Source organism: Scardinius erythrophthalmus (genome assembly GCF_964197995.2).
Source record: "Scardinius erythrophthalmus genome assembly, chromosome: 23".
Lineage (NCBI taxonomy): Eukaryota > Metazoa > Chordata > Actinopteri > Cypriniformes > Leuciscidae > Scardinius > Scardinius erythrophthalmus.
This window is the reverse complement of record NC_138243.1, coordinates 14,792,644-14,936,822: the sequence shown is the minus strand read 5'-3', so window position 1 is coordinate 14,936,822 and position 144,179 is coordinate 14,792,644. Positions and strand designations below refer to the sequence as shown.

General features: G+C 38.7%; 2 protein-coding genes across 4 annotated transcripts; both read right to left on the bottom strand.

The window, feature by feature from the left end:
• Positions 1–28,900: 28,900 nt before the first annotated feature.
• efnb3a (ephrin-B3a) lies at positions 28,901–87,290 on the bottom strand. Of its 2 annotated transcripts, XM_081353502.1 has the most exons (6): positions 87,043–87,290; positions 85,250–85,405; positions 66,165–66,460; positions 33,663–33,755; positions 33,394–33,456; positions 31,184–31,781 (listed from the first exon to the last, which is right to left on the bottom strand). In XM_081353502.1, the coding sequence occupies exons 1-6, from the start codon at positions 87,075–87,077 to the stop codon at positions 31,351–31,353; spliced, it is 1,074 nt and encodes a 357-aa protein (XP_081209628.1). In that variant the 5' UTR covers positions 87,078–87,290; the 3' UTR covers positions 31,184–31,350. The 2 variants fall into 2 exon arrangements, with proteins under 2 accessions (XP_081209629.1, XP_081209628.1); XM_081353503.1 differs by lacking the exon at positions 87,043–87,290 and having other exon boundaries at positions 28,901–31,781; positions 85,250–86,268.
• A 2,720-nt stretch (positions 87,291–90,010) lies between these two features.
• On the bottom strand, positions 90,011–104,171 carry gigyf1b (GRB10 interacting GYF protein 1b). Of its 2 annotated transcripts, none has more exons than XM_081353501.1 (25): positions 103,784–104,171; positions 101,733–102,188; positions 101,542–101,605; positions 100,846–100,975; positions 100,606–100,701; positions 100,393–100,468; positions 99,470–99,572; positions 99,106–99,299; positions 98,812–99,029; positions 98,587–98,692; positions 98,246–98,401; positions 98,007–98,131; positions 97,698–97,929; positions 97,434–97,600; positions 97,077–97,174; positions 96,895–96,992; positions 96,721–96,794; positions 92,676–92,810; positions 92,387–92,590; positions 91,954–92,135; positions 91,705–91,862; positions 91,450–91,613; positions 91,325–91,369; positions 91,073–91,184; positions 90,011–90,712 (listed from the first exon to the last, which is right to left on the bottom strand). In XM_081353501.1, exons 3-25 carry the CDS (start codon positions 101,574–101,576, stop codon positions 90,663–90,665), a joined length of 2,958 nt encoding a protein of 985 aa, XP_081209627.1. In that variant the 5' UTR covers positions 101,577–101,605; positions 101,733–102,188; positions 103,784–104,171; the 3' UTR covers positions 90,011–90,662. The 2 variants fall into 2 exon arrangements, with proteins under 2 accessions (XP_081209627.1, XP_081209626.1); XM_081353500.1 differs by having other exon boundaries at positions 100,354–100,468; positions 103,784–104,051.
• Between the last annotated feature and the right edge of the window lie 40,008 nt (positions 104,172–144,179).

Below are 144,179 nucleotides of genomic sequence, written 5' to 3'. Positions count from 1 at the left end.
CAAGCTTCCATTCTTATTTAAATTTTGTTAATTTTTAAGAAAAAGGTTACATACTGTAGGCCTACCTTTAACATTATCCAATAGCCTGCATGAAAAAGTCATTTCAGAGCATTGAAAATCTTGGATTTAAGTTTCTAAAGTCTAAAGTTTTTTTTATTATAATTGAAAAAAGTTTTAACAATGTTTTATTATAATTTTATAAAATTTCTATATTTTTACATTATTCACTCAAATGATGATAATACCATTTGTAATGGATTTTTTTTTTTTTTTTTTCTAGAAACTATTTCAAGGTGTCAGACTTTTGGACCATTCTATTAATATTATCAAGTGTTGTTATTGTTAATGTTACCTAAAACTTAAAAAAAAAATCATTTTCAGTAACAGATTTTTTTATTCATTTTTTTATTTTTACAACAATTAGAAATGTGGCCTTGGCAGCTAAATTAAATACATAATTTTAAGTACTAAAACTGACCAAAAAAAAAACAAATAAAAAAAACTAAATTTAAAAAAAGCACAACAACATTACTTAAGCTTAAATTCAAATGAAAACTCATAAAAAAAACATATTTAAAATATTAATACATATACAGTATACTATACAGTATATAAATAATACACTGTAGAAAGTTGCTGCCTTAAATTTTTAAGTACAATCAACTTGGATGTAGAAGTAATTTCAACTTAAATTACATTAAACTGACTTTAAAAAAAAAGTTGAATCTTGTATAACTTATAAACAAGTTGAAAACTTATTTTGATGAGTTAAAGCAATGTAAAAACAAACGTCATAACGTATTGATCATCTATTTTTCTTTTTAAGTGTATAACACTGATATTATATAGTAGTGGTCACATGCACCCCTAAATATCTGAAATCACAAAAAAGCCCGATATGTCCTCTTCCGGATGAACCAGGGCTCTATCCTCTGAGATATTAACAAAAAACCAAGTGGACAAAAATGAAATGGAAGGGACTCAGTAGATCAATTCATATCCACCTCTCTATCCATTTAGTAGTCTTTACAATGGCTCATTTCTAATGGACTGCTGTCCAATCATCTTCTTCATTACTCATCTGTTTCTCATTTTGCATCCTTCTCTTTTCTCATCCACTCTCTCATCTCTCTTACATAGGCCAGCCAGGACCTTTTCTATTTCAAAGTCCATTTTTCAAACACTTCAGCAAGCCTTTCATCTCAATGTCTTTCCCTCATACATAGAGAGACAGAGAGAGAGATGAGGAGCAGCTCATCTGGAGGATGCAGAGAACAATCTCTTCATCTTCAAGAACCACCAGCCTCTGTATACACAAACATCTTTACCAAGCACTGGATCAGGTATGACATGTCTCACTCTTACGCTCTCTGTCTCTCTCCCTTCTTTTCTCTCACTCTGTTCTAGAAGATGAAAGGCAGCTGAAATGTTCATAGGCTTCACAAAGTGCTTGCGGTCCATACGGTGCTCAAGCATCACCTTATGCATTCAACACAAGTTCAACACACACACTTTACTTCAGAATTCACTCTGGGTACCTTTCAAAGTCAGGAATGTTTGTAGGTTTATGTGCGTAGGAGTTTATTTGTTGTGTTTCTATAATGTTCAAACTGCGATAATCCTGACTGAACGCTGTCGTGACAGGAAGTCTGAATAGTTCATGTCAAATAAAAGACGGGGATTGACGAATAAGTAAACAACACTAACACAAGCTTGAGAAAGGTGTAAAGATGTGTGTATTCACTTTCCTACTGCTACAAGAAAAGTCCTAGTAAGTTCACTCGGCGGCCATCTTGAAAACATCTTGGCAGTTGTAGTTTTTTCCTATGGATAAGTAATAGGCATACAAGTATAGCTCCTCAAAATCCAACATAAGTTTTGTCAAGATTACATTTCAAGATATTACATCTGGCAATTTTGCTTCTTTAGCTCAAATCATGCTAAAAACTTTTTTTTATTTTTTTTTATTTTTTAGGCTGGTCCTTCATTGTGAAAAACAAGTAAACAGCATCGGCTACTTTTAAAAAGAGTAATTTTTACAGAATACAGTTTAAAGGAAAATAATATATTTAAGTGTGAACTGAATGCATTGTTATTGGACACTTAAAGGGTAAGTTAGGTATTTTACACTTAAAGCCCTGTTTACAGATCGTTTCAGGTTTACAGAATTTTAGGTTTATTTCGCTTTCCCCAAAACCTCTGGAATGGGTGTATAGGTGCACTGGAACAATACTTCATAAAACGCATTAAACTTTCGTTTACAAAGATGTGAAACTCACCGAGTGCTCAGGGGTGTTCACTGATTATGCTCACACAAAAATCGCTGCAAAAGATGCTTTCCAACAGGTGTTTTACCATTCGTTGTAAAACTGTGGATCTATTTTTCCAAACGTCTCACACCCGTAGATTCTTCCGTTGAGAGCTTGAATAATAGACACTCCAGCCCAGTTGGTGGCGATAATGCACCTTTGCCAATTGCAAGCAAACCGCTGGCATTTCATTGAATACACAGAAGAAGCAGAAGAAGAAGCGGCAGAGTAATACCGTACCTCACACAGCTCACCCAATACAAGTCAATGGAGGAGACAAAAACTACGATAAAACCTGTTGGAAAGCATCTTTTGGAGCGATTTTTGTGTGAGCATATCAGTGAACACCCCTGACTAGGCATGTGCCGGTATCAAATTTTCATGCTGCGATTAATTGATTGAGCTTTTATCACGGTATACGGTATTATCACGGTATTTTAATTGCTATAATTATTAAAGGTTAAAAATGAACAAATTAAATTAAATATAATTAGGTTTTCATTATAATAAATTATGACACAAGTAAAAATATAATACAAATGTAATATAGTGCACATATTTAGCAAAATACACCTCTCTACTACGTGTTGGTCATTAAATGGCTTTCCTGAGGTAAATGTAATAATTGTTCACCTGCAGTTTTATTGACCTCTTTCCGTGGTTGAAAAACACTGATTGATCTATATTATGTATGAGGCATACCTTTCGGTAAGCTGTGCTGTATCTTTAAATAAAAAGTAACAGATGATCGGTTTACTTGAACTGATGCGCTACTACAGCGATCTGTCACGTCACATTTACAAGCACCAAAACGGTATTTATTGTCTGAATTTCGTAATAAAATGGACAGAACATGAGAGCTGAGAATTTTCAAAAGTAACCTGCTCTGTCTAGTCTGTCGATGTCAGTGTACTGAGAAAATGAATGTGTGGTGCGAGAGCGTGTGAAAAGTGTCGATTGCGTGAGTCTTACACTGAATGCGTAGAGTTGGCAGCCCTGCTTTTAGAAGGGGGATAAATCGTCGGCAGCGTTCCTCCTTCCGCCATGCTTCTTCTCCATGTGAGGATTGTTTACATTAGACTAGAGTGCACACTGCGCCGCATGCACACAGCGCTTCAGTGGGGATTGTTTACATCAGAGTGCGCACGTGTTTCGCGCAGCGTGTTTGTTTAAGCGGTTGATGGAAAAAAGCTTATGCGCGTTCTATAAATATAAATTCTGATCTATTATTTTTCACGGTATTTTGAAGTGCCCGCGATAACAATATCGTGCATTTTCATTACCGCGATTTATTGCATTACCGAATACCGGCACATGTCTACCCCTGACCACTCGGCAGTGGTGGTTCTACATTGAATTACACATTGAATCTACATTGAGACCCATTTCGAGCGACCCCCCCCCCCCCAAATAATATTTCTTACCCCAATGGCAGATATGTTTTGCTTGTTTTAAGCAAAAACCCAATTTTTATTTATTTCTCCTGAAAACAAGATTTAATATCTTATGTCATTTTACTACTTTAGTAAAATAACGTTATGCATCTTTATTTAAGAAATGTTTGATATTTGGACTGGAAACAAGACAAAAATACCAAGTAAGAAAAGCATTTTTGCAGTGTAATAACTGAACTTGCAACAGTTTTGTTGCAAAGAACAATATTATGGTGAAATTAGATCTCGTGTTTGAGTTAAAACCGAATTATTGTTATATAGCAAGAATCATAGCAAAAAGGCTAACAAATAAGTTATACCCACCAATTAATATTGCCCCTTCATTCATGACATGGATACCGTAATCATACAGAGAAAACATAGATGCATTGCATACCTTTATCTTTCGCTCGTTTCTAAATTGGGCACCTGATGGCTTTGACCTTTCTTGTCCATCTCTTATTTGGCACTCGACATCGACAATCAACAGATCCCCTGATCCCCCATAACTGTCACTCACGAGTCACGACCAGAAGTCAAGACTAAACCAATTCACCTGGGTGGTGGTGACCAAGTAATCGTTTTGTATTACCTATTTTTATTAACCATTCAGACCATTCAGAAAAACAAAACTGTGCAGGAAATATAGAGGCCTGTATTTTAATATTATGAATGAAATGTGCGTTATTTGGAAGAAAGTCGAGGTGTGACTAGCCGCGTTTCCATTACCCTTCAAATTGCGCAAATTGAAATTGCGAATTAAAAATACGCTCAATGGAAACACGTCAATTTCGCAAAAACTCCCATTTATCGCAAAAAAGTTTTTACGCTCTCATGAGGTAGTTTTTCAGGCAATTCGAAAAAGGAATATTTCGCAAAACTGCAATGGAAACAGTTTTTGCGCATTTACAGTCACCTGACTTAGAAGACGCGGTGTGTTTGAGGTCCATGTATAGCTACGCAAATAGGCCTAATAATTATTTTATATTATTTTATTTTAACATTTAATAGGCTATATTTAGAAGACGCTTTTATGCAAAAAAAGAACAAAGCTGAGTGAGGAGCGCGCACTGCATGGCACGGAGGCGCGGGCGTGAACATTTGCATTTTCCTATCAACAGTGGAAACAACTTAAAAATACTCTATCATTTCTGGCCATACAGAAAATAATAATACATTATTCTCAACTACTTTTATTTGTGTAAACTCACAATAACAAAATAAAACGTTGTGCTTTTGTAAAGTAAAAGAAAACAATCAGACGCACTTTCATGATCTCCGTAAACTGGAGCGCGAGAACTGAAACAAAATATAGGCTAAAGCTTGAAATGTCCACTTTAAAACGAACAAATTCGAATCGAAAGCTAATACCTTCTGATTTTGTAATTCGTATGAAAGGTGCATTTCTCTCTAAAAGCGCATCTGCTTAACAGCGGAGATGGAGATGTGATTTTAGCCAAAACAATAGTTTATTATTATTAATAATATTAATGGCTCTTCTCATTCAGCACTGCGGGAAAACATCAATTCCAGGTTCTAATTTGGCCTTAGAAAACCAGTAAAATCGAGATGTTTTCCATATTAATTTGTGACTATTTTAAATGTTTAATAAAGGGGCAAAAAGTCATAAACAAAAATCTGAAAATTCTTCGATATTTACTTTTTTTGCGCAGCAGCTGGTGTAGCCAGTTCAAATTAAAATTTTGGTGTTCAACTTTGCGTTTTAAAAAGACAACAACCGTTCATTTTTCGTTTTTCAACTACGGGTTAAAAAGGAAAAACGAATGGACACAAAGTAGCCTACATGGATCGTTTGGACAGAATACGAGACAGAGTTCTTTATTAAATTCATTAAAAAAAAATAATAATTAGACTATAGGAATACTGAATTCTAAATCTCAAAGAAATGCCACAATCAAAACCTCGGAGCAGAAATTAGGGCGAAACACCCAGAAACTCCATGTGTCGTTCGCATTATAAGGGTCTTTCCCTGCCATTTATGCTTGGATAACACGCCACGTCTCCTTCCATTAATAATAATAATGTCTAATGCGTTGGCTGTGATATTTTATAAACCAACGTCAGTTGCCGTGATTTTTGGAATGACTTATCGCGAGAGAAAAAAGGACGTTTTAGTCGCATAACATCGGTTAATGGAAACGCCGTCATTTCGCAATAGTTTTTTATCGATATTTAGATAATAGCGCAAAACATTTGCGCAAATCTGTAATGGAAACGCGGCTACTGACTTCGATAACTATATGGATCCCCGCCCCCCTTGTCCGTTCCATTTGGGAGAGACCCAGAGCGGTGAACTGTCATCCGCGCCCGCGCATCCGCGCCCCCTCTCCTTTCCCCTTCTCAAACAAACCGCTTATGTGCACGGCATCTTCTCAGCAAGCAGGGGCGCCTGTAGCTGAGAGGGGGCGCAAATTTGCCAATTCCCCACACAGTGAAATGATAGATAATACAAAACCGCTTCGCAGCGCAGATTTTTTTTTTTCTGCTCGTGCCGGCGGTGCCGCCCCCCCCAAAAATGCCGCCCCGGGCGATTGCCCGGTTCGCCCGTGCCTAAAACCGCTACTGCCACTCGGTGAGTTTCACGTCTTTGTAAACGAAAGTTTAATGCATTTTAGGAAGGATTGTTCCAGTGCCCATAGACTGCCATTCTGTAGGTGGGGGGGAAAGCGAAATAAACCTAAAATTCTCGGGACAGCAGCATGTGTCCAAATTTTAATCTTAACCGTTCTATTTCATCAGAAACGATCTGTAAACAGGGCTGTAAGTGTAAAATACCGAACTTGTCCTTTAATCTCATGCAAGTAGTTGAATGTTAAGTGCATTTTATATTTCATACTTCTATTGTTTTTGAAATATGGCTAAAATGTACTGTCGAAACTGGCAAAGCATTTTATGTCATATATTTATATTTGCATTTACACATTTGTCACATTTGATGAAGTTGCAATTTAGTACATTTAAAATATATTAAATAATATCAAATAACAGTTCAAAATAATCAAGAGCGCTTTGGTATGTTAGTCAACACATTAAAATAAGAGTACTTTTGTAAAACAACAAAAGATTAACAATGATTTAAAATGTACTTTAAGTTCACTCAAGTAGCCATTTATTTAACTAATACTATAATATCTGCAAGTACAGTGTTATAGACTTTTAAGAGGAATTCTTTTCACAAGAGCTGCTAATGCACATTCACTCTCAGGAGTAAACAACCTTTAACAAGACCATAATAAGGAGTTGAAATAAATTGATGTGTGACCCATAGAAACCCATAATTTTCAACCACTACCACAGAGTGATTTATGAACTATAGATTGACATGTCTTATGATTAGTACTTTTGGATAAAGACTAAGAAGTTACTTGACATTAGCCAGAGCTATTTTAATCGCCTACGTGTCCTTTCTCTTCTCTCGTTCTCTCCTTCCACTCACGTGGTATCTTCTGCAACACAACATTTGAACATTTTGACAAGGTTTGTGTATAATCAACAGCAGCTGGACCTATTGAAGCTGGCAGACGGGCAGGTAGACAGGTTTGCAAACCAGACAGGTGCACCGTTGTGATCAAACAATGCTTCTGTTTAGTTCTATTCAACTGTATCTAAGCAATGAATTTGGAAACGGTTTCGACATGCATTTTCTTGTATAACGACGGCTTGACACATTGTCATTGTAATTTTAAACGCAATAAAATGCCAAAACAAACAATACATCAACGGAGGTTTTATCTGTTCTCAGGGGGGGAAAGGCGACAACAGTGACACTCTGGGTTTTCACCGTGGTTTAACCCAAACAATCTGTTTTGCATCATGCCTACCTAACATTGACAAGCTGACAAGCTGACAAATCCTCAATCCAATCCAAGCGATGAATTGACATGAAAATGATCTTAATGTTTTGATCCCAGCAACAGACCCTGGAGAAAAGAATAGATTTCTGCAGCCGAACCAAGACTTGGTGGGATGAGTTGTACACACTGATATCTGTCAAACCCAAAGGTTAATTAACTCCAGGCAAACATGATGTAAAAATGACGTTTCTTAACACGGAAACGTCCTTTTTTGTTCTAATGCTGCTTCCAGTAAAGCCACCACCAAGAAATCAGAACGAAAAAAATATTAAAAAAACCTTTAATTAAAGACAGATAAAGAATCAGAAGTTCTCCATATTTCCACAACAAGCCTCTCCAAAGGTGTACATTATTAGCGCTAATGGACCGAGGGCAGTTTAAGCTTCTGTTCCTTGTGATTAGGATTTGGGGTTTTGTGCCGACTTAATAGTTTACGGCAAACTAATTAAAAACACAATCATTACGGGAGCTGCCCTGGGCTCCTTTACAGACAGAAATAAATAGTGTCGTGTTTGGGAAACTGTGCCTCCCGCCGTGTGCTAAAGGTGAAAGTGTTTTTGTGTGCAGTGAAGTGTGTCGAAGAGATTCGGTTGAATAAGTGTTTTATTCAGGCAGATGAGATAACTGAGCAGTGAGGAAAGAATTTACACTAGTTCTACATGTCTGTCTCTTTGTCCTCTTTCTTCTCTCTCTCACTTTTTTTATATTTGTCATTTTTTATACAGACATTAAAAAATATATAATAATTCTTGCTGGATAAACTGCTACTGCTAGGGATTCGCAATTTCGCACACATTAAAATTCTGTCTGATACAGATAAGTCGATAAAAACTCGATACCATCTAATCTCCATAAATTAAAACTAAAACAATAAAAATAAAATCAGTCATTTTAAATGCTATGAGTAAATTTAGGCATCCCAATTCCATAATGTGCAGTCTTCAATATTCATTTTGAAATATTTAACAGTGTTGGGGTAACGCATTTCATGTAATGTGTTGCGTAATCAGATTACTTTTTTCAAGTAATGAGTAAAGTAACAAATAACTTTTACATTAAACATATCTGAGTTACTTTTTCAAATAAGTAATGCAAGTTACTTTGTTTTCCCATTTATTGACTGACAGCTCTTCTGTCCCCATGTTGAGAGAGAGGGAGAGGGAAGCTAGTGTGTTATTGCTAGCCTCTCCTAAGTTGCCTACCCTTTAACCTTTAATCTTCATTGCTAACACAAAGCTATAGGATTAGCTTTAGCTATCACATTAGCAAAGCTATGTGCACATGCGCTGCAAATACTCACAATGCAACCAAATACAGAAAAGCGTTGCAAATTGCACAGACCAAAACAAGGGTACCCTGACAAGTGACGAACATGGCTGGGACATGTTTATTGTTCAGTGTCAATTCATCAGTGGTATTTTTTGTCTATGTTAACATCCTGATTGTATGTGAATTGTGACTATTTTGCAGCTCACTGCTGTATTTGGTTGCGCTGTGAGTATTTACAGCACATGTGCTGTCAAACTGATGAAGATGTTTTCTTAATTTGCTGGTGTTTTTTCTATTCTTCAGTTGCAGCGCATTGAGCTCTCTCGGCCTCTGTACTTGACAGTGTGCATCCCTATTCAACTTAAATTAAATGGAAAATGGAGCATGATCATTCCACCTAACATTTCTTTTTTTGTTCCATAGAAGAAAGTCTTATGGATTTGGATTTGACTGAAAACAGAATCATAAATGCCAGATTTGAAACAAAAAAGTGCAAGATTTCAAAAATTTACACATTTACTGCAATCCGTTTTACAACACAGCACAACACAATCGGCAAGTTCTTCTCTCTGTCTGTGTGTGTGTGTGTGTGTGTGTGTGTGTGTATTAAAGCAGGCCCAGCAGGTTTTGTAGTTTATTGACCTGATCATTCTGCCAGGGAATTACTGTCTTGATGTGCGAGTGTGTGCGCTGTTGTAAGTGTGTTGGTATGGCAGAGCAAATATTGACATTCATCTCTCCAGCTTCATTTTTCCCGGGTGCCACTTTAATTGGCCCGGAGAAAGTCACCACAAATAAATGAAAGCTGACTCTCTAAAAGCTTGGGCTAAATGAAATATTTTTTTTTCTCCCTATTGTTCACACCACCTTCTCACGCTTCCCCACCTCCCTCCATCCGTGAGAAATCTCAAGCCTTTCCCTCTGAGGTAAATAATGACTTAATACAGCCAGATAAAGGCGGAGAAATAATGAAATAGCAAATTGCCATTTGTTTCTCTTTTATACGCCATTCTCTGTTTGACTTGATGAGTTCAGGGGTAAGAGAGTTGCTATCTGCGGCAGAGTACACACCATGAGTTTGCCCCTGTCAGTTTTATCACTGTTTTGACAGGAGTGACATTAGTAAAGACACAGACATGAATGTGTCTGAGTTTTACAACAAGGGCTGAGCAAAACAGACAGCTTGAAGCATAGTAACCAAGACATATGCAAACTCTACAGTTAAAAAGCCCTGAGAAAAAAAAAAAAAAAAAAAAAAACAGCCTGAGGTGGCTCTTCCAGCATGGTCAAGTGGGTTAAGCTGGTCTGTTTTGACTGGAAGACCAGCTGGCCAGATAAACATGGCTTGAACATGGCTTTTTTTTTCAATGCTAGTCCTCAATATATAGCCATTATTCATATACACAAGCTTACACTTCACATATAAACTGTCACTCACGATGGGGGTTTTAAGCTCCTAACTGCTCCGATTAAAGCACGTTTAATCTTCTGGAGTTTCTCTCAGATTTAAAGGTTAAGTTTTTTAATGGTTAGCGTATTTCTCACTTTCAATAGTTATTTAAGGAATAATTTTTAGTATTTCGAGAACAAAGAGACTAAAACTGAGAGTTAGACTGGATTTCATACAAAATAGAGAAGTATGAAGAATGACTTGAATAGCATTTAGTAGTTCAGAGTCTATTGTGAACTCCCAAGTGATTAAATTTGCTTTAATCTGTCAAGTTAGGCATGTGATGAGAGAGCCCAGAATATACAAGCTCTCATGACTGACTGAAAGACTGATTTAAAGTAAGCGGATGTAGTCTTAAGGGTCAACTGTTATATTAAAGAGCTCATTTCATCATTTTAGGTTTTCCATAAAGGCCACTTATAAAGTTATTTAAGTTGCACCAAAACCAATCATGATTTAGTATTTCATTACCATTCTTTGACCCTTAGTATTAAATAGATCATTCTGTTTGCTGCTGTGCCTTTAAACCTAAGGGTTCTCTTAACATGTGAATAGCACAACAATATTGCACAGCTCTACCAATAACCTCTTTGGATATGCAGATATGGATAACCGCAAGGATATGCAGAGCTGTAGGTGCTACACGCTGGCCATGTATAGCAGTTTGGTACTTTTTCAGTACAGCAGGGGAGGGAATAAACCATGCTTTTTTTATTATTAAACTGTGGTTTACTGAACAAATTATGTCCATCTGTAAATAAAAAAAAGTCTGTAAATTTTGTTGCAACTGGCAGCAACATACTGGTGCTATTATATGGTGCTATTGTAAACCGGAGAAGAAATTTGAAGTGCTTGCACTTTTGGAGGCAAAATATGTTAGAAAATATTTCGCTTCATCTATTTGAAGCGCACGCCGACACTTGTTCATTGAAGTCTGCGAAGTTAAACGTGGACTCAGGATAATGTAAACATGGACTCGGGATAATCTAAATGTGGATTCTGGATTAAAGCTGTGAGGATAATCCTTTATGCGAAATGGAAATACTTGCGGGAATTTGTAACATTTACAGGTAAGTATAGCCATGATAATATGCGCTGAGGAATACGTCCCAAATGCATTAAACAACACGCATCTGACAGGGCAAGCCATGTATGTTTAGTTTGAAGCACTTAAAGGAACAGTTCTCCCAAAAAAGAAAATTATCCCATAATTTATTCACCCTCAAGCCATCCTATCTGTATATGACTTTCTTCTTTCAGCCGAACACAATATGAGTTATATTAAATAATATCCTGACTCACAGCTTTGTAATGGCATTGAATAGTGTCCGAGTTTTTGAAGCTCCAAAAAGCGCATCCATCCATCATAAAAGTAACCAATATGATTGCAGTGGGTTAATAAATGCCTTATAAAGCGAAGCGATGTTTTTTTTTAGGAGAAATATCCATATTAAAAGTGCCCCTATTACACTTTCTGAAATATTACCTTCCATGTAGTGCAGGGATCAGCAACTCCGGTCCTGGAGGGCCACTGTCCTGCAGAGTTTAGCTCCAACCCTAATTAAACACACCTGAACAAGGCAATCAGTGTTTTCAGGATTACTAGATAGATACAGGCAGGTGAGTTTATATCAGGGCTGAAGCTAAACTCTGCAGGACAGTGGCCCTCCAGGACCGGAGTTGCTGATCCCTGATGTAGTGTGTAATATAGCTGTTTGTGAATGCAAAAGGTCTGCCAAGTTGTGCAGATTAAATAAAGTTACTGTCTCCCAAAAGAATCGATTCTGAACTGCTGAAACGAGTCATCAGTAATTCCAGTCTTACTTCAGTAACATTCATAGGTTCTACTTTGACCCGCCCTCAAACACTGGTTCGTGTTGTGTACATGTCGAGATAAGGCTGTTATCTGTGCTGCAAAAGCAAATTCTTTCTGTATACACTTCCAAAAGATGAGGATGTGAAGAGTCAGTGGTTAAATACCACAGCGATACAACAACATAACCTTTTGACGATTGTTTCTCAAATCTCCGTGAGGTCAACGCGGGATTTGCAAAACGCTTATCCATTAAAGATGGTATAGTATCCACTTTATTTGGACCAACTTGAATCACAACCTGTATGATTAAATACTGATGTATACATTTTTTACCAGGTGTTTTATATTGTGTACACCCAGTGCAGGTTTAGGTCTCCGGCAAACCAACGTTATTACTGTCTTACTGAAATAGTTCTGCTAATCAGATGTGGGCCCATTATTACCTAAAACTGTGTCTGTAGTTCTTACTACTTTGGTTTACATGCAAAGTCGTCTTTGCGATGGAGGTTCGGGTATAACCAGTTCTTCTAATGTTTCATCATCGGACTCACACTCGTATTGATATGGTAAAATCGACACAATATGCAAAGCAGAGCTGAAATTCAGTTATGATAATGGCCGTATCGTTTCCGATATGCACTGTAAGTGGTCGACCAATCACAACAGACTGGGCCATCTGGCCAATCAGAGCAGAGCAGGCTTGAGGAAAGGAGGGATTTAGAGACTGAATCTTCTGACCTTCGAATGAGGTGATGTGCAATGCATGATTTGAGAAAATTAAAGTGTTTTTTGACCTTTGATGCATGTAAACCTGTTGTAGGAGACCTAAAAAACAAAATTAAGAACTTTTAAAATAGCATAATAGGGGCACTTTATAGACTATAATCACTGGCTTCCAGCAACAGCCATACTATACAATATATGTTTAATTATGGATATTTTTCTTACAAACACCCATCACTTCACTTTAAAATCATTTATTAACCCACTGGTGTCGTATGGATTATATTTATAATGGATGGATGCGCTTTTTGGAGCTTCAAAAACTCACTATTCAATGACATTTCAAAGCTGGGAAGAGCCAGGTTATTATTTAATATAACTCCTATTATGTTCGGCTGAAAAAAGAAAGTCGTATACACATAGGATGGCTTCAGGCTGAGTAAATTATGGGATCATTTTCATTTTTGGGTGAACAATATAAAAAAATGACCCATGTCTGAGGTGTTTGAAACATAGAAATATATCGAAATGAAATTGACATTTATTCATCCTTTGGTTGGGGGACTCAGAGTTTGAACCACACACACTGTGCTCATTCAGTTCCCATGTGTACCAAACCGAAAGACCCATACTGAAAAATGTTGGTATGCATTTTGTGTACTGTGACACCCCAATTATATAGTAAATTTAACACTTTCATTTCAAGGAATATGCAAAGTTTTAATTGTATGTGTCTATTTAAGAGCTGACAGACTTTGGTGTACTATCTGACAACACAGGGAACTTTGCCTCAAGGATTGAAGCAAAGAAAAGTGAGGCCTGGGATAGTGCTAGAATCAGTGAAGGTCCTGCACTAAAGTGTCTTGTGTGCTTTCTTACCTAATCCTCTGAAACTAACCCTCTGCTCTTCATGATCTCATCCGTCATCATAACATCTCCAAATACCACTCTGTTCAAACAGATAACAGATATTTGAATGGCTCCTAATTCAGTCAACAGCTTTGAAGGTCACCAACTCTTTGTTCAGCTGGTCTTTTTGGCAAGAATCTCTAATAAACTTTGACCTTTGTGGATGAGCAACTACTTATGGAAATCAAAGACAGACATGCTGTTGATAGGTTAAGTGAGATCATGTCTCAGAACATGATAGCAACTCTTTCTGAAAGCCTTTGAGGTCAGGAAATACTCCAAGCTTTCACTGAGTGCAGCATGGTCAAATTAATAGGGGATCAGGGGGAAAGTGCCACTGAAAATGACTGAAAAATATATATATTGCATAGCATATTGATATTGGTTTAATTTGAACATTTTCAGGTTGAGAATGTATGTTAATGAAGTGATTAAATTGATTTAAAAAGGACGACACAATATATATACATTTATATAGTTAGGCACTATAAAAACAGGCACTTATAACGGTAATACATTTAAAAATTTTGAATTATTAAGTTCTGAAACTGGTGTGCAGGCACAACTTTGGCAACATTTTTAAAGCTTATCAGAACGGTGCTTGGAGTTTCAGTATGTTTGGGCTTTTCATTTCAACACAAAACTGTTTCCAAATCTGCAATTAAATTTCCAAGTTTCTCATGTTTAGGACAATAATTTATATGAGTGAAAAGCGATTTATTGCTTGCCTTATTCACCTGGTCAGGATATAAATTTAAGCCAAACTTTTTTTGTTTATTCCTTAGACCAGAACAAAGCTGCGTTAGTAGTCCGATAGTGGAAAAAATTATCTGATGTATTGTTGTCATTAAACGTCTTAAAAATGAGGTGGAACTTGTAAGGGACTGTATTTATTAACCGATTTGTTTACATTAGCATAAGTCTAATCGCTGCTCGTATAACACTTCAATGAATGAGTTACAGTTTAGAGACTCTCATATGAGACAACTGAGGAATGCAGACTGGAAAAAAGAGTTGCTTGCTTTGCAGGGACTCAAACATTTACTGAAAGAAATTCTGTACACACAGAACACACACACACACACAGAGAGAGAGAGAGAGAGAGAGACCACCAGAATGCACTGACCAATTTTCTCTTTCAAAAGACAGACAGACACATTTGGTCTCCAAGGTAACCAATCTTTTGTCTATCTCGTTGCCAGGTGACTGGTTGTCTTAGAATTCAGACATGTACATTTAGTATTTGATACGAATCTCCAGCTGTATCCCTATACTCTCAGTTCAATTGTACTTTTTCTTTATCAGCGTCTCTCTCTATTTATCCTCTCTCTCATTCTCTCTATTCATTTAATAATTTGAACCCTTCGATTTGGCTATTCTATTTGTTACTTTAAAGAATTTCAAGACAAATGGCATAAAACCTATGTTCTAACATTCAGAACTCTGTATCATAATTTGCCTATATATTTCTCCCAGAAAACAAGTGCAGTCCCATCTCACTCCAGCAGAGGAACCTAGCAGAAAAAAAGCATCATGGATGGATGGGGGGACAGATAGTCTCAGCCTCAGACGTCACGCCCACGGAACGTTGGCTAAACGTCTGATGCTTATAGTACACTTAACTGGAAACACTTCAGGAATGTCGAAGTCGTCATCTGATTGGTTGAATTTTATCGGATTTCCGGGGGGCGCGAGTGTCGCGTTTATTTTCGGTCTGTCGGGAAACAAAGCGCAGACGTGTGATTGCGGAAGAAAAACTGGTGTTTACATGAGTGACAATGAGCATTTATCAAGATCAGCTAAACGTAGGATTCTCAAAAGTATACGTGCACGAACAGATCAATGACTTACTGCTTGTTTTCTTCTCCTTCTTTGATTTTCTATGCTGCCTGACTTGTTGCACGCCGGTCTGTTGTTGTGGGGACATTTCCACGGCCCGAAACGTGACGCTGAACGAAACGAACTGTAATTGGTTGTTTGACATGTCGGTCAAACGGCCTTATGGGCGGGCCTTGGCCAAAGAAAGCTGCTATGAATTCCAGACCTTCAGCCGTCAGTCTGAAGGTCTGGCTACGCGAGACTAGGGGACAGATAACCTGACAGATACAGTCAAATAGACAACAACTCCCTAGAAACCACCCAAAACACCTTAGTAACCGCCTAGCAACTCCCTAGAATCCACCCCGAACATCTTAGTAACCGCCTAGCAACTCCCTAGAAACCACCAGGAACACTCTACCACCTGCCTAACTTACCTCCTGCGATGCGAGTTCGGTTATTGGTTTGAGGTCCTTTACCGATCCTGTTCCCCTCTCTCCACCCTGCTTTCCATTGGGATCTCCACACTGTCCTATTCAATAAATTCACAAAACACCACAAATATAACTTAAAAATGAAAGACAGACAGACAGACAGACAGACAGACAGACAGACAGACAGACAGACAGACAGACAGACAGACAGACAGACAGACAGACAGACAGACAGACAGACAGACAGACAGACAGACAGACAGACAGACAGATAGATAGATAGATAGATAGATAGATAGATAGATAGATAGATAGATAGATAGATAGATAGATAGATAGATAGATAGATAGATAGATAGATAGACTGACACAGTTTAGAGGAACATTTGGCTAATTCTGCTGATGTGCCGCGGGAGAGAAACACACTCCAGCTGACTGAACTGGGTTAGTATTAAATGTAGGACAAAGTTCCAAACCAGAACCACCACCACACACACACACATGCACGCACGCACGCACGCACGCACGCACGCACGCACGCACGCACACATACAAAACCACTTTACTAAATACAAATGGCAGCTGGTGACAGAGCATCCGTGCCACACACACTCTCACACAAACACACATTAACAATCACCTACACCAAGCTGGCGTAAACATACACAAACACACAAGACCTCTCGCACAAGTAAACTTTCTTGGGATCCATGGACTGCTGATTGTCTGTTGTGTAAATATTTACCGTTACACTCTCCAAATTCCCAGGTCCATTCATCTGATCCACAATTTCCCCTGCGCTCCTAATGTGGAAAGAGACACAATCGCACACACAGAATGTGTTTATCTCATCCTCAAAATAAAATACACAGTGCTAATGAGAGAGAGCGGCAGGCGAGAGACAGAGAGAGGATACTCAGACATACAAAGACAAATCCACACAGACATGTATACACACACCACAAACACAAATCCATGAGCAGAAATCATTAGTCCATCTCTCTCTCTCTCACACACACACACACACACACACACACACACACACACACACACACACACACACACACACACACACACACACACACACACACGCAAGTCAAGAGATGTAAATGCATTTGGACAAACTACTGAAGCAGCAACAGCAAACCGGATTCAGTGGGGAACAGAAGCTAACCTGACATAACACTTCTGTTCAAAGAACAGCAGCACATCATTCCAGCTCGCATCATTTATTGAAAATAGATAACTAAAAATATTAAAAATAAAACATTCAGCTACATCCCACAGTGATGATTCTTTATTGAAGTAGTTATTCTTTAAAGACCTCATACCATAAAGCCCCCAAATGACATTGAAATAATTCATAAACGGAGCAATGAAATAATCTAAACCACTTACATTGTCTTACAGAAAAAATACATTAAAGTCAATGTATATTGACGTTTAACTCTATAAAAACTCTTTTGCTGGAAGATGATATGCTGTGATTTTCTACTTTAAGACTATTTCAACATAACCGCATCAGTTTCTGCATTCACACTTTGAGAGTAATATAGTGAAAGTTTGATTTGTTGTCCAAAATGGGCGAACTCATGCACGAGACTGATTGTGAATATAGTCACGGGTGAGACTTCACAATATAGCACTTCTCATACCTTAAATAAAAAATAGCCGCACTATATATGCGGAGGTGATGAACACACTGCAGAGAGGCAAGAACTTCAAAAAAGACTGCGAAAACAGACGCAGGGCATGTCGAGGAGACAGCAGACTGCAGAAAGACAGGGGAAACAGACACACAAGAGACAACACAGAGATAGGAGACTCTAGAGGGACATTCAGCCTGGACCAATAATACATGCAAACAGTGTTAATGTCACACAGAGCATGATTGGTACTCTGTGCTTATGGGAAACACTGACCTTTTAGAGAGAATGAGAGAGAAAAAGGGAAAGAGAAAGAGTGTGTGTGGAACTCTGAAGTCAGTCAATGACAGCTGGGATTCCTTTGAACAGCTCAGATTCAAGAGTCAGCAAATATGTGAGTCTCTGTGTCCAATGTATGTCTAGAGGGTTGAGTTACACCACATCTCTTTTGCTGGGTGGGGAAGGGTGCGTGTGTTTAGGGTATTTGCCCTAGTGTGCTGTTGCTGTTTGTGCCACGCATTACAAACCTCCCAACCTTAAGATGAGTAGTTTCCCCCCAAATTTAAATTGTGTCAACAGTTACTCGTCACATTCCAAACCAATATGAGTTCCTTGTTTCTTTGAATATAGAGTAAGACGGATATATAAATTAGGCTACGTATGAACTCGCAATTGTGAGAAAAAAAGAAATGTGATTATCTTTTACATTTTTTTTTTATTCCAAAACATATGGAAGCTTGTTTTCACCAATGACTAAATAAAAAAAAATTGCGACTTGCGACTGACTGTTTTTTCTTAGAATTGCATGATATAAGTCTCAATTGTATGGAAGCTTGTTTCCGCCACAAAAAAAAAAAAAAAAAGATAATAGCGACTTTTTATCTCACAATTGCGAGTTTACATCTCGCAATTCTGACTTTGTTTCTCAGAATTGCGTGAAATAAAGTCGCAATTGCGTGTTATAAAGTCAGAATTGCGAGATATAAAGTCAGAATTGCGTGAAATAAAGTCGCAATTGAGTGTTATAAAGTCAGAATTCTGACTTTTTTCTCGCAATTGCGACTTTATATCACGCAATTCTGACTTTATATCTCAGAATTCTGACTTTATATCACGCAATTGGGAGATATAAAGTCAGAATTGCATGATATAAAGTCGCAATTGCGTGTTATAAAGTCAGAATTGTGAGATATAAACTATTCTAAGGTAAAAAAAAAAAAAAAGTCCGTCTTTATATCTCACAATTCTGAGAAAAGATGTCAGAATTGCGAGATATAAACTCGCAATTATGTGTTATAAAGTCAGAATTGCGTGATATAAAGTCAGAATTCTGAGATATAAAGTCAGAATTCTGAGATATGAAGTCAGAATTGCGTGATAAAAAGTCGCAATTATCTTTTAAAATGTTTTATTCAGTGGCGGAAACAAGCTTCCATACAATTGTGTGTTTTCTTTCTGAGGAAAAATACTTTATTTCTATATCACAATTCTGACTTTATTTCTCGCAATTGCGAGTTTATATCTTGCAATTCTGAGAAAAAAAGTCCGAATTGTGAAATTGACAATAAGTTTTTATAAATGCAAATTCGATTTTGAGAGAATTTTAGCGAATAAAATATGGTAAGTCGAAAATTATTGTCAATAAATTATCATAAAACAAACAAACAAAGCCTAAAAACAAATAAATAAAAACATAAAATATTAAACTAAAATAATTTTAAATGTTTCATATGAATTTAAACATCAAATTAAAATGTAGGCTACAGTATGAACAGTGTTAAAGTATTATTCATGTACTTTTATAGTAGCCTATTTATTCATATTTTGAATTAGCCATTTAAATTTTAGTTTAAGTTTTAGTAATTATATTATCTTTATTTGTCATTTTAATATATATATATATATATATATATATATATATATATATATATATATATATATACACACACACACACACACACACATACATATATATGTGTGTGTGTGTGTGTGTGTGTGTGTGTGTGTGTGTGTGTGTGTGTGTGTATGTATGTATATATATATATATATACCTATATCTATATATATATGTATATATGTATATATATATAAATATATATATATATATATATAAATGTATATATGTGTATATATATATATATATATATATATATATATATATATATATATGTATGTATATATGTATATATATATGTATATATGTATATATATATATATATATATATATATATATATATAGGGACACCAAGAAAACATTTCAAATTGTTGTTGTTTTTTTGTACCTAATCTCATATTTATATTTTATTATATTTCAGCGAACAAAAATGACGTTTAATAGTTTAAGTTAACATTAACAACACTGAATATGTTTAATTATTACTTTAAATTATTATGGAAATGAGAATTCACAATTACATATACACAGCACAATTAAATATAACACACACACACACACACACACACACACACACACACACACACACACACACACACACACACACACACACACACACACACACACACACACACACACACACACACACACACACACACACACACACACACACACACACACACACACACACACACACACACACACACACACACACACACACACACACACACACACACACACACACACACATATATAATATTGACTGACCAATAACTGTTATGATTCCAATATATTGTATATTTTAGTAATTTTATAATAACATTGGTACTTTTTTTTCAAATTTGATGCTTGACACCCCTTTCACTGTCATTGGATGGAAATGAGCTTCAATATTCAGCCTAACATCTCTTTTCGTTTTCCAAGAATAAAAGAAAGTCATATGGGTTTGGAATGATAGTAAGTGATGGTTTTCATTTCTGGGTGAACTAACACTTTAACCAGATCTACACTTAAAACCTAATCCACTTTTCAACTTCAGCTGCCCTCAGTGACATTTATAATCCGAAGTTTACGTTCCTACTCAGGCTTCAGAAAACACGGGGCGTGAGACACTAAGGAAGTCAGAGTCTGTGTTTTTATGTGTGCGAGGAGAGAGTTATGCAAGTTCCTTGGTCATTAACAGTTTCTTCACCTCCAAAAGCCTCTCTACACCCCTCCAAATCTAAACACGCACAACTATTACCTTCATAAATCCCCACTCTTTCTGCCACAAACTCCCCTTTCAAAAACAAATGTTCTCTCTAACTGTCACACACACACGTAGACGCGGCCATGGTTCACTGGCTCTGTGCACAGTCTTCCGTGTATCTTTTTGTCCGAGGGCTGCCAGGCTTTGTTTTGTGAAGAGAAATAACAAAAAACGACCCCCTATTCCCTGACCCGCACCGCCTCTCGGCCACTTTAAACCCCTCACACACATTCCACACAGTGCCCGGGTCAAAGGCCACGACAAGCACAATAATGAGTTAAAAAGGAAAGGGACGGACCGGGTGAAGTTCATTCACATCTCAAATCCAGCTCGGTAGAGAAAGAGGGATATATATATATATATATATATGCATTTTGGGACTGTATTTTCTGTCTAAGTGAGCCGAGGAAGGGATACTACTCACATGTATATGAGGAGAATTCACCCAACCTTTGGACTAATGGCATCAGCAAAAAGCTGATTGTAAGCCTGACAGTATAGAATATACAGCAGCCTGGTTCTGGAACTATTTTTCAACGTTTAAAAAGCCTTGAATCAAATCAACCACTTTCAAGTTTCATTATGTTGATCCGAAGTAACTGAAAGTTTGAAAAAGACCAAGGCACAAGACTGTGTACTTAACTGGAAACAGATGCAAATCCAACCTCATTTTACCAAGATGTGGGTATATGACATCATGCAAACATGTGGACATTCGTAAACACAAAATGATCTTCTCTACTCATAATCGCACACCAACAAAACAAATTCTAGCACTGTGGAGTCACGGAAGGAGTGCCATTTGCAAACTATTATTTTCTATATTTTTTATAATGTGCAGTACAATCAATCCATTTGTCAGGCTCACACATAAAAACTTTGTTCTCAGCCAACCAAACACCTCCTCACAACTTCTCCATTCTTTAGCCAAGGCTCTAGGTTCTTTAACCATAACTCCATCCAAGACAGTCAGGAACCTTGAGTTGTGATTGATGATCAGTTAAACTTCACAGGCCACATTGCTAGAACTGCCCGGTCCTGCAGATTTGCCTTATACAACATTAGGAAGGCTCTTCCCATCGGAGAACTCCTTGTCCAAGCTCTTGTTCTATCCAGGGCCATTGTAATGCTCTCTTGGCAGGCCTTCCAGCATACACTGTCAAACCTCTGCAACTGATCCAGAATGCTGCAGCAAGAGTGATCTTTAATGAGCCGTAGAGAGCGCACGTCACACATCTCCTCATAAACTCGCACTGGTTTCCAATTGCCGCTCACATCAAGTTCAAGGTGCTGAAGTTTGCCTACAGAACATCCACTGGCTCTGCACCCCTATACCTAAACGCATTACTCCAGTCTTACGTGGCATCCAGAAGATTGCATGCAAGTGAACGTCGCCTTGTGGTGCCATCTCAAAAAAGCACAAAATCACTTTCACAGACCTTTACCTGGACTGTTCCAAGCTGGTGGAATGACCTGTCTATCTCAACCCGAGTCTTTAGCTATTTTCAACACTTGACCCATTAATACTAACATTCTATTCTATTCTATTCTATTCTATTCTATTCTATTCTATTCTATTCTATTCTATTCTATTCTATTCTATTCTATTCTATTCTATTCTATTCTAGACTAACTGGGACTAGTCACAGCAATTGCATATTGCCCTATTGTTGGTTTGACTGCTTCTATTGTTCTCCTCATTTGTAAGTCACTTTGAATAAGCGTCTACTAAATGATTAAATGTAAATGTAAATGTAAATGTTTTAACAGACCTTCCACTGCACTGAGACTCTATGAATCCATTATAGATAGAATCACTTGGTAGTTTTCACAGTACACAAAGTATCACATTACTGCACTTGTATAAAACAAATTCAGTATAAGCAATTCATTTTAAAAATAATAAAGCCGGTGTCCTAGCCTAGCGGTTAACACGTATGCATGAACTTCCCAAGTTTTAAACTGTCCTAAGTCAGATCAAATCATCACATGAATCTATTTGTGACAGACTTGTATGTGACAAAGTGGAACCCTTAAAATCAAAATGGCTGCTCTGCTCCGTGTTACTAAAGTACGGCCTCTTAGGATTAGCATTCATTCAATAATCAACAATGTGACTTAAAATGGTTCAAAGTTATGTGGACATACTATAGTTGTTAAATTAGTGTACATCTTTTGAACATATCTCCTCTGAAGACAGAAATTATGTCACTTCCTCTTGATCATGTAATTTAAAGAGACAGTTCACTTTTATTTTGAGGTAAATAATTGGTGAACATGGACACGGGTAAATTCATCTTGTTTAAATTATTATTTTTTTCATATAAATGTTATTGATCTAGTGTACATACAGTAATGTTTTTGTCCTTTTTTGTTTCTTAACTGTTAACTATTAGCCTGCAATACTCACCACAAAACTTCTTGCGGCAATTCTCATTTCCATGATAACAGCAACTTCTCTGACTTATAGATCTCTCTTCAGCGTTGTGGGTGAAGTACTTTCCTGGGAATTCAGCACCAATATTTTAAAGTTAAAATTACGGACTTGTGGCTTTACAGAAGCATGTATCATCATCTAATAACCTCTAAGTGCTCGCTCTGGGTCTGTTCTGAAAAGTCTTCACGTTAAATCAATTTCTCTATGGAGACTTTAAATGGGATTTTTTTACCTCCGGAAGCAGTCTGTTGTGCTCTGTTGTGCGCATTGTGTGTGAGGGCACAATCGTGAGGGCACTTGTGTGAGAGACAGTGTGTACTTGTTGAAACGAGTGTGTGGGAGAAAGTAAGATAATTAAAAGCTGTTGTGGTCTCTGCACAGAGCGTGTCTCTAGAGGAAGATGCTAATCTTTACGAGTGCGCGTGTGTATGTGTGTGTGACCTGTGTCTCTTAGGGAGGATGTCTGTTCTGATGGAATGCTGACCTAGAAACCAGAGCATGGATAATCCTGACAAGATCACAAATCTCATTCTGTTACCAAAGAGATGATGTGTGTGAGTGTATTTGCGGTTGTGATGTGGGACGGTAATGAAAATGACATTTTATTGCTCTGTTCCAAAATCTAGTGAGCTATGAGGACAGCATTTTTAAAGAATCACAGTTATACTCCTGACAGGAATGCTCTGCCAAAATGTAGGTAACTTGCCTTGTAAAAAATCCCAAATATTTACCTTTATTCTAAAGCAGCACTGCATGTTTTCTTTGTGATGGTGATCCCAGAATGCACTATGATAAGCTCAGTGGCAAAAAATGTATTCAAGATGGCAGATGATGTTGATTATAAATACACATAATTAAATTAAACACTTAAAAGTTAAAAAATAGTTAACATATCCATCTGAAAATCATTGAAAATTGAAGAACGTTGGTCCCTAGAATGTTTTTGGAACATACAGTCTCTAATTTTTTTTTTTTTTTTTTTTTTTTTAAGAAAATAAAACATTCACATTAAGTGTTTTGAGAATGTTCTGGGAACATCAAAGGCACAATATGTAATATTTTTTGCATTAAAATATTCCCCCCAAAAAACTAGCAGATGCAAGTTAGCACAGGTGAGCCCACCTGCTGGGCATTTCTGCCTGACTGGGCATTTTCTGCACCGCTGTCATGGACCACAATTATTTGTTATCATTTGCAGCAGGTTCTGTCGTCCAAGATAACTCCAATAAATGTAAATGTACAGGTGAATCAAATGACCCAAGAAGAGTTTTGGACAAGAGGAGAAATAAACAGAGGATCAATATCGTTGTGGCATTTCCTATCACTGTTTAAGTCTGGTGAACAAGTCTATGAAGTGTAATTAAACACAGTATGTGTTATACATAAATAAATAGTAATTCAGCCTTTTTGAAAATGCTGTGGGTACGTTCAAATGTACTTTTAGTATGATTGAACATGTTACGCCACCATTTAATTCGACAAATAAAGTGACGTGCATGAGTAGTAATTTAGCATTAAACAATACATTACTTGAGGCTAATTCATTAGAATGAAATAAAATCATGTGATCAAACGTCATAGTTTTAAAACTTTATTTCATTACCTCATGAACATGATTTGTGAGTCCCGTTAGATTGATTTCCATCGGCAGTGGAGGTGAAGAGGACAACTCCCATCATTACCCGCTACTTCACAGCGTCATCAAGCTACGCCTTTGTTATTGTTTTGAGTAAGCAAAAAAATTACATACTGTGCCTTTAAGTTGTTCCCAACAAAAATAACCAAATGAGAACCATAAACTAGTTCAAACGTTGAGTAAAAATGTACTATTTTGCCTATTACTTGTGTGTGCTGTGTATTCCTATATGCTTATGAGTATTGTGCTATTAGCTTAGCAACATGCTAATGTCAAACTCAATTGAAATCAATTGTAAATTCATTTTTGGGAATGTTAATTAGTGTTTCCCAGTAAAAGTAACCCAATGAGAACCATTCTCAAACATTAATTGGAATGTTATTGGCTAGGTAAAAGTGGCCTCTATTGCCCATTATTTGTGTGTCCCATATATTGCGTATAGGCTTAGTATTGTGCTATATTTTGCAAGGGAATGCAAAGGTTTAACGTTCTAAACGCAAAAGCATTGAAATATTTATTTCCCTCCCATTTCATATTTTTCCGTCTCTTCAGGGACTATATAGCTATTTGTATGGTGCGCAAAGTTGCTGTCCATGTAGCACATTCAAATATCACTCACTTGGTAATGAGGTTTCATCACGGGTAGAATGTTGCCTTAAAAAGCAGTTGCCTATGTAGTCTGCAAAGAAACTTACTAGATTTAGGATCAGATCTTATGTGTTTGTGTTTCAAAATCACCCGCTTTTGAACAGTAGTATGAACAATATAAAGAGTGCATGCTAGTATTTGCACATATGCATGCGATGCACTGATGGTACACAGTTGGTGTGAAATCTGTTCATGTGATTTAAAAAAAGAGATACTCCTGGTATGTCAAAATATCAATAAAACTTTACAACAATATGTGTTGACAGAAGTGAATCAATCAAATTAACTTTAGCTGGAAAATAACTTTATTCAAGAACTGCTATAAAGCCAAAACAATCTCTGTTACTTTAAACTATCCTTGTATCTCTGTAAAGCCCCTTTGGAACAATCTACATTGTAAAAAGCGCTATATAAATGAAGATGACTTGACTTGACAGTTATGCAAATGTAACCCTGGACCACAAACCCTGGATAACATGGGTATTTTTTTTTTTTTTTAAATTGAGATTTATACATCATCTGAAAGTGGAATAGGTAAGCTTTGCATTGTTAGGATATGACAATATTTGGCCGAGATACAACTATTTGAAGATCTGCAATCTGAGGGTGCAAAAAAATTGAAACATTGAGAAAATTGCCTTTAAAGTTGTCCATTTATGTTTGCGATTGTGCTGCATTCACTCACAAAAATTAACGTTTTATATATTTACCGTAGGAAATGTACAAAATATCTTAATGGAACATGATCTTTACTTGATATCCTAATGATTTTTGGCATAAAAGAAAAATCGATAATTTTGACCCAACAATGTATTGTTGGCTATTTCCACAAATATACCCGTGCTACTTGTGACTGGTTTTGTGATCCGGGGTCACAAATGTTGATAGGGATCCTTAGCCTAGTGTGTCACATTCAAGTTAGTGAGTAAGACCAGCTCCAATACGGGTCAATAAACAGAAGAATTTGAAGGGCGCACACCATACATGCAAATGAAAAGATTCAATACTAACCTCTAGCCTCTAGCCAACCCCCTTTAATTCACTGGCGAGCTCTCCGCACACACAAACAGACGAATGAAAACAAACACAGGTGCACACAGTTCCACTATCTATGAAGCCCAGATGGACCTTCTCCCCTCAGGCGGCCATTAGCAGAGCGAAGGTGAGTTTCAGAGGAAGAGGAGTACACCCCGTATGATATGACCTGTCAATCATGCGCACAGCATCAGATGAGTATGAAAAAAAAATTGCATTTAAATTTGACTATAATATCATATTGTGCGGGAACTGCCTTAATAACGCAGTGGTTTTGGGCCGAAGTGTCTGTCGGTACAGATTTTGAATAAATATTCTAATCGAAGGAATACGTTTAATCTCCAGGTGAATGAACTGAAAAAAAATGAATGATATTGAAACTGATCAAATGTAACAATATCTTGAATCAAAGCATGTGTGTCCATCTGTCTTAACAGCTTCATCTCTGACAGCCTGTCAATGGCCTGCTGGCGTGGATATTACTGGACTGAAAAACAACTCTATCACACTCTGCCAGAGTCTGTTTCAAGAACAAACCGACGCTCAAACGCAGCAGCCGACGGTCCTTATGACTGTACTGTGAAGGGTCATGTGGGGTTTTGGTAGTGAGGGGTTTTTACGGCGCCTGTCAAAGTGCCAATTTGATTTAGTGCCCTGACTTGACGGGGGCAACACATCAAACACTGATATAGAGAGATGAACCAAGAAGGAACTTAAAGGAAGATGGAATGAACAAAACCAGGAGGGGAAGGGAGTGATTGTGCCATTAAAATGCCAGTGATGTCATCCAGCACTTATTACGAGCCAGCAGCAAACCGTATCGCCTCAATGGACAAACAGAGTAACAACAGTGGTGGAATGTGGGAAGATATTATGAGATCAAGTAGAGAGGGAAATTAACGGAGTAATGTCAAAAACTGCATAAAACAACAAAAAGTGTTTAAAACGCCCTCTGTGCAATTTGAGACCTTAGTAAAGGTGAATGATAGCCATGATAAACCAGCTCAGAGGCAACTTTTCAGTTTTTATTAGTGGGTTTTACTGCATGGAATGTAATTTTTATTTGATAGAGTGTCTGGGTTGGAAAGAGAGAGAAAAGGGAGAAAAAGAGAAAGGTCTGGTAAAGGAACAGGTGCACGAAAAACAAAACTGTTTTTCCCAATGTCTTATCTCAGCATCTTTTTAAACATTAACATTTATTTAACATTGCCTCAAAACATCTCAACAAGTCCAAATATCAAGTCCTGTCCAGTACAACTGGACAACATAAAACACTGAAAAAGTCCTCTTGCCTCCTAAAAATCAGCATTATTTATAGAAATACTATTAAGAGTTAGTTAGAAACAGTCTTTATCACACTTCACTTTCAAGACATCTCAAATGATGATATTTAGTTAGTTGACAATGTTTCAAAGTAAACAAATAAATCTAACAGGCATTATTAAATGACTATGTAAAATGCTGAAACAGGGTTTAGTGTCCTTGTGTGTTGGCTATTGGAATTTTTTAGTTAGGTATTGAAATGGTTTGGGTGGCTTATATGTCAACGCTAATCGGGCCAGATGGCTTGTCTTTGCTCAATAGAGAAGCTGGACAAAGAGAAAAAAATCCTGCTTAACCCATGGCCTGGCTAGTAGAGGAAGTGAATTATGTCTTAGGATTCAGGGAGTAGAGTATATCACATAATGCTGGTGTAAAAGAGAATTTATACATTGATAAAGTCACTAAAAACAGAAATGAGTAGGCTTGATAATGGTTCCTCCAGGCATGCAGGGGCAGTAGTAGGAAATGCATCCCTATCGAATACCACAATAATAGACTTCTGTATGAAAACTGATTTAAATTACATAGTTCCTGTGAATAGTTGTACAGCGGAAAAAAAATATGGAAAATATCTGCAGACTTCGTAACAAACAAAACAAAACAAAACAAAACAAAACAACAACAAAAAACTTCTGCCTTCAAAAAATTAGTACTGATTTCGCAGACATAACTCAAAAAACAAAGCGGAATAAAGTTCTGCTTAGATATTTAATTTACTTGCTAAAAATCTCTTAAATAAAACTTTCCTTTTCTTTTTTTTTAAGATTTATGTCTTCAGTGATTTAAACAGTGTAGTCTGATTCCCAAACAAATTACTCTGAATGTTCTCCTATTAGTAAATAAAAGTGATTTTCATTATTTTTGTCTCAAGGCTTGTGGGACTTAATCAGTGTATTTCCTGATTTAACGCTCATATAACTTTTTTTAATTGGTTGTATTTTATAAAAATTAATTAATGTTAAAAAGTATGAAAATACTAAATCTTACCACATTTTTGACGTTTAGTCTTTTTATTTGATACACAGGAGTAACTACTGGACTGCATTTATGCCACCATTAAAAAGTCTGAAATGTCATTAAACTCCATTTAACTCGCATTTCTTTGTTCCCCCCAAATATATTTTCCTCAGAAGTACTAAAATAATCATCAATGGAACTGTTAAGGGGAATCAGAACCATAATTGTTCAATTCTTTACGGTTCCCATTGCTAGTCACCATTGAGGGTTACCATGGTCAAGAGTAGGGTAGGTTCCTTCATTTAGACTATTCTCATTTGCTCAATCTACAAACAAATCAACACTGTGGAAAGCAACAAAATGTGAAGAACAAAACCATGAAAAACCTTAAAAGAAATCCCATAACAGAATGATTAAGGTGCCATTTCTGGTTTTTAGCCATTTGATGGCAAGAAATCCAATAAATCAACAAAGGAAGCTCAGGTCACTCTGGCTTGTAACATACGATCTCTTCTTACATCTCCTGATGATGTCATGTCTCCTCCAGTAAAATAACTCAGGTGAACTGTGGACCTGAAGCCTCAAGCTGGCACGGTGATAATGTCAGAGATGGTTCGGAGACATCACCCGAAATGTGATAATGAGAGTCGAGTTGAGATTGTAACCAAGCAACGGGTATGTGTAACACTCAAGAGGATGTGGAGAGTTTGGGACTGAGTTAATTTAGACGCAAAGTATTGTCCGTCTTAGTCCTGCTGTTTTCAGCCTGAATCACAGTCACAAAGCTTTGAAACACATACAAATGCACAGCTGGAGTCCATCTGCAGGGGTTAACACATGAAAACACTAACTGCTGTAATGTGAATGTGCGTGTTAAGTGTGTATAAGTTTTTGCATTGTGTGTCTACGGTAAGTACGCAGTTTATCATGGCATACACAGTACTTCAAAAGCCCGAGCAGAAAGCGAGAAGCCCTCAAATCATCATGAGTGACGGACTCCCGCGCAGCTCTGAGGGGTTTTTCTTCGACCGCTTAACTTTGACCTCCAACCTCTTGGAAGTCTCAGAAGGGTCTCCTTCTGAACTAGTCGATCATCCGTCTACACCTCCTCCACATTCGATTCCTGCTCCTCACATAAAAATGTAAAAAAAAAAATCAAAAACAAACAACTGGGCGCTGAGGAGTTGTGATAGGAAGCTGATGAAGTGGAGGGAATGAAAAACTGCCTCTTTGATGCACAATAAATAAATCAGATGGAGGTCCAAGTTCAGAAAAGACAAACATTTACAATCGGATAAAATGAGAAAAGGAAAATAAAGAGGGGCGAATTCACTAAACTGTTGCGCTACTTTTGTGTGTGGGACACTCTGCGTTTCATTCACTAATCACCCACAATGCAGTTTAAGAAGCTGCAATCTGCGCTGGAATAGTATTTAAAATATTCCGAAAAGTTTTTGAATTATGACTTTTTTCCCTTTTCAGCACTAACATGCTTCCTTTTTATGCAAATTAACCTTATCGTACAATGCGCAAAAACCTTTTGTAATAGATCCTGCCGACTACGCCAAAAGTGTTAGATTGTTCCAAAGCGCAAGGAATATTGGATCTAGTCTTCACCAGATCCCGTCAGATGACATCCGTTTTGTGTGGTATCGAAAACTGTCCAAAATAAGATTTTTTCCTGCATTTTCTAGTGATAATGGCAGCAGTAATTCATCAAATGATGATCAAATTACCGAGAAATGGGAACATATATAGACGCAGAATGGAGTTTGAAATTTTTCAAAGTGATGATGTACAGTGTCAGTAAAATATGGCAGATTGTGCTTCAGCCTTCAGGATGGGGAACTGTGGTGTGGAAATTGCGTTCCGATCTTCTGGGCACGTTTGCTTTAATGAATGAGGCGCTAAAACAATGCAGACAGCATGTGCAAATAAACCACGCAATCAATGCAACGCAATGCAATTAGTGGATTTCCAACCCCCCCCCCCGTATAACCTGTATAAATAATATAAATACATAATACATTTTTACACTGGGGGGGGGGGGGGGGCAGTGTAAAAATGTATTATGTATTTATATTATTTATACAGGTTTTTTTGTTTCTACAAGTAGGAATCACTTAAAAGTCTCACTCTCTACTGTTTGGTTTTGAGGATAAGCACAATAATTCAATTACGACCATTGGACGTATAAAGTCGTCTCAAACAGGCATGTGACGTACATTCACTTGCACCTGAGCACATGTGAAATCCGTGAACCGCCCGCCTCATGACGCACACAGAGACACACACGTGTAAATAAATGCAAACACGCTGCTATAACATAAAAGCTGTATTTACAGCTTTTCTATACGGTACGGTCAACTCAACTTTAGGTCCAAGTTCTAGTAACGCGTATAGGCTCTTACATATAGAGTCACTTGAACTCAGCGAACGTGTGTGAGGTACGATAAAGTCAGGATGGGTTGTCTTTGTGCTCGCTGATCTCATACTTTATAGTAAACATTGGCTGGACTCTGAGTGGGCATCTCTTGAACGATGTAGACGGGGTGTCCGTAATCGCCACTGACTTTTTCGTAATGGGGGCAGTATGCAGAGTCAGAGGTCCGCAGGGGAATGATGATGTCACTGGGCTCTGAGCCGTTATTGTTGCCTCCGCCGGCCCCAGTTGCCGCCCCGCAGGAACTGCCCCTCTTTGGGGTAAGAGAGGACAGTGTAAGGGCAGGGTGGTGAGTTTCAGAGTGCTTGGCTTTCCGTCGGCGGTAACACACCACGGCGATCACTACAGCGATCAGGATGACGAAGGCTCCGCCCGCACCACCGGCGATTAAAGCAATGTTAGAAGCGGATACGGCATCGCTGTCTCCCCTCTCACCGGCCTCACCTCCATTCCCCCCTTTAGATCCACTTTCTGTATCTGAAGAAGAAAACAGCAGATAAATCAGTGCTTGCATGGACCAGATATCCACGTGCAGGACTTTTGAAGCTCACTTCCTATTTGGCTTTATCTTCTACGTAACATCCTGATAGTATTTAGATTAGATTTGATTTAATCCATCACTAGCTTTGATTTCAGCCGGCTTGAATTAAAAAATGCCTCATGTTTGGCTTCAACACTGCTGGTTTCTCAAATGTTTACCTTATAGAGATCAACCAGATCAACTAAGCCTCCAAGATATTAAAAATAGCAATTCAAAGAACACTAGACAGTGCGCTAACATGACAACAGATGCATATGCAGATGGTATCAAGGTTAATACATAAATGCAGTTGAAAGCAGACCTCATTGGGATTTTCACTATTAAAATGGTTTACTTGGCATCTTTCTGAGCTCTGGGTTCCACGTTTCACACTGTACTTTTTTTAAACCCGGGTTTACATTCTATTTCAGGGTTATTTTAGTATTATTTATATACTATTATAGTATTTATTAATATTTTAAATGAGCTTTTATGTTTATATTTTAATTTTAGTTTCAGTGCTTTTGTAATTTTCAGTTAAGTTTTAGTAATAGTAAAAATTCAACTTGAACTTATTCTATTTCAGTTATTTCCCAAGGCAAGGTTTCTCATTTTTGTTACAATTTTTTCATCTAATATTTCTATTTTATTTTACCTTTATTTCATTTAACAAACACGATTTTCAATAGTTTTAGTTAACACCAACAACACTGTTAAAGGAGAACTCCGGTCAATTTTAACATTAAGCTCATTTTTTTGTAAAACATCATTTTTATTCATATCTTTCACATCTACTGCAGTCAGATTCACCGTGATCACTCCGAAGGAATCACTCACATTAGCTGTGCACTTGTAATGACACATCAAGGATGTTAAGAGGCTAAAAGCTGGTTTAAAACTTGCCCCATTGAAGTCAACAGGGTGCAAATTTTAAAAAGAGGATAACATGGTGTAGGCAACACCGATTTTTGTCGTTGTTCTCTGTATTGACAGCACTCCAAATTTACAAAAAAATTAGCTCAATGTTAAAATTGACCGGAGTTCTCCTTTAATATTTGCATATTTATTATATTTAAACATCAATTGAAACGTCACCACATAAATCCACTGTATTTGTCAAAAGTCTTCTAAGGTACTACAAAAATAAAGAAAAAGATTAGAAGGATAACGCAGATGAAACACTAAACTAAACAGAGTGAAATTTTCTGCAACTGCACCATGTCCTTGAATATTTAATGAGGGCTTGTTGCTTATGACATATGGAGCTGTTGTGCTCACGGGGACCCAGGTTCAAGTCTGACCTGGGTCATATCCCGAACCCTTTTCCCTTCTCTCTCCCTCCACTTTTCTGTCAAATATCCTATATAGTAGAAGAAAATAGTGAGAGAAAAAAAAAGGACTGCTTCCGGAGCAGTCTTTTCAATATTACTACAGTAAAATGTTGCTTAACGCAAGATTAAAAGTGGGTTAATTTTTTTTTAAATCCAGGGTTAAGCTAATAAGTGAATGTGAAAAGCCCGCAGAAATATTGTTTTGGAAGCTGTGTCCCAGACTATTTCTGGTTGTTACCTGGGGTTCTGCTGTTGGGTCGGCCTGGATCAGGTTTTGGTTTTGGGGGAAGGCCATATGCAGCTATAAAAGCAAAGAAAAAAAAAAGAAAAAGAAAAAGATGTGAAACACCAAGTACATTTTGATGCATGGTTCAATTACTTCAATTATGTGAGCGAGTGTGTGCTGGTATTGACACAACATTTATTGAATTTTGTCTGGAACTCTCCCTCAGTGCATACTGTAGGTTGATTCATTGATGTGCTTTTGGAGGTGATGATGATACTCACTCTGTCCCACTTTGAGAACAAGCTTCATCCCTCGTGTCACACAGACACCTCCTCTCATGCTGTCGATTCCTTCTTTTGTACCGTCAGAGGTAGCTATGGGAGGAGGTATAAAAAAAAACAAAAAAAAACAGAACAATATTAATGTCAAGGATTTTTCTTTCAGCATTTCAGATGGTGTGCAATGACAGCTGACTAGAACCCTATGACATAGCAATAAAACATTGGTTTATGACTCCATTCACAGCAATGTGCAGCCACTCAATCATGTAAAGGACTAGCAAGCATAACTGGCACTTTCTACGAATACAGTACACTTTGGTATCCAATTAATCATCAGAGGCACAAATCATGTTTTTTGCTGATAACTATGAGATGTGTTTGATAAGCTAACATACAAAACCTAGCATGAAAAGTAGCAGTTTTAAGTAAATCACATGTCTGTATCCCCCTTTAAAACTGTGATTTTGGCCTGTTTTAAAAAACAATTAAGTTTTGATATAATTTGTTGAATTGACTTGATTCACTGTAGTTGTTATTTGTACAGTGCTTTAAACAATACACATGGTTTTAAAGCAGCTTTTCAGACTGGATTACTACTGTATATTGTGATATGTATCATTAATGTTTGTGAATTAAGATTTTGGTAAAATAATTCACCATCCTGCTAGAAAGTTACTCTATAATTCTTAAAAAGTAATTTTAATAAAAAAATAAATTTAGCTGGGTTCCACATTTTGCACACAATTCTGATAACACATGGTTTGGAAAGGAACCAGCATGAAAGGAAATAAAATAATCTAATTTCATTTCTCAATTATGAGTGCACTCATCAAGCTCAACTTCTAAACAACTATTTTGATGTTTATTTAAAATCTCACAAAACAGTGAAGTCCCTTTTTTTGTGTGTGTACGAGGTTGCAAAATTCACAGATCTCATAAAACAAACAAAAAATAAACAGCTCATGTAATATTTGGTTTGACCTCCTAAGGGTTGAAGGTCAACATTTTCTGAAGGTTCAGCATGCTTTCACTGTCCATTTGATGACATTTAAAAGAATCACTGAGCTGTTTATTTTCAAATTAATTTCAGATAATGTCATTTTAATGAGTTTAATTTAGTCAATATCAAGTCATATAGAATATATGAAACATACATATTCATTCAACTATATGAATACTTGCTGTCAAGTAATAAAACATTTTAACAATTAATACATTAATCAACATAAATTAAATTTTGCCTGACATAAAAGTTGCTTTAGCTTTTGTTTTATTTCCATGTCACTGAACATATTGTTATGAGTTTGCCGTTGTGACTGAGGTGGTCGTCCACACATGATGTGTTCCTGTATGCCAGCGTGCTTGGTGGGTTTCTTAGTGACTTCTTGCCTATTTAGTACTTGCTTGTGTCTGGGCTGCTTTGTATATGGGAAACTGTCTCTCAGGAATAACAGAGACTCGACCGCAACTATGTTGCCTTTTAACCATGTATACAATCATCCCTCAACACACACACACAGTCTCTGAAACACACAGTCATCGCATCTTCCAGCCTTCACATTACTAAATATTTCATAGGTGAGGCGCCTCTCTGAAAAACTTGGTACTTTATCCATGTAAGTCTGAGTTACTCAGCATCCATCCAAGCACTGAATACTGCATTCAAACAATGTTCAAGCTCCCTCCCCACAGTACAAAGAGCTTCATCTTCAAACTTATTTTCCTTTCCAAATATAAAGCCTGCTCATGAGGGCGATATTGAATTCTTCACTGCAGAAACACTTTGCATTTGAACCATTCAATATTTTATTGAACCTCCGAATGACACACGGTAATCTGCAGCGCTCAGAAAGCACGGCGCTCGTGTACAAAGACTCTTCTCATCCAAAATATCTCTTCATTATTACGTTATTAGGAAAACATTTACAGCAGACGGCTGAGGAGCACATGCAGACGAGGGGTGCCAGTAAACATTCGATAGCTTTTCCGCTTGAGGGTAACAGTTTTATTTTAGGTGAAGCTTGATACAAAGGAACTGAGGCTGAGTTTGCGCCGGTTGATTTACAGAGTTTATTTTTAAAGCACTTGCGTGCAGTGGCGTTTTTCAACAGATTTAGGATTTGTGAGAAATGGTCTGGATTCAATACAAATTAAACAGCATCTGTGACATGCTGTCAATCACTACAGAAATTCATTCAGACCATTCAACAATGCACAAAGGAAGTCTAAGGCATTCAACAGGGTTTATTAGAAGACATGCAAAGCTCTTGTTTGTTACAACTTTTATATTAATTCTTCTGTACAAAAATGTGTTTTATTTGAGTAATAAAGTGTCTAATATTACCATATTAAGTGGAAGGACTACTGTTCAAGGAAGATTCACTTCTGGTTATGCGTCACTGACATAAACCGTTCAAAAGGGGGTCAGTAAGATTAAAAAAAAAATTTGCTCGGCAAAGCTGCATTTATTTGAAAATACAGTAAAACAGAAACATAGTGAAATATTATTATTAAAATAAGTGTTTTCTATTAAAAAATGAAATTTATTCCTGTGATCAGAGATGAATTTTCAGCATCATTCCTCCAGTCTTCAGCGTCACATGATCCTTAAGAAATCATTCTATTATGCTGATTTGCTGCTAAAGAAACAATTCTCATAATTATCGATGCTGAAACAGTTGCTTAATACTTTTTGTGGAAACCATAATACATTTTTTTTCTGGATTCTTAGAAATAGAAATCTTTTGTAACATTATAAATGTTTTTTACTGTCATTTCATTCAATTCAATTAAACTTTTGAACAGTAGTGTAATTCTTGTCTATGTATACACTGCCTTTATGGAATCATTGTGTATTCAAGTATACAAAAGAGGAACATTTTTATGTAACTTTAAACAGACACTAAATATCATTAAGAATATATAAATGATTAAATCGTGTGGATAAATTATCAAAAGTCTGCATTTTAATTTGATAGAAATGTAATCCACTCTGGTAGACCTCTATTATAAGTGCACTACTTACAAATGTATGTCAAAATCAAGAACAACAAAAACCCTTGGATTTCATCCAAAGAGCCTCTTACTATAAAGCCAAATATTACAATCACCCAAAACTGACTTAAATAAAGAATAATCTTTAGAGAATATACACAGCCTATAAAAGATTCACCCCCCTCACATGTAAACACACACAAAAATGCATATAAACACACACTCATGGATTGAATCCAAAAACATGACCTTTTTTGTGCTCACGGCAGTCATTAGTCAACATGCTGGAGGTGTAGAAAAAAATGATTCATCACCTAATGGCTCTCATTTTGTTCTTCACCTCCCTCGCTCTTTCTTTTCTCCCAGTAGGGATGCAGAGATGCTCAGTAAAGGTGTAAATGCTGAACTTGAGCAGCAGACAGAGGAACAGCGAGTTAAAGAACCATGGCACGGCACCAAAATCACGTCAGTCAATAGCAATCCCAGTGAATTCTTGATGCCGATTTTGATACCACATAAAAAATGAATATGCTAATGAACCAAACCCTTTATTTAGAAAGTAAAACAAATATATAATGTACAAATATTAACAAATAAAATTAAAACAAAGGCATGTAAACAGCAAAAAAGTTAATCAATGATTCATATTCTCACGCATTTATTCAAGAAAAATACATTGAAAAAAGAAACAAATTAAGCAAAGAAGTAAAAAAAGTATTGAGGCTTTTCCAGGTCTCTATCAGCATCTAGAAATGACTAAAATATATACACAAAATAATACAAAAAATAAAATAAAAACAAAAACACAAAAAAATTAAATAAAAATGATTGGCATAGCCTAGTCCTCACTGGATTCAGCAGTTTGAACAAATCGAATGAATGAGTCAGTTGCTGCATTCCAATTCACCAATTGTAGCTGAAGAGTAGGCCATATTACTTCGTCATAACTGCATCTTTAACAAACCGCTCAGTTGCTTAGTTATGTGCATTCTGTCACCATTTAAAACAATCATCTTGTCACAGTTAAAATCCTCCACATTCAATTTAATTTAATTCCCTATTGTTTCGGAGAGAAATGTAGCTTGTTTTCTGCCTTTTCTGGTCTTTCATGCAGAGAACTCTCCTCATGTGTTTGCAATTTGCATAATGATACATTTAAAAGTTAATGACCAAATGTATCATTACAAAAGTTCACAATGCATTTGCAGTTGAAATATAATGTGGATAACAATGAATACATCTTTTCGTCCGGTTAGATACCGATTATTAATCACTCCTAAGTAAGTCTTAGACTCCACACTAAGTAAACCTAAACTAAGTACTTAAAGGTGCTCTAAGCGATGTCACACATTTTTAGGCTGAAACATTTTTTGTCATATACAGCAAACATCTCCTCACTATCCGCTAGCTGCCTTGTCCCCTGAACACACTGTAAAAAAACACGGCCTCTGTAGACAGCTCAGGCTCCACAAACGCCAACAAAAACAAACTGGGCCAACCTGCACCACGAAACATAACACTTCTCAGCCAAATTGAATGTGTGATTAATTCGATTAATTAATCGCCATGTCCTGTAATAATTAGATTCATATTTAAGACTTTGTTGGATCTGTGTTCTTTTAAAGAAAAATGTTGTTGTGATTCAATAAACTATTTGTTAAACTTAAGTCAAAAAAGTCTCTCTCTCTCTCTCTATATCTATATATCTATATATCTATATATATATATATCTATATATCTATATATCTATATATATATATCTATATCTATATCTATATATATATATATATATATATATATATATATATAAAAAATAAATGCTTTCATTTTCAAATATATATATATATATATATATATATATATTTTTTTTTCACAAAAACATGTGAGGATCTGAAAGCAGCTGCCTGCTGCAGTGAGTCTATTAAAACATTGAGTCTGTAGTTTATCACTGACTTGGTTCTGAAGTACGTAGACTTTTGACATCCCTTCAAGGAACTGAGAAGAAAGAGGAAGAGGGTGAGCGGAAAGGTGAGTGGGCGTAGAAAAACAGTAGTCTGGAAGGTTCTGATGATGGTTGTGGAAGACAAGAGGCCGTGGGTTTAAACAGAAGATGAAAAGCAGACATGACACACACTGCAGTGCAGACTTTACAGTCTACATGTTCATAGACGAGAAAGAACAACGGATGAGTTCGGTAATTGAGACGATGATCTGCGGTGATGTAGAGAAAGGCATGTCTGGAACAGGGGGGAAAAAAAACTGGCCGAAGAACATTTTGAAACGACCCACATACTGACCCGCTCCACCACTCTCCTAAAATTACCCTGCGCCCCACACAACCCCCACCTGAGAAATGGGGATTGACCCTTGATGACCAGTGATGGAAACAACAACAGCTCGAAAATATGGTTTTTAGCCCCGACAAATAAGGCCAACGGCCAAGTCAAACTTTTCAGCCCACTAGGAATTAGCACAATCTGTTTGGGCTGCACAAACCCAGAGTAATTTTCCCTAAGTAAGCTAAAGTTCCTGCTGGCAAGAGGGCCTCCATGACCTCATTATTTTGCAGCTGTGCCAGGGCAGGCCTAAAGGGGGCAGCACGCAATATGAGACACACTGTGTGTGTGTGTGTGTGTGTGTGTGTGTGTGTGTGTGTGTGTACGTACTTATGTCACTTTTGGGTACATTCACCAGGATACACACCAGTAAACTGAGGACCACCTTAAAAATTTAGGACATTTTGTATGTCCTCATTTGTTTGACTATAATGGCATTCAGCATGCTCTAAAATGGTGTCCAGACTTAAAATCTCACTTGTCCCAAAAAATCACTTTTAAGTGATTTGTGTACCTGAAGTGTGTAAAGATCGCGCTGCTGCCCCGCCCCCGTGTCACCGAGACTTAAGCACGTACAGTTACTTATATAGGAGTTTATTAATGCTGTGGGAACGAGTTTGAAGCGGGGAAGGGACAGATGCATTACGTCATGTGAATTTGAAAAGTAAATCTAGGCATTAATTCCATAAGTCATTAAATGCAGAATAGTAGTTGTCATAAACTGTCAAGCTAATTTTCTATACACTTCTATTAGACTTTTTTGTCCTGAATTGTTGAATTCCAGAGGTGAATTCTGATTTTAACTAATGAAGGGGAATATAAAGCTTTAGATCAACCAATGATCCACCAGTTCTCTAAAATAGCTCAAAGTGCATCTCATGAAGCTTCATCTGGGAAGCATACAGACAGAGCACACCACACCACACCACACCACAACACAACACAACACAACACAACACAACACAACACAACACAACACAACACAACACAACACAACACAGCACAGTGTTACACACTCTGACAATGAAAAAACAACAAGGAAACAAACAGGGTCAACAGCCGGGAATAAGGAGAATGTGTGGTGGAAGAGTACAGAGGTAAAACAGAGGAAGAGAAGAGGCCAAGATTCTGAAGAAATAAGGGCCACTATTGTAGATCATGTTCTCAATCATGACCTTATGGTCGAGGCAGGTCGAAAGGTGAGCCGAATGTTGGGAGAACAACAGTGTGTGTCCTTAATCATTCAAACATTTGTAGAAAGAACAGGTGTGCAATCAGACAGTGTTCACTAAACTGTAGTGTAATACAGCATATTTACATTATATATATTACAGCAGTCTACTTGCATTTTACATTATACAGTTAATATACTTTATAGAGACATAATGTAACACACATGTACATAGTGTGTCTTGTCTTTTTCTTTTCATTTTTTGACAGACCCACAGTAAGTCTGAATCCTGTCTAGTGTCAAGCAATGCGTACATGTGTACCGTTGAAATATGTATATACATAGCCGCGGGAACATATCAGGGGGGTGCTGGGGGCGGCTTAATAGGGTGTGGCTTAATATTGCAGGGTGGTGCTGGTAGAGCATTTTAAACAAAATCCTAATATTAAAGAGCCCAAACAAACAGATGAACATACAAATGAATGAGGACAGAGTTATGTGAGAACGCTCAGAACTCATGATAAATTTTTAAAACATGATCAATTTTAAAAACACAGCACAAAAATCTGCATCTTAACTTATGATAGACGCTCAGGAGGTGGTTCACACTGAATGCATAATTTTTCAAAGCGAAAACGCAAGACGCCCAACATGGGGAGTGGAATGGGGGAAAACCAAGCAGCAACATTCTGATCTGAGAAATGAAGCCTACCCGGAAGTGCGAAAAACTGCAATACATCGAAAATCCGCTAGGGGAAGGTCCCAAAAGGGAGCAAATGTCCATAGCCCTCATGTTAAAATGTCCGTTTTCACAGCATAAATTCATGTCTTTACAGGTTGGTCCCATGGACTTTTATTGTATTTTTCGATAGGTTCCGAGTGCCTGACAACGGCGAGGGTAGTGAATTTTTTTCTAACTCGTTAGTTTAGATCGTATTTAGATATAAAATGTATGACAATAAGGGCGTGGTTAACTTTGATTGACAGCTTGATTGACAGCTAACAAGGCAGCGCCACGGAGAATGACAACATAAGAAGCGCCATTTTTTAATACAGTTGACATAATAATACTGTTTCTGTATCATGAAATGTAGTTTTAAGAGTTTTTCAGGCGAGAATGTAGTTGTTTAAAGCTCAAATCTGTGGTTTATTTAAAGATTTATGAAAAATTTATCCAGTTGATCCAGCGATGACCGGGTGCTCGGCGCGATGTACCCCGCCTGGAACGGTCTTTCATCGGCTTGACGTTCTAAGGTTTGCCGCCAATGCCGCGGACTCTGGCGTCTCTGTAGTGGTTAAACATGAGATATAATTCATCTTGTGTATATCTAATGGGCGATTTTTGGTCTCGTGAATCTATATTTTTTTCCCTGGGCAATCGTTTTGGCTGAGGGGAAGTTTCATAACTTTATAAGCTATTTAACTTTACCGATGTATGGTTAAACTCGCGCTGACTTTGTATGTTTGATTGAATTGTTTGCTTTATTTGTATAGCTTCTTATACCTTTTACTTGTACTTTTATAATGGCTAACATTGATAAAACTGAAATTTAACAAAAAGAGACTGGGTTGAGTTTTGTCATTTTAATACAACGAAGATGATATGTAATGTTGTTTACTGCAAAATCTGTTGTTTAATACAAATGCACATATTGCCTGGACCATAAAATGTTTAATATTTTTATATTATATTTAAAATGAAAAGAGGCAGATTTGTGTTATATTTTGTTTTGTTTTTCATAAATAGGCAAACGTTATGTGCAGTTGAATATAATCAATATGCGTTGCCTGAACCACATTTGTGTGGCTATAATGTTTAAGATTTCTTTAAATGAAAACGAAACGAGTTAGTATGGTGTTTTATAACATATTTCGTTGCCATAGACTGTAAAATAATAGTTCATTGCCTGAAATATAACCGGAGTAGCAGAGCGAGCTGAGTGACGCGCGCTGCGTTAGAAGGTGGGCGGGGTTAGCATTTCCCAAGATTTTCCAAGATGGCGCCGCCCATACCCCCCATAAACGGCTTCAAACCCGTTCTTCAGAAAGTCTATGGGTGACGTCACAGACGCTTTGTCCATATTTTTTACAGTCTATGGGGAAAACGCAAGGTCTTGAGGCGCGTTTTAGTTACTTATTTTAACTTGAGTTCTGCGTTTTGAGAACGCTGTGTCACGCGCGAGACGCGAGTGCAACAGTTAAACACGGCTAGTGCGTTCACACTGAAAAACAATGGAAAAGTAGCAAAGTGGAATGGAAAAACACATTCTGTGTGAACAGCCCCTAATACCAAAGAATGCTTTAATCAAGACATCTACATTTAATCTTTTCACTGACGTCTGAGTGAACATGCATTAAATAAGTGTCAAATGAGTTCTTAGATGCTGGTCCTACCAGTGTCACGTCACTCACTTCCATGCGAGATCTGCTTTTGCCTTTTGATATATTGATTTCATAAAACCATATTCGACAACATATAAAAACTGAATGAATTTTATAAAGGTAGAAGGTGTTCTTAAAAACATGTTGAAAAACAAAAAGTTATTTAAAGTCATGTCATCTTAAATGCCAATGTAGTGAAACAGCTGTCGTCAGGGGGTGCTGCAGAACCCTCAGCACCCCTAGTTCCTGCGGGCATGTGTATCATAAAGTGCAGTATTTTGTATTTTCAATCACTGTCATCAAAATCGTGGCCATAGTTTACTTCTGAAAATACTGACAGAGTACACTGTTATATTACTGACAACATGACAAAGTATTTTGACTATCTTATTAAACAATGACACAAGGACTTGTCATTCTGATGGCACTGATGTGTTCATATATTGTACTACATAAGGATGTAAGGATTTTGAGCAAGTTACAGGCTTTTGATGGTATATTGTGGTCAGAGAGAAACAGAGCAGTTACATACATGAATCAAGCTGGCACGTTTAAATGTTTGTTTACAGAATTATTCTGTTCTTACCAGGCTCGGAGTGGGTAATCGGGAGAATCGGGAGAATTCCCGGTGGGCCGCTTCACTTTTGGGCCGGTCGAGGAAAGGTTTTTTTTTTTTTACATTTCAATGTCACGTTAGTTAGCCTACATAGGCTACACACGTTTCACATTCTGACACCGCAGCGCACAGCCTCTGCATGGGTTGTACCATGTGAGGGAGTTCTCCCCTCCTATAGAGTTGGTTGGGTCCATAGTCCGTCTTTTCCAAAACGTTTTCTCAGGTGGGCTACCGCGGCATCGCCGGCGCCTACCAATAGCTGGGCCGGCCCTACCGTAACGGTGCGCATCAGGGAGGATGGATGGGAGGAAGAGGCCAGGAGGTATGGAAGCTTTTTTCCGCCACAGAATAAAACATTTTAAAAGATAATTGCGACTTTTTATCTCACAATTGCGAGTTTACATCTCGCAATTCTGACTTTATTTCTCAGAATTGCGAGATATAAAGTCAAAATTGCGTGAAATAAAGTCGCAATTGCGTGTTATAAAGTCAGAATGAGAGATATAAAGTCAGAATTGCGTGATATAGGCTAGTCGCAATTGTGAGTTATAAAGTCAGAATTGCGAGATATAAATACAGAATAGTGTGAAATAAAGTCGCAATTGCGTCTTATAAAGTCAGAATTGCAAGATATAAAGTCAGAACTGCGTGAAATAAAGTCGCAATTGCTTATAAAGTCAGAACTGCAAGATATATAGTCAGAATTGTGTGATATAAAGTCGCAATTGTGTTATAAATTCAGAATTGCGAGATATAAAGTCAGAATTGTGTGAAATAAAGTCGCAATTGCTTCTTATAAAGTCAGAATTGCAAGATATAAAGTCAGAACTGCGTGAAATAAAGTTGCAGTTGCTTATAAAGTCAGAACTGCAAGATATAGAGTCAGAATTGTGAAATAAAGTCGCAATTGCTTATAAAGTCTAAGTGAATTATTATTTAACCTTTACATTATTTGTTATTAATACAAACTACACAATAGTAAGAGCTGAACTGTTGCTTCATTTATCCAATTTAGAAAAAGTGCTAATTTAGAATTCCACCATGGAAAAAGTGGACCGGTCTTGGGCCTGAAACTCCTGGGCTGAAAAGTGGCCCCACTCCGGCCCTGGTTCTTACTATGATTTTAAAAGCCATTGGATCTGCACTAACCCTAACCCTAACCCTAGCTCTGCCTCTGACTGTCAGTCTGAGATCTGCTCATACTGAGATCTGCCGCCCTTCCCCCACAGCACTGACTCTGATCGCGCGCGCCCTTCCCCACAGCAGTGAGACCTATGACTGAGACTGACTGCAGAGTGACAGAGATGAGTTGAATGAACTAACAGACTGACGAGTGACAGAGTGATAGATAATCAGAAGTGCTTCACTGCCCTTTTATATTTAATGAAAAATATCATTTATTTATTAAAGAAATAAAAATAAGATAATGCTGTTAAAGTGCACGTTGAAGTTTAATTTAGACTGAGCCTCGAAACAATCCACACACCCCTCCCCCCATCTTAACTCAAATATTTGCCTTAAATTCTGAAGTAGTGGGACACTGATGAAACGACAACACAGACTCGTGCAGAACTGGAGATATATACCAGCTTGAATATCGGCCCTTCTGTGTGTTTGCAGACATCAATTTACTGTTTTGATTAATAAATGCAATTAGTAGAAAATAAGATGTCTGTTCAAGAGATCTAGGTTGCTCATTTAGACAGTTGTGAGCTCAATGTGCTCGTTTACAGCAGACCTGCACGGTTTCAATATTCTTATTTGTAATTCTGTTAAAAGCTATATGATGTGGTGGTATTTCAGAAAATTAAGTGCACACCGGGCATTTTTTGCTCTTTTAAAACTGTGCTTGTATGGACATGCGCACTGGTTCCTAGTGCGAGGCAGGATGGGTTAAATACATAAATAAATACAATAAAGGAAAAAAAGTTTATTGCCTACTTGTAGGCATTGATCAGTAAATATAATTTTGGGATTTTTCATATAATAGTACTTATGGTTCTACAAATTAATATCATTATTATTTTATATCTTTTATTTTATTTTATGTAATACAATATTACATTATTTGCCCAAAAATCTTTTTTCAGTGGAATGTTTTTTTAATAATTTATCTTTTTTGCACAATGACGGTGCATAGACACTTTATAGTATTTTTATTGTGTGTTTCAAGCTCCAAAGCAGACAAAAAGCATATTAAAAATAGTCAATATGAACCTAGCTGGTTACTGACAAAATATATATATATTTTTTTTATTGTACACTGTGCAGTCAAGATTCCTGAATAGAGTTCTGCAGGCATGAGCCCTAAAACAAAACCAGTTGCATTTTTGCACTTCTGGTTCCATTAACCCAAAGTCAATGTTTACTTGCACATTCTTAACCCAATTATGCATAATAAGCCGACAGTGCGTGTGGTCATGTAAACACAGACTAAGGTCATCTTAAACGGAATAAGCATAAACCAATCGACACAGCTAGATTTTTGCCCCTTATTCCAGATTTGCCGGCATGTACTGTAAACACATTAACCTGTGTTCTGTGGCTTATTGAATTGAGCATGTGTGATGTTATTGTGGATTTAAGCACATCCAGACAGAGCAAGCGTTTTCTTGACCCAAGAAACTCTTAAATAGTGTTTTCATCTCGTGCAGAAGTGGTACGGTCAAAATCCTGCATCCGATACTGTATGAGAGGAGAATATGAGTCTGTAAGTTTCGGGCTGAAATTCTGGAATACTCTTGGGCTTTATTTAACAACATCACAACTGACATGACATAAGAAATACACAAAGTCAGATACACGAATGGTTAAGTTTTGACGTCATTAACCTGATTTACTAAAGTCTAGTGGTTTACATGGTTATTGGTTTGCATGTAAACCAGGACAATGGATTATTTCAAAAATATTTATAGATTATTTTTTTGTTATCAGCGTATCGGTGTGCATGTAAACATGATCAATGGGTTTTGGTTACATTCCTGAAATAAGGTCCAAGGTTAGCACAAGATCAAGATATTTTCATGTTTTATTCTACAACATAAAATACATTAGTAATACTCTCTTGTGAGTTTTTTTAAAAGCCTTTGCTTGTCTTGTAAAAGGCGGTTGCTAACAAGTGTCTAAATGGGAGACGGGTTGTTTGGGACATTAAACGCCATCAGCCGAAAAGATAAACTCATCTAGTCACTTTCACAGCCTCGTTGTGTTTATAATCACACTCTTGCAAACCATTCTAGGTAGATTTAGGGATATACACGGCACACAATCAGTAAAACATACATTATAAGAATGCAGAAACATTATATATATTACACAGGGAGATGGATTTTAAAGCTTTAGAATTCCTGGAGGCACATTTATAAACAAAAACAACAAAAAAACTCTATACTTTTAATCTAAACTATAGAAGCCACAATAAAACATCCATATACCACAAAGAAAAACTAACTGGAAGAGATGCATGTATAAACAGACAGAATTGTCTTTTAAAATAATGCAACACGGACACATTCTAGATGAGTTGTTGAAGCTTCATCGTGAGGACGTTGAGGTTTTGCAACTGTGGTGTAGTTTATAGACTAACTTAAGCTTATTTTCTGCAGTAATACAAATGCCAGTGGAAAATCCTATAGGTTTTTTTTGGAGGGAACCAGGAGAGGTGAACTACTTGGTTGGCTTGCAAAAATACGTCATCACTGCAGCACTCTGTTCTAAAGCCATGATAATTTGGATTTGGAGGCGCTGATTCTCATCCCAGCAGCTTCACACTTGGCTGCAAACCATCCCAGTGCATGCTGAAGGTCCTGGTCTGATGGGGCCAGCACAACAACATCATCCGCAAAGAGCAGAGATGAAATCGTGTGGTCCCCAAACCTGACGGCCATTGGCTGCATCTAGAAATTCTTCCATAAAAATTATGAACAGAACCGGCGACAAAGGGCAGCCCTGCCGGAGTCCAACATGCACTGGGAACAAGTCTGACTTACTGCCGGGAATGCGATCCAAGCTCCTCCTCTGGTCGTGCAGGGACCGGACAGCCCTTAGCAAAGGGCCCCGGACCCCATACTCCAGGAGCACCCTCCACAGGATGCCGCGAGGGACACAGTCGAATGCCTTCTCCAAATCCACAAAGCACATGTGGATTGGTTGGGCAAACTCCCATGAACCCCCCAGCACCCTGGAGAGGGCATAGAGCTGGTCCAGTGTTCCACGGCCGGGACAAAAACCGCACTGTTCCTCCTGAATCCGAGGTTCTACTATCGGCCGTATTCTCCTCTCCAGTACCCCGGCATAGACTTTCCCGGGGAGGCTGAGAAGTGTGATCCCCCTGTAGTTGACTATAATCCTTCAGTAATTTCCCTTTTACATCATATGATGTACATCATATGGTAAAGAACTTTTAGTAATAATCAAAATAATAGTTGATATTAAAGAAACTGAAGCTAATGTACTTCTCTTTGGGGCGTGGAGTTTTCACCGCTGGAGCTTTTTTCAGAGGTGATTTTGTTCCTGAATACAGAGGTGAACTTCTGAGTTCACAGGAGATTCTTGACCGAATTGAACACTACACTGAAGCTGAGAACACGTTCCTGTTTGATTATCAATGGCATGGCAAAAATTGGTGGTGAGTATAGAACTGTTAGAATGATGTAGTAGGGATGCTAAAATATCTGGAACTGTAAGATATTTAGGGTGTGTTCACGCCTGTAGTTCTGTTCGCTTGGTTTGTTTGGTCTGGGTCTGCTTAGTGTTCAGATTGGTATTTCTATCGTCGAACCTAAGTTATGCTTGACCAGTCTGTCCTTTTTAGGGTCAAATCTTCCTGTTTTTGGTTTGGTTACATGTCTCTGGTCCATGTTACATTCATATTTCATTCTAACTGCACTAGAGTTCATTTAGAAGCCAACTGAGACCCATCTTTTCAGCGTCTCAGTCCGCTTGTTTGGTGGCACCAGGTTTCAGATGGCAGCGTTCACACTTATTCAAATAAATCGCACTAACAGTCTAAAAAACATGACAGTTGTGAACACACCCTAATACTTAAAATTCACCATGAACTGACAAAGAATACGGAGTATAGTTTCCTTGAGTCATTAGTATATTTTTTCCCCTGTATATATATAAGTACAAAGTGCTTTGAATAGAAAATAAGCACAAAATAAAAGCAAGGGAAATTATATCAGTTATAAAAGGAATGAATTAGAGTAAAATGAATTAAAGTAGTAAAAAGATGGTGCATATAATAAACTTCTCATCTGACAAAACACTGGTGAATCGTATTTTGCATCTTTCAATTTCCCCAATTAAGTGGTTTATGTTTCTCTCTTACCAAATTCTCAGTGCCATTTGAGTTCAGTTTAGAAACAAAAGGAAGAATACAGTGCAGTCAGTCGGACGGACGTACAGTGGATACTCTGAGATTATCCCATGATGGTCAGTCTTTTCTGTGGTTTTTCCCTTGGTTTTTTCCTTTTTCCTTTGTGTTTTTTTGCCTATATAACTCTAGACGTCTCTAGAGAGATACATTTTCACCTCAATTGAAAAAGGTGAGCATTCACAACTTGCTCACAAATTTGATCATCCAGAGCCTTGGGGTTTCCCCCACTACAATACCGTGGATTAACTAAACCCACCAGACTAGTATCCCCGTACTAATCTGGACTAGTATCCCTGTTCCCCCTTCCATGTAAAGCACTTTGAGTACCTAGAAAAAGCTCTATATAAAATGTAAAAAAATATTATTATTACTACTTTTATTATTATTACTAGTCACCACAGTGTTCCTTTGACCATCATGGGTAAATCCCCTCAGGTACCTTTAAACAATTTAGACAGTTATAAAACGAATTAAAAGAGATAAACTGGCAAAACACTGGTGTATTATATTTTGTACAGCTGCTTGTTATACTGTGAGATTATCCCATGTGGATTTTGTCTGTGGTGATCTTTCGACACGCCTAAAAAAAAATCTATTTGACGTCTCCAATAGACACGATTTTTAACTAAAATCGGACAGGAGGAGCTCTAGTACTGACTCCTTGGGTTCACTGCCCCATCAGCCCACACCCCCAAAAAAATATTTGTTCAGAAGCTCCAGGAATGGAGTCAATCCAGTCCACACCCCATAGAACCTTGAGTTTAATTGACACATCAAACTCACTGCTCCACCACAGACCCAGGTCATCAGCATGGTTTCATCTCTCAAATTTCTCCAATTAAGTAATTTATGTTTGTCTCTTATCCAATTTTCAGTGCCATTTGAGTTTAGAATCAAAAGGAAGATGCAGAAATAAAATACAGTGTAATCAGTCAGACAGTGGAACAGTACTCATTCAGTAAATGCACAGCTAAACAGATGTGTTTTGAGTCTGGATTTGAATGTGACTACTGTAGGAGCACATCTGATCTCTTCTGGAAGGTGGTTCCAGCTGCGGCTGGCATAATAGCTAAAAGCGGACTCCCCAAGCATAGAGTGAACCCTTGGTATTTCTAGTTGATATGATCCTAATGATCTGAGTGATCTGTTAGGTTTATATTCAGTGAGCATATCTTTAATGTATTGAGGTCCTAGGCCATTGAGTGATTTAGATACCATAATAATACTTAAAAATCAATCATAAATGTAACTGGGAGCTAATGTAAAGACCTGAGGACTGGTGTGATATGTTCATATTTTCTGGTTCTGCTCAGAATCCTGGTGGCAGCGTTTTGTATGAGCTGCAACTGTCTTATGGTCTTTTTGGGAAGGCCAGTGAGGAGTCCATTACAATAATCCACCCTGCTGGTGATGAGAGCATGAACAAGTTCTTCTTGGGAAGGCCAGTGAGGAGTCCATTACAATAATCCACCCTGCTGGTGATGAGAGCATGAACAAGTTCTTCTAAGTCTTGTCTGGAAACAAAGCATCTAATTCTTGCAATATTTTTGAGATGATAGTAGGCTAATTTAGTTATTGCTTTGACATGACTACTGAAACTAAGGTCTGACTCCAGAATCACAACGAGATTCCTCACTTGATGTTTAGTTCTTTGACCCTTAGCGTCAGGTATGCATTCACCTTGAGAACTTCATCTTTGTTTCCAAACACAATGACTTCAGTTTTGTCTTTGTTTAACTGAAGAAAGTTTTGACACATCCAACTGTTGACTTCGTCAATGCATTGACACAGGGAGTCAATGGGGCAGTAATCGTTAGACGATAGGGCTAAGTAGATCTGTGTATCGTCTGCATAGCTGTGGTAAGCAATTTGGTAATTTTTCATTATTTGGCTCAGTGGGAGCATGTACAGGTTGAACAGGAGTGGCGCAAGAATTGAGCCTTGAGGGACTCCAAATGTCATGGATGTCCACTCAGACTTATGGTCACCTATACTCACATAATATACTCTCCCTCCTAAGTATGACCTGAACCATTTTAGGACTATCCCAGAAAGCCCGACCCAGTTTTCCAGCCTGTCAAGAAGTATGTTATGATCGACAGTGTCAAATGCAGCACTGAGGTTGAGTAGTACCAGAATTGATGTTTTGCCTGTATCAGTATTTAAACGAATATTGTTTATTATCTTTATGAGCACTGTCTCTGTGCTGTGATGTGGTCGGAAACCAGATTGAAAATAGTCAAAGTATCCATTTGAGATTAAGCCTAGTCTTAAGTTTTAAGATTAACTTTTTCAATGATCTTGCCTATGAAAGGAAGATTTGAGATTGGTTTGTAATTGTTCAATATGTTACTATCCAAATTGCTCTTTTTCTGGAGGGGCTTGACAACTGCGGTTTAAGGGACTTTGGAAAAGTCCCATAGAGAAGTGAGGAAGTTGCCACTTCTTGGAGATCTGCTTCTAAGCAGTTTAACACACTTTTGAAAAAGGAAGTGAGGATTGTGTCAACGGCACAAGTTGATGTTTTAAGGTGCTGTACTGTTTCTCCCAAACTTTTACCACGAATTTCTTCAAAATCAGACATAGTAAATTTCTCTGGATGTGGTCTGATCTGTCTGACCTCAGTACCACACGAGGATATCCTAATCGCCTTTCTGATATTATTGATTTTCTCAGAGAAGGAAGCAAACTCACTGCATTTGCTGTCTGAGAGCATTTCACTGGGAATCTGGCTTGGGGGTTTGGTAGACTCTCTACAGTAGCAAAAAGAGTGTGTGTTGTTGTTTATGTTTCTGTTTATAATTTTAGAGAAGAAAGTCAGTCTAGCTTTGCCTAATTCCACATTGAAAGCATGGAGGCTGTCTTTGTAGATGTTATAATGAACTACAAGTTTTGTCCTCCGCCACATGCGCTCAGATTTTCTGCATTGTCTTTTCATATTTTGCACTGCCATTGAGTTTCTCCAAGGTGCTTTTTGTCTGCCAATCTTCTTCCTGACTTTCACAGGAGCAATATCATCTATTACACACTGTACTTTTGAGTTAAAGGACTCGAGGAGAGAATCAACAGAGTCCGCAGATATGCTTGGTGTTAAAGATATGGCCTTCATAAATAGCAGACTAGTGTTCTCATTTAAGCATCTCTTCTTGACAGACACAGATCTAGCTTAAATAGTAGGAGAGATTAATATGTCAAAGAAAATACAGAAATGATCAGACAGTGCTACATCCCTAACCCTCAGGGGTCTGAGGGATTTTTGGGGTCCTTGAGATGTTCTGACATGCCCTGACAATTGTGCTTTGTTCAGTTGCTTACAAACATATTAATGGCAAAGGTGTAATTACACTCTATTTAGCACAAACAGGGCTAGCATGATATGTGAGCCACATGCATGTACATGTTTGTATTTTTGAGAGAATAATGTTTATGCATGGTTATTGAAAAAACTAAAAACTAAAGTTTCTGAAATAAGGCCACAAAACACATACTAAATATGTGGCAATAAGACTTTTTGACTAATGGATGTTATTGCCTAGAGTTTTTTCTTCAAAATGATGTGAAAATCATCCTGCCTAATCATTGACATAACACAATACATTGATTTAAATCTTGTAAAACACTTTTTGTTTGGAAAGGCCATATGCGCAAAGGGCGTCAACAATTCAACACCATCATGCATATTTAGTGATTCACACCTGAGGAGACAATGGGGCCCACATACTTAATGAGCCATTCATTCAGGTGTGTCACCTATAGCCACAAGAAAGAATGCAAGAGCAATATATATATGTATATTCTACCAAATTGGTTCACAGTTGGAAGCATCTCAATTTTATTTTATTTGTTTCACAAATTGTGCTTGCAAATTGTATAATATCCAAGATAACATGTCTAGTAATTGTGCAGTTAATTCTCATACTGTATTTTCAGTTTTGGAACATTTATCCTCTCCCCAAATTTTTTTTTTTATTATTAAAAAGGTTACAATTACAACAATTCAAGCGTAATCTTTCTTTGCAAAAACTAAAGTATACATTTTATCATACATATTTCAAAGTTAAGGATTCATTACTTTGAATATAGCCTACATTGACAAAACATACTATATTTAACATATTAGCAAAAATTGGCAAACAAAAGCTTATTTGAGGTGGCAGATATTTTACAGTAAAAATGTGTTGCTCCTCGAAATACCAGCACTTCTGAGTTACATTTTCCATTATTATTATTATTCCTCACAGCGCTGCGAGACACAATGATCTGAATAAGCTTGATGTGTTTTCTCGAGCTGATATGGGGGCGTTCAGTTTGCACGGATCGCCTCAGTCATTTGCGTTTGAATAGCGCGCGCTCTCCGTGGGCGGGGCAGATTACAACGTAATGAGCTGAGATGAGAACGACTGCTCATTTTCATAAAGATTACATAAACAGAGAATATTTTTTTTTAAATAAAAATTACTTCATTTAAAAGAAGAGAATTCAAGCTTCATGCCTGTGTGTCTGTGTGTCTGTATGCCTGTTTGACTGAGTATTCGCTGAGTTATGGTTCATTTTCGGACGCGTTTCAGAATGGACTTCACTGACAGAGAGGAGGCAGAACTCGCATCATGTTTATTTTTCTTTATTTGGCGAAAAACACAACACTTTGTTTTTATTGTGAGTATACACAAAAATAATACACACTTAACAGGATCGATTGATGTATAACACAAGCATATAAGATAAAAAGTAATATTTTTTTTATTTATTTTTTTGCACTGATAAGGAAAAAAACGAGCCTATCGCGCCGGCGCGATAGCCGACCTCAGGGGGTTAATAACAATCGATTACATTTTTAGACCCTTACTGATAAGTAAATCTAGAGTGTGTCCATGATTGTGTGTGGGTTCGTGTACATGTTGAGTCAGATCAAAAGTATTTAAAACAGTTAGAACTTATTTTGCCATATTGGTTTCTGCATTATCTACGTGAATATTAAAATCCCCAGCAATAGTAATACAGTCAGATTCTGAGGAAATTGTTGATAACAGTCCTCAGCAAAGGCTGGACAGTTTTTTGGAGGCCTTTTAATAATAAGTAAAATGTGTGTAGCACCTTTTAACGCAATACCCAGATATTCAAAAGACGGGGAATTACCTTTTAGATGCCTTTATCTGAGAGGATGTTGCAGTACACTATCATATAGATCAGTGGTTCTCAGACCCTCCTCTCTGCACATGTATGTATGTCTCCTTAACCTGACACACACAGTTGAGTTCATAGAGCTGTGTTCTGATGATGAACTCATCATCTGAATCAGGTGGATTAAAACACGAGACATACAGCATATGCAGAGCGGTGGGTTCCCAGGACTGGGGTTCAGAATCACTTGTAAAAATAACTGTACATGTCTAGCATATATACTAAGATTATAAGTACTGAGTGGTAATTTTATGTCTTTATAGCCTGGATGCATCTAAAGAAGACAGATCCTTGTGAAGACTTGTAAATTATGAGACCAAAAATCCTACTTGCAAAATGAGAACCATTGAAATGAGCAGAAAACCTCACGTGTGTCTCTTTGCTGTACGAGACATTCTATCAGGGGAGGAAATCACTTACAATTATGGAGACTCCATGGCGAGTCAAGGTACTATCAAGAAAATGCTAAAGAGATTGATCAGTAATTCATGATGATCTTTTACTCTCATTCTGATTAGTTACCATGTGATTGTGGTCTCATATTTCTCTAAGCCTTTGAATCAAGCATTAGCAGAATCCACTGATAAAAAGCCAGCCAGCAGAAATCGGCAAGTCCACTTTAAAACATCTGTATCATTATAGTATTGACTCTTTTAGCATAGAGTTGTGTGTGAAAGGACTAATAGATACAGTACAGGACAGCTAGAAGAATGAACGTCAACGTCAACTCCGAACGTATTCTGATTTTGATATTCACTGGTTTCTTTTCTGACATCCAGCCCCATTGTGCAGCTTCTGTTTCCTCACCTGAATTGGACAAGGTGCAAGGTGCAACAGCAAAGGTCCACATAAGCAGTCAAGCAAAGGAAGAACATCAAGGAATAAAATGGTAACCATCTCATACATGCAGCAACTATCTATAGATGTTTACTGCCAGCTAGTTAAAGGTGCAGCAAGTGATTTCTGAGAAACTCTGTTGATATTTGAAATCGACACCCAAACAAACACACCCCTCCCTTAATTTCTCCACCCCCAAAATAATGAACACGCAACACAGGCAACCACTAACAGCTGACGCTCAGGTGTTCAACTAGAAAATATCTTTATTGCTGGCAAACCATAGGATACATTTAAAGGTCTGGTTTTAGTTGATTGTAGGTGCATATCCACTTCATCCAGCACACACGTAAATGTTTCAAATGATGCTAAATAAATTAGAACGAACCTCGTTTAGACCTAATTTTGTCCGAAATGACGTTACAGCAGTTCGTTCTTTGATTTCGCTTGAAGTATATCAGGGCCTTTTACACTTAGTCAAATAAACAGAGCAATCACACCAGAGATTGTTTTAATCTAACCAAACCTTCCAAGTGTGCACAGACCCTAAATCTAGCTCAATGTACCTTAATGGAATGTTGGAAAAGTACTGAAAAGAACTAAAAAGTATGTGAATCTTATTATGAACCTTATCAGCTTGGATAAAGAATCTTATTTAGGTGATGTAATATTCACGAGTAGTACTAACTGATTTACTGAAAGGCAGGTAAGTGGACATTACATATAGTAGGATTCCCGCTTACTGCTTGGTCGTCAAACAGCTTTCTTTAGTGTGTCCAGAAGCTGGAAGATGGGAACTTTTCCAGAAGTCAAAACCTTATTGGAACTAAAAGAGCACCTTTTGACTGTGGGAATGCAATGAACTTAGCAATAGAGTTCAGATGTTCTGGTTTTAGGGCCTGCTGCTGTGATCTGTAACACATAAAGTCTTGTCATGGAGTGGATTGTGGTTAAACAAGTCTCTTTCATCTGCCGCAACGCAGATGTGATACACTAAGTGAGCATGTTTATGAGGAACAGTTGTTCTGCTGCTTCACTGAGCTGTGTAGTGATTGGATGAATGGCTTAAAGGGATAGTTCAGCCAAAATAAAGAGTCTGTCATAATTTTCTCACCATCATGTTGTTCCAAACTTCCTTTCTTCTGTGGAACACAAAAGAAGATATTTTGAAGAATAAAAAAAACTGGTTTGCCAATACAATAAAAGTCTGAAGTACAAAGCAATACTGAATCCTACTGACTTTCATTGTATGGACATTTTTCACAATTTTGTATTCTGCAGAATAAAGTCATACAGGTTTGAAACAATGAGGCTGAATAAATGAGGACAATTTTTATTTTGAATGAACTATCCCTTTAAGTGAGCCCTCAGATGATTGGTCACACACTCTCTTTATACTATGATGCCACTGAATGGCTGTTACTCCTGGAGAATTCATACTTGTGTATTATAATTTATAATAATATCTGTGCATTTTCTGTTCCAAGAAAACGGGCTAAATTATTAGTAATTCATAATATACTAAGGGGCTTATCCAATTTGTTGTCCAACCAAATGCCTCGTAGACAGAGAACCATGCTTCCCAAGTATCTCCAATGGAAATAGCAACATTGTGAGAGCGTCCATCTCGTAAATACAATCATTCCGGCGTGTCTTGTGAGTGAGTGACAGGACGAACAGTCCCTATGGAAACAGGGCTGAAATCCTACAGCTGTAATCTTAAATGTCATCTTTGATGAGCAATTGACAGGTATTAACCGCTAATCCTGTCTGACATCCTCTCCACACAGACACACACACACACACACACACACTGGGTTTTCCTGTTTTAATGACTGACCCGTCCAGCAGCTCAGTGGAGAAACGTCCAGACAGCGCACAAAGATGTGACCCCTGCAGTGCACAGAACTGAATGGCATAACTCAGACACTTCTACAAAAAACAACATACTAAACTATTACTTTAACAAGGTCATAAATTCACAGCCAGAGTAATAAGTTCAGCCACATCTAATGAAACAAGACATTACTCCTTCCTAGTTAACTGAGCTGTCCAGGCCTGCAGCTCAGACAAGAGACACTTATATGGTGGAGGTTCTGAAAAGGGTCTTGTAAGCATGGTTAAATAATTACAGGAACTAGTCAAATATTCAAGTGAATCCCTGTGTTTTGTACTTTCGTGGCTGCTTTTAATGGACATTTTCATGAGGGCAACATTAAGAATTAATGGTCTAAATCGGGCCACGGATAATAAGAGAGAAAGGGAATGAGATGAAAAAGATAGAATAGCATGGGGGAGTGAAGGACATGGGTTGAGAAAGGTGAGAGGCCACAGTCTAATTTAAGAGAGTTTAATGTGAGAGAGAGAGAGAGAGAGAGAGAGAGAGAGAGAGAGAGAGAGAGAGAGAGAGAGAGAGAGAGAGAGAGAGAGAGAGAGAGAGAGAGAGAGAGAGAGAGAGAGAGAGAGAGAGAGAGAGAGAGAGAGAGAGAGAGAGAGAGAGAGAGAGAGAGAGAGAGAGAGAGAGAGAGAGAAATTACATTTTAAATAAAGACATTAAAGTCTGTTTTTAGGAATATTAGAATCCACAATGCATCCAAGATGTTTTATGCTTTTTGTAAAAAAGGATTATTCCGATTAAACTCTCATTACAATAACAGATTTTTGAGCCATCTGCAATGCAACAAGCCAAGAAACGATAAAACACATCTCTCATGTTAATATTAATCAATGCTAATTTAAAAACATTTAATAAATTATAATTATTATTATATTATTATTATTATTATTATTTCTAAATTATTTCTTGGGCGATTCTCACTAAATGTAAGGCAAATATCTCCTAAGCAAATGTAATTCACTCCAAAATAAAAATAAGAAATTACATTTTTTCATGATAATTAAGCACGATAATTAAAAAGTCTACACACACACACAAAATAATAAATAGATAGTTAAATATAAATAAACAAAATAAAGATTTTTGTTCTCAGAAAAATTATATTGTTTACATTTTAAGTATTTATTGATAGAAATAAATAAATAAATTATATTTTGCATAAAAAATGCTAAATTTAGGACCATTAAGATGTTTTACATTTTACATTGTGTTACATTGTGGCCAGACATGACCTGTACATGTTCTTGTCAGGTTTCATAAGATTCACCTTGGTAGAGAGAAATGGAGCGAGAGCAGGAATGACTTCGAGGAACAATCTGAGCGAAACCAGAGTGATATTGTAAAGGTTTTTCTCTAGGTCATGTTCACGTCAGTAATGTTTGGAGGAGACTGAAAGACGAGGACAAGAGAATAAGACCTACTGTCGCACTTTTAAACAGCTTTTAAAGTGCAAGCACACCTGTCAATCAGACAACAACAGCAGAAACCCACACACACCACCTGCCTAACACACACACACACACACACACACACACACACACACACACACACACACACACACACACACACACACACACACACTTTCAAGTCCAAATCCAAACTGCACATTCAGCAGTGTGAAATATCTGTCCTCATGTTGGAGGCGAGTATATGATGCATATTTGAAGAGGTGTGGAAAGGCATGAACAAAACGAGAACTCATTATTGCTCTGCGATGCCTCCTCCCTCATCCGATTCCCAACGCGGCCCCACCACCAAAACCCTGTGCCACAAAGAGCCCAGATAAAGACACATTATTGAGAATCAGCCTGCTGAAATAACGCGCTCTGACATCTGAGTCAGCCTGCAGCCAGCAGCGTGGAGGTGGGGACGCAGGGGAACAGTTAAAGAGGAGAGAGACGGGAGAAGGAGAGAGAGAGAGAGAAACTCTATGAACTCTGTGGTGATGAGGTACCAAAGTAGACATCGCATATCTCCATGGATCTGTTCACAGCTTGATGCGGACTAAAGTGCTATACATTAACGGCATGAAATATGCATATTTTAGACAGCTGCAGTCCTAATTCATCTGCAAATGTCAGGAAACATGGTTCTGAAAGTGTATTCATAATTAATGAAAGCATCATCCCTATCGGCAAAAAACTTTTTTCAAGGTTGATCTTTCCTCTGGATTTGGCTATGTGTGGAAATTATTTTAAAGCATCACAAACAGGAAGACCTCTAATCTCCTTAAATAATAATACCATGATTATGGTGATATTTTATTAAAAATTTTAGGCATTCAATTCAATTTGTGCAGTATAAAATGTGTAAATGAGGCATTTCGAAGACAAACTTTTAAACTTTTCCATGTGCACGATAAAACAACCTGTGACAGTTTTCATACTCTACTGTCTTTAGAAAGGTGTCGGTGTGTTTATGTACTAATCAGAAGAACATTAAGCACTTCAGCTCTGAATTAAAGTGATTCCCCACAAACATCTGAGATTAATTCATCTTAAATCTGCTTAACATACAAACTTCACTCAAACTTTTTTTTCCTTTTCTATAATTTTAGCTTTGGGTGTGTCTTCTATTTTTGTCCTTCATAAACTTTTATATACACTAAAACTGGCCAAAACACTGGCCAAAAGTTTGGGGTCAGATATCTATTTTTTTAAAGAAATTAATACTTTTATTTAGCAAGGATGAATTAAATTGATCAAAAGTGACAATTGCCGCCCCCGAATTGCCACTAATTCGAGCACGGCCACACGGGCATTCATAAATGAATTAAAAGCTGGAAAAACTGATGGAAAAGAGGGGAAAACTCCAACGTCCACCAACGTTTTACTAATTTATATATATAAAGTTGCAATTGTGAGATAAAATCCCATTGTGAGAAATAAAGGAGTTTGTTCAGAGTCATTTACGCCAACCAGTTGACTACTTTTCTGAGAGACTAATAAAATAATAATAATTATTAATAACAAAAATGAGCATTTATGCAAGCCTTGACTTCACTGAAGTTTTTGCATCATGAATTGTTACTAGTCTTCTTTGTGCAGTTAACCATCTATAAATGCCTTTACACTCTGCAATACATGCATTTGACAGATTCCATGGGCACTGAGAAAAAAAATGCATTCTGAATGTCATAACGCCAAAGCAGCTGTGATGTGGAATTAAATGTATGCCTTGCAAGCACTGTTATTTCCATCTGGAAATGCAAACCTAGTTATTTTAATATCACATTGTTGTAAACACAAAAAGTCTTAAAAAGAAACAATGGGAGATATCTTTATGTGCATACATACTCCATCTTCCCCTTTCAAGATTACATAGAGCCACCATCTCGAAGCTTCAGTTTTTCAGCACTGACTCAGGTTCACCTGCAGTGTTTCCCTGTATTTTGGCACAATGCAGTCTTCACTCCATTTTAACAAGATGCCCAATCCCTGCTGGTCAAAAATGGCCCACAGCATGATGCTACACAAGCATACTTCACTGCAGGCATGGTGTTTTAAGGTGTGGGCAGCGTCTGCACTTTTGAATTCTGTTCAAAAGCTCTACCTTGGTTTCATCTGACCACACAATCTCTTCTAGGTCTGCTTTATGCTCCCCCCCCCCACATGGTTCTTTCGGAGTAATGGCTTCTTTTGTATCACAACCCCATGTAGGCCAGAGCTCTTGATATGATTGACTTCATATTTTATTCTCAGCTACTGAACTCTGTGGCTTCTTCAAAGCGACTGTTGGCCTCTCACAAGTCTCCTTCAGAGTTTTGAAGAACAAGCTTTCTACCCAGTGTCTTGTTGGTTTGATATAGCTTGTAGTTCTTGATAACTAAACAAATACCCAGACATGGTTTTGTATGATTTGTTATTCAGTAAGATGTGAATTTGGATTAAATAGTAGTGGTCCATGTAACTTGTGCGCAATATGGCAAGTCTTCTTAAACCTTTCAATCCATTATATGGCTTCAGAAGACTTGAAACATAGTGTATAAATCATATGTACTACATTTATAGTGGTTTTTGGAGCACTGGCCTCTGTCTGTCAATATCCATTTCATTTTGCGTTCAATAAAGAAGAAAATTTAAATGGATGGGACCCACGATTACAAATACAAAGGTGCTGTATGTTGGAGGAAGGCTGTCTCTTTCTCTGTCTCGTTTCCTCTGAGGTAATTATCTTAATAGGTTGACTAATAGCACCTCTCAGAAGTGTGTCAATGGTCTGGGAGGGATGAAGCGGATTGGATGTGGTAATAGAAACCGACAACACAGTCTCAACCCAACACAACGGAACCTACATCAAGAAGCAGTCCGGATCAGGACAAAATGCTAATGCTAATTCATTCAATTTCACTGTGTTAGGACCACAACAAAATACCCCAAAGAATAACCTGTATTGGTCTAATACATTTCCTGCAAACAAGACGATTCAGAGTCTGAAAATGATGCTTCCCGTGCACTGTTTCAGTCATTACTTAGTAGTAGGAGGTGGAAAAAATCTGAGTTTCAAGCTGTGTGGAACATAGCATAAGTATAAACATGTTAAAAATATCTGCCAGTGCAGTTTTTCTTTGTAAACAAGTCTTAATTTCTTATTCAGTGTTACTTTTGAAGTACATTTCAGGGCTAAATATTTTTCTAGTAGTCGTTCATTTAAGCCAATAGTCGACTAATTGCACATTTATGATATTAATTTAATTACTTAAATGGGGGGTGGCATCAGAAAATGGTTTGAGTTTCAGGGCTGAGAAAGAATTTTATATTTGTAACATTGCTAACATTTTTTCTACATTACAGAGAAATACCAAACTATAATTATTGAGCCTTTAAAATATAAATGAAGCGCTCAATCACACACAAAGCTTAAAGCAAATAGAAACAGAAAGGAGACGGTCAAAACATTTTAATAATTTATTAATACACTAGTGATTTCTGAGTCAGTGTCGGTTGCAAAGGTGTAGTTGACGATGCTGAATCATCTTGGACGCACTTGTTGAGAGAAATGCATCTTTCCTACAGATTAAATAATCAGAGAATATTTGTTTTTCGTTCATTCAAAAGTATATATTTTTTTTTTTACAGTTATGAATGTTGTCTTATGACCAAAAATGAAATGCTGCTGTTATCAGGAGAAAATGCAAGTGATCGCACCGGTGCCGGTGCCTCCGAGTTAGTCTGCATGAACCCTTGGATATGCACCAATAATAGCGCACATTTATCCAGCTTAACGTTAGAGCGAGCGGCCATGTAAACAGGCAAATGTTAGCTGCTGCTTGCATGTTTCATTTTTAATTCAGATTAATGTAATTTAAGTTGAAATTACTTAAACATCCAAGTTGATTGTACTTAATTCAAGGCAGAAACTTTTTTTAACAGCTAGTGCACATCTGGATTTATTACTGCATGTCTCCATTTAGTTACAGAATCATGTTTTCACAAATTTTCAAAAGAGTGTGAATGTACACTGCTGTTCAAAAGTTTGGGTCAGTAATTTATTTTTTTTGTTAAAAGAAATGAATACTTTAATACTTTAACAATAAATCAGCAAGGGCACATACATTTATCAAACAGTGTATTTGTGTGAGCCAATGTGTTTATGTTCAATAATATTTCCATTTCAACTCCTCAGAGCCTTCACCTACATAACCATCTGAATTCTCTATTCTCTTTCCCTCACACCATTCTCTCCATCCATCATTCTATCCCTTCATCTTCCTCCACCCTGTCTCTAGTGAACAGCTGGTGAGGAGAATTCCCACAATCCCTCACACCGTAATCTCCCTCCCTCTGCTCACACGTCCATCCATCAAAAGAGCCTTTATTCACCCCTGCTGCTGCTGCTGCTGTTGTGTGTGTGTGTGTGTGGGGGGGGGGGGGCTGATGTCACTGTGAGCATTATAGTTAGCTGTGTGGAAAGTTTAGTGACATAAAATCAAATTAAATCTTCATGTAATGAAATAAACACACTGGCCAGTGTCCACAATGCATTTAAGAAGATCATGTCAGCAAGACTCTCTTTCAATGGTTCTACATTTACACAAGGCCAGGTGTGTGTATGTTTGTTTGTTTTTATGTATAAGTGTGTGTTTTTGTGTGCTTAAATGACTTTAAGCGCAGCTGCAGATGCCAGAAGGTTAATGAATCTCTGTGTTAAACCGTCTATATCCCATTAACCTGAGACCTACAGCGCGATCTTTATCAGGAACACACACACAAACACACACAGATCGCTCAGATCAAACCGACACATGCAGAAATCGAAACAGAGCTGGAAATTCAAACGGACACATTCATAGGGATAAACGCGCGCGCGCGCACACACACACACACACACACACACACACACCAAACATAGTGTGGTGCGGGGCTCTGATTGCTGACCTAGTTTGGGAGGGACCTGTCACTACTCATAGCCATCAGATGGCAAACTCACTGGTTCAGCATGGCAGACACACAAACATGCACACAAACACACATCCACAAACGCTGAACTTTGGAACTCTGAGAGCAGCGGGGCATCTGTGTGAAATTAAATAGTACGGTTTTAATTTCGACATGGCTTCAAACTGTGCAGCAAGCTTTGCTAAACGTTACTGCTAAAAATACATAAATGTGATGGTATGCGATAAAGTGTGTGGACAAGCAGGGAAAACCTCTCCTGTTTCTACACTGCAAGTAAGTACGGGGTTCCAAATGTTAAATAAAGTGTGTTGCAAAAAGGTGACCCAGTTTTAACAAAAACTACCCAGTTTTACCACACTGAAAAACTTACTGGTGTAGAAACACTCAAATAATATTTATGTTTCTATGTAACAAATAATTACATAGAAATGTCAAGTAACACATTGAATATTTTAAATGATAAACCTAAAAAATAAACCTGAAATTTTGAGTAAAACATACTCTAGTAATCTTTGTTTGATTCACAACTTTGAAAAATATTTTTTACTGTAACAACACATTTTAATGCAAAACAATTGGGAATAATTTTATATAAAAAATATTATATAACTTTAAATTGTAATTTTATTATCAAATAAATATTATTAACTCTTTCATGCATGAATTATGATAACCTCAGTATTTTTTTCTTACGCATTTTTATTGCTTAGGGCAGGAAAAACAAGATTTGAAGTAGACCGTGTGCGCTTGGTTCCAACTGAAGAGATACCGTATTAAATATAATACAGTAATAACACAGCAATACTGTGTGTATTAAACAAACCAATGAAGAATATATAAAATCATGTGAAAACTGAAAAATATAAAATATATACAAAAAATATAATACAGCTTCAATTATTGCAAAGTGCAAACACAATTGAGTTTGTTCCCATGCAGCAGACAAAGAATTTCACACAAGTTGAATTTTGCGTGTCTTTGATATCAACACATGAGGACTTGATTCCATCAAAGATCTACAATCGGTGAAGGTACAACTCTGTGGAAACGGGAAACCCAAATCAGACTATGTAGAAAATGCTCACGCTCCTTCCAGTCTACCAGAGTAGAGTCGATTTACCAGGATTAGCTGATCATTTTGATTATGTTCTAAAAAAAGACAATCTACTACCGTAGCTTTCTGAGAAAACCTCAGACTGAAATCTATATTGATCTATTGATGTTTTCAGACTGTGGAAAAACTAACGATGAGGTGTTTTCAGTCTTATCTGAAATTAGCAGAGTTTGGGGTAACGCATTACGAGTAACATGCATTACGTAATCAGATTACTTTTCTGTGTAACGAGTAAAGTAATGCTTTACAAGTAATGCATCACAGTAATAGTAAATAAACATAATAGCAAATAAATCTAAATGCAAATTTTAAATCCAAATCTTAAATCAATATCTTAAGTGTTAAATCTAAATTTTAAATACAAGTACAAATCTAACTGTAATCCAAGTCTTAAAAAGAAATATAAATCCTAAATCTTAATGCAATTATATGAAATCTGAATCTTAAGTGTTAATTACAAAATGTAAAATATAAAATGCAATTACAAATCAAAATGTAATCTAAATCTAAAAAAAGAAATCAAATTTAAATGCATTTTTTTAATTAGAATCTCAAATCAAAATCATGTGTTAAATCTAAATGTAAAATTTTAAATCTGAATCTTACATTTATTTACTGAAACTTTAGTTAAAAAAGTATGTCTAAAATCTAAATCTAAATGACGTTTCTCACTAGCAGACAATGTAGTTTTATTGATCATAACTCATTTTGCTGTATTGCGTCACTCACACTGGGAGATTATGTTTTTGTGTACACACACAGAGTAGGGTTCATCTCTAATATTTCAGCTTAACCTTGATAAATAAACCAACAAGACCTTTTCAATAATTAACAACCCCTCACCACAAGTCTAATCCAGTGTGACACAAACACACACACACACACACACACACACACCCACCCACACACACACACACACACACACACACACGAGCGCTCCAGAGCTGAAATATCAATGAGTAGCTGTAGGATTGGCAAACAAAGGCATAGGCTACATGCAAGTCCACGGTAATACACTATTTAATCTTACCGTTAACATGGTCAGCAATGCAACAAGGTGACTACAGTAAATTATCGACTGTGTGAGTTTGTGCTTGGCAGAATAGGATGGCAAAGGGGAGGTTTTGGAGAGGGATTCTAATGCAGTGGGTTTTTGAATGCTTTTTTAGGGTAAAGTGCTCCCCTGGGAGCTCAGTTAGCGCCCAGTGATCAAAGTTTGACAAAAGAGCTCGGAGCGTTTGATACACTCTGATACACACTCAGCAGGGAGAAGATCTCAGCTTCAAACAGTGCAGATCACAGGGGAAACAAGCACCAGCTAAAAGCATCACTCGCAGCCACGCACACCAGGACGAAACCACAAAAACTTACATTAATAAACTGTGCTTTTATTCTATATCAAAACACATAAATAGTTTACATCTGTGATTTATAACAGCACAGACACCATACATGGATATGTGGGAAGTGAAACACACAGTGCATGTGTGTTTTACATTGGACGGGCTGATGTCTCTAGCTGCTCTTAAATGCCCTTGAGTCTCACAGGCCCATTACAGCCAATTAAGATCCACATAATCACAAGCGTGTGCAGAACTGCACAGCACCCGACGCTCTGTCTTTCTCTTTCTCATTACGGGCATATTGTAGAAATTAACAACTGCCAACATAGGTTAATTAAAAGTGATTTCCCTAGGGAACAAACAGTAACACGCACACATATTTTCTGTTTTATCGATGGATTCATCTATTGGTAGAGCAACTATGAGGTAAATTTGACGGGACAGAACCCCTGCGGCTAACGCGTGTTATTATTGCACTTGAGCAATTAGCAAATGTTCCCTAAAATGTTTGGTCATTCAAAGTTTTTTTCATAGAAGTAATGATTTAAAATCTCATTTCTAACCATTTTTTAATATTTTATAATTTTAAATCAGGGCTCTCAAATTCATATTTACCCATACACTGTTGAAAACCACATAACACCTTTGGTGTTTCCGTTAAAAAACGACAGGCCTTTTAAAAATTGCTTGTAAATTGGCTGTACACACATCTATGGTTATAGATGGTGCTTCATTAAAAATTTACAGATGCAGACATCCTGGTTTGGTAAAAAATAGCTAAACCCAAAATAGGGAATTGACTGCACTCTCTGTTTCTTGTCATTACAATATTGGTTAACACACACACACTTACCTATAATGTAGTAGTCTCGTAAGTTCTTGAACTCGTGACCCCAGAGGTTGGGCGAATACTCCTGGAACTTGATGGTAAACCTCATATCACTGTTAGGTTTGTCACAGGTGAGCAACAGGTTGGGGGCGCCCATCACCTCACACTTGTCGGCCTGCTCTCGTGAGGATACCAGGTACAGTTTATAATACTCATACTCAGAGGGAGAGTTCGGCCCCAAGGGATTCGTGGCAGGACACACAAGGTCTAAACGATCCCCTATTTGAGGGTAGAGTATGTAGCCCCTCTCATCTCCAAACCTGCAGAAAGAGAGAGATGAAGAGTGAGTGACAGACTATAGATAATGTTCATCTCCATGGAAACTGAGATTGACAGTCTGATATTTGCTTGCATGAACGTGCATGTGAAACTGCAAGGCCTGTTTGATGCTGGAACTGCCCTTTTGTTCATTCATTTTTTTTACACAAAACGTAAATATACATGCCCTTTGGTTCTGGAGAGTGTGTGAGAGGGCATATGTATAGCTTTGCTTGCCAATGTGATGAAAATGAGCGTGTGTAGAGGTCACGTTTTGTCTACAATAGTAAAACCTGGAATCACTTAGATTGTGGGGAGCATCCAACGGCTTAAAGGGAAAGTTCACCCAAAAATTTATATTTCGGTCATCATTTACTAACCCTCATTTCTTACTAAACCTGTATGACTTTCTTCTGTTAAACAGTGGCTCTTTTTGATGCAATTATAATGAATGGGGACTTCCAAGCTTCAAAAATTACTCAAAAGCACCATAAAAGTATCATAAAATAATCCATACAACTTGTGCAAGAAACAGAATTTAAGCTATTATTTCATTATCTTCCCCTTCAGCGAGATGTTAACAGCTGTGTCCGGATCGAGTCAATGAGTTAACAGAGAACTCGATCAGTTTAATTCCTAAATGAATCATTTAGACCAGGGGTTGGATTCACAATTTTTTTTATTTTTTTTTATAATCAGACCTATTACACTCTTGTTTTTTGGGGTCTACTAAAACACATTTTCATGCGTGAATGTCCAAAAACATTATTTTTCACATATTTCACATTATTGCAGCGCCTCTCTTCCCAGTCGTTCTAGTTCTTGTCTCTATGAAGCCCCTCCCACTGAAGAGCGCAGTGTGCTCTGATTTTGGCTGGACCAGTGATTGTGATTGGTCAACCGCTTTAAGTGTGCTTCTGAAAAGTCACGCCCCTTACCATCAACACAGTACTAACTCAATTAATCCATGCCTCGTCCATAAAAAATAAAAAAAATAAAAAAAATATTATTATGAATAATCGTAATAAACGTGCACACTATTTTTTTGCAACTGCTTGAAGGGAATTCAGCACTCTGTGTCACTTTTTTAAATGAGCCATGTATGTTGAACAGTTATTTTTAAAGAGCCTGTCTCAAGATAAAGACTGTCGCAAGATGTGCTGGATGCTGCCAACAATAAAATATAAAATTAAATACAAGGCCTCTATTTACTCCCTATATAGTTATGACTGAATTTCCCTGTAGGGTTGTTACTGAATTATGTGCAATGTCACGTGAAGAAAACTCAAAAAGAACAATGCTACTTCTCTCATGAACATACCAAAGAAAGTTTTGGAGAATGTTTAAGGCACTTCTTCATTTTTTATTTTGGAGATTGACAACCCCAGTCCTCACTTGTTTTGTGTTAATTTTTGTGTGAACTATTCCTTTGATATATACTAAATGTCATAATGAAATTATAAAGGGTTTGAGAATTCATTAGCTTGGCATAAAAACAGATGATAGAAAGATTCTATCAAAGGAAAAAAAGAGAGTATGTGACAATATCATATCCAAATATATGAAAGTTTTCATAAAAACAGCTTTGAGCACAGCAAACAATTATTCAGTATTTTATAGCACATTCTCAGTCAAACCAAAGACCAAAGCTGAGACACAGCACTAAAAAGCTCCTATACTTTCATCCTCTTGAGGAAAAAAAAAAGCTGTGGCATTTACCAGACTGACATTTTAGCTCTATTCGGAGACAGAGTCTTGTTCTGAAGTTAAAAATTTACCTCACAAGTAACCCCACTGCAGATAAAGGCATTTTGTAGGCCCCTCACTCCTCGCTCTAAGTGTATAAAGCTTGACATTTTCATCAGGCCGAGACATCCAAGCAAAACTCCAATTAACCACACTGCAGTTTGTAAGACACCATTGCACAGAGAGACAGACAGATCCAAAAAACATTCCTAGTCAGCCAGATAGTGAGAAAAAAAAAGTTAAAATCATGTGACAGCAAAAGCACCTGATCTGTGTATCAATATATACATTAACACAATGAGTTTAGGCCTCAATCAGTCATCCGTCACACCTAACACACATGACCAAGATGCAAACAAAGCCAATGTGGTCTTGGCCTATTCATTAGCTAGTAACATAAGGGATCAGACTGAGGGCAAAATCATATGATAATCAGATGCTTTAAATTATCAAACGAAAACTCAGAACACCACTGTTTGGAGCTAAACACAAACTAGGACTTCAGTGTTTACATTGCGCTGCTCATCGAACCAAGCAATTTACCAAAGGCTTTGAATTGGAATGACCACACCACACACACACACATGCACACTCTGACCATTAAAGATGAACTGGGTTCATCAGACTGTCTGTGTATTTAGTTATTTATAGAGGCTTGTTTAATCCTTTTGTCTGTGTGATATATTTACCCAATTGAGTGCGATAGAAGACACAGGGGGGCAATCTGGCATTCTTTACTGCTTAAACTGGATCGTGATTGGTTAGTGAACTCACCCCACACTGTTTAGATAAAGGTTAGAGGTGGCTGGCCTGATTACGTAGGTATTGTGGGTTTCTGTGCTGGTTTGATGCTTCTCATTGGTATGTTTGAATCCCAGGGCTCCTTTACACTTGCACTGCAGAGGTGGAGTGACTTTGGACCGCCCTTGAGTTTCTAGGGCCGTCGGAAGCTTTGAATCCAGACTCTGTTATCCCCCTTTCACTTATAAACAAACCTCCACTTCACTCACACCAACACAACATTTATCCATGAACCCATGCCAGGCTTCCCAAAGTTTGTTTTCAGCAAGATAATCTGACAGAATGAAAAGGAAGTGAAAATCATAATAATTCGCTATATAAATGCCTCATTCACCCATTCATTCATTATAATTCCATAGAGTTTCTTATGTTATTTGAGAAAAGTAGGTGGGGGCTGTAGATTTCTGGTTGCTGCAAACCGCCGTCAGTGTTAAAGGGTCATAGAGAGGGTAGAAAATGATCGTGAAATACTACATTATGACTGTTTTGGGACATTCTATGTAGTCCAATGTGTAGAGTATGGCCCCTTTAATTTCACAACAGAGGACAACGGCGCATTTCATCTTACGCTCATTTAATCTTTCATCTTGTTTTCTTTACGCTCAAGCAAATGGATACGTTAACCTCAAATCCTGCCACCCTGCAGATCCCAACTGTTTTCCTTCAGTCTAAACGGAAGACATTTCTATCAGAGAGCTGTCAGACCCCTGCTGAGGCATACGAAGCATGGCGACCATTACCAAGACCACCCCAGAATAGCAAAAGGACAAAAATCAAATCTTAGCATAATACAATATACTGGAGGCGGCAAATGTAACATGCTACATCTGTTTCTGACTACACTACACTACACTGATTTTTCAAAGGCTTTTGAGCATGTCAAAATTTCTCTGTGATGTGATCACCAGTTGACGAGCTGAATGCATTTCTCTTTCCTTTTCACTGGAAAAAACAGCTTTGCGTATTGAAGAAACTGAAAGTTATTGTCTGTTCATGGTTCAAGTGAATGCGGAAATTTTGTACGTTCTTTGCAGTGGTTATCAGGCCTGACAAAGCTAAACATATTTATTCATGGAAAAGGTGATTTTTGGTTTAAATTTGAGTTGAATCAAACCTTTTTTGCACTGAAGTAAACAGACAATCAAAGTGAGAAATGTCTATATGTGTATTGGAAACACTTCTGTGAGCTCCATGAACTCTGATTTTAATACACCGCCATCTGAAACTGATCTTTATGTATAAAAGATGCGGCATGCAATGACAATGTTTATCTACATTTACATGGAAATTTAAGAAACACATTCTTACATGGGGAAAATTACACTTCAGACTAGAAATAAACCCTCTCAAATCAGTGATTAAGTACTTTAATGTTCATGGATCAGGTTTATACTCACTATCGATTCGTCACTGCAGAATCACAAGCATTTAAGCTTCCTATTTCCACACTAAAGCAACAAAAGGCTGATTTAGCTGAAACTCAAACAAATCCAAGTAGTGAACCACCGATTACACTTCACCTCACTGCAGCAATGTGGAAAATTACCTCTATTTTGAGTTCATATAATGACACTATTTTATTATAATGTTTTGTAATTGCACAAAACTAGGGATATTTCCCTTCCCCATATCCTCTAAAAATGTGTTTGTGTGCACGTAGATCCCCTGAAGTTACAAACCCAGATTGTCTTTAAAAGTAAAACATAAATAATGCAGTAAATAATAAAGTAAACTTTTTTCAGCGTTTTAAAAACGCAGAATGTTTTCTTTTAGGGTTAGAATTAGTCTATACCAAGGTCCAGACTGAATCTGTGAACTTTTTTCTTATTATCTGCATTGTTTCTGAGGTAAAATTGTACAAATGTGTATATATTTAAATACGGTGCTACGCTGAACTAAGAGTATACTTTTATCAGTAGCTGAAGCAAAGCGTAAGAGCAAAATATTTAATAAACGAACATAACGAGTGGCAATTTGTATAATTTATTCATACAATGACCATTCTGTGTAAATCTGATGATTCCATGTGGGTCTAGACTACAGTACTCATATTGAGCTTTGATTAAAAACAAAAAAGTATGTAGTCATTTAAAAGCGTGTATGTGTGTGTCGAGTTTATGGTCGTCAAGACCTGCTGAGGGCACCCAGATTATCTTAAGGGCTCGGAGAGTGTTGTTTCATGTTCTTATCAGTGCTATTTAATTAGCTAAGGGCTGGAGATAGCTTACACATTCCTGAACTCTGATGGACTGAAACTCACTTACCACGTGGCTGAGAACCACATGCCACAAACGTAAAGTGACTCACATATGCAAACACAAACACAAAAAACCTAAAACTAGGGATACAAAGATATGGAACTTCTGGGTGTGATAACGGTAAACTATAATCAACAGCTTGCTGTGGCCGATGCGATAACCGATATTTCACTTTTCGAGTTTTAACCCACTCAACTGTAGCAGCTACCTAATTAAAAACCAAACAGGTGTCATTTGAAAGCTTCTGATCTAGATAAATCTTAAACACAGCTTTTTAATGTGCTAGAGATGTTATGTTTCACAATTAATAAAAAAATTTATGATTATAATCATAGGAATCTGTAAAATATCATACAGATTAGATAGTTACGCATCATACTGTTGGAAAGGTCTTACTTAGTAGAACACAAGTATACAATTACAATAGTAAGGATTTGTACACTAGGATTTTTGAAAAGTTTATCATGCTCACCAAGGCTGCATTTATTTGATCTAAAATACAATAAAAACAGTAATAGTAAAATTACTGATTTAAAAGAACTGATTTCAATATTTTTGTAGAAACCTTGATACATTCTTTGATAAATAGAAAGAAACAGCATTAGGGTGAAACGGAAACTTTTTGTAACAATGTAAAAGTATTTACTGTCACTTTTGATCAATCGAATTCCTTGCTGAATAAAATCTTACTGATTCCAAACTTTTGAACAGTGGCGTAAATGAAAGCCCTCAGATGCACATGTAAAGACTGTTGACACAGGATGGGTCTTTGTGGTCAAAAATAGCTAGTAGACGGTGTTCAACAAAATAGTATCAAATAGAGGTCACAAAACCCCATTTTTCAAAACTGAACTTGTCACGGTTGTGAATTCATTGTTTCCTCTGTGTCTCGTGTCATTGTTGTTTACATGTCTGTGAGTTTGCGTGAGTGGGCGTTGTCCCGCTCACGTGTTTGTTCAGTGCTCCAGCTGTTCGCAATCTTCTCATTTTCCACCTCAGCTGATTCACATTACCGTTCCCTATTTATACTCACTCACCTCTCCATTCCAGTGTCCATCCGTTGTTTGCCAGTTCCTGCGTGTATGTTCGTGTCGTCTTCCGGGTTGTCGTGTCTACAGTGGATCCCTGTTGTTTCACCGCACCCGAGCACAGACCACCGAGCACCTGCACTCTGCACCGAGCACTTGACCATCGAAGTCCCTGTGTGTCCGAGTCTGAGCGTCTTCCCCTGTGTGGACCGTCCAGAGCTGCTGTTTACTCGCGAGATCGCGACCACGCCTTGAGCGGAACCTTCTTTCCTGAATTGTCTTATTCTGTGTTGAAGTTCCAATAAATATATTGTTCACCCGCAATTGCTTCCAGTTTTGTATCATGACAGAACGGATGGACCTAACGATGGGAGCAGCGGGTGATTCATCGGCTTCCTTAGAGGATTTCATTCGAGTGTGCATCGGCCGGATGGATGCACAGGAGCGCAGCCAGGGGGAGACAGGACGAGCCATCCAGACTCTGGTCACACAGGTGTCCGAGCTCACCCAGCGATTCCATCAGCTACAACCCCCCACTGCGCCAGCACCTCCAGCAGCACTTGCAGTTCCCCCCACACCACCCGTGCCTCTCTCCCAGTCGGAACCCAGACTGCCCACGCCTGAATTATACTCTGGTGAGCCGAATTTCTGCCGTCCATTTCTGACACGTTGCAGTATGCATTTCTCATTACAGCCCAGAACTTTCGAAAAGGAGGAGGCGAAAGTAGCCTTCGTGCTGACGCTATTGACTGGGAGAGCGGCGCTTTGGGGAACTGCAGTGTGGGAGAATCGAGACCAGTGCTGCTCCTCGTTCCAAGCCCTCTCGGCGGAGATGAGACGGGTCTTCGATCGAGCCGTCGAGGGGAAGGAGGCTGCCAGGGTCTTGACTGACCTACGCCAAGGAGACCGATCGGTATCAGATTATTCCATAGAGTTTAAGACCCTGGCGGCCGGGTGTCGCTGGAACGAGGAGGCGCAGTGGGACCATTTCCTGCATGGGCTGGCCGAACGTGTCCAGAGAGAAATCTACGCCCTGGACCTTCCTTCAACGCTCAATGGACTCATAGACCTGGCCCTGAGAGTGGACGCCCGTCTGTCCAGGATTGGGCAGAGAACAACCACCAACCCAGTTCCGAGTCGGAGTGAGAACCAGCGGTCCAGCGGCCTGGACACGTTCGGCTCCCACGATCCCGAGCCCATGCAGGTGGGGCGAGCTCGGCTTTCCCGGGAGGAGAAAGAAAGGCGGAGATCCCAGGGCCTCTGTCTCTATTGTGGTGGCAACGGACATTATGCCTACAGCTGTCCAGTAAAAGGCCCAGCCCGATAGTAAGTTTGAGGCTACTATCGGGTGGGATCTCCGCAGGTAAGACCTCATCCACTTCCACCATCCTCCCGGTAAGACTGAGATGGTCAACTCTGGATCACCACTGCACTGCACTCATTGACTCTGGGGCAGAAGGTAACTTTTTGGATCATCAGTTTGCACTTCAATTACAGATTCCCCTTCATACACTTTCCCAGAAGATCACAGTCAACGCATTGAACGGACAGACTTTACCTCCCATCTCCTTGGTCACCGAGAAACTTACACTCATCACTTCTGGAAATCATGCTGAAACTATATCATTTTACATCACTGACTCTCAACTCACACCCATAGTTTTAGGACACCCATGGCTCAGTTTACACAACCCCCGCATCGATTGGAAAAGACGTACCATCTCAGCTTGGAGCACTGAGTGTCACAATTCGTGTCTTGTGTCTGCTTGTTCTGTTGTTTCTGTTCCTGTGTTACAGGAGGAAGCGGTGGATTTATCAAACGTGCCCGAGGAGTACCGTGACCTGAGTGAAGTGTTCAGTAAGTCTAGAGCTGCTTCTCTCCCTCCGCATCGTCCCTATGACTGTGCTATAGATTTATTACCAGGTAAGTCTCCGCCTAAGGGCAAGATTTATTCACTTTCAGTTCCTGAGAGAGAGGTTATGGAGAAATATATTTCTGATTCTCTAGAAACCGGGTTCATCCGCCCTTCCTCTTCTCCAGCGGGGGCGGGGTTCTTTTTTGTGGGGAAGAAGGACGGTTCTCTGCGACCTTGCATTGATTACCGAGGGCTGAATAACATCACGGTAAAGAATACTTATCCTTTGCCGTTGATGTCTTCAGCCTTCGAGAGGTTGCAGGGAGCGTCTCTCTTCACTAAATTGGACTTGCGTAATGCTTATCATTTGGTCCGCATCAGGGAGGGGGATGAATGGAAGACTGCTTTTAACACCCCTAGGGGGCATTTTGAATATTTGGTTATGCCTTTTGGGCTTTCCAATAGTCCCGCAGTCTTCCAGGCACTAGTCAATGATGTGTTGCGAGACATGATCGATCAGTTCATATATGTTTACCTGGATGACATATTGATTTTTTCTTCGTCTCTCCAGGAACATGTGCAACACGTACGACTAGTACTTCAGAGGTTGCTAGAGAATGGGCTTTTTGTCAAGGCGGAGAAATGCGTTTTCCATGCACAGTCAGTTCCTTTCCTGGGACACATCGTGTCGTCTGAAGGTATGCTTATGGACCCTGACAAGGTTAAGGCTGTGGTAGAGTGGCCAATCCCAGATTCCCGCAAGGCCCTGCAGCGGTTTCTGGGATTCGCCAACTTCTATCGGCGTTTTATTCGCAATTTCAGCCAACTAGCCGCACCTCTGACCGCCTTGACCTCTCCCAGAACTGCGTTCAGGTGGTCAGACGCAGCTGAGGCTGCGTTTGCCAAACTCAAGAGTCGCTTTGTTTCAGCTCCCATTCTCATAGCCCCTGATGCTTCACGTCAGTTTGTGGTAGAGGTCGATGCGTCGGAGGTGGGGGTAGGTGCAGTGCTTTCACAACGTTCACCTTCAGACGACAGAATGCATCCCTGCGCGTTTTTGTCACATCGATTATCTCCTGCCGAACGAAACTATGACATTGGTAACCGGGAGTTGTTGGCAGTCAAGTTAGCTTTGGAGGAATGGCGTCACTGGTTAGAGGGTTCAGGGGTACCCTTTACAGTCTGGACTGATCACAAGAATTTGGAGTACATTAGAACCGCTAAAAGATTGAACTCCAGGCAGGCTCGGTGGGCACTTTTTTTCGGTCGTTTCGATTTTACACTTTCCTATCGTCCGGGTTCCAAAAACGTCAAACCCGATTCTTTGTCGCGTATTTTTGATCGTCCCGAACACGAAGCTACTCCTGAGCGCATTTTTCCTGAGAACCTGATTATCTCTTCGCTCACATGGGAGGTCGAATCGAAGGTCAAGAGGGCCTTAGAAGGGGTAACGCCTCCGATCCGGTGCCCACCTAACCGCTTATTTGTGCCGGAGGAATTACGATCAGAAGTCGTCCAGTGGGGTCATAGTTCCAGTCTAGCTTGCCACCCAGGGGTGAGTCGTACCATATTTCTAGTTAAGCAGCGATTCTGGTGGCCCCTGATGGCTCGTGATGTTCACAATTTTGTTTTGGCTTGCTCTAGTTGTGCCATTGGTAAGTCGTCCAATCGACCCCCAGCTGGGTTACTTCAACCGCTGTCGGTGCCTTCGAGACCTTGGTCCCACATCGCTCTAGATTTTATCACCGCCCTCCCACCCTCCCAGGGTAACACGGTAGTTTTGACCGTGGTGGACCGATTCTCGAAGGCAGCCCACTTTATTCCCTTGCCCAAATTACCTTCAGCCAAGGAGACAGCGGTGGCAGTCGTTGATCACGTCTTTCGGTTACATGGCCTCCCGACAGACGTGGTTTCTGACAGGGGACCCCAGTTTGTGTCCAGATTTTGGCGAGAGTTTTGTAAATTACTGGGGGCGACGGTCAGTCTGTCCTCTGGGTTTCATCCCCAGAGCAATGGCCAAACTGAGAGAGCCAACCAAGATTTGGAAAGATCATTACGATGTTTGGTCTCCAAGAATCCCTCCTCCTGGAGTCAACAACTTTCCATGGTGGAGTACGCCCACAATACGTTACCAGTGTCATCCACGGGCCTATCTCCGTTTAAGTGTAGTGTAGGGTACCAACCACCTGTTTTTCCTAGTACTGAGTCCGAAGTCGCGGTCTCCTCCGCCCACGCCTTCATCCAGAGGTGTCACCGTACTTGGACGAGGGCCCGTGAGACTCTCCTCCAAGTGCGGGAACGCACCAAGGCCAAGGCCGATCGCCACCGGTCAAGGCCTCCCGTATACGTCGTCGGTTCCAAAGTGTGGCTTTCTACTAAGGACATTCCGCTCCGCTCCGTTTCCAATAAACTGGCACCCAAATTCATTGGCCCGTTTTCTGTCACTAAGATCATTAGTCCGGTGACAGTCCGCCTCAATCTTCCTCCAGTGTACAGGAGGATTCATCCCGTTTTCCATGTGTCCAAAATTAAGCCCGTCTTTTTTGCACGCATTAATCCGCCAGCCCCGGTTCCCCCCCCGCCGCGTCTCGTAGATGGGGAACCATCCTATTCGGTTCGTCGTATTCTGGATTCCAGGCGGAGGGGACGCGGATTTCAGTACTTGGTGGATTGGGAAGGTTACGGTCCGGAGGAGAGAAGTTGGGTTCCTGCTCGTGACATCCTGGATCACTCCCTTATCGATGATTACAATCGACAGGTAAGGAGTTCTGGGAATGCCGTGAGGCATTCCTAGGAGAGGGGGTACTGTCACGGTTGTGAATTCATTGTTTCCTCTGTGTCTCGTGTCATTGTTGTTTACATGTCTGGGAGTTTGCGTGAGTGGGCGTTGTCCCGCTCACGTGTTTGTTCAGTGCTCCAGCTGTTCGCAATCTTCTCATTTTCCACCTCAGCTGATTCACATTACCGTTCCCTATTTATACTCACTCACCTCTCCATTCCAGTGTCCATCCGTTGTTTGCCAGTTCCTGCGTGTATGTTCGTGTCGTCTTCCGGGTTGTCGTGTCTACAGTGGATCCCTGTTGTTTCACCGCACCCGAGCACAGACCACCGAGCACCTGCACTCTGCACCGAGCACTTGACCATCGAAGTCCCTGTGTGTCCGAGTCTGAGCGTCTTCCCCTGTGTGGACCGTCCAGAGCTGCTGTTTACTCGCGAGATCGCGACCACGCCTTGAGCGGAACCTTCTTTCCTGAATTGTCTTATTCTGTGTTGAAGTTCCAATAAATATATTGTTCACCCGCAATTGCTTCCAGTTTTGTATCATGACAGAACTACTTTTCACTGATGCACATTACAACAAAATATGGTGCAATATTGAAAATAATAATAATGTAATATATATTATAGCTTATTGGCAAATAACATGATCAGCCAACAACATTTTGTGCACCTCTACACAAAGCATATCTGGGTGGTCTTCTGTTGTGGTCAGGTTGAGGAGCTCAAGGGAGCTGGTGGGCCCAGAGGCCGCTGACTCCTCAGCCCAACATGAAAAGACTCATCAAAGCTCCAAACACTCCGATGATTAAAAATGAACGTCACTAAAAATAACCTTCCCTTTGTTTGGAAGAGAGGGAGGGGAGGGCACAGGGAGAGAGGATAACTCCCAACTCACTTTTCATCTGTTCTCGCGATTTCTCTCAACTCTCCGTTTTCATGTTCGAAACCGAGCCATGGGGGAATTAACCAAATCTGATTCTTTTTAAAGATTGAGGATAAAATGTTCAGCGGTCTGTTTAGTATACACATCTTTGCAGAGTGGAGGTGTGTGGGTCCAAGATTTTCACACATTTTTACCAATTTAAATCCATTCCGCAAAATTCCACAGAGGAAGCCTGAAGATTCCGTCCGGGGCTATAATGAGACATTGACCATGTTAACACGATGACCATGATGCATTAGTCTATAAAAACAAATGCATGTTCTCATCGCTGTCGGTTTACTTTTTTTCAATGTGTTTCTTGACAATCTGTTGTTCATGAATCACATATAAGGCCTGCCAATTACCTACATTTTTCCTTCAGAAGCAATAAATGCTCATCCGACCTTCATGAGGATGGCAAACAAGGTAGAAAAAAGAGAGAGAGGAGGAGGAATGAGTTTTTTCAATAAATTGGATAACATCAGAACCCCAATCCTGTGTATCCTCAATCCATGGATGACATACAGCGAAAGTGAACAACAGTGAAAGAAACAACTGTCGTCATCATAAACGTTGTTTTACAAGGGGTGCTGATGTTAACAGATGAAGTATAGTGCAATCCTTGTGTCTGTAGTCCACCGTAATACCACTCTCACCCCCCTCGGTTCAGAACAATCATCGGGGTAATCTTAAAACTGTAATTACGCTTTCCACACACAGCACAGTATCATGCCAGGGCTTTGAAGGCATGCCAGAGACGCACCTTTGAAACCGAAAATTAAATATGAGTGAAACAAGAGAGGGAGGTTTTCATCGTGAAGATAGCAGGTCCAGCTAAATAACACTGAAACTGAGTGCTCAAAAAGTCAAACTATGAAGTTTCAAGGTTTGCTGGTACTGTATAAATCAAATGCCTTTATGAGAACCATAGAGGGGGAAAATAAATTTATAATAAAATAAGTAATGTAAACAGAGAATTCTGCTTAAATCTCGTTTGTCACATGTTTATCCAGAGAAAATGATTCAAGGACTGTTATGCGTCTATAGAGTTTCACAAAAGATATCAAGGTCTCCAACTCAGCCTGATCACATTAACATAATTATAGGTTTCATACATAACGTTTACACATTTTTTGTTAGGATATAGACTGAAGGTACAATATGCATGTACTGACAGCATCTAAAACATACAAGTATTTACATACGCACAGCTTTAGAAACATAAAAACCTGAACACTTTCAATTACATTATTTATATTATAAATGTATTTTTATAGTTATTTTACAGTTCTAAATTAAAATAGCTCCCAAGCAAGCAATGGCCGTCATTTCACCATCTAGGTTAACTATAGACCCAATATAGTCCGGCTATGAGTAACCCACAACTAGCCAAAATAACCTTGAATTTGGTTATTACCAAAATAACTTGCGAGATGTATGATATTCCATCATGTAAGCAAAGACAACAGTGATTTCAAGGTGTTTGGTTTAATTTCATTTGGTGTTTCATTTCATTTAATCTAATTGATGGCTAGTCTAGTCTTGGGATATGGTTAGACGTCTATTACATTTTCCCAAATTTTGCTTTGTTCTAGCCTGGACGTCAGGGCTGTTTGGATGGCTATTAGATGTCTTTTAAACACAAAAGTTGGTGGTTTTTCAAGTGGTTTTCCCAAATTTAACTGAAAATGCAACTTTTAATGACTTCTGCAGTCTCAAAATCATTGAATCCCCTGAATAGAATCCCTCACAACAGCACACATCTGCAAAACAGGTGTTGTCTCAAGCACACCTGATGCAACTAATCAAGGGCTTCATTAGTTGCACCAGGTGTGCTTGAGCTAGAACACATGAAATATCTGAACTGGCTAGGCTTGTTGAGTGTCACGTTTGACTGCATGTTAGAAATATGTCAAAAGAAGTGTCCAAAAAGTTAAGAGAAGATATCATTGCCCTTCAAAAACAAGGAACAGGACACAAAAAGATAGTGAAGGCAGTAAATGTTCCTAGAGGCACCGTTGGAAGCATAGTTCGCAGGTTCAAAGTAAAAGGAATAGTGGTTACACTGCCTGGATGGGGCAGAAAAAGAAAGCTATAAATGGCTGCAATTAGATTTCTGAGAAGACAGGTTCAGAAAAACACTTAAGTGACTGCAAAAGACCTACAGCAAGACTTGGTGGCAACAGGCACTGAGGTTTCAGCTTGCACAGTAAGGCACGTACTAAATGCATGCGGTTTCCTGGCCAAAACTCCAAGACGTACACCACTACTGACCCAAAAGCACAAGAAAAGCACTCAAAAATCATATAAATAAACCACAGAAGTTTTGGGATTCTGTACTGTGTAGCCATGAAACTTTTCGGCCCTATGGATCATCTGTATGTCTGGAGGAAGAAGAATGAAGCATATGCTGAAAAGAACACTCTGCCTACAGTTGAGCATGACAGTGGCTCTGTGATGCTCTGGGGCTGCTTTGCATCTTCTGGCACTGGAAACCTGCAGCGTGTTGAAGGCAAGATGGATTCATTAAAGTATCAGAAAACGTCATGCCATCACTGAGGAAGATGATGCTTGGGCGTCATTGGACCTTCCAACAGGACAGTGATCCCAAGCATATCTCAAATTCCACCGAGGCTTGGTTGCAGTAGTAGTCCTGGAAGATTCTACAGTGGCCATCACAGTCACCTGACTTGAACCCTATAGAAAATCTCTGGTGGGATTTGAAGAAGGCGGTTGCAGCACGTAAACTCAAGAATATTACTGAACTGGAGGCCATTGCTCATGAGGAATGGGCTAAGATTTCTCAGAAATGCTGTCAGAAGCTAGTGTCTGGTTATACGTCTCATTTGTAGCAGGTCATAACAGCAAAAGGGTGTTCTACTAAGTACTAAAGATGCTTGCCATTAAGGGGTTGAATAATTTTGAGACGGCAGAAGCCATTAAAAGTTAAATTTTCACTTGAAACACTTGATTTGTTGAGCTATTTCAACTACTTTTGTTTGATTTGTTTATTGCAAACAGCTGTAAGTATGTACATTTTGCCAATAAACCTGATTAGCAATGGGGGGTTGAATCATTTTTATTACAACTGTAATTGTAATGAGATCCATTTAACCATTTAACAATTTAAAAATGTATTAAATGCATAAATTTAATAGTCTAGGAACCCAAAATTATTCATAAACATTTGAATGCCTCTAAAGTTGTTCATTCGTAAAAGGCTTACAATCTACACATGCTGTCAATTTGTTAATAATGTACGTTTCAGGATCAATGCAAATGTATGTGTGCTAGATTCACACTTTGTGTGTGAATACCTATGATTGCTAATGGGATCACGCTGTCAGATTTGCCTACACACAAGCCTCGAGGTTTCAGAACTCAAATATTTCAAAGTTTCTTGACTAAGCGATGCACATTAATCTCCTTACTGTACTGTACATATCTAATTTGCATTTTTCCAAAGAAATTGTAGAAGAAATATCAGAGATAAAGTAGATATGAGCTATGAAAGAGCAACATGTGAGCAATAAAATTATCCTCTGGGAAAAAGAGAGAGAGAGAGAGAGAGAGCAGTGACACAAAAAGAATGAGGTAATGAATGAGGAGTGAAAAGAATAAGAAGATGAATAGGTGAAGGGAATGTGACAGAAAGGGAGAACGACATTAACCCCGGAAAGAAAAAGTGTAAGAGAGAAAGTGTGTATAGAGGTAGTAATCCCCTCACAGATGGCTTTGTTGCCTGTCTGATGATGGAGCAGTCCATATGATGAACTAATAGAGGGGTGTAGTGCAGAGGATTATCCTCCCACTCTCACACCCCTGGAAACTGAGGTCAAGTGGTACAATTCCATTTTCAGTCCATTTAATGCCACAATCACAATCTCTCTTTTAACAATGTAACATTTTCCATGAGGTCTTATCTCTTCTAAAAAACACTCTCACACACACAAATGGCTAGGACATGTGGGAGGGACTTGCACCGTGAAGCACATTTACGAATCCTAAATCTATTCTTTCACTAACAATGTTTAATCTTGCGCTGCTCTCTGTCCCTAGAAAAGCTCTATACAAGATCTTTCAACAAAGGAGAACCAATCAATCACAGATTCACCAGAAAAAAAAACAAAAAAAAACGACTCTGACTACACTAGAACGGTCAAAAGTCTGAAGATCTGATGTTGGCTTAGTTCTCTGCCTGTCAGTTTTCCAAAGTATCTTTTCCTACACTTAAAATGTTTTAATTTGAAACGCTTAACCCAGTTAAGAAGGCTTTTATCTGGCTCCAATTAGCAGTTGATTCATTAAATATTGAGGAAGCCATGAAGGATTAAATTTTTAATGTTCATTTGAGGCAGAGAGTTGTACAACAACTTCCCCCGGAGCGATGCATGGAGACAGTCTGTGCTCACCATTGATTACGCTCATTGAGGGGCCGAAATCCACTCTCCTCCCACGCACCCCTCCATCCCATAACCTGTCTGACCTGTTTCAGTGTCATTTTTTCTCTCAGTACAGACTCTATGGAGATACTAATGGTTTTCTCCAGACATCAGGTACTACATGACTTAAAGGAGAACTCCGGTCAATTTTAACATTGAGCTCATTTTTTTGTACATTTGGAGTGCTGTCAATACAGAGAACAACGACAAAAAGCGGTGTTGCCTACACAGAGTTATTCTATTTTTAAAATTTGCATTACAAGTGCACAGAAAATGTGAGTGATTCCTTCCGAGTGAACACGGGTGGATCTGACTGCAGTAGATGTTAGAGATATTAATAAAAACGAAGTTAATTCAGCCAGCGCTCATACCTTTGTTTACATCCTGTTTTCGGTGGAAGGCCATAGTAATCGATTGTCGAGTTCACACGCATAGGTTTAGTTACCAATGATCACGCGCGTGAACTCGACAATCGATTACTATGGCGTTCCACCGAAAACAGGATGTAAACGAAGGTATGAGCGCTGGCTGAATTAACTTCGTTTTTATTAATATCTCTAACATCTACTGCAGTCAGATCCACCCGTGTTCACTCGGAAGGAATCACTCACATTTTCTGTGCACTTGTAATGACACTTAAAGGATGTTAAGAGGCTAAAAAGCAGGCTTACTACTTGCCCTATTGAAGTCAACAGGGTGCAAATTTTAAAAATAGAATAACTCGGTGTAGGCAACACCGATTTTTGTCGTTGTTCTCTGTATTGACAGCACTCCAAATGTACAAAAAAATGAGCTCAATGTTAAAATTGACCGGAGTTCTCCTTTAAGATTTTTTAGAGTTTATTGTCAGGTCAACGTTAACATGAATCAAAATTGACCCTATTTACATTTTAATGCACATTCCTGGTCTTAATGATGCATCTTTGTACTTTATTTCAAAAACTGTTTGTCTTTGTAATCTTTAATAAAAGTAATAAGTTGTTTTTTCCTGCTGAACTTTATCACTTTTTTCAAACCCTAAAATATGATGAAATCTTCCTAAAATATAAAATTTATACTGTTTGAGACATTATGAAAAAAATATAATTTGCTTGCAAAATTAAACAATTGGCTTTTATATTACTAACTGTACTTTGTTACTGTACTGAAGTTAAAGCAAATTATAAAAAATATAATCTGGAAAATATTTACTTTGTATTAAATTCAGTGCATTTCACATTTGCTTGTAAAGCATGTTTTATTGTATTTTTTATTATTTTGTGTTCAATATATTTAATAAATATTTTAAGTTACATCAACTTTGACAGCCCTAAAAAAATAAAATGCACCCCCCTAGCAGTTTGAAAACTCCAGACTTGTAGTCTATTAGGTAATATTAACAAATTATTTCAGCAAACTTGCATTCGTTTTTTTTTTTTTTTAATTCAGTTTCAAGCGAGAAATGCATAACATTACGAAAACAAGCTCATGATAATATAAAAAAAAAAAATCTCAAAAATCGTAATATTCTGGCGTGTCTGTGTGCATGCTGAAATGTTCAACTGTGTCTTGTGTGCATATGTGTTAATATATGTGTGAGAGAGAGAGAGAGAATGAGAGAAGTGAAAAAAGAGAGCAAGATGACCTGAGAGGGCTGTGACTGGTGGGGTGTGAGTAAACACGTTGACCTTTTCAGATATCATAGGGAACATTTATTTCATATGGATGAGTGACTTTCTTCATCTCTTTTTATATATGACTTTATCTGCCCAAACCCCTGAATTCCTTCTCTTTACACAAGTTGAAAGTTTTTTTTGCTCAGACTCAGTTTAATCTTTATTTTTCACTCTTTTAGCCAATGAGGTTTATCTTTTCTGCCTCTGATTATATTTCTCTACCATATGTCTGTCAGAGTGGTAGATGTGTGAGCTCAATGTATTGATCTCTCTGTCCTCAAAGGTTCTCTGTTATGGTGTGTACACTTTTTTTAAAACTAGTCTTAAAAATAAAGGTTTCTTTATTGGGATTAATGGTCTTATGAAGAAAGTCCACTTTACATTTTTTTTATTTTCTTCACACTATGAAAAAAATGGTTATTTTATGAACTCTTTTATGTATCGCTGTGAAAACCCCAAGAATGTAGTTCCCTAACCAGAATTTTTTCCCCACTTATTTATTCATGTCCTTCTCAGAGTTGAGTGAAATCCCTAATTCTGTCACTCACTCACTTCTTAATGTGGCTTCTCATGTCCAGAGAGCATCCTCAGCATGGACAAAATTTAGAGGACCTTTCCGTGGGTTTGCAGATTGTGTCACTGTGGGTGAAGCATGAATGGCTTATCTAGGTAGGGCACGCACGCGACCCATAATCGGGAGGCAGCCAGCCGGAAAATGCCCCCCGTCTCTCTCAGTCGATGGTGTCTGTCCAAACCGTTGACTAGACTGCGTCCCTAGCCAAAGACTCCCCTGTCCCAACTGGGCTTAAATTTATATGTAGAAAATTCCCACACTTTCTGACCTATATCCATGATTGTTCTATCACTTTTCAGTTGACTGGATAATGACTCTAAAAAAAAAAAACATTTTACAGAAATAGCACTCAGAAGAAAAAAAAAAATTCAGCCAAAGAAAAACTTGGCGCACAAATGTATATTGACTATTGAACTTCTGAAATCATCCTACACTTTTAGGTTTTCCAGGACACCTATATGTGGTTTACAATAATCTTGACTAAAACATTCTTTAATGGTAAATCAAAATAAATATACATTAATGAAATGGCAAGAATCATCTTATGGTACAACATTTTGTTCCAACTAGCTCAATGCTAGGAATATGTGCATGAATGTGAATTGACAAATAGTGCAATTGATTTGGTATTTTTCATACTACTATCATTTGAGTCTCAAATCCATAGTCTGAACTTGTCGCAAAACTTGTATCTGGGTGCATGAGTTTTCTATCAACCACCAACGTACCTTCTGTTTAAAGAGTTCCAGTAGACTGGCTCCATGTTGGTCGCATCCACTGCTAAACTCATCATCAGGAAGATTAAGAGAAATCCCAATCCACTGACCCAGTCCGAGAACGCCATTGCCACCCAGGCTCCCCTCATCTGGACTCCCATGTTCCTCCTACAAGACAAATGAATGGGACCTAATGGAGACAAAAGACTGGTGGGGCGCTGAACTTCACTAGATCCCCCTGCACTTGAGGAGATGGTGTGACCGCAACATCCACATCTGAAAGACTCGGAATCATAAATCTCTGAATGTTTGTATAAAGAAAGCAGATTCAGAAACATCAACCTCCTTTTGTTCCATTCAAAGGAGGCAATGACCTCAACTGAAAGTCTCAAGTACTGTCAGATTTGAAAAGGCAAAGCCATATGAATCTAAATTGGGATGAATTTAAAACAATATTATGATCGTGCATGGGGTGAAGTTAAATGTTTTTGAAGTGCACACAGACTGGTGAAGGGCGCCAGGTCCACTACGGGTGATTTCCCCCCTAGAAATGTTTCTCCATAAACCGCAGCATTAGCATTTCTGTCAATGTCTTGAAGTTGTATTTTTACTCATGCTGAGAAAATGAACATCCACCGGGTACAAATAATTCGGTCCTTTGGCGGACAAAAGTCTTGTCGTAACGTACTTCCCCGCTGAAGCAGAAAACTCAGTTCAAAATGTAACTTTTCGCTCATCTAATATCCAAAATATTCACGCAAATATGATGGCCAGTCCTGAAACAACGGTGAGGATGTCCATCAACACTTAATTACCAAATTAATTACAGTCCGACAAGAAAAACAAGAGATAACCCCGGTTAAGGACAGTAAAGGGAACTAAAGTGACAGTAATCGGTAAGGGTCGATTGAAACAAACGTAGAAACGATGGGAACAAGAAACAATATATTCCTGTGGTCCATGGAAACAACGCGTGCTGTTCTTCGCTCCTCCGATTCTCTGCTGCTCCGCAAAGTCTCGCGCTTTGACTCGCGCGCCGGCGGCGTTGTTGCCAGATCTCAGGAGAATCAAGCGCCCTGTCCTGAAAAAACAAGGCTAACCGAAATAGATTACCCCTGTTTTTTTTTTTTTTTATAAAGGTTTGGGGGTTGTTTATAAATAATGGGTATAAAGTATTACTGCTTAATTTAATTGATCAAGACAGAAACACATATATTAAATATAATCTAGATTAAGGGCAGCTAAATATGAAATTACAGAAAAATAATAATTTATTAAATAATAGTATTTTTTTTTAATTACCCATTTCAATAATTTAGGTAATAAAGGTCTTTTTTTTTTATTTGCTCATAATAAGCGGACATGGCAACAACTGCTGGAGGTGAGCACGTGTTGCTGACTGACGGGGAGGAGAGTTTGTATGAGAAGAGCTCTTCTCTGAGGTAATATTTTTTATACTACCAAATTTAAATGTTACTACAGCTCGACGACCAACAAATCAAAATAACTATGCGATGACGTGTGAGGTTAGAAGGGCTCGAATTGATTTAAATTAATTGTAAATTATTTCAATGAGACGTTTGTCCAAACGCCTCAACTTTAGTCAGATTGCTCGAGGCGTATCAGGGCAGGGTTTGTGTACTTAAACCTTATGCCCTGTTCAAAAGGGTGATGCTGGGTTTCTTTGGGGGAATCAAATGGTGGAAAGAGATTTATGCTCTGTAAAGATTCAGAAGAACCTAGAATTTGTTGACTACAAGTACCCTACGAGGATTTTGTTTTTTTTGTTTGGCAATTTAATTTACCTTAATGAATTCAAACGTTTGAGAGCCACAATCATCACTCAATCACTTCTGCAATGCAACTTATGACACTTTCTATGAGGTTCTGAAGCAGAAGTGTGATAACACTGCCTCATAGTGGAGAACAGCCGCAAAGCAGGAGTCAAATCTGACTAGGCCTACATCTGCACAAGACTGAAAACAACTGTAATCTAAACCAGGGGTTCTCAACTCTGGCCCTCGAGGTCCACTTTCCTGCAGAGTTTAGCTCCAAACATGATCAAACACACCTGCCTGTAACTTTCTAGTAAGCCTAAAGACCTTGATTAGCTTGTTCAGGTGTGTTTGATTAGAGTTGGAGGAGCTAAACTGCAGAAGGGCCAAAGTTGAGAATGCCTGGTCTACACCCACAGTAATAGCAAAATAATGACAAAAAAAGTGCAATATTTAAAATTTTTATTTTCAATTTAACATATTTTGATCTTTTCAAAGAAAAACTAACCCCCATATTCTGTACGTACCCACCTAATTTAAAACTCATAAAATGTTCAATGCTGAACTGATAGAGGAAGGCAAACTACCTCTTTTTTTAACTTTTACAATTCCTTTTTTTTTTTCAGTATGTACCAATGTTCATCATCAACCTTTATCTGTACATGTCAATAGTTGCAGTTAATTACTTGAACATTAACATACCAACAATACATAGAAACACTGTGGAAACATCCCACAGCCTGGTATGATGAGTAAAGTCAATGTAGGGGAAACATCCTCAGCCAGGCTCCGACTCCTTTAGATGACTGAGTGGTGTAGATGTAGCCTGTGCTGTTTTTCTTATAAGCATTACATTAATGTCAACCAGGGCAGTTCTATTTTGTACAATTAAGGCATGTAAAACACCCAAAATGATGGCCTAAGATGGACAGAACTCAAACCAGGACCAAAATCATTTACATTATATACAGGGCATCCAGTCCACATCTCACTCGCGAGCAAGACGGGAGAATGTAAGAGTGTCTTTCTACAGACACAGAGTCTCTCCACACGCATGTACACACCTAGTCTGTCTGTGGTTCCCATGTTATGTCTCTTTCGTCTTGAAAGAGAGAGGAAGCAAAAAAACAAGAGAAAGAGTGGCGGTCTCTTGCTTAATCCAGTTTGACGACATCAGAAGGTATGTACTGGTGCGCGTGACGGTCCAAGCAGGGTTACGTCCATCCTTGAACTGAAAAACAAAAAACAGGATTAAATCACAAGCACAATGAGTAAAATAGTTCTCAATCTCGGGCTTTCGCATCTCACCTGCTTCGCTGCAGTTTGGTTGTTTCAACTTGCATCCATGTCAACAATTACTGTAATAGTCTCAATTTCTCATTGTATAACAGACATTCATGACGAGTCTGTCCTTGAGATTTAGTTCAAGTGAAGAAACGAGGAGTTTGCTTCAGTCCGTCTCCTCCTCTCCAAACATTCATCACATCTAGACTCCTCAACCCTCAGCAGGGAAGAGAGTTTTTGAAGAAATGATTGATAGACGTGAGAATCTGCGGTTTCTCCGCACAGTAATCTTCTCAAAAAGGCATAAAGGGTTTTTAAAATCAAACATTCAAAATGAACACTTTTTTTCAAATGCTATAGGACTTTCCTTCATTTGATAGTGTTGCAAGAGAGCAGTGGGGATTGCAGCTCAAAGGATGCAGAAATCTCCATCCCTTTGGTGTGGATGAAATGGATCCACACGGATTCCCTCCGTCTCTTTGTGTAGCACTAAATGCAGCTGGTTTCCACACTCCAGGATGATGCGTTTGAGTTAGTGCTGATATCCTTTCCGTGCTTGTTTTTAGTCTGTCTTTTTTTTACAAAAATATATTCCAGTCAGACTAAAGAGTGAAATACGTTTAAAGCAGGAATCTTTTCTTTTCTACAGATCAAGTACCACGATGTCCTCCGTTCTGATCCTCAGTCTCTTCCTAATCAGGTGAATAAACATTTGATGCAAAACATCACATATTTCGATCCCAAAACCAATGCATTGGGGGAAGGGGGGGAAATAGATGTCTTTCAAAGAAAATTTTTTTTTTTACTGCTACACACTGCGGATCCTTGGCTCTCAATGGCCCTGTATCAAGAGCGCAAGTAACAAAATGGAAAAACGACAGTTCCATCAAGATGTTGGGAGACAAACTCAATCTCCGGGTGACGTGAAAGTTCTGGAAGAGCGCCAGCCGGAGACCGTAAGCTCAGTACAGGCCATGCGCTTCCCAGAATCTGACCTCTGACCTCAGATAACAGGCATATTCCGAATGGTGAGGCGTGTCCCATTTCGCTCGAGACACTCGAGCCTTGTTGTTGGACACACTGTTATACATAGTTTGTTTTGGAATACATTCATTCATAATACAACATCCTCATGAGGCAAAAAAAAAAAAAAAAATCTAACAAATAAAAACATTATTCAAAAATACAAGGTAGCAGCCTAGAAAGTGCTCCAACTGATAAAGTTCGAATACTTTGTATAGAACAATAAAAAAATAATTCATTCATCCTTTTTCAACAGCAACGAAAAAGTAAAAACTGACATACAGGATCACAGCGCCCTCATGACTGTCTCAAAACACCAGCCAACAGAATCCACACACGCACACAAACACACTTTCTGGACAGAAGGCAAGAGTTCACATCGTGGACAGAGAATGAGTGATAGGGGAAGAGATGTAATGTAAGTGTAGTTTGTGGACAGACAACAGAGGAGCTACATTTATACACAAAACAAACCCCGGTTGTCCTCTTAGAACAGAGCCACACGGGCCAAACAGCACCTCAGTCACGCTTTGAAACACTGGAGGGTAAAAACGCAATGCTTGACTGTCCTATCGGTCTCTTTAAGAGCCTATGTACAAAAAAGCACAAACTTCTTCTGCCCATTCACACACACACACGCACACTTTAGCACACATGCTCAATGAAATACAAAAATTGTGTTGAACAAAATAAAAGCATGGCATTTGTTTTATACAGGTTGGTAAGCAATAAAATTTGTGCAGACTTCATCTCTTATGCACACACAAAAATCCTCAAAACCTATCCTAAGTTTTTTTTTTTTTTTTTTTTCTTTTTTGTTAAACAAGTGCAAATCTTCAAGTTTTCAAATTCATATTTCTATAGCTTTACCAAGAACATAAAAAATACAACAGTGTTTGTCTGTTAGGAGAGACGCTCGACTCGAATCTCCCCAAGAACGTTTCTCAACCTCCGTGTTCGATACGGCGGAAACCACTCTGTTCCTACCTCTCGTATGTGTACTCATACAAATATTCTACACATAATATATGCAACAATATATTCACACATTTTGCATTGTAAAAAAAGGACAAAACTCCATTTCAAATATGAAAACATTAAAGTGCAATGGTTTAGGTAAGGTGCTTTACTGAAGGGAGGCGGAAGAAGAACTCCTCTTCACACGAACCTCCCAACAACCTCCTTCTGCTCCTCTCACAGTGCAGAGTGAGAGAAGGAGGGAGAAAGAGAGAGGGGGCGTGGACAAATATTGCCCCACCCCTTCCCTCACTGAGCAGTGCACATTCCTCTGCTGATTTGCTCCAGGTTTAAGGCCTCAGGTAAACTCAAGTAGACGGGTTGGGTCAGTAATCCTCCACCTGCTCCAGCTCACCTCCCCCCAGGAATGAGTAGCCTGCGGAGGTGGGAAACAGGAGAACAGAGGTTGAGAGGTCTGAGGGTTCACAGTTTCTACAAGAAATGTCCCATCTGGGAATATCCTAATGACTAATTCATAAACATTCCTTGAACTTTTTTTTCCCCTGGAAGCAGGGTAGAAAACGCTTTTCAATAAGCATATCAGTAAACAGATCCTCCTCTCTAGATGAGGATCTCACTATGACCCAGACAGCAAGAATTTGACTAGGAGCCAAAGCACAGATTAAAACAACAGTAGTTGCAAGGGTTATTCTAGGTAATGTATGCATGCTGAGGGGTAAAACTGAATGCAACCCAGAAGGGGTGCGTGAGTGTTTATGAAAGCATGCACACTAACCGAGGATACTGGGGTCAGTGTGGAGCATCATGCTGGGCTTTTTCTTCGTTTTTCCTCCCTGAGTGTCAAACACACTGCTGCCCTTACTCATGTGAGCTGCCTGGAACATTGACTGAGGGGAAAAAACAAAAGATTTTAAAATACAACAATGGACACGCAAAAGGGCAAGTGATACATCCAGATGTATGAAAATAATTACTGATATCATGATATCGAAAATAATTTTATGGCATGTCTTTTTAAAAATTCTACCTGCAGGGGGAAGTTCATGTTCAATCCAGAGACTTCCTTGGACAGCTGTGGAAAATTTCAGTTACATTAAGACTACTGCATGCATAAAAAGAAGACACACAAAAGAAAAATTGCCATTTAGAAACCTGCTGCTGTTGTCTCTGGTGGTTTGCTTTCTGTTTGGCACGGCGCTCCAGGAACTGCTTGGCAAACTCTTTGGCTTCAATGGTATCGCCCAGATAAATGCGGATAAAGTCATTAACTTCATACGGAGACTCTACTTCCTTCAGATATGCCACAATGGTGGGCACTACAGAGAGAAATATAAGCATAAGAATGCTAATTTTAGTTCCTCTTGGAGTAGAGAGCAGGAAGAGAAACAAACAACAAATATGAGTTACCATCTAGTGAAGAGGAGTTATTTGCAGAACTGTTGAGAGCATGAAGCATCTGTTCACACCAAGTGGTGAAACCGTCCTGAGGTTTCATCCCTTGAAGAAGCTTCAGAAGCCTGTCCTCGTCATCAGTACGCTTACGCCGATTCAGCAAGTACTGATCACTGAGAACACGGACACATTTGAGGTGAACACTGCGTGTAAAAACATTGGTTTAAATGGAGAGGTAAATTGTGCGAGTGCAGATTTGCGTACCTGAGAGAGGGACTGCTGCGGCTGTTCTTCAGGCCAATGTTGCGATGGCTGGCCTGGTTCTTCATGGCCTCGTCCCACATGCCCATAGCAGGGTTTCCGCCTCCGACCTTCCCTTCCATACTAGATCCTGACCACATCCCAGCTGGCCCATCACTCCACTGACCCATTGTCAAACCTCCATGCTGATTGAAACGCACATGAAGAGTTAAAGCAGAAGAAACAATTTCCTTCTGACGGCAAGTAACAACAGTAACTAATACAAGGAAGACCTCTTAAAACATTCCCAAATGAAAATGTTCTGAATGAACATGAATTTCATCCTTAAGGAGCATTTAAAAAAAAAACTAAACACCACCCCAAACTATTTTCCAGCCATTCAGAAGCAGTTTTAAACCGATTTCAACTGCTCATGTGGATGTCAAGATGTTTTTACCCTTTGCTGCTGCTGTGCTCTCTGCTGCTGCTGTTTGAGAAGTCTCTCTGTCTCCAGCTCCAGGAGTCCCATGCTCTTTCCTGAAGCTTTGCCCAGAGAAAGAGCTCCTGCCTGGCTTCCACTCCACCCTGTGCCCCCTGACATGCTCTGCTGCTGGCTCTGCTGCAGAAACTTCATGATCAACTCCTGCTGCTGACGGCACTGCTGTAAAACACAAACACACAAACGTGTTAAGACATTAAACATTTCATAGTGCAACAGTTGTGGCCCAGCGTGAGAGGACGCTCACCTGTTTTCGTCTATAAAGATCCTCCTCCTCTCTCCTCTTCTGTTCCTCCTGCTGCCGGCGCTTTTCCTCCCTCCGTTTCCTCTCCTCTTCTTCACGCTTCACCCTGAGTTCAGCTTCACGCCTCTCCTGCTGGATCTAACACATGGGCGGCACATGCTCAATTAAAGTGAAGTTGACACATTCAACATTAAATGTGATCACATAGATAAGCAAGTAATGGGCGAAGTCACAGTCCTGCTTAAGGCCAAAAGCATTCTTTGGTTTTTACGTCAACGCTAGGGATGTATAAAGTAGGGATTGCATAAACTAGTGAGGTAGTTGACAACTTCAACCACTAGTTGGCATTGTCAGAAGCCATTAAGTACTCAAGCGCACAATAACCATACCTTCATATCGACAAGCTTGTTTATCTTAACGTAGACCAGCTAGCCATGACCGCGACCAAAGAGAGTATGTTATACAATGACAGGGAATAGACTACATTATTTTTGTCTCATTTAAATATAGATGTGTGATGCGAGTACAGATCTGCTTTTGTTTTACTGTTCAAGACCTGTGAAATGGTGTATGAGAATGGTAATGTTGTATAATAACCCTAGGCTAACTGTTAAAATCTATTTTATTAATACGTGTATGCACATATTGTTCAACATCAAAGGTGCAGATGTTAAGGTTATAATGTTGCGTGTCAATTTACAACTGGTAAAATACAAAATGAAACATTTTTAAAATGTTTTACAATACATGTAAGAGACATATTTGTTGCAAATATTGGTCAATTATTAAACACATTTAGACTTTTGTCTCTCTTTTTAAAAAAAAAAATGAACAAACCACAAGTACTCCAGTAACTTCGGTATTGTTTTGACAAATAATAGACTAGGAGAAATCAGTAGTTGTGCAACCCTTGGTGTACAGTGCAGTGTTTTTTGGCAGTGCCTGTATATATCGGAACCGGTCTGACTGGGCTAACAGAAAAAAATCCTTAGGCCGTGTGTCCACCAAAACGTTTTTAGCCAGCTGCAAATGCCTAGCTGTGGGTGCTTGAGAGTGTTGCGTTTTTTCTTTTCAGTTGAGACATGCTTGTTATGATACGTAATATCCGCAAAACTGTTACTATTATCTTATTTCACACATATTTTGTTTCGGTGTTGATTCTATATTAAACTGTCAATACAATGTAAAGTATTTTCTCTGGCTCTTGTTTTAAAGTCCCTGTAAAGTCAAAATTAAGTATGTGTTCTGAGTTTGTCACACCACAGACAAATGTGTTATTAGCCACCCAGCCAAATTTGAATGATAAAAAAAGCCGCCAAGTAAATAAAATAAGCTATCAAAATCTTGAAAAAATGAGCAGTGGTCTCTGCTCTCAAACGCTGGGGGCGTGTCCGCTGGCTGGACCACGCCCACTCACGAAAAAGTTGACCCGCGGGCACGCACTGCCGATGATGGCACCAGTTGTCAGCGCGACGGGAGGATGAACGCCAAGGCGGGAGATAGTCAGCCCGTCCCCATTCACCAGTAACAGCGGATTATCAGTGAATTCCAGTTGTCTCCGACAAAAAGTTTATAAAACTATCCTGTGTAAAATGATCACTAAAGAGGCAGATGTTGGCAGTGATCCTCAGCTCTCAATCAAAGTGGTTCTTCACAAAATTAATCCACCTTTGTTGATATGATCGTTGTTCGGAAATTTAAATAAGGACACCGATCTGTTTTGTAAGCGATCGCATCCAGGTAATACGTATTTCCGTGACAAAGGCATAGCTAGCTAGCAAACTGTAGGCTGTAGTAAATAATACTGACAGTAACTCACGATTGAGCGGCGAACTGATAGGGGAGGGGGCAGCCTCATGGGCTCCAGTGTCATCAAGTAGGGGCGTGTCCAGGAGCTCAGGGGCTCCAGTGCGTCAGAGCCCCCGTTTTAGCCCCGCCCAAAAAATCCGGAACACAGCAATGGTGAAAAACTGTTTAACGGTCTAACTCCACAATTCAGTACTTCACAGTTCACAGTCTTTGTAATATGTTTTAGCAATAAATTTCTAACATTTAAAATTGTGTTTAGAATCTTTTTTTAGAATTGCCTTTACAGGGACTTTAAATGATTTTGTTCCGTTATTATGCTTCTTGTTGTCATCTGTTGACGTTGTACAAGCATAATGTGGCGGTTGGTCAGTGAGGTATTAGTCCCGCCCCTCCTCCACTGTGATTGGACGGTTAGGTAAAAAGTGACAGTGATGAGCGCTGCGTTTTACCCAAAGTTGAACATTCTTCAATTCTCAGCGACCTGTAAAAAACGGCGAACGCTCAGCGCTTTACCGTGAAAAAAAAACGCTCAACGCCTTGTTACGCTCATGCCGTTTTAAAAACGTGGCACTCCCACTGAAAACAATACGCCAGCTGCCTGAAAAAACGCTTTGGTGGACACATGGGCTTAGCGTTGAGCCCTGATATATTAAAGGCACAGCTAAATGTGAACAGGTTTATGTGAAGATTGTTTTAAGTTCACTATATTTCTTATAGCCTAATAAATGTTAAAATTGATGGCATTCAATTATACTGGAATGTTGAATGTCTATAATTAATGGCTAAAAGTGAGGGAAAAAACAATTCATAGAGACATCAGTAGCAGCAATGATATCGGTGATACTAGCCTTCATTCATAAGATGCCATTAAATATTTAAAATATACTGTCTTTATGTTGTTTCTACATTAGTTTGGAGATTAAATGTAAAATTATTACAATATTAGCCTGGTTAAAACCAGACCCTTCTCAGTTGAAACTGAGTATAGGGTCTGGGGAAGCTATATATTCAAATCATTTCCAAAGGGGCGTCACTAACTGACGTAGCTCAAATTCATCTGGGTGCAGTTGTATAGTCTTAAAACCAATCAGTTCGATGAAGGGGATGACGTATGCTTCGAGTGTTGTTCTTTGCTCCGGTTTTAACGAAAACGGTAAGTTTAAATCGCTCAAAACAGACGCGATAATTGATTCGTTTATATACGGTGTATGATTCAAACGAGTGATGTTTCACGGCGGCAACCGGCGTCACATGTTGACGCTAAAGGGTGCCCTTTGCGTCGGATATTAAAGAAATTTCAAAAGCGTCAGTATTATGACGCCCTAGGATGAGAATGCGTTGCATGTAAATCCCTCCCCAAACGTTTCTGATTGGTGCCGCGATTTCAGCGGCACAGTAATGAGTTTGAATGGGCTCTTCTCCAGACTATCCTGAAGAGAGAATAAAAATTCGCCGGAAGTAGTCTGGGTTTTCCCAGGCTATTACAATATAAAAATATATTAAAAACTTCAATGTTAGAAGCGATTAATCCCAATTAATTACAGTAAAATGTGCGATTTTTTTTTTTTTTTAACTGAAGTAATACTTTGGGCAATACATTGAACCCTTGATCAGGAAGACACAACCAGTAAACTTTAGCAGGACTGACGGCTTAACTCTAGAATATGTTGAATGGCAATTTAAAGGAGAACTCGGCAACTATAGCGAACTCTAGTCACTTCTTCGCTGATTTTCCTTTTTGTTGTCGCATGTTTTCCCCACGAGCTCCCCCTACAGCTGTGGGGGAACGTATATTTCACAACACGGCCGTAAAAAACTCACTTGCGGCGGCCTCCTCCCCCTCTCTACCGCTGCTCATGTGCGTTTGTTTTGATCGGAGCAAGCCAGCTGTATCGTGTGGAGCTATGTCTGACCATAGACATCTGTGTCTGACTACCGAGGTGGGTAATCTGGCAATACATCATACATGCGTGTGTGTTTATGTCGAATTGCCGTCAAGCAATTCGTGTTTCGCGCTCGTTCTCGTTTCTCACGAGACTTCCTATTTCTATCTTGCCGGGACGGTAGTCCCCAAGTTGCAAGGTTGGTTTTCCGCCTGGGGACGCTGGGGGGAGCGGGGAAAGTCACCAATATCACCAGAACAGGTTGTTTAACCATCCAAATGATTTCTAGACAGTTTTATTAAGTTAAAAAAGTTACCAAGTTTTCCTTTAATTTGAAAATTAGATAAGTTGCCTACTTTCTGCAAATGTTCAAGAGTTGGACCCTGAGTAGAGTTACTCATGGTTAAGTCCCACAGACTGGTCTCACCACCTAAAAAAAAAAAAAAAAACCAAAAAAGCCAATGGTGTGAATAAATAAGACCTCACAAATTAAAGTGGCTATTACAAATCATCAGTGCAGCTGGTAGTACCTGACTGCTGAGAGACTGAGGTAGGCATGTCCCACAAGGGCCCGGTGTCTGGCACTGACATGGACCTGTTCATCGCAGGCATCCCAGTCTCCCCACACCTGAGACACAAACGCATCACTCACAAACCCAAGACACATGTGTATACCTGGATGGCTGATTCATTAATCGAGAGGGGTTAATACCTGTTTATGTGCTGAAATCTCATCTGAAGTTGTTGGTACAGGGCTGCAGTGGCAGCTTGTTCTAATTGTTTCTTTAACAGCTCCTGGTCCATGTTCCCCTAAAGCAATAGAAAAAAGACTAAAATGTTGTACTTCTATCCCAACTTTAATATTTTAAACTAGTTTTTTTTTTTGAATAGTGGAGAACAATAAGGCAATGATGGTAAAGGTCAGAAGGATATGGGAACAGGAAGGAACCTTGAGATGGGAACCGAAACTGGGTTGCCGTTGCCCATATTGCTACTATGATATGTCAGAGCACTGCCCACAAGGTTATAGCACCAACAACTTTTTTTTTAATAATTCACTGTTCCTCACCAGAAGCGGAGGAGGGGAGGGGCCAGGAGAGAAAGGCACACGTCCCCACATCTTGATAACTTCGCCCAAGGGCTGAAATCCCTCATCACAGCCACGTTTGACTAGCAGGTTCATGGCAAAATACCCAGCTTGAAACCACTCACACATCTCCACTGTAGTGAATGGACCTGAAAGAGAGACAACCAAGACAGCTCATCATTTTAAGCTGTAATAAAAACATTAAAAACCTCCACTTATGATCATTGATGTGGTAGTGAGCATTACCTTGAATCTCCCCTTGAGGGTCTTTGTAGAACCACTTCATTGCGGATTCGTGGGAAAGGGGCAGAGCGCTAGCGGAGTGCGGGAGAGTGTGTGGGGTTGAGTGAGAGTGTGTGTGGGAATTCGGGTGATTGTGAGTGTGTGCCACGTTGATGTGGCTCTCCTGAAGAGCTTGAGTGAAACATTCCTCTTCAAGGGACGTGTCTTGCAGAGACGCCACCATCTTCTCAGCCTCCTTTAAAAGACGGATTCTTTTTTTACTTTACGCTTCTGTCGTAAGAATGTAGAGCAACAAAAATAAGCAACACTGACCTGCTGAAGGTGCTTCATGCCATCTTCCTCCTCGGCGTCTCCCCCAACTGTTGGACGGTCAGTACCAGTGGTTGAGGGAGGAGAGGAGCTCTGCATCTGAGGTGTGGTGCCAACTAAAGCTGTATCTATAAGAACAAACGCAGTCATAGAGTGTTACATTGCAAGTTCTTGATACAAAAAGGAAAAAGGCTTGAAAAGTAGAGGGTTTCAGAGTCAAAGCAAAAGAAAGGAAAGTGTACCTTTAGTTGGCTGGGGTGCAGGTTTGAAGGGAGGAGGGGCTATGGGTTTGGGAGTCTCTTGCTCTGAAGGGTGCACAGGAGCAGGAGCAGACACAGCATGAGGAGATGATGACTTCATGTCTCCATCCCACAGAACTGTTGCCTCACACTCTTCAGCTAAAATAAGAAGAGACAAATTTAGAAAACTGTTAAAAAAACGTGAGAAATGGAAGACGCTAATGGTTTAATGCTAATCTTGGTGAGATGATGCAGAATAGAGGGCAACATCCAATTTCTGTTAAATGTGCTTGATATACTGGATCAAATCAAATGAGCTTCTGAAATACTATGCGTCGTCTTACGTTTATCAGCAGGGCTGTCTGTCTTCTCCTGACTACACTCCTCTTCCTCTTCCAGAGCCTCAAATTCCAGTTCCTGGTCTTCAGGGATTGCATCTCTGGAGCTTTTCTGAAGGGTCACACAAACCTCATTTAATACATTTTTTACTTACTTAACAGTCAAGAATGCATCTTAACTTTAATTTAACAAAATAGTATTTGAAGTGTCGCCCTGAATCGCGAGCAAACCTTGATGCACATGAAGGCCCCGGAAGAATCAAAGGTTCCCATCTCCCCCTCTTCTTCATCAGTGCACCACTCAGGCAGGCCATCTCGATCTTCCTCTCCTCCCTCACTTCCAGCCCTTCTCCGTCCACCTTCTCCATCTCGGAAGTCAAAGTCAAACTTCCTACGACGGCCGTCCCCACTGGCATGATCCCGCCAACCTGCGGAACGAGGACCCCCGTCTAGATGAGAGACAAGACAAGTTTAAACAAAGAAATAAAATAATTTAAATAAATATTAAAAAGGAAAAATCTCGACCTTCACGACGACACCCGGCAATCCTCCAGCTTCCCCCAGGTTCTGTCCCATCATCTTCCTCCGCCTCCTCTCTGAGCGTCCGCCAGTTATCGCTATCGGAGCGTGTATAGTCCTTCCTGTTTACCGCTCCGCCCTCCTCAAATCCACCACGACCACCTTCACGCCTCAAGGGCTTCTCAAAGCGCCGCTCGCCTCTAAAACAGCAAATATTATATTAATGATCAGCACAAGAGAACATCTCACACTTATTCTACATTCAGCATCTTCATGGATTTAAGTTACACAAATGCATGTTATAAACATTGTGATATTCAGGTAGATATGTGCACTGTATATTTCACTAACAAATGACTGTAAAACCCACCTGTCATCCCAGCTCTGGCTGCGGTGCATCTCTCGTCCGCGGCCAAACCCAACCTCTTCATCCACACTTCTTTGGTAGAATCCGCCCTCTCCTCTGCCTCTCCCTACAAAAAAAACAAAAGATTATTAATAAGTATTTTTAAATAGTGTTCTATTAACAATATAAATAAAAAAGTAATTTTATATACACACATACATATATATATATATGGGCTGTGCAACGATTAATCGCATCCAAAATAAAAGTTTGTGTTTACATAATGTATGTGTGTACTGTGTATAATTATTTTGTATATATAAATACACACACATGGATGTATACATTTAAGAAATATTTGCATGTATTTATATATAATTTATATTATATAGAAATATCAATACTTTATATATAAATAAATTTTTCTTAAATATATTCATGCATTTAAGTGTATTTAAATATACAAAATAATTATACAAAGTGCACTGCACACACATATATTATGTTAACACAAACTTTTATTTTGGATGCGATTAATCATTGCACAGCCCTAATATATATATATATAACATATATAACATATTATATAATACATTTCTTGGGAAGAGGTGGAATGTGACCTTGACATTTCTTTGTAATTATATATAAAAAAAAAAAATATATGAAGAAACTTATGTAGCTGGAAAGACGATCTTCATTGTAGTCACACACACAGACACACACACACACACACAAAAAAAATCTAATTAATTTTACACTCATGTCCATACAGAAATTATTTAATAAAGAAATCATGTAATTTCTGCACTTGGAAAAACAATGACCATTTTCAAAGTTTTTCGAAGCACTCGCCACTTCAGCTAACCAGATAGTCCTGTTCCAAACTCGCACCAATGGTCACAACCCACCTCGACCTCCTCGAGTGCTTCCACGCCCTCTAGCTACACCTGTTGGTACAGCGCCGCCTCCTTTACCCATAAGCCTTAGCACAGCCACACTGTTCACAGACATGGAGAAGTTTCTCTGAAAGGTGAAAGAGACTCAATCAAAAAGATGACTGATATATTAACAAGAAGAATATTATTCATGTTATCCAAAGAAATTAGATTCTTATGACAATTACAAGATGCGTCAGTGAAGGCAGAGACGTGAAGACTCACCTGTTCCTCCTCAGTCAGGGGAACCAAGGCCAACGGTTGCTGAGGCTCATCCTGCAGGATAGCAGCAAACTCCTTATCCTGCATGTCCTCAGGGATCTTAACACACAAACCAAATCTCAGTTAAGTATGTAATGGACAAACACATACTGACTACTATAAAGAAAAAAACCTTGAGTTATAGAGGCGGCCTGGGCAGTTTAATTGATTTGACTTTTACTGCAGGTGGCTTGAGTCCCTCACCTTGTTATCTTTGACATAAAGTGCTAACATCTCCTCGCGGCCATAGCGGTAGTCGGCCAACTTGGACTTTGGCATTGCAGGGGAAGGGGGAGGGGACGTCACACTCCCCCCTCTTGATAGTGCACGCAGCCTGAAGAAAGCAGACACTGTCATGACTACTTCCATCACCCATTTAAACAAATAATTATTCTGTATATTCTGTATAAGCAGAAAACGAGAGCAGACATTGATTTTTCTAAATTAAAAGTAAAAAAATAAAAATAAAAATATCACAAATTAATTTACTCAAAGGGGAAACATCTGTTTCCTCCTGCTGACACTTATGGAGGAAGCCAGAAAAAAAAAAGTTTCATCGACAAAAAGAATGTGGCAGTTCATAAATTTACAGAGCATTATACAAATAAGAAAGTCAGATTATCCAGCACATTTTTAAACGTGTTTAACGGGGTAAAACAATTGTAACTTCATGTACCTCAGTCATGTTTCTAGCTGTGCTGCATTAGATAGAACTTAGATCGGATCAATGGAAGAAAAAGTGTGTTCCTCAAACATACTGCCATAAAGTCAAAATCTTTCTCTCTCAATCATCAAAGTGCATAAAAAGTACATGCCGTGTGAAGTGCAAAAACACTCTTCAAGTGCCAGACGCAAGTAAACAAGTTAGTTATAGGCTACAATCTGACATGCATATATTACCATTCTGGACCGAAGTTCAGTGTCTCAGCAGTCATATTCTGTGTGTCCAGAGGGCTCAAGGGTTCTGTTATTAAATGACCAAACAAAACACTGAGGTTTCTGAGTCTCATTTATCAATCAGCATACACACATCGAAATATAAGACGTTATTAATATAAAAGAAAACAGGCACGTCATGGGGGAGTGCTTACCTCGTCCAAAGAACAGGACTGTAAAGGACCAGGATAAACGGGGGGACAGGAATGCTGTGTTCTGTGTGCTGAGGTGGACTTGGTAATTCTAAACTCTGTATTAATATTATAATAGCTGCCAGTTTTAGGTAGATAAAGGCTGATGAATATCTAGCCAGATATAAGAGCTCCAAAAGATGGCACACCACCCTAATATGCCAGTAACTTCAGCTCTTTAAAAAGAGATTCAGCAAATTGAAAACACTTCAGAGAGAAAAAAACACACTGTGATTAAGAATTTGTGGCAGCATAAACAACAGCAACTGCTGTTGGAAAAAAACTTTCAGGGCAGTTTGTAATGCCGTAACTAACTATTGCTGGGTAACTCTCCTCTCTAATCTTGATCTATTTTATTTATGTTGCGTATTTGTGTGAATTCTTTTTACATAGGCGCTTGAAGCTCCCAACTTCTCACACCTGCAGAGAGAAAAAACACAGAGTAAAACTCACTGCTTATAATGCAAATATAAATCATGAAATGCAAGTGACACGCTCGCTTAAAATGAAAAAAAATCAGGATAGCTCTATTCAAATTTCAAATTAACTTTTCAGAAGTTTAAAGCAATGATAACGTTAATTCACTTCCAAACAGTTGTACATAACGTAAAACCATTTTCAATAACATTTTTGCAATTGTTATGCATACAGTTTGTATGGCTTCATGGACAGACTACATGGAATACTTTTACATTTAAAAACTAATTTAATCACACCACAGGAAGTGTTTAGTATTATGTATAATAAACCAATACTATTATAATACTTAACAGTAACATTTTAAATGTATTTTCATATATTTGAATCAATTGTAGCATTTATTTGACAAATTCCTCTATTCATCTTTGTCAGTTTTAGTAAGTACATCAACTTAAGCTAATTTTCAGTTTAACATTTTTCATTTTCATTCAAGTTTTTTCCATTTAATATATTTTCAGCCTTATTTCAACAATTATTTTAATAGTTTTAAGTTAAAAAATAACACTGATCACAGGACTATTCAAGTAAACAACAAAAACATTTCACACACAATACTGACCAGTTGCAGCAACTTAACTATACACTTATATATACATAAATATATCATTAATTTTACCATTCAAATAAATCCTAATGCTTTTAACCACCAAATCCCAGATTTTTCACAGCTAAATGAGCGCAAAGAAACAAGAGTGAAACACTTCTCAGTTTCTCAAAAAGACACATTTTAGCTAATATTTTGTCGGCAATGACATGTAAATGCATATTTTCCTTTTACTTCGTTTATGACTACAATTTTTCAGAGTGTGTATCAAAAAGCTCACAAATGTGACCACTGACAAGTATTGATACCCTTGAAACTTTAGTAGTAGACACCATAAATATTATATGCACCAATTACGGTAGTTTTAGCTGCATTATGTACATGTTTAATGGAAATGTATCATGCACACATTAAAGAAGAGCAACAGGAATGAAACAGCTCTGGTCATGAAACTATTTGGACAAAACGTGTAAAAAATGTGCACATAAAATCAAGTCAGTCTGCACATTCATAATACCAGAAAACTGTAAAAACAACAACTTGGGATTTAATGAATTAAATAACACTTTTATAAGCCAAAAGGGGGACTAAATAATAAAGCTCAACATCCACAAACTTTCCAAACTACAATCATAACTCCAGAAGCAACAGTCCCAGCTCAACGCAGCGTTGTTATGCAACACGGTTGAGCCTGAGAGACGCTTTCTAGTGAAGGTTAAGAAGTAATCTAATTATAATCAGTGAAATAAATCTGAGTGGTTTTAAGAAGACCAAGAGAAGGAGGCGCAGCGGAAAAGTCTGAAATATGCTCGCGTTGCGTCCTCGCTGCAGGCCTTCACTAACGTTACTCCACTACGAGCCCTTCGGCCATCTGATACTGTGCTATTAGCTCGAACCGCATAGATGTGCGATTACCACTCAGATGTGATTTCACCAACCAATGCACAAAGCACGCTACCCACTGAGAAGTAGAAAAGGATTTAGCACGCACCTTTTCTGCGAGCCTGCTGGCCGGCTAGGCTAAACTAGCCAGCCACTGTTTCCTCCGGAGTTGGATCTTCTTTAAAAACTCACTCCTTTTGCACGTTCGTGCTTCGCAGTAACCGGTGGTTTGAACTGGTATGTCTCCGCTTTGATCACTTGTCTTGTGTGAGTTTCGATGTTTAATTGAATATCTATTTTCCCGTATCTGCAACGGTCGCAATGAGTTTTTCTGTCTCGCTCGGTCGTCTTGTTGTTTGTGTTTTACAAAAATGGCTGTTGGACATGAACCACATGAGAAATTCATCCAATCAACCGCGAGGTCCTTCTTCTTCTTCTTCTTTGGTTGACGACGGGTAGAAACCTACAACAGCGCATTACTGCCATCCACTGGCAGCGGGCTGCACCATCACTGGATTGAATTATGTCCATTTTTTGTTGTTGTTGTTTTTTTTTATAATTCCCAGTAAGCAATAGCCGTCATTTCACCTTCTAGGTTAACTAGACCCGCTATGAGTAACCCACTTCTAGCCAAAATAACCTTGCATTTGGTTACATGTCGTTTTTGCCTAAATAATTTGCGAGATGAATGATCATGTAGGCCTAAGCAAAGTAAACAGTGATTACAAGGTGTTTGGTTTCATTTATTCACTCATTTCATTTCTTTGTTATCTAATTGATGACAAGTCATGGGCTATGGTTTAGACGTCTATTAAATGTTCACTGACAGCCCTAATTTTGCCTTGTTTTAGCTAGACGTCAGGGTTGTGTTTGGACGGATTTTAGACGTCTTTTAAATGCGAAATTGCTTGCTGGGTTATTATATTTTAATCATTAATACTATTATTAGGGGTTCAAGCACGAAGTGCTGAAACCCTATTGTAATTGTACTGATTTTTAGGGGTTCAAGCACGAAGTGCTGAAACCCTATTGTAATTGTCCTGATTTTTATTATTATTTTTCTTCTGCCGTAAAACGCATCGTGCAGCCCAAACCGTAAGAGCTGGAACCTTGAAACTTTGCCAGATGGTAGTACAAAAATCGAGGAGAGGTTATCAAATTATGACCCCGATTGGCCCATAGGTGGCGCTATAGCAACCAAAAGCGCGAAACTGCTCAGAACTCCTAGACCGTATGTCGTAGACTCAAGTGTCTTATATCATTGGAAAGCTGGACGCCTGACGAACAAAACGTATATCTCCGATTTCATTTCCGCCATGACAGATTTTCCGCCATTTTGAATTTTGTCAAAAACCTACTTTTGCGAACTAGTCCCTGGTTTTTCGCCCGATCGGAACCAAACCAGTGCAGAAATGTTCTCTAGAAACTGAAGATCAATAATTATCGAAAAAAAGTCGAAATTTCGATTCACGGACGCTAAGGGGCGCCAAAACGTATGTTGTGGGAGGGGCCTATTTTACTAAAATGGCTATAACTCCAGAAGTAAATGAGGTATCTTCACCAAACTCCGTACACATATGTATGAGCTCAATATGAGGTAACAGTAAAAAAATCGCGGCGATTGGCCACATGGTGGCGCTATAATATGAAAAAAACATAAAACAGGCTTTAACCACCTGACCGTTAGTCCGATTGACTTGAAAATTGGTATGCAGTGTCTTGGTCCAAGGTGCCATGTATGTGTATGAGGACATTGGCGTATCTAAAAAAACATGGCCGCCATCGGCCAATGAAGTTTGAGCACCTATTAGACAAGGTTAACGGAGGCCGATCAGAACGAAACTCGAGGGGCATGTTCTACTCATGGCCCTAGAGGTCTGTAAGAATTTTAAAAGAAATCGGCCACTAGTTGGCGCTAACGAGTTTTATGGCTCTGTAATCACGTGGTGTTACACTTATTGTCACAAAATACATACCATTTGATAGATCTCCTCTTGTTGAACAACTTTGCCTCAAGAACCATTGCTGTCAATCAAACCGTTCATTAAATATTCGTAATTATGTTAAAAACCTACTTTTGCGAACTAGTCCTAGGTTTTTCGCCCGATCGGAACCAAACCAGTCTAGGACAATTCTATGGACTCTCTAGGTCAATAATTATCAAAAAAAAGTTGAACTTTTGCATTTTTTGCATGGCTATAACAGGGTCATTTAGAAAATGGGCGTGGTAAAATGCACTCAAAAGCCTATAAATCCTAAACGAAAACTCAGAACTTCACAAAAATTGATGAGCATATGTGTCATAACCTGCTAAAGAAGCATGGAAAATTTTATGGAGATCGGACCATAGTTGGCGCTATAACTGTTAAAACGCTTTAAAACCATATATTTCCTATGGTAAATTGCCTGTATTTGCTGTAAATGGTGTCTTCTATCATAATGTTCATATCATAATGTTCAAAACCAGTGCAGCACAATTCTCTGAACTCTCTAGATCAATAATTATCAGAAAAAAAGTTTAACTTCTTCAAAAGGTTATTTTATATGAATATAATGACATATTAAGCCAATAAGTGGTATTTTACTGCCCCCTGCTGTCATTTCATCATACTACTCCCTAATATTGTTATAAAATTCATATTTAGACTTTATAAAATCATTATTTTAACATTTACAATCACATTTTGTCAAAACTCATCTATTGAGTATTACTATTGACAATTGTGTTACACTGAGATATGGAAATGGACGAAAGTAAGTGAATGAAATGAAACGAAAGTATAACGGCATTTAAGCCACGCCCCCGAATACAAATTCATTCATAACTCGAAAACGGAAAGTCGTTGTGCGCTCAAATTTTGATGGTGAGGACCTCTCCGGGCTCTTGATCGAAACGTGTCGTCGGGGGCCTCGGGAGCGCGCCCCCCGCGCATCGCGAATCCGCGGGACCCCCGATTTTGAGCGGCCATTACTCCCGACCCAGACCACCCCGAACATTGTGTGAGAGCTCGTTGGAAAGGGCGCGTCCTTGGCTAGCTTCGATTCAAATGTGGTGTTATTTGCCCTGGGCATTCCAGAGATAATAGCCCGAACAGATATGCCTTATAACAGTCATAACTCCCAGCCCCAATCGCCCAAAAACACCTTGATGGTCTCATTCAACAGGGCTCCTCAAGCACTATCTATGCTCTGAGTTTCAGAATTTTTCGCCTTTTGGTTCCTGAGATATAAGTAAAAAAAACAAATTCCCATTCATTCATTCAAACACTTCAACTGTAAAATGTAAGCTATAATACCACTGTTGTCCACTAGAGGGAGCAGCAGGATTACGCATGATCTTTTAATTCGCTTCAGTATTGGGAAATAAACAAATGCTTTAAGAAGCAATCTTTTTTATTATGATGTTTTTTTTTTTTATTATGATATTTGTATATATTTTTTTTATTATGATTATGAACGGTTTGATTGACATTAGTGATTCTTGAGGCAAAGTTGTTCAAGATGAGGAGATGAAGATATTTTCACAATATCCACATCCTAAAAACATTGAAAACATATTTGTCTTTGTGTGTGTGTGTGTGTGTGTGTGTGTGTGTGGATGTGTTTGTGTTTGTGTTTGTGTTTGTGTCTGTGTGTGTAAGCATGCTTAATGGAAAGAACATGGAGAAACTGCTTTGTTTTACTGGTGGATAAAAAAAGTCTTTCAAATGAAAGTGAGTCAATTAGTGGTCTTCTACTGCCCTCTGCAGGACATTCTACTTAATAAAATATTTTCATCTGTGCTTTTGCATTAGTTTTTGGACTATATAAAATTACTTGCATGAAAATCACCTATTATAACACAGTCATGTTTTGTCAAAGTTTATCACTTCATTTTTACTGAGCTCTCAGTTTGAACAATTCTGCCTCTCAGTGATTAATTTGAAATCTGAAAATGGTGTTATACAGAGGAGATTTGCAATTATCATTTTGTTACCTATCTTTTATTTTAAATATCTACATCTACAACAAAATGTGTGTGCATGTGTGTTCAAGCATGGTTAGTGTATTAAGTATTATTGTTTAAGTATTATTGTTTTCATTTACATTTTAACCACCAGAAGAAGAACACTCATTGGTTCATTCTGCTCACTAAAATATTATTTTTCCTTTTTTTTCCATTTGAAATATTGTTTAAACTTAATAAAATCATTAAAATAACATTTCAAATCATATTTTGTCTGTTTATAAATCCCACAGACTCACATTGGCTGCAATACTAATGTTTTTGTAAAACACAGACCTGATAGTCTAATCTGTGTGTATTGTGCATATATTATTGATATTATTACTATTGCAAATCATGTTATTGTAACTCATTTCTTAATAGAATATTATTTGTAATTTTAATTCTTTATTTCTTAATTGTTTTTTTATGATTACTACAGATATTATCAACAAAGATATCAACTACACCTTCACTTTTAGTATTGACACGCTGCACACACAGCACAATCACACACTCACTAATGCATTCAAATAAATGTAATCTTATTGTGCTACTTTATTTGTACATGATTAGAATGAACAGAAATCTAAGAATATTTTTCTTCTTTTGTTAAAGCCATTTCAGACTCCAAGTAAGCATTATATTACTAATCATCTATTTTAAAGGTGCCATACAATTGAAAACTGTATTTATCTTGGCATAGTTGAATGATAAGAGTTCTGGACATGGAACTGACATACCGTGAGCCTCAAACACCATTGTTTCCTCCTTCATGTGTAAATCTCCTGTTTGCAAAAGACCGCTGAAAAATGAGTGAATCCCACCATAACACCGACTGTGACGTTGGAGTCAGGATCATTAATATTTATACCCCCCAAATTTGCATTTTCCAGTCCATGTTCTAGGCCAGGCAGTGTTAATGTGGACCTGCACAGCCGAATCATCAGAAGATCTGCAGGTATTGTGAAGAAGCAAGCAAGGACAATAGTGAAAATGGCAGATCATGGATATAAATGTTATGTTTGAGGCTGTGCTGCAGATTTGAGAACTTTTCATTCCCTTCCCACAAAAGAGAACTGTCAACAGGCATGGTTGATGTTTACAACAGGATACCTCACCATTTTAATTCAAAGCTGTTAGTTTGCTCTTAACGGAGGCCGATCAGAACGAAACTCGGTGGGCATGTTCGACTCGTGGCCCTAGAGGTCTGTAAGAATTTTGAAAAATCAGCCACTAGTTGACGCTAACAGGTTTTACGGCTATGTAATCACGTGATGCATATCATTTGATAGATCTCCTCATACTGAACAACTTTGCCTCAAGAACTACTGCTGTCAATTAATTTGTTCATTAAATACTTGCGATTATGTTAAAAACCTACTTTTGCGAACTAGTCCTAGGTTTTTCGCCCGATCGGAAATATACCAGTGCAGTACAATTCTCTGGAAGCTCTAGATTATTAATTATATAAAAAACTTTAACTTTACCCATTGGGTAGCCATAACAGGATCATTTAGAAAATGGGTATGGCAAAAAACACTCAAAAGCCTGTAAATCCTAAACAAAAACTCAGACAACTCACTAAACTGCCTTATGTGCTTAAAGACCCTAAATGCTTGAACCCCGCTAAATGCTGCTTGCAGCTTTAATTATTATTATTAGGGGTTCAAGCACGAAGTGCTGAAACCCTATTGTAATTGTCCTGATTTTTAGGGGTTCAAGCACGAAGTGCTGAAACCCTATTGTAATTGTACTGATTTTTATTATTATTATTATTATTATTATTATTATTATTATTATTTTTCTTCTGCCGTAAAACTCATCGTGCAGCCCAAACCGTAAGAGCTGGAGCTTTGAAACTTTGCCAGATGGTAGTACAAAAATCGAGGAGAGGTTCAGAGAATATGACCCCAATTGGCCCATAGGTGGCGCTATAGCAACCAAAAGCGCGAAACTGCTCATAACTCCTAGACCGTATGACGTAGACTCAAGTGTCTTATATCACTGGAAAGCTGGAAACCTGAAGGTCAAAACGTATATCTCCGATTTCATTTCCTGTATGCAAATTGTCCGCCATTTTGAATTTAGTTAAAAACCTACTTTTGCGAACTAGTCCTAGGTTTTTTGTCCAATTGGATCCAAAATAGTGCAGAAATGTTCTCTGGAGTCTGAATATCAATAATTATCGAAAAAAAGTCGAAATTTCGATTCCTGATCGCCAGGGGGTGATAAATTAATGTTGTGGGAGGAGCCTATTTTACTAAAATGGCTATAACTCGAGAATGAAATTAGATATCTTCACCAAACTTGGTGCACATGTGTATGAGTTCAATCTGGGGTCACAGTAAAAAAATCGCGACGATTGATCACTAGGTGGCGCTATAACATGAAAAACACATGAAAACGGCTATGACCACGTGACCGTTAGTCCGATTGACTTGAAAATTGGTATGCAGTGTCTTGGTCCAAGGTACCATGTATGTCTATGAGGACATTGGCGTATCTCGAAAAACATGGCCGCCATCGACCAATGAAATTTGAGCACCTATTAGACAAGGTTAACGGAGGCCGATTGGAACGAAACTCGATGGGCATGTTCGACTCATGGCCTTAGAGGTCTCTAAGAGTTTTGAAAGAAATCGGCCACTAGTTGGCGCTAACGAGTTTTATGGCTCTGTAATCACGTGGTGTTACACTTATCGTCACAAAATGCATATCATCTGATAGATCTGCTCATGCTGAACAACTTTGCCTCAAGAACTAATGCTGTCAATTAAACCGTTTATTAAATATTCGTAATTATGTTAAAAACCTACTTTTGCAAACTAGTCCTAGGTTTTTCGCCCGATCGAAACCAGACCAGTCTAGGACAATTCTCTGGACACTCTAGATCAATAATTATCAAAAAAAAGTTGAACTTTTGCATGTAGATGGCTGTAATAGGGTCATTTAGAAAAGGGGCGTGGCAAAAAAACACTAAAAAGCCTATAAATCCTAAATGAAAACTCAGAACTTCACAAAAATTGGTGAGCATATGTGACATAACATCATTAACAAGCATGCCAATTTTTATGGAGATCGGACCATAGGTGGCGCTATAACTGCTAAAAAGCTTTAAAACCATATATTTCCTATGGTATTTCCTGTAAATGGTCTTTTCCATCTATTATGTCAGTAGTTACATGCTTGCTAAATAAAACTTAATCACTTTTGATGCTTTTGTGCTTAAAGGCCTTAACTGCTTGAACCCCGATAAATGCTGCTTGCAGCTTTAATTATTATTATTTTTCTTCTGCCGTAAAACGCATCGTGCAGCCCAAACCGTAAGAGCTGGAACCTTGAAACTTTGCCAGATGGTAGTACAAAAATCGAGGAGAGGTTATCAAATTATGACCCCGATTGGCCCATAGGTGGCGCTATAGCAACCAAAAGCGCGAAACTGCTCAGAACTCCTAGACCGTATGTCGTAGACTCAAGTGTCTTATATCATTGGAAAGCTGGACGCCTGACGAACAAAACGTATATCTCCGATTTCATTTCCGCCATGATAGATTTTCCGCCATTTTGAATTTTGTCAAAAACCTACTTTTGCGAACTAGTCCCTGGTTTTTCGCCCGATCGGAAGCAAACCAGTGCAGAAATGTTCTCTAGAAACTGAAGATCAATAATTATCGAAAAAAAGTCGAAATTTCGATTCACGGACGCTAAGGGGCGCCAAAACGTACGTTGTGGGAGGGGCCTATTTTACTAAAATGGCTATAACTCCAGAAGTAAATGAGGTATCTTCACCAAACTCGGTACACATATGTATGAGCTCAATATGAGGTAACAGTAAAAAAATCGCGGCGATTTGCCACATGGTGGCGCTATAATATGAAAAAAACATAAAACAGGCTTTAACCACCTGACCGTTAGTCCGATTGACTTGAAAATTGGTATGCCGTGTCTTGGTCCAAGGTGTCATGTATGTGTATGAGGACATTGGCGTATCTAAAAAAACATGGCCGCCATCGGCCAATGAAGTTTGAGCACCTATTAGACAAGGTTAACGGAGGCCGATCGGAACGAAACTCGGTGGGCATGTTCTACTCATGGCCCTAGAGGTCTGTAAGAGTTTTGAAAGAAATCGGCCACTAGTTGGCGCTAACGAGATTTATGGCTCTGTAATCACGTGGTGTTACACTTATTGTCACAAAATGGATACCATTTGATAGATCTCCTCTTGTTGAACAACTTTGCCTCAAGAACCATTGCTGTCAATCAAACCGTTCATTAAATATTCGTAATTATGTTAAAAACCTACTTTTGCGAACTAGTCCTAGGTTTTTCGCCCGATCGGAACCAAACCAGTCTAGGACAATTCTATGGACTCTCTAGGTCAATAATTATCAAAAAAAAGTTGAACTTTTGCATTTTTCGCATGGCTAACAGGGTCATTTAGAAAATGGGCGTGGTAAAATGCACTCAAAAGCCTATAAATCCTAAACGAAAACTCAGAACTTCACGAAAATTGATGAGCATATGTGTCATAACCTGCTTAAGAAGCATGGAAAATTTTATGGAGAGCGGACCATAGTTGGCGCTATAACTGTTAAAACGCTTTAAAACCATATATTTCCTATGGTAAATTGCCTGTATTTGCTGTAAATGGTGTCTTCTATCTTTTATCATATAATGTTCATATCATAATGTTCAAAACCAGTGCAGCACAATTCTCTGAACTCTCTAGATCAATAATTATCAGAAAAAAAGTTTAACTTCTTCAAAAGGTGATTTTATATGAATATAATGACATATTAAGCCAATAAGTGGTATTTTACTGCCCCCTGCTGTCATTTCATCATACTACTCCCTAATATTGTTATAAAATTCATATTTAGACTTTATAAAATCATTATTTTAACATTTACAATCACATTTTGTCAAAACTCATCTATTGAGTATTACTATTGACAATTGTGTTACACTGAGATATGGAAATGGACGAAAGTAAATGAATGAAATGAAACGAAAGTATAACGGCATTTAAGCCACGCCCCCGAATACAAATTCATTCATAACTCGAAAACGGAAAGTCGTTGCGCGCTCAAATTTTGATGGTGAGGACCTCTCCGGGCTCTTGATCGAAACGTGTCGTCGCGGGCCTCGGGAGCGCGCCCCCCGCGCATCGCGAATCCGCGGGACCCCCGATTTTGAACGGCCATTACTCCCGACCCAGACCACCCCGAACATTGTGTGAGAGCTCGTTGGAAAGGGCGCGTCCTTGGCTAGCTTCGATTCAAATGTGGTGTTATTTGCCCTGGGCATTCCAGAGATAATAGCCCGAACAGATATGCCTTATAACAGTCATAACTCCCAGCCCCAATCGCCCAAAAACACCTTGATGGTCTCATTCAACAGGGCTCCTCAAGCACTATCTATGCTCCGAGTTTCAGAATTTTTCGCCTTTTGGTTCCTGAGATATAAGTAAAAAAACAAATTCCCATTCATTCATTCAAACACTTCAACTGTAAAATGTAAGCTATAATACCACTGTTGTCCACTAGAGGGAGCAGCAGGATTACGCATGATCTTTTAATTCGCTTCAGTATTGGGAAATAAACAAATGCTTTAAGAAGCAATCTTTTTTATTATGATGTTTTTTTATTTTTATTATGATATTTGTATATATTTTATTTTTTTATTATGATTATGAACGGTTTGATTGACATTAGTGATTCTTGAGGCAAAGTTGTTCAAGATGAGGAGATGAAGATATTTTCACAATATCACATCCTAAAAACATTGAAAACATATTTGTCTTTGTGTGTGTGTGTGTGTGTGTGTGTGTGTGTGTGTGTGTGTGTGTGTGTGTGTGTGTGTGTGTGTGGATGTGTTTGTGTCTGTGTGTGTGTCTGTGTGTGTAAGCATGCTTAATGGAAAGAACATGGAGAAACTGCTTTGTTTTACTGGTGGATAAAAAAGTCTTTCAAATGAAAGTGAGTCAATTAGTGGTCTTCTACTATGGAAGCAGGACATTCTACTTAATAAAATATTTTCATCTGTGCTTTTGCATTAGTTTTTGGACTATATAAAATTACTTGCATGAAAATCACCTATTATAACACAGTCGTGTTTTGTCAAAGTTTATCACTTCATTTTTACTGAGTTCTCAGTTTGAACAATTCTGCCTCTCAGTAATTAATTTGAAATCTGAAAATGGTGTTATACAGAGGAGATTTGCAATTATCATTTTGTTACCTATCTTTTATTTTAAATATCTACATCTACAACAAAATGTGTGTGCATGTGTGTGTTCAAGCATGGTTAGTGTATTAAGTATTATTGTTTAAGTATTATTGTTTTCATTTACATTTTAACCACCAGAAGAAGAACACTCATTGGTTCATTCTGCTCACTAAAATATTATTTTTCATTTTTTTTTGAAATTTTTCAATATTTTCCATTTGAAATATTGTTTAAACTTAATAAAATCATTAAAATAACATTTCAAATAATATTTTGTCTGTTTATAAATCCCACAGACTCACATTGGCTGCAATACTAATGTTTTTGTAAAACACAGACCTGATAGTCTAATCTGTGTGTATTGTGCATATATTATTGATATTATTACTATTGCAAATCATGTTATTGTAACTCATATCTTAATAGAATATTATTTGTAATTTTAATTCTTTATTTCTTAATTGTTTTTTTATGATTACTACAGATATTATCACCAAAGATATCAACTAAACCTTCACTTTTAGTATTGACACGCTGCACACACAGCACAATCACACACTCACTAATGCATTCAAATAAATGTAATCTTATTGTGCTACTTTATTTGTACATGATTAGAATGAACAGAAATCTAAGAATATTTTTCTTCTTTTGTTAAAGCCATTTCAGACTCCAAGTAAGCATTATATTACTAATCATCTATTTTAAAGGTGCCATACAATTGAAAACTGTATTTATCTTGGCATAGTTGAATGATAAGAGTTCTGGACATGGAACTGACATACCGTGAGCCTCAAACACCATTGTTTCCTCCTTCATGTGTAAATCTCTTGTTTGCAAAAGACCGCTGAAAAATGAGTGAATCCCACCATAACACCGACTGTGACGTTGGAGTCAGGATCATTAATATTTATACCCCCCAAATTTGCATTTTCCAGTCCATGTTCTAGGCCAGGCAGTGTTAATGTGGACCTGCACAGCCGAATCATCAGAAGATCTGCAGGTATTGTGAAGAAGCAAGCAAGGACAATAGTGAAAATGGCAGATCATGGATATAAATGTTATGTCTGAGGCTGTGCTGCAGATTTGAGAACTTTTCATTCCCTTCCCACAAAAGAGAACTGTCAACAGGCATGGTTGATGTTTACAACAGGATACCTCACCATTTTAATTCAAAGCTGTTAGTTTACTCTTAACGGAGGCCGATCAGAACGAAACTCGGTGGGCATGTTCGATTCGTGGCCCTAGAGGTCTGTAAGAATTTTGAAAAATCAGCCACTAGTTGACGCTAACAGGTTTTACGGCTATGTAATCACGTGATGCATATCATTTGATAGATCTCCTCATACTGAACAACTTTGCCTCAAGAACTACTACTGTCAATCAATTTGTTCATTAAATACTTGCGATTATGTTAAAAACCTACTTTTGCAAACTAGTCCTAGGTTTTCGCCCGATCGGAAATATACCAGTGCAGTACAATTCTCTGGAAGCTCTAGATTATTAATTATATAAAAAACTTTAACTTTACCCATTGGGTAGCCATAACAGGATCATTTAGAAAATGGGTATGGCAAAAAACACTCAAAAGCCTGTAAATCCTAAACAAAAACTCAGACAACTCACTAAACTGCCTTATGTGCTTAAAGACCCTAAATGCTTGAACCCCGCTAAATGCTGCTTGCAGCTTTAATTAGGGGTTCAAGCACGAAGTGCTGAAACCCTATTGTAATTGTACTGATTTTTATTAGGGGTTCAAGCACGAAGTGCTGAAACCCTATTGTAATTGTGCTGATTAGGGGTTCAAGCACGAAGTGCTGAAACCCTATTGTAATTGTGCTGATTTTTATTATTATTATTATTATTATTATTCTGCCGTAAAACGCATCGTGCAGCCCAAACCGTAAGAGCTGGAACTTTGAAACTTTGACAGATGGTAGTACAAAAATCGAGGAAAGGTTCAGAGATTATGACCCCGATTGGCCCATAGGTGGCGCTATAACAACCAAAAGCGCGAAACTGCTCATAACTCCTAGACCGTATGGCGTAGACTCAAGTGTCTTATATCATTGGAAAGCTGGATGCCTGACGAACAAAACGTATATCTCCGATTTTATTTCCGCCATGATAGATTTTCCGCCATTTTGAATTTTGTCAAAAATCTACTTTTGCGAACTAGTCCCTGGTTTTTTGCCCGATTGGAACCAAACTAGTGCAGAAATGTTCTCTGGAGACTGAATATCAATAATTATCGAAAAAAAGTGGAAATTTCGATTCACGGTCGCTAAGGGGCGCCAAAACGTACGTTGTGGGAGGGGCCTATTTTACTAAAATGGCTATAACTCCCGATGTAAATGAGGTATCTTCACCAAACTTGGTACACATGTGTATGAGCTTACTCTGGGGTCACAGTAAAAAAATCGCGACGATTGGCCTCATGGTGGCGCTATAAAATGAAAAAAACATAAAACAGGCTATAACCACCTGACCGTTAGTCCGATTGACTTGAAAATTGGTATGCAGTGTCTTGGTCCAAGGTGCCATGTATGTGTATGAGGACATTGGCGTATCTCAAAAAACATGGCCGCCATCGGCCAACGAAGTTTGAGCACCTATTAGACAAGGTTAACGGAGGCCGATCGGAACGAAACTCAATGGGCATGTTCGGCTCATGGCCCTAAAGGTCTGTAAGAATTTTGAAAGAAATCGGCCACTAGTTGGCGCTAACGAGTTTTACGGCTCTGTAATCACGTGGTGTTACAAATATCCACACAATATGCATATCATTTGATAGATCTCCTCATCCTGAACAACTTTGCCTCAAGAACCATTGCTGTCAATCAAACTGTTCATTAATTATTCATTAATATGTTAAAAACCTACTTTTGCGAACTAGTCCTAGGTTTTTTGCCCGATCGGAACCAGACCAGTGTAGGACAATTCTCTGGACTCTCTAGATCAATAATTATCAAAAAAAAGTTGAACTTTTGCATTTGGATGGCTGTAATAGGGTCATTTATAAAACGGGCGTGTCAAAATACATTAAAAAGCCTATAAATCCTAAATAAAAACTCAGAACTTCACAAAAATTGGTCAGCATATGTGACATAACATCATTAACAAGCATGAAAAATTCTATGGAGATCGGACGATAGTTGGCGCTATAACTGTTAAAACGCTTTAAAACCATATATTTCCTATGGTAAATTGCCTGTATTTGCTGTAAATGATGTCTTCTATCTTTTATCATATAATGTTCATATCATAATGTTCAAAACCAGTGCAGCACAATTCTCTGAACTCTCTAGATCAATAATTATCAGAAAAAAAGTTTAACTTCTTCAAAAGGTGATTTTATATGAATATAATGACATATTAAGCCAATAAGTGGTATTTTACTGCCCCCTGCTGTCATTTCATCATACTACTCCCTAATATTGTTATAAAATTCATATTTAGACTTTTTAAAATCATTATTTTAACATTTACAATCACATTTTGTCAAAACTCATCTATTGAGTATTACTATTGACAATTGTGTTACACTGAGATATGGAAATGGACGAAAGTAAATGAATGAAATGAAACGAAAGTATAACGGCATTTAAGCCACGCCCCCGAATACAAATCCATTCATAACTCGAAAACGGAAAGTCGTTGCGCGCTCAAATTTTGATGGTGAGGACCTCTCCGGGCTCTTGATCGAAACGTGTCGTCGCGGGCCTCGGGAGCGCGCCCCCCGCGCATCGCGAATCCGCGGGACCCCCGATTTTGAACGGCCATTACTCCCGACCCAGACCACCCCGAACATTGTGTGAGAGCTCGTTGGAAAGGGCGCGTCCTTGGCTAGCTTCGATTCAAATGTGGTGTTATTTGCCCTGGGCATTCCAGAGATAATAGCCCGAACAGATATGCCTTATAACAGTCATAACTCCCAGCCCCAATCGCCCAAAAACACATTGATGGTCTCATTCAACAGGGCTCCTCAAGCACTATCTATGCTCTGAGTTTCAGAATTTTTCGCCTTTTGGTTCCTGAGATATAAGTAAAAAAACAAATTCCCATTCATTCAAACACTTCAACTGTAAAATGTAAGCTATAATACCACTGTTGTCCACTAGAGGGAGCAGCAGGATTACGCATGATCTTTTAATTCGCTTCAGTATTGGAAATAAACAAATGCTTTAAGAAGCAATCTTTTTTATTATGATGTTTTTTTTATTATTATGATATTTGTATATATTTTATTTTTTTTTATTATGATTATGAACGGTTTGATTGACATTAGTGATTCTTGAGGCAAAGTTGTTCAAGATGAGGAGATGAAGATATTTTCACAATATCACATCCTAAAAACATTGAAAACATATTTGTCTTTGTGTGTGTGTGTGTGTGTGTGTGTGTGTGTGTGTGTGTGTGTGTGTGTGTGTGTGTGTGTGTGTGTGTGTGGGTTTGTGTGTGTGTCTGTGTGTGTGTAAGCATGCTTAATGGAAAGAACATGAAGAAACTGCTTTGTTTTACTGGTGGATAAAAAAGTATTTCAAATGAAAGTGAGTCAATTAGTGGTCTTCTACTGCCCTCTGCAGGACATTCTACTTAATAAAATATTTTCATCTGTGCTTTTGCATTAGTTTTTGGACTATATCAAATTACTTGCATGAAAATCACCTATTATAACACAGTCATGTTTTGTCAAAGTTTATCACTTCATTTTTACTGAGCTCTCAGTTTGAACAATTCTGCCTCTCAGTGATTAATTTGAAATCTGAAAATGGTGTTATACAGAGGAGATTTGCAATTATCATTTTGTTACCTATCTTTTATTTTAAATATCTCCATCTACAACAAAATGTGTGTGCATGTGTGTGTTCAAGCATGGTTAGTGTATTAAGTATTATTGTTTAAGTATTATTGTTTTCATTTACATTTTAACCACCAGAAGAAGAACACTCATTGGTTCATTCTGCTCACTAAAATATTATTTTTAATTTTTTTTTCCATTTGAAATATTGTTTAAACTTAATAAAATCATTAAAATAACATTTCAAATCATATTTTGTCTGTTTATAAATCCCACAGACTCACATTGGCTGCAATACTAATGTTTTTGTAAAACACAGACCTGATAGTCTAATCTGTGTGTATTGTGCATATATTATTGATATTATTACTATTGCAAATCATGTTATTGTAACTCATATCTTAATAGAATATTATTTGTAATTTTAATTCTTTATTTCTTAAGTGTTTTTTTTTATGATTACTACAGATATTATCACCAAAGATATCAACTACACCTTCACTTTTAGTATTGACACGCTGCACACACAGCACAATCACACACTCACTAATGCATTCAAATAAATGTAATCTTACTGTGCTACTTTATTTGTACATGATTAGAATGAACAGAAATCTAAGACTATTTTTCTTCTTTTGTTAAAGCCATTTCAGACTCCAAGTAAGCATTATATTACTAATCATCTATTTTACAGGTGCCATACAATTGAAAACTGTATTTATCTTGGCATAGTTGAATGATAAGAGTTCTGGACATGGAACTGACATACCGTGAGCCTCAAACACCATTGTTTCCTCCTTCTTGTGTAAATCTCCTGTTTGCAAAAGACCGCTGAAAAATGAGTGAATCCCACCATAACACCGACTGTGACGTTGGAGTCAGGATCATTAATATTTATACCCCCCAAATTTGCATTTTCCAGTCCATGTTCTAGGCCAGGCAGTGTTAATGTGGACCTGCACAGCCGAATCATCAGAAGATCTGCAGGTATTGTGAAGAAGCAAGCAAGGACAATAGTGAAAATGGCAGATCATGGATATAAATGTTATGTCTGAGGCTGTGCTGTGGATTTGAGAACTTTTCATTCCCTTCCCACAAAACTGTCAACAGGCATGGTTGATGTTTACAACAGGATACCTCACCATTTTAATTCAAAGCTGTTAGTTTGCTCTTAACGGAGGCCGATCAGAACGAAACTCGATGGGCATGTTCGACTCGTGGCCCTAGAGGTCTGTAAGAATTTTGAAAAATCAGCCACTAGTTGACGCTAACAGGTTTTACGGCTATGTAATCACGTGATGCATATCATTTGATAGATCTCCTCATACTGAACAACTTTGCCTCAAGAACTACTGCTGTCAATCAATTTGTTCATTAAATACTTGCTATTATGTTAAAAACCTACTTTTGCGAACTAGTCCTAGGTTTTTCGCCCGATCGGAAATATACCAGTGCAGTACAATTCTCTGGAAGCTCTAGATTATTAATTATATAAAAAACTTTAACTTTACCCATTGGGTAGCCATAACAGGATCATTTAGAAAATGGGTATGGCAAAAAACACTCAAAAGCCTGTAAATCCTAAACAAAAACTCAGACAACTCACTAGACTGCCTTATGTGCTTAAAGACCCTAAATGCTTGAACCCCGCTAAATGCTGCTTGCAGCTTTAATTTTTATTATTATTATTATTATTATTATTCTGCCGTAAAACGCATCGTGCAGCCCAAACCGTAAGGGCTAGAGCTTTGAAACTTTGCCATATGGTAGTACAAAAATCGAGGAGAGGTTATCAAATTATGACCCCGATTGGCCCATAGGTGGCGCTATAGCAACCAAAAGCGCGAAACTGCTCATAACTCCTAGACCGTAAGTCATAGACTCAAGTGTCTTATATCATTGGAAAGCTGGACGCCTGACGAACAAAACGTATATCTCCGATTTTATTTCCGCCATGATAGATTTTCCGCCATTTTGAATTTTGTCGAAAATCTACTTTTGCGAACTAGTCCCTGGTTTTTTGCCCGATCGGAACCAAACCAGTGCAGAATTGTTCTCTGGAGTCTGAATATCAATAATTATCAAAAAAAAGTTGAAATTTCGATTCACGGTCGCTAGGGGGTGCAAAATTAACGTTGTGGGAGGAGCCTATTTTACTAAAATGGCTATAACTCCAGAAGTAAAAGAGGTATTTTAACCAAACCTGGTACACATGTGTAAGACGTCAATATGAGGTCACGGTAAAAAAATCGCGGCGATTGGTCACATGGTGGCGCTATAAAATGAAAAAAACATAAAACAGGCTATAACCACCTGACCGTTAGTCCGATTGACTTGAAAATTGGTATGCAGTGTCTTGGTCCAAGGTGCCATGTATGTCTATGAGGACATTGGTGTATCTCAAAAAACATGGCCGCCATCGGCCAATGAAGTTTGAGCACCTATTAGACAAGGTTAACGGAGGCCTATCGGAACGAAACTCGGTGGGCATGTTCGACTCATGGCCCTAGAGGTCTGTAAGAATTTTAAAAGAAATCGGCCACTAGTTGGCGCTAACGAGTTTTATGGCTCTGTAATCACGTGGTGTTACACTTATTGTCACAAAATGCATACCATTTGATAGATCTCCTCTTGTTGAACAACTTTGCCTCAAGAACCATTGCTGTCAATCAAACCGTTCATTAAATATTCGTAATTATGTTAAAAACCTACTTTTGCGAACTAGTCCTAGGTTTTTCGCCCGATCAGAACCAAACGAGTCTAGGACAATTCTATGGACTCTCAAGATCAATAATTATCAAAAAAAAGTTGAACTTTTGCATTTTTCGCATGGGTATATTGGGTCATAAAGAAAATGGGCGTGGCAAAATGCACTCAAAAGCCTATAAATCCTAAACAAAAACTCAGAACTTCACGAAAATTGGTGAGCTTATGTGCCATAACATCATTAACAAGCATGCAAAATTTCATGGAGATCGGACTATAGATGGTGCTATAACTGTTAAAAAGCTTTAAAAAACACATATTTCCTATGGTAAATTGCCTGTATTGGCTGTAAATGGACTTTTCCATCTATTATTTCAGTGGTTAAAAGCTTTCTAAATAAATCTTAATGTCTTAAATGCTTATGTGCCTAAAGGCCTTAAATGCTTGAACCCCGATAAATGCTGCTTGCAGCTTTAATTAGGGGTTCAAGCACGAAGTGCTGAAACCCTATTGTAATTGTGCTGATTTTTATTATTATTATTATTATTATTATTCTGCCGTAAAACGCATCGTGCAGCCCAAACCGTAAGGGCTAGAGCTTTGAAACTTTGCCATATGGTAGTACAAAAATCGAGGAGAGGTTATCAAATTATGACCCCGATTGGCCCATAGGTGGCGCTATAGCAACCAAAAGCGCGAAACTGCTCATAACTCCTAGACCGTAAGTCATAGACTCAAGTGTCTTATATCATTGGAAAGCTGGACGCCTGACGAACAAAACGTATATCTCCGATTTTATTTCCGCCATGATAGATTTTCCGCCATTTTGAATTTTGTCGAAAATCTACTTTTGCGAACTAGTCCCTGGTTTTTTGCCCGATCGGAACCAAACCAGTGCAGAATTGTTCTCTGGAGTCTGAATATCAATAATTATCAAAAAAAAGTTGAAATTTCGATTCACGGTCGCTAGGGGGTGCAAAATTAACGTTGTGGGAGGAGCCTATTTTACTAAAATGGCTATAACTCCAGAAGTAAAAGAGGTATTTTAACCAAACCTGGTACACATGTGTAAGACGTCAATATGAGGTCACGGTAAAAAAATCGCGGCGATTGGCCACATGGTGGCGCTATAACATGAAAAAAACATAAAACAGGCTATAACCACCTGACCGTTAGTCCGATTGACTTGAAAATTGGTATGCAGTGTCTTGGTCCAAGGTGCCATGTATGTCTATGAGGACATTGGTGTATCTCAAAAAACATGGCCGCCATCGGCCAATGAAGTTTGAGCACCTATTAGACAAGGTTAACGGAGGCCTATCGGAACGAAACTCGGTGGGCATGTTCGACTCATGGCCCTAGAGGTCTGTAAGAATTTTAAAAGAAATCGGCCACTAGTTGGCGCTAACGAGTTTTATGGCTCTGTAATCACGTGGTGTTACACTTATTGTCACAAAATGCATACCATTTGATAGATCTCCTCTTGTTGAACAACTTTGCCTCAAGAACCATTGCTGTCAATCAAACCGTTCATTAAATATTCGTAATTATGTTAAAAACCTACTTTTGCGAACTAGTCCTAGGTTTTTCGCCCGATCAGAACCAAACGAGTCTAGGACAATTCTATGGACTCTCAAGATCAATAATTATCAAAAAAAAGTTGAACTTTTGCATTTTTCGCATGGGTATATTGGGTCATAAAGAAAATGGGCGTGGCAAAATGCACTCAAAAGCCTATAAATCCTAAACGAAAACTCAGAACTTCACGAAAATTGGTGAGCTTATGTGCCATAACATCATTAACAAGCATGCAAAATTTCATGGAGATCGGACTATAGATGGTGCTATAACTGTTAAAAAGCTTTAAAAAACACATATTTCCTATGGTAAATTGCCTGTATTGGCTGTAAATGGACTTTTTCATCTATTATTTCAGTGGTTAAAAGCTTTCTAAATAAATCTTAATGTCTTAAATGCTTATGTGCTTAAAGGCCTTAAATGCTTGAACCCCGATAAATGCTGCTTGCAGCTTTAATTATTATTATTATTTTTCTTCTCCGCTAAAACGCATCGTGCAGCCCAAACCGTAAGAGCTGGAGCTTTGAAACTTTGCCAGATGGTAGTACAAAAATCGAGGAGAGGTTATCAAATTATGAGCCCGATTGGCCCATAGGTGGCGCTATAGCAACCAAAAGCGCGAAACTGCTCATAACTCCTAGACCGTAAGTCATAGACTCAAGTGTCTTATATCAGTGGAAAGCAGGACGCCTGACGAACAAAACGTATATCTCCGATTTTATTTCCGCCATGATAGATTTTCCGCCATTTTGAATTTTGTCGAAAACCTACTTTTGCGAACTAGTCCCTGGTTTTTTGCCCGATCGGAACCAAACCAGTGCAGAATTGTTCTGTGGAGTCTGAAGATCAATAATTATCGAAAAAAAGTTGAAATTTCGATTCACGGTCGCTAGGGGGTGCAAAATTAACGTTGTGGGAGGAGCCTATTTTACTAAAATGGCTATAACTCAAGAAGTAATTCAGTAAACTTCACCAAACTTGCTAAACGTGTGTAAGAGGTCAATTTGAGGTCACAGTAAAAAAATTGCGTCGATTGGCCACATGGTGGCGCTATAAAACAAAAAAAACGTATATACACCTGCCCGTTAGTCCGATTGACTTGAAATTTGGTATGCAGTGTCTTGGCCCAAGGGGCCATGTATGTCTAAAAGGATATTGGCGTATCTCGAAAAACATGGCCGCCATTGGCCAATGAGTTTTGAGCACCTATTAAAAGAAGGTTAACGAAGTGCGATCGGAACGAAACTCGGTGGGCATGTTCGGCTCAAGCCCCTAGAGGTCTGTAAGAATTTTGAAAGAAATCGGCCACTAGTTGGCGCTAACGAGTTTTAAGGCTCGGTAATCACGTGGTGTAACAAATTTCGTCACAAAATGCATATCATTTGATAGACCTCCTCATGTTGAACAACTTTGCCTCAAGAACCATTAATGTCAATCAAACCGTTCAATAAATATTTACGAATATGTTAAAAACCTACTTTTGCGAACTAGTCCTAGGTTTTTTGCCCGATCGGAACCAGACCAGTCTAGGACAATTCTCTGGACACTCTAGATCAATAATTATCAAAAAAAAGTTAAACTTTTGCATTAGGATGGCTGTAATAGGGTTATTTATAAAAGGGGCGTGGCAAAATGCACTAAAAAGCCTATAAACCCTAAATGAAAACTCAGAACTTCACAAAAATTGGTGAGCATATGTGACATAACATCATTAACAAGCATGCAAAATTTTATGGAGATCGGACCAAAGATAGCACTATAACAGTCAAAAGGCTTTAAAACCATATATTTCCTATGGTAAATTGCCTGTATTGGCTGTAAATGGACTTTTCCATCTATTATTTCAGTGGTTAAAAGCTTTCTAAATAAAACTTAATGTCTTAAATGCTTATGTGCTTAAAGGCCTTAAATGCTTGAACCCCGATAAATGCTGCTTGCAGCTTTAATTAGGGGTTCAAGCACGAAGTGCTGAAACCCTATTGTAATTGTGCTGATTTTTATTATTATTATTAGGGGTTCAAGCACGAAGTGCTGAAACCCTATTGTAATTGTGCTGATTTTTATTATTATTATTAGGGGTTCAAGCACGAAGTGCTGAAACCCTATTGTAATTGTGCTGATTTTTATTATTATTATTATTATTCTGCCGTAAAACGCATCGTGCAGCCCAAACCGTAAGAGCTGGAACTTTGAAACTTTGACAGATGGTAGTACAAAAATCGAGGAAAGGTTCAGAGATTATGACCCCGATTGGCCCATAGGTGGCGCTATAACAACCAAAAGCGCGAAACTGCTCATAACTCCTAGACCGTATGGCGTAGACTCAAGTGTCTTATATCATTGGAAAGCTGGATGCCTGACGAACAAAACGTATATCTCCGATTTTATTTCCGCCATGATAGATTTTCCGCCATTTTGAATTTTGTCAAAAATCTACTTTTGCGAACTAGTCCCTGGTTTTTTGCCCGATTGGAACCAAACTAGTGCAGAAATGTTCTCTGGAGACTGAATATCAATAATTATCGAAAAAAAGTGGAAATTTCGATTCACGGTCGCTAAGGGGCGCCAAAACGTACGTTGTGGGAGGGGCCTATTTTACTAAAATGGCTATAACTCCCGATGTAAATGAGGTATCTTCACCAAACTTGGTACACATGTGTATGAGCTTACTCTGGGGTCACAGTAAAAAAATCGCGACGATTGGCCTCATGGTGGCGCTATAAAATGAAAAAAACATAAAACAGGCTATAACCACCTGACCGTTAGTCCGATTGACTTGAAAATTGGTATGCAGTGTCTTGGTCCAAGGTGCCATGTATGTGTATGAGGACATTGGCGTATCTCAAAAAACATGGCCGCCATCGGCCAACGAAGTTTGAGCACCTATTAGACAAGGTTAACGGAGGCCGATCGGAACGAAACTCAATGGGCATGTTCGGCTCATGGCCTTAAAGGTCTGTAAGAATTTTGAAAGAAATCGGCCACTAGTTGGCGCTAACGAGTTTTACGGCTCTGTAATCACGTGGTGTTACAAATATCCACACAATATGCATATCATTTGATAGATCTCCTCATCCTGAACAACTTTGCCTCAAGAACCATTGCTGTCAATCAAACTGTTCATTAATTATTCATTAATATGTTAAAAACCTACTTTTGCGAACTAGTCCTAGGTTTTTTGCCCGATCGGAACCAGACCAGTGTAGGACAATTCTCTGGACTCTCTAGATCAATAATTATCAAAAAAAAGTTGAACTTTTGCATTTGGATGGCTGTAATAGGGTCATTTATAAAACGGGCGTGTCAAAATACATTAAAAAGCCTATAAATCCTAAATAAAAACTCAGAACTTCACAAAAATTGGTCAGCATATGTGACATAACATCATTAACAAGCATGAAAAATTCTATGGAGATCGGACGATAGTTGGCGCTATAACTGTTAAAACGCTTTAAAACCATATATTTCCTATGGTAAATTGCCTGTATTTGCTGTAAATGATGTCTTCTATCTTTTATCATATAATGTTCATATCATAATGTTCAAAACCAGTGCAGCACAATTCTCTGAACTCTCTAGATCAATAATTATCAGAAAAAAAGTTTAACTTCTTCAAAAGGTGATTTTATATGAATATAATGACATATTAAGCCAATAAGTGGTATTTTACTGCCCCCTGCTGTCATTTCATCATACTACTCCCTAATATTGTTATAAAATTCATATTTAGACTTTTTAAAATCATTATTTTAACATTTACAATCACATTTTGTCAAAACTCATCTATTGAGTATTACTATTGACAATTGTGTTACACTGAGATATGGAAATGGACGAAAGTAAATGAATGAAATGAAACGAAAGTATAACGGCATTTAAGCCACGCCCCCGAATACAAATCCATTCATAACTCGAAAACGGAAAGTCGTTGCGCGCTCAAATTTTGATGGTGAGGACCTCTCCGGGCTCTTGATCGAAACGTGTCGTCGCGGGCCTCGGGAGCGCGCCCCCCGCGCATCGCGAATCCGCGGGACCCCCGATTTTGAACGGCCATTACTCCCGACCCAGACCACCCCGAACATTGTGTGAGAGCTCGTTGGAAAGGGCGCGTCCTTGGCTAGCTTCGATTCAAATGTGGTGTTATTTGCCCTGGGCATTCCAGAGATAATAGCCCGAACAGATATGCCTTATAACAGTCATAACTCCCAGCCCCAATCGCCCAAAAACACATTGATGGTCTCATTCAACAGGGCTCCTCAAGCACGATTTATGCTCTGAGTTTCAGAATTTTTCGCCTTTTGGTTCCTGAGATATAAGTAAAAAAACAAATTCCCATTCATTCAAACACTTCAACTGTAAAATGTAAGCTATAATACCACTGTTGTCCACTAGAGGGAGCAGCAGGATTACGCATGATCTTTTAATTCGCTTCAGTATTGGAAATAAACAAATGCTTTAAGAAGCAATCTTTTTTATTATGATGTTTTTTTTATTATTATGATATTTGTATATATTTTATTTTTTTTTATTATGATTATGAACGGTTTGATTGACATTAGTGATTCTTGAGGCAAAGTTGTTCAAGATGAGGAGATGAAGATATTTTCACAATATCACATCCTAAAAACATTGAAAACATATTTGTCTTTGTGTGTGTGTGTGTGTGTGTGTGTGTGTGTGTGTGTGTGTGTGTGTGTGTGTGTGTGTGTGTGTGTGTGTGTGTGTGTGTGTGGGTTTGTGTGTGTGTCTGTGTGTGTGTAAGCATGCTTAATGGAAAGAACATGAAGAAACTGCTTTGTTTTACTGGTGGATAAAAAAGTATTTCAAATGAAAGTGAGTCAATTAGTGGTCTTCTACTGCCCTCTGCAGGACATTCTACTTAATAAAATATTTTCATCTGTGCTTTTGCATTAGTTTTTGGACTATATCAAATTACTTGCATGAAAATCACCTATTATAACACAGTCATGTTTTGTCAAAGTTTATCACTTCATTTTTACTGAGCTCTCAGTTTGAACAATTCTGCCTCTCAGTGATTAATTTGAAATCTGAAAATGGTGTTATACAGAGGAGATTTGCAATTATCATTTTGTTACCTATCTTTTATTTTAAATATCTCCATCTACAACAAAATGTGTGTGCATGTGTGTGTTCAAGCATGGTTAGTGTATTAAGTATTATTGTTTAAGTATTATTGTTTTCATTTACATTTTAACCACCAGAAGAAGAACACTCATTGGTTCATTCTGCTCACTAAAATATTATTTTTAATTTTTTTTCCATTTGAAATATTGTTTAAACTTAATAAAATCATTAAAATAACATTTCAAATCATATTTTGTCTGTTTATAAATCCCACAGACTCACATTGGCTGCAATACTAATGTTTTTGTAAAACACAGACCTGATAGTCTAATCTGTGTGTATTGTGCATATATTATTGATATTATTACTATTGCAAATCATGTTATTGTAACTCATATCTTAATAGAATATTATTTGTAATTTTAATTCTTTATTTCTTAAGTGTTTTTTTTTTATGATTACTACAGATATTATCACCAAAGATATCAACTACACCTTCACTTTTAGTATTGACACGCTGCACACACAGCACAATCACACACTCACTAATGCATTCAAATAAATGTAATCTTACTGTGCTACTTTATTTGTACATGATTAGAATGAACAGAAATCTAAGACTATTTTTCTTCTTTTGTTAAAGCCATTTCAGACTCCAAGTAAGCATTATATTACTAATCATCTATTTTACAGGTGCCATACAATTGAAAACTGTATTTATCTTGGCATAGTTGAATGATAAGAGTTCTGGACATGGAACTGACATACCGTGAGCCTCAAACACCATTGTTTCCTCCTTCTTGTGTAAATCTCCTGTTTGCAAAAGACCGCTGAAAAATGAGTGAATCCCACCATAACACCGACTGTGACGTTGGAGTCAGGATCATTAATATTTATACCCCCCAAATTTGCATTTTCCAGTCCATGTTCTAGGCCAGGCAGTGTTAATGTGGACCTGCACAGCCGAATCATCAGAAGATCTGCAGGTATTGTGAAGAAGCAAGCAAGGACAATAGTGAAAATGGCAGATCATGGATATAAATGTTATGTCTGAGGCTGTGCTGTGGATTTGAGAACTTTTCATTCCCTTCCCACAAAACTGTCAACAGGCATGGTTGATGTTTACAACAGGATACCTCACCATTTTAATTCAAAGCTGTTAGTTTGCTCTTAACGGAGGCCGATCAGAACGAAACTCGATGGGCATGTTCGACTCGTGGCCCTAGAGGTCTGTAAGAATTTTGAAAAATCAGCCACTAGTTGACGCTAACAGGTTTTACGGCTATGTAATCACGTGATGCATATCATTTGATAGATCTCCTCATACTGAACAACTTTGCCTCAAGAACTACTGCTGTCAATCAATTTGTTCATTAAATACTTGCTATTATGTTAAAAACCTACTTTTGCGAACTAGTCCTAGGTTTTTCGCCCGATCGGAAATATACCAGTGCAGTACAATTCTCTGGAAGCTCTAGATTATTAATTATATAAAAAACTTTAACTTTACCCATTGGGTAGCCATAACAGGATCATTTAGAAAATGGGTATGGCAAAAAACACTCAAAAGCCTGTAAATCCTAAACAAAAACTCAGACAACTCACTAGACTGCCTTATGTGCTTAAAGACCCTAAATGCTTGAACCCCGCTAAATGCTGCTTGCAGCTTTAATTATTATTATTATTATTTTTCTTCTCCGCTAAAACGCATCGTGCAGCCCAAACCGTAAGAGCTGGAGCTTTGAAACTTTGCCAGATGGTAGTACAAAAATCGAGGAGAGGTTATCAAATTATGAGCCCGATTGGCCCATAGGTGGCGCTATAGCGACCAAAAGCGCGAAACTGCTCATAACTCCTAGACCGTAAGTCATAGACTCAAGTGTCTTATATCATTGGAAAGCTGGACGCCTGACGAACAAAACGTATATCTCCGATTTTATTTCCGCCATGATAGATTTTCCGCCATTTTGAATTTTGTTGAAAACCTACTTTTACGAACTAGTCCCTGGTTTTTCGCCCGATCGGAACCAAACCAGTGCAGAATTGTTCTCTGGTGTCTGAAGATCAATAATTATCGAAAAAATGTTGAAATTTCGATTCACGGTCGCTAGGGGGTGCAAAATTAACGTTGTGGGAGGAGCCTATTTTACTAAAATGGCTATAACTCAAGAAGTAATTCAGTAAACTTCACCAAACTTGGTACACATGTGTAGGAGGTCAATTTGAGGTCACAGTAAAAAAATTGCGTCGATTGGCCACATGGTGGGGCTATAAAACAAAAAAAACATATAGACGCCTGACCGTTAGTCCGATTGACTTGAAATTTGGTACGCAGTGTCTTGGCCCAAGGGGCCATGTATGTCTAAAAGGATATTGGCGTATCTCAAAAAACATGGCCGCCATTGGCCAATGAAATTTGAGCAACTATTAGACAAGGTTAACGGAGGCCGATCGGAACGAAACTCGATGGGCATGTTCGACTCATGGCCCAATAGGTCTGTAAGAATTTTGAAAGAAATCGGCCACTAGTTGGCGCTAACGAGTTTTATGGCTCTGTAATCACGTGGTGTTACACTTATTGTCACAAAATGCATATCATTTGATAGATCTGCTCATGCTGAACAACTTTGCCTCAAGAACCATTGCTGTCAATCAAACCGTTCATTAAATATTCACGAATATGTCTAAAACCTACTTTTGCGAACTAGTCCTAGGTTTTTTGCCCGATTGGAACCAGACCAGTCTAGGACAATTCTCTGGACTCTCTAGATCAATAATTATCAAAAAAAAGTTTAACTTTTGCATTTGGATGGCTGTAATAGGGTCATTTATAAAATGGGCGTGGCAAAATACACTCAAAAGCCTATAAATCCTAAATGAAAACTCAGAACTTCACAAAAATTGGTGAGAATATGTGACATAACATCCTTAACAAGCATGCAAAATGTCATGGAGATCGGTCCATAGGTGGCGCTATAACTGTTAAAAAGCTTTAAAACCATAGATTTCCTATGGTACATTGTATGTATTGGCTGTAAATGGTCTTTTCCATCTATTATTTCAGTGGTTACATGCTTGCTAAATAAAACTTAATAACTTTTGATGCTTTTGTGCTTAAAGGCCTTAACTGCTTGAACCCCGATAAATGCTGCTTGCAGCTTTAATTATTATTATTATTCTGCCGTAAAACGCATCGTGCAGCCCAAACCGTAAGGGCTAGAGCTTTGAAACTTTGCCATATGGTAGTACAAAAATCGAGGAGAGATTATCAAATTATGACCCCGATTGGCCCATAGGTGGCGCTATAGCAACCAAAAGCGCGAAACTGCTCATAACTCCTAGACCGTAAGTCATAGACTCAAGTGTCTTATATCATTGGAAAGCTGGACGCCTGACGAACAAAACGTATATCTCCGATTTTATTTCCGCCATGATAGATTTTCCGCCATTTTGAATTTTGTCGAAAATCTACTTTTGCGAACTAGTCCCTGGTTTTTTGCCCGATCGGAACCAAACCAGTGCAGAATTGTTCTCTGGAGTCTGAATATCAATAATTATCAAAAAAAAGTTGAAATTTCGATTCACGGTCGCTAGGGGGTGCAAAATTAACGTTGTGGGAGGAGCCTATTTTACTAAAATGGCTATAACTCCAGAAGTAAAAGAGGTATTTTAACCAAACCTGGTACACATGTGTAAGACGTCAATATGAGGTCACGGTAAAAAAATCGCGGCGATTGGTCACATGGTGGCGCTATAACATGAAAAAAACATAAAACAGGCTATAACCACCTGACCGTTAGTCCGATTGACTTGAAAATTGGTATGCAGTGTCTTGGTCCAAGGTGCCATGTATGTCTATGAGGACATTGGTGTATCTCAAAAAACATGGCCGCCATCGGCCAATGAAGTTTGAGCACCTATTAGACAAGGTTAACGGAGGCCTATCGGAACGAAACTCGGTGGGCATGTTCGACTCATGGCCCTAGAGGTCTGTAAGAATTTTAAAAGAAATCGGCCACTAGTTGGCGCTAACGAGTTTTATGGCTCTGTAATCACGTGGTGTTACACTTATTGTCACAAAATGCATACCATTTGATAGATCTCCTCTTGTTGAACAACTTTGCCTCAAGAACCATTGCTGTCAATCAAACCGTTCATTAAATATTCGTAATTATGTTAAAAACCTACTTTTGCGAACTAGTCCTAGGTTTTTCGCCCGATCAGAACCAAACGAGTCTAGGACAATTCTATGGACTCTCAAGATCAATAATTATCAAAAAAAAGTTGAACTTTTGCATTTTTCGCATGGGTATATTGGGTCATAAAGAAAATGGGCGTGGCAAAATGCACTCAAAAGCCTATAAATCCTAAACGAAAACTCAGAACTTCACGAAAATTGGTGAGCTTATGTGCCATAACATCATTAACAAGCATGCAAAATTTCATGGAGATCGGACTATAGATGGTGCTATAACTGTTAAAAAGCTTTAAAAAACACATATTTCCTATGGTAAATTGCCTGTATTGGCTGTAAATGGACTTTTCCATCTATTATTTCAGTGGTTAAAAGCTTTCTAAATAAATCTTAATGTCTTAAATGCTTATGTGCCTAAAGGCCTTAAATGCTTGAACCCCGATAAATGCTGCTTGCAGCTTTAATTAGGGGTTCAAGCACGAAGTGCTGAAACCCTATTGTAATTGTGCTGATTTTTATTAGGGGTTCAAGCACTTCAGTGCTGAACACCTATTGTAATTGTTAATTTTCCCATGATGCAACATTCAGACATAAAACTGATCGGGCAGACCAAACCGTAAGTCGTGGAGACTTGAAACTTTGGGGGCTGATAGTACTCACACCGCCTACAGCGTCACCAAGGCCCGCCCCGATCGGCCTGACGGGGGCGCTACAGCGGGCAAAAGTACGAAACGGCTCATAACTCATCAACCGTGAGGCGTAGGCTCAAGTGTCTTATATCGCTGGAATCCTTGGCTCGAGGCGGACCAGATGCATGCCTCGGATTTGCTCGTCACCCAGGAAAATCTTCGGGTATTTGGGGTTTTTCCAAAAACCTACTTTCGCGAACTAGTCCTAGGCTTTTGGCCCGACCGGAACCAAACCAGTGCGGCAAGATTCTCTGGAGTCTGACTGTCAATAATTATCAAAAAAAAGTGTAAATTTCGCTTCACGGTCCCTAAGGGCCGCCAAAATGTTCGAAGTGGGAGGAGCCCATTTTGCTTAATTGGCTATAACTCGTGAACGGAACGAGATTTTTGCACCAAACTCAGCACACGCATGTACGAGCTCATTCTGTGGTCACGTGAAAAAGGGCGCAGCGACTGGCCACTTGGTGGCGCTATAACTGTTAAAAGGGTGTCAAAATGATGTATTTCTATGGAAAAAACACATGAAATGGCTGAAAGCGGCCATCTTGCTGTCTGATTTGCATACAACCTCACAAAATCGGGCATGCGCATGCGTCACGTGATCCTGAAGAAGCTTGAAAACTTTCATGGACGTCGGGCCATTGGTGGCGCTTTAACTGTCATAAAGGTGAGAAGGCCTCTGTATTACCCTATGCAAAATGACATTTAAATGACTGAAAAATGGGGGGAAAAGAGCAGAGCTTCACCAAATTAGCTGAGCACATGCGCCATATTATTCTAAAGAAGCGTGCAAACTTTTATGGAGATCGGGCCATCAGTGGAGGTGTCACAGTTTAAAAGGTAAAACAAAAAATGCACCACATTTCCATGATAAATGAGCTAAAAGGGCAACAAACGTTCTTTTTCCTCTCCGAGGCACATGTTAGAAGGCTGGATAAAGTTTTTGGAACGCAGCAGCGCAGACGGCAAGTGCCTAGACCCTATAGTTTTTTTTTTAGAGGCCTTTTTGTGGCCCTTTTTTAGCCACTTATTAGGGGTTCAAGCACTTCAGTGCTGAACACCTATTGTAATTGTTAATTTTCCCATGATGCAACATTCAGACATAAAACTGATCGGGCAGACCAAACCGTAAGTCGTGGAGACTTGAAACTTTGGGGGCTGATAGTACTCACACCGCCTACAGCGTCACCAAGGCCCGCCCCGATCGGCCTGACGGGGGCGCTACAGCGGGCAAAAGTACGAAACGGCTCATAACTCATCAACCGTGAGGCGTAGGCTCAAGTGTCTTATATCGCTGGAATCCTTGGCTCGAGGCGGACCAGATGCATGCCTCGGATTTGCTCGTCACCCAGGAAAATCTTCGGGTATTTGGGGTTTTTCCAATAACCTACTTTCGCGAACTAGTCCTAGGCTTTTGGCCCGACCGGAACCAAACCAGTGCGGCAAGATTCTCTGGAGTCTGACTGTCAATAATTATCAAAAAAAAGTGTAAATTTCGCATCACGGTCCCTAAGGGCCGCCAAAATGTTCGAAGTGGGAGGAGCCCATTTTGCTTAATTGGCTATAACTCGTGAACGGAACGAGATTTTTGCACCAAACTCAGCACACGCATGTACGAGCTCATTCTGTGGTCACGTGAAAAAGGGCGCAGCGACTGGCCACTTGGTGGCGCTATAACTGTTAAAAGGGTGTCAAAATGATGTATTTCTATGGAAAAAACACATGAAATGGCTGAAAGCGGCCATCTTGCTGTCTGATTTGCATACAACCTCACAAAATCGGGCATGCGCATGCGTCACGTGATCCTGAAGAAGCTTGAAAACTTTCATGGACGTCGGGCCATTGGTGGCGCTTTAACTGTCATAAAGGTGAGAAGGCCTCTGTATTACCCTATGCAAAATGACATTTAAATGACTGAAAAATGGGGGGAAAAGAGCAGAGCTTCACCAAATTAGCTGAGCACATGCGCCATATTATTCTAAAGAAGCGTGCAAACTTTTATGGAGATCGGGCCATCAGTGGAGGTGTCACAGTTTAAAAGGTAAAACAAAAAATGCACCACATTTCCATGATAAATGAGCTAAAAGGGCAACAAACGTTCTTTTTCCTCTCCGAGGCACATGTTAGAAGGCTGGATAAAGTTTTTGGAACGCAGCAGCGCAGACGGCAAGTGCCTAGACCCTATAGTTTTTTTTTTTGTTTTTTTTTAGAGGCCTTTTTGTGGCCCTTTTTTAGCCACTTATTAGGGGTTCAAGCACTTCAGTGCTGAACACCTATTGTAATTGTTAATTTTCCCATGATGCAACATTCAGACATAAAACTGATCGGGCAGACCAAACCGTAAGTCGTGGAGACTTGAAACTTTGGGGGCTGATAGTACTCACACCGCCTACAGCGTCACCAAGGCCCGCCCCGATCGGCCTGACGGGGGCGCTACAGCGGGCAAAAGTACGAAACGGCTCATAACTCATCAACCGTGAGGCGTAGGCTCAAGTGTCTTATATCGCTGGAATCCTTGGCTCGAGGCGGACCAGATGCATGCCTCGGATTTGCTCGTCACCCTGGGAAAATTTTAGGGTATTTGGGGTTTTTCCAAAAACCTACTTTCGCGAACTAGTCCTAGGTTTTTGGCCCGACCGGAACCAAACCAGTGCGGCAAGATTCTCTGGAGTCTGATTGTCAATAATTATCAAAAAAAAGTGTAAATTTCGCTTCACGGTCCCTAAGGGCCGCCAAAATGTTCGAAGTGGGAGGAGCCCATTTTGCTTAATTGGCTATAACTCGTGAACGGAACGAGATTTTTGCACCAAACTCAGCACACGCATGTACGAGCTCATTCTGTGGTCACGTGAAAAAGGGCGCAGCGACTGGCCACTTGGTGGCGCTATAACTGTTAAAAGGGTGTCAAAATGATGTATTTCTATGGAAAAAACACATGAAATGGCTGAAAGCGGCCATCTTGCTGTCTGATTTGCATACAAGCTCACAAAATCGGGCATGCGCATGCGTCACGTGATCCTGAAGAAGCTTGAAAACTTTCATGGACGTCGGGCCATTGGTGGCGCTTTAACTGTCATAAAGGTGAGAAGGCCTCTGTATTACCCTATGCAAAATGACATTTAAATGACTGAAAAATGGGGGGAAAAGAGCAGAGCTTCACCAAATTAGCTGAGCACATGCGCCATATTATTCTAAAGAAGCGTGCAAACTTTTATGGAGATCGGGCCATCAGTGGGGGTGTCACAGTTTAAAAGGTAAAAAAAAAAATGCACCACATTTCCATGATAAATGAGCTAAAAGGGCAACAAACGTTCTTTTTCCTCTCCGAGGCACATGTTAGAAGGCTGGATAAAGTTTTTGGAACGCAGCAGCGCAGACGGCAAGCGCCTAGACCCTATAGTTTTTTTTTTAGAGGCCTTTTTGTGGCCCTTTTTTAGCCACTTATTAGGGGTTCAAGCACTTCAGTGCTGAACACCTATTGTAATTGTTAATTTTCCCATGATGCAACATTCAGACATAAAACTGATCGGGCAGACCAAACCGTAAGTCGTGGAGACTTGAAACTTTGGGGGCTGATAGTACTCACACCGCCTACAGCGTCACCAAGGCCCGCCCCGATCGGCCTGACGGGGGCGCTACAGCGGGCAAAAGTACGAAACGGCTCATAACTCATCAACCGTGAGGCGTAGGCTCAAGTGTCTTATATCGCTGGAATCCTTGGCTCGAGGCGGACCAGATGCATGCCTCGGATTTGCTCGTCACCCAGGAAAATCTTCGGGTATTTGGGGTTTTTCCAAAAACCTACTTTCGCGAACTAGTCCTAGGCTTTTGGCCCGACCGGAACCAAACCAGTGCGGCAAGATTCTCTGGAGTCTGACTGTCAATAATTATCAAAAAAAAGTGTAAATTTCGCTTCACGGTCCCTAAGGGCCGCCAAAATGTTCGAAGTGGGAGGAGCCCATTTTGCTTAATTGGCTATAACTCGTGAACGGAACGAGATTTTTGCACCAAACTCAGCACACGCATGTACGAGCTCATTCTGTGGTCACGTGAAAAAGGGCGCAGCGACTGGCCACTTGGTGGCGCTATAACTGTTAAAAGGGTGTCAAAATGATGTATTTCTATGGAAAAAACACATGAAATGGCTGAAAGCGGCCATCTTGCTGTCTGATTTGCATACAACCTCACAAAATCGGGCATGCGCATGCGTCACGTGATCCTGAAGAAGCTTGAAAACTTTCATGGACGTCGGGCCATTGGTGGCGCTTTAACTGTCATAAAGGTGAGAAGGCCTCTGTATTACCCTATGCAAAATGACATTTAAATGACTGAAAAATGGGGGGAAAAGAGCAGAGCTTCACCAAATTAGCTGAGCACATGCGCCATATTATTCTAAAGAAGCGTGCAAACTTTTATGGAGATCGGGCCATCAGTGGAGGTGTCACAGTTTAAAAGGTAAAACAAAAAATGCACCACATTTCCATGATAAATGAGCTAAAAGGGCAACAAACGTTCTTTTTCCTCTCCGAGGCACATGTTAGAAGGCTGGATAAAGTTTTTGGAACGCAGCAGCGCAGACGGCAAGTGCCTAGACCCTATAGTTTTTTTTTTAGAGGCCTTTTTGTGGCCCTTTTTTAGCCACTTATTAGGGGTTCAAGCACTTCAGTGCTGAACACCTATTGTAATTGTTAATTTTCCCATGATGCAACATTCAGACATAAAACTGATCGGGCAGACCAAACCGTAAGTCGTGGAGACTTGAAACTTTGGGGGCTGATAGTACTCACACCGCCTACAGCGTCACCAAGGCCCGCCCCGATCGGCCTGACGGGGGCGCTACAGCGGGCAAAAGTACGAAACGGCTCATAACTCATCAACCGTGAGGCGTAGGCTCAAGTGTCTTATATCGCTGGAATCCTTGGCTCGAGGCGGACCAGATGCATGCCTCGGATTTGCTCGTCACCCAGGAAAATCTTCGGGTATTTGGGGTTTTTCCAAAAACCTACTTTCGCGAACTAGTCCTAGGCTTTTGGCCCGACCGGAACCAAACCAGTGCGGCAAGATTCTCTGGAGTCTGACTGTCAATAATTATCAAAAAAAAGTGTAAATTTCGCTTCACGGTCCCTAAGGGCCGCCAAAATGTTCGAAGTGGGAGGAGCCCATTTTGCTTAATTGGCTATAACTCGTGAACGGAACGAGATTTTTGCACCAAACTCAGCACACGCATGTACGAGCTCATTCTGTGGTCACGTGAAAAAGGGCGCAGCGACTGGCCACTTGGTGGCGCTATAACTGTTAAAAGGGTGTCAAAATGATGTATTTCTATGGAAAAAACACATGAAATGGCTGAAAGCGGCCATCTTGCTGTCTGATTTGCATACAACCTCACAAAATCGGGCATGCGCATGCGTCACGTGATCCTGAAGAAGCTTGAAAACTTTCATGGACGTCGGGTCATTGGTGGCGCTTTAACTGTCATAAAGGTGAGAAGGCCTCTGTATTACCCTATGCAAAATGACATTTAAATGACTGAAAAATGGGGGGAAAAGAGCAGAGCTTCACCAAATTAGCTGAGCACATGCGCCATATTATTCTAAAGAAGCGTGCAAACTTTTATGGAGATCGGGCCATCAGTGGAGGTGTCACAGTTTAATAATAATAATAATTAAAGCTGCAAGCAGCATTTATCGGGGTTCAAGCATTTAAGGCCTTTAGGCACATAAGCATTTAAGACATTAAGATTTATTTAGAAAGCTTTTAACCACTGAAATAATAGATGGAAAAGTCCATTTACAGCCAATACAGGCAATTTACCATAGGAAATATGTGTTTTTTAAAGCTTTTTAACAGTTATAGCACCATCTATAGTCCGATCTCCATGAAATTTTGCATGCTTGTTAATGATGTTATGGCACATAAGCTCACCAATTTTCGTGAAGTTCTGAGTTTTTGTTTAGGATTTATAGGCTTTTGAGTGCATTTTGCCACGCCCATTTTCTTTATGACCCAATATACCCATGCGAAAAATGCAAAAGTTCAACTTTTTTTTGATAATTATTGATCTTGAGAGTCCATAGAATTGTCCTAGACTCGTTTGGTTCTGATCGGGCGAAAAACCTAGGACTAGTTCGCAAAAGTAGGTTTTTAACATAATTACGAATATTTAATGAACGGTTTGATTGACAGCAATGGTTCTTGAGGCAAAGTTGTTCAACAAGAGGAGATCTATCAAATGGTATGCATTTTGTGACAATAAGTGTAACACCACGTGATTACAGAGCCATAAAACTCGTTACCGCCAACTAGTGGCCGATTTCTTTTAAAATTCTTACAGACCTCTAGGGCCATGAGTCGAACATGCCCACCGAGTTTCGTTCCGATAGGCCTCCGTTAACCTTGTCTAATAGGTGCTCAAACTTCATTGGCCGATGGCGGCCATGTTTTTTGAGATACACCAATGTCCTCATAGACATACATGGCACCTTGGACCAAGACACTGCATACCAATTTTCAAGTCAATCGGACTAACGGTCAGGTGGTTATAGCCTGTTTTATGTTTTTTTCATGTTATAGCGCCACCATGTGACCAATCGCCGCGATTTTTTTACCGTGACCTCATATTGACGTCTTACACATGTGTACCAGGTTTGGTTAAAATACCTCTTTTACTTCTGGAGTTATAGCCATTTTAGTAAAATAGGCTCCTCCCACAACGTTAATTTTGCACCCCCTAGCGACCGTGAATCGAAATTTCAACTTTTTTTTGATAATTATTGATATTCAGACTCCAGAGAACAATTCTGCACTGGTTTGGTTCCGATCGGGCAAAAAACCAGGGACTAGTTCGCAAAAGTAGATTTTCGACAAAATTCAAAATGGCGGAAAATCTATCATGGCGGAAATAAAATCGGAGATATACGTTTTGTTCGTCAGGCGTCCAGCTTTCCAATGATATAAGACACTTGAGTCTATGACTTACGGTCTAGGAGTTATGAGCAGTTTCGCGCTTTTGGTTGCTATAGCGCCACCTATGGGCCAATCGGGGTCATAATTTGATAACCTCTCCTCGATTTTTGTACTACCATATGGCAAAGTTTCAAAGCTCTAGCCCTTACGGTTTGGGCTGCACGATGCGTTTTACGGCAGAATAATAATAATAATAATAATTAAAGCTGCAAGCAGCATTTATCGGGGTTCAAGCAGTTAAGGCCTTTAAGGCATTTAAGCACAAAAGCATCAAAAGTTATTAAGATTTATTTAGCAAGCATGTAACCACTGACATAATAGATGGAAAAGACCATTTACAGCCAATACAGGCAATTTGCCATGGGATATATATGGTTTTAAAGCTTTTTAACAGTTATAGCGCCACCTATGCTCCGATCTCCATAGAATTGTTTACTGTGACCTCAAATTGAACCCATACACATGTGTACTGAGTTTGGTGAAGATATCTCATTTACTTCTTGAGTTATAGCCATTTGAGTAAAATAGGCTCCTCCCACAACGATTTGCCACATTCTAGAATTATTTAATATGATTCTAGCATGATTTACTATCATATACCATGTTCCAGAATGATTTATTAGGATTCTAGCATGATTTACTTTGATACACCTCATTTCAGTATTATTTACTATGATTTACAATGTTTCTAGCATGATTAACCACATTACTAGCAAATATGTGAAGTGTCAGTGCAAATGAGGTGATGAACACTGACAAAATATTATTGTGTTATAATAGTTAGTTATATACGTGATTTTTAGTGTGTGTCCAAGTATGAATGCAAAAGCACATGTAAAATATTTCATTATTAAGTAGAATGGCCAGCAGAGGGCAGTAGAAGACCACTTATTGGCTCACTTTCACTTTAAACCAGTTTTCTGCACTAAAGCAAACCAGTTTTTCCATGTTAACTCAATGCATGCTTACACACACACACACACACACACACACACACACACACACACACACACACACACACACACACACACACACATACACACACAGCATAGTTAACCATGATTTACCATGATATACCACGTTCTAGTATTATTTACCAGGAGATTAACGACAATCTAGGATTATTTACTTTGATTTACCATGTTTCTAGCCTGATTTATCACATTACTAGCAATTATTTGAAGTGTCAGTGCAAATAAAGTGGTTAACACTGACAAAAAATGATTGTGTTATAATAGTTATTGCTATATAAGTGATTTTTTTAGTGTGTATTCAAGTATGAATGCAAGCACATGTTGAAATATTTCATTAATAAGTAGAATGGCCAGCAGAGGGCAGTAGAAGACCACTTATTGGCTCACTTTCACTTTAAACCAGTTTTCTGCACTAAAGCAAACCAGTTTATCCATGTTAACTCAATGCATGCTTACACACACACACACACACACACACACACACACACACACACACACACACACACACACACACACACACACACACACACACACAGCATAGTTAACCATGATTTACCATGATTTACCACATTACTAGCAATTATTTGAAGTGTCAGTGCAAATAAAGTGATTAACACTGACAAAATATGATTATGTTATAATAGTTATTGCTATATAAGTGATTTTTAGTGTGTATTCAAGTATAAATGCAAGCACATGTGGAAAAATTTAATTAAGTAGAATGGCCAGCAGAGGGCAGTAGAAGACCACTTATTGGCTCACTTTCACTTTAAACCTCATGATTTTGACCAGTTTTCTGCACTAAAGCAAACCAGTGTTTCCATGTTAACTCAATAATGCATACTTGCTACATATGCTACACACAATAATGCTACACACACACACACACACACACACACACACACACACACACACACACACACACACACACACACACAAATGTTTCAGTGATATTGGTGTCACATTCACCTTCATCACATTCACCTTCTGTCTTCATCACATTCACCATCTGTCGTCATCACCTGCACCTGCTCCTCATCACCCTCCTCATCACCACCTGCTCCTCATCATCATAACCGTCACCTGTTGTCCTTGTCTTGATCTGTGTATTTAAGTTCCCCTCTCATCCATTATCATTGTCGGTTATTGTTTGTGCACTAGCACTCTGTTATGTTTGTTTTCATGTTGGAAAATAAAACCTTTGTTATATTTGTACCACACACACACACACACACACACACACACACACACACACACACACACACACACACACACACACACACCATCATTTATCATGATTTACCATGGCTGATACCAATACCAATATGAGAAAATGACTATTTTAAACAGCAGGGGGCAGTAAAATACCACTTATTGGCTTAACATGCCATTAATTCATATCATTTTCACCTTTTTAACTGTTATAGAGGCAAATTTTGTCCGATCTGTCTGAAAATTTTCATGCTTGTTCAGGGTGATATTTCACACGTTCTGACTTGTTTTTAAGAAGGTCTGAGCATTGATTAAAGAGATATAGGCTTTCGGTGACACTTGGTAAAGGCCAGATTTTGAAGTGAACCTATTATAGCTATCCAAATGAAGTAGTTCAACTTTTTCTGACAATTATTGATCTAGTGAGTCCTGAGAATTGTATTGCACTAGTTTTGAACATTATGATATGAAAATTATATGATCAGAGATGGAAAAGACCATTTACAGCCAATACAGGCAGTTTACATAGGAAATATATGGTTTTAAAGCTTTTTAACAGTTATAGCGCCACCTATCGTCCGATCTCCATAAAATTTTGCATGCTTGTTAATGATGTTATGTCACATATGCTGACCAATTTTTGTGAAGTTCTGCATTTTCATTTATGATTTATAGGCTTTTGACTGTATTTTGCCACGCCCATTTTATAAATGACCCTATTACAGCCATCCAAATGCAAAAGTTCAACTTTTTTTTGATAATTATTGATCTAGAGAGTCCAGAGAATTGTCCTAGACTGGTCTGGTTCCGATCGGGTGAAAAACCTAGGACTAGTTCGCAAAAGTAGGTTTTAGACATATTCGTGAATATTTAATGAACGGTTTGATTGACAGCAATGGTTCTTGAGGCAAAGTTGTTCAGCATGAGCAGATCTATCAAATGATATGCATATTGTGTGGATGAGTGTAACACCACGTGATTACAGAGCCATAAAACTCGTTAGCGCCAACTAGTGGCCGATTTCTTTCAAAATTCTTACAGACCTCTAGGGCCATAAGACGAACATGCCCATCGAGTTTCGTTCTGATCGGCCTCCGTTAACCTTGTCTAATCGGTGCTCAAACTTCATTGGCCGATAGCGGCCATGTTTTTTGAGATACGCCAATGTCCTCATATACATACATGGCACCTTGGACCAAGACACTGCATACCAATTTTCAAGTCAATCGGACTAACGGTCAGGTGGTTATAGCCTGTTTTATGTTTTTTTCATGTTATAGCGCCACCATGTGGCCAATCGCCGCGATTTTTTTACCGTGACCTCAGATTGACCTCTTACACATGTGTACCAAGTTTGGTTAAAATACCTCTTTTACTTCTGGAGTTATAGCCATTTTAGTAAAATAGGCTCCTCCCACAACGTTAATTTTGCACCCCCTAGCGACCATGAATCGAAATTTCAACTTTTTTTCGATAATTATTGATCTTCAGACTCCATAGAACAATTCTGCACTGGTTTGGTTCCGATCGGGCGAAAAACCAGGGACTAGTTTGCAAAAGTAGATTTTAGACAAAATTCAAAATGGCGGAAAATCTATCATGGCGGAAATAAAATCGGAGATATACGTTTTGTTCGTCAGGCGTCCAGCTTTCCAATGATATAAGACACTTGAGTCTATGACTTACGGTCTAGGAGTTATGAGCAGTTTCGCGCTTTTGGTTGCTATAGCGCCACCTATGGGCCAATCGGGGTCATAATTTGATAACCTCTCCTCGATTTTTGTACTACCATATGGCAAAGTTTCAAAGCTCTAGCCCTTACGGTTTGGGCTGCACGATGCGTTTTACGGCAGAATAATAATAATAATAATAATAATAAAAATCAGCACAATTACAATAGGGTTTCAGCACTTCGTGCTTGAACCCCTAATAATAAAAATCAGCACAATTACAATAGGGTTTCAGCACTTCGTGCTTGAACCCCTAATAATAATTCGTTACATTTATATAGCGCTTTTCTAGGCACTCAAAGCGCTTTACAAGGAAGCGGGAATCTCCTCAACCACCACCAATGTGCAGCATC

Excerpts from the sequence above, each read along its gene's own strand:
- efnb3a (XM_081353503.1), bottom strand. The coding sequence starts at position 85,575 with ATGTTTCTGAATCTGCTTTCTTTATACAAACATTCAGAGATTTATGAT. Across the intron at positions 33,457-33,662 it reads TGTTCTCAAAGTGGGACAGA|CTGCATATGGCCTTCCCCCA; the intron begins GTGAGTATCATC and ends TTGCTTTTATAG. Across the intron at positions 31,782-33,393 it reads ACCCAACAGCAGAACCCCAG|ATACAGAAAGTGGATCTAAA; the intron begins GTAACAACCAGA and ends TTTCTTCTTCAG.
- gigyf1b (XM_081353500.1), bottom strand. The coding sequence starts at position 101,576 with ATGACTGCTGAGACACTGAACTTCGGTCCAGAATG. Across the intron at positions 96,993-97,076 it reads AGATTTCAGCACATAAACAG|GTGTGGGGAGACTGGGATGC; the intron begins GTATTAACCCCT and ends TTTGTGTCTCAG. Across the intron at positions 96,795-96,894 it reads CTCAGTCTCTCAGCAGTCAG|GTGGTGAGACCAGTCTGTGG; the intron begins GTACTACCAGCT and ends TTTTTTTTTTAG.